The sequence below is a fragment of the Carya illinoinensis genome, chromosome 15, assembly GCF_018687715.1.
Source record: "Carya illinoinensis cultivar Pawnee chromosome 15, C.illinoinensisPawnee_v1, whole genome shotgun sequence".
Classification (NCBI taxonomy): Eukaryota; Viridiplantae; Streptophyta; class Magnoliopsida; order Fagales; family Juglandaceae; genus Carya; species Carya illinoinensis.
In genome coordinates, this window is record NC_056766.1 from 346,519 (window position 1) to 468,414 (window position 121,896).

The 121,896-nt window shown below is 36.0% G+C and overlaps 9 protein-coding genes across 13 annotated transcripts; 5 read left to right on the forward strand and 4 right to left on the reverse strand.

The window, feature by feature from the left end:
• Positions 1–12,757: 12,757 nt before the first annotated feature.
• LOC122296399 (reticulocalbin-2) lies at positions 12,758–21,938 on the reverse strand. Its single transcript, XM_043106063.1, has 7 exons — positions 20,999–21,938; positions 20,178–20,280; positions 20,010–20,075; positions 14,886–15,059; positions 14,701–14,797; positions 13,166–13,303; positions 12,758–13,010 (listed from the first exon to the last, which is right to left on the reverse strand). The coding sequence occupies exons 1-6, from the start codon at positions 21,558–21,560 to the stop codon at positions 13,178–13,180; spliced, it is 1,128 nt and encodes a 375-aa protein (XP_042961997.1). The 5' UTR covers positions 21,561–21,938; the 3' UTR covers positions 12,758–13,010; positions 13,166–13,177.
• Positions 21,939–25,476: 3,538 nt separating this feature from the next.
• LOC122297149 (transcription factor SRM1-like) lies at positions 25,477–30,811 on the forward strand. The gene is made up of 3 exons (XM_043107057.1): positions 25,477–25,976; positions 26,164–26,912; positions 29,936–30,811. Exons 2-3 carry the CDS (start codon positions 26,533–26,535, stop codon positions 30,435–30,437), a joined length of 882 nt encoding a protein of 293 aa, XP_042962991.1. The 5' UTR covers positions 25,477–25,976; positions 26,164–26,532; the 3' UTR covers positions 30,438–30,811.
• A 1,614-nt stretch (positions 30,812–32,425) lies between these two features.
• Positions 32,426–33,641, forward strand: LOC122295811 (GEM-like protein 4). Its single transcript, XM_043105072.1, has 4 exons — positions 32,426–32,682; positions 32,768–32,848; positions 33,020–33,294; positions 33,447–33,641. Exons 1-4 carry the CDS (start codon positions 32,529–32,531, stop codon positions 33,639–33,641), a joined length of 705 nt encoding a protein of 234 aa, XP_042961006.1. The 5' UTR covers positions 32,426–32,528.
• Positions 33,642–50,456: 16,815 nt separating this feature from the next.
• On the forward strand, positions 50,457–52,049 carry LOC122295837 (GEM-like protein 4). Its single transcript, XM_043105089.1, has 4 exons — positions 50,457–50,717; positions 50,801–50,881; positions 51,235–51,509; positions 51,598–52,049. Exons 1-4 carry the CDS (start codon positions 50,594–50,596, stop codon positions 51,769–51,771), a joined length of 654 nt encoding a protein of 217 aa, XP_042961023.1. The 5' UTR covers positions 50,457–50,593; the 3' UTR covers positions 51,772–52,049.
• A 19,329-nt stretch (positions 52,050–71,378) lies between these two features.
• Positions 71,379–74,697, reverse strand: LOC122295793 (piriformospora indica-insensitive protein 2). Of its 2 annotated transcripts, XM_043105049.1 has the most exons (3): positions 74,485–74,697; positions 73,868–74,094; positions 71,379–72,786 (listed from the first exon to the last, which is right to left on the reverse strand). In XM_043105049.1, exons 2-3 carry the CDS (start codon positions 74,075–74,077, stop codon positions 71,563–71,565), a joined length of 1,434 nt encoding a protein of 477 aa, XP_042960983.1. In that variant the 5' UTR covers positions 74,078–74,094; positions 74,485–74,697; the 3' UTR covers positions 71,379–71,562. The 2 variants fall into 2 exon arrangements, with proteins under 2 accessions (XP_042960983.1, XP_042960984.1); XM_043105050.1 differs by lacking the exons at positions 73,868–74,094; positions 74,485–74,697 and adding an exon at positions 73,509–73,845.
• A 2,330-nt stretch (positions 74,698–77,027) lies between these two features.
• Positions 77,028–84,685, reverse strand: LOC122296010 (nuclear matrix constituent protein 1-like). Of its 3 annotated transcripts, none has more exons than XM_043105378.1 (8): positions 84,072–84,683; positions 83,463–83,672; positions 82,503–82,756; positions 82,068–82,338; positions 81,898–81,978; positions 79,061–81,141; positions 77,681–77,894; positions 77,028–77,540 (listed from the first exon to the last, which is right to left on the reverse strand). In XM_043105378.1, exons 1-8 carry the CDS (start codon positions 84,348–84,350, stop codon positions 77,325–77,327), a joined length of 3,606 nt encoding a protein of 1,201 aa, XP_042961312.1. In that variant the 5' UTR covers positions 84,351–84,683; the 3' UTR covers positions 77,028–77,324. The 3 variants fall into 3 exon arrangements, with proteins under 3 accessions (XP_042961312.1, XP_042961311.1, XP_042961313.1); XM_043105377.1 differs by having other exon boundaries at positions 81,898–81,981; positions 84,072–84,682; XM_043105379.1 differs by lacking the exon at positions 77,028–77,540 and having other exon boundaries at positions 77,718–77,889; positions 81,898–81,981; positions 84,072–84,685.
• Positions 84,686–101,772: 17,087 nt separating this feature from the next.
• Positions 101,773–106,335, forward strand: LOC122296528 (protein decapping 5). 2 transcript variants are annotated; one of them, XM_043106302.1, is made up of 8 exons: positions 101,773–102,099; positions 102,870–102,970; positions 103,522–103,593; positions 103,677–104,609; positions 105,042–105,107; positions 105,496–105,693; positions 105,845–105,955; positions 106,029–106,335. In XM_043106302.1, exons 1-8 carry the CDS (start codon positions 101,952–101,954, stop codon positions 106,173–106,175), a joined length of 1,776 nt encoding a protein of 591 aa, XP_042962236.1. In that variant the 5' UTR covers positions 101,773–101,951; the 3' UTR covers positions 106,176–106,335. The 2 variants fall into 2 exon arrangements, with proteins under 2 accessions (XP_042962236.1, XP_042962237.1); XM_043106303.1 differs by lacking the exon at positions 105,042–105,107.
• A 669-nt stretch (positions 106,336–107,004) lies between these two features.
• On the reverse strand, positions 107,005–109,168 carry LOC122296529 (clavaminate synthase-like protein At3g21360). The gene is made up of 3 exons (XM_043106304.1): positions 108,737–109,168; positions 107,781–108,034; positions 107,005–107,532 (listed from the first exon to the last, which is right to left on the reverse strand). Exons 1-3 carry the CDS (start codon positions 109,100–109,102, stop codon positions 107,187–107,189), a joined length of 966 nt encoding a protein of 321 aa, XP_042962238.1. The 5' UTR covers positions 109,103–109,168; the 3' UTR covers positions 107,005–107,186.
• A 1,903-nt stretch (positions 109,169–111,071) lies between these two features.
• Positions 111,072–113,339, forward strand: LOC122295598 (probable transmembrane ascorbate ferrireductase 4). Its single transcript, XM_043104672.1, has 4 exons — positions 111,072–111,479; positions 111,617–111,668; positions 111,775–111,971; positions 112,957–113,339. The coding sequence occupies exons 1-4, from the start codon at positions 111,327–111,329 to the stop codon at positions 113,278–113,280; spliced, it is 726 nt and encodes a 241-aa protein (XP_042960606.1). The 5' UTR covers positions 111,072–111,326; the 3' UTR covers positions 113,281–113,339.
• The last annotated feature ends 8,557 nt before the right edge of the window (positions 113,340–121,896 follow it).

A 121,896-nucleotide genomic window follows, 5' to 3' on the forward strand; every position in this document is an offset into this window, starting at 1 on the left:
AAAAGGTATTAGCATTAATAAATAAGGTCCTACCCTCACTCATATTCTATTTGCTGATGATCTTATACTCTTAGGAAAAGGTTCAACCCAAAATACTCAGGCTTTTCTCAATTTCCTAGAAGGCTATTATCCTTGGCCTGGTTAAAAAGTTCATTCTAATAAATCTTCAATCCAATTTAGTAACAATACATTGCGTCATACTACTAGATAAGTGAAACATAATCTAATTTTAAAATAACCTCATCCAGGATTAAATATCAAGGACTTCCTTTTTCCTTCAAAGCCTAAAAAGGAACTAATTTTGCAAAAATCCAAGAAAAAGTCTCCCAAAAGCTTTTCATTTCACTATACAGGGCTAAGACTACAAGACCCAATTTCAAGTAGGCAATGATGTCTTATTTGAAGCCAATTATATCCAAGTAAATTCTTGTATCCTTTTCTAGCTCTTAACTTATAATTAAGCATTATCTCTTATAAACTCTCTGTGTACTTGGGTTACACATTTTTACCTGATTCAATAAATATGTTTTACTTATAAAAAAAAAATTACATCCAGGCAAATGACCTACTTATATGATGCCTAAGCTATTAATGTCATTTTAATAATGAAGAGTTAGTGTCAAAAAACACAACTGCAATACCCCATAATACCTCATTCTGATAAGTGATAAGGATATATGGTATATGTAATCTCACATTGCATGAGAATGAAGGATTCTTACTCTTTATAATGTTCAAATAGAGTTTCAATTGTATCATTTACCAGTCCTTTTAGAGTATAGACCATGTGATTTAGGCCTTCCATTAGGGCGTTACAAAATGGTATCAGAGCTTATCCTAACTAGAAATGTGGGACTTGATTTGTACTACCTACGACAGACTGGACGAACGAGGACACCGAAAATATAAGTGAGGGAGATTGTGATATCCCATTATTATAAATGATAAGAGTAAGTGGTGTATGATATCCCACATTGCTTAGGAATAAGAAGTTCTTGCTCTTTATAATATTCCAATGTGAATTCAATTGTATCATTGACTAGTCCTTTTGGAATAGGTCATGTGATTTGGGTCTTCCATTAAGGAGTTACATCAACTTATGCTCTTGGGTCACATTCATCTGAAAAAACAAAAGGCTACCTCTTTTTTAGTGGAAAATAGTATAGTCTCAAAGCTAATTTCCTTGTGCTATAATCAAACTTTAGATACTTACCAACTTAAGATAATAGCATATAACGGTCTTAGTAGAAAATTCCATGATATAAAAAATAGGTGAACAAGTTACACTAATGTTGCACTCGACCTTCTAAGTCTAGCTTCTAAAGATTCCTCTCCATCCTTTTATCCCATGACAAGAACAAGGGTAAGATATATACAAAATAAGGTATCTGTGCACTGTTTTTTATAATACCTAGGGTGGTATATTTAGTCAAATTATTAGGAAATGGAAAGAAAAAGGAAAACGTGGTTGTTTAATTTATTCCTTTTTTAGTCTCTTTCCCCCGTGAAGTTCCACTCATGACTGAGCTCCCATTGGTTAATAGAATCTCCTATGTTAGGTTAATTTGATTTAATTATAACTCAAGTTATGTTATGTAAAGATGTATACACACTTGTAACTTATCAGAAAATGTAAAGATGTGTACATTCTGGTGATTTTAGTATTTCAAAGGAGATACCAAAACTCAATTATTCCTTCATTGATCTAATAGTTTTATGGAACTTACGGTAGCAATGGGTGTCTAAGAGAACACAGATGGCAAAACTTCTCACTTTCTCTCTCTCAATTATTCAAGAATTTTTAATATAGAACTAAATCTGTGTCACACGCCCAAGAATTAGAGAGAGAAATATGTACTAGAAAGAATTAGAGAGAGAAGGAAGAAGCAAAAGTGGAATTGAACTCTGAATGTAATTTCTTGATTATTCCTCTATACATCTAGTCACTTATTTATAAATCTAACTATAGGTACTAAGTAAATCCAACTTAAAATAAATCTTGGACCCAAATAATTCATCAAGCACCTCTTCTACAATAGTAATAGGAAAACTATCCTTATTAGTATTATTATTCAAGGCCCTGTAATTCATACACACTCTCCAATTACCATCAGCCTTTATCACTAGTAAAACTGGAGAAGAGTATGGGCTTTAACTATCATGAATTACTCCATTTTGTAACAACTTCCTTACAATCTTTTCAATTTCCTCTTTCTGAAAATAAGGATACCTATAGGGTCTAACCGATATTGTCTTAGAATAAGGCTTCAGTTTAATAGAATATTCATGAGACCTATTAGGGGGTAACCCCATTGGTCCAACAAAAATATCATCATATTCAAATAAGAGATTCTAAATCACCTGAAGAGTTTCAACCTTCTATGTTGCTATTTCCATCAGTTGTAAGAGCATCCTTTTTTTCCAACCCTTTCAGCTTGAAAGTATAACTTTCCTCCACCCAAGCTAACTGCTTCAACCCTTTAAGTATCTCTAGTTTTCCTAAATATGCAAATTGCATATTCAACTCCTCAAAATTCCACATTACATCACCCAATGTTCGTAGCCATTGGACACCCAAGACTACATCCCATCCTGCCAACACCAAGACAAATGCATCTATAGAAAATAAAGTGCCCTGTTGCCACATTGGCAGTTTTCCACAACTACCTTCACTCACAATCTAATCACTATTGCCATTTTCATAGCACTTTTTCTTCCATGTTCATTGTAAATTGCCCTTTTTAATAACAGTTGGGTCCACAAAATTGTGAGTAATTCCAATGTCTATGAAAATCACCACCCATTACATTCCAATTTTACGTTTGAACCTTATATTCTTAGGCCCCATTGATCCAGTAATGGCATTCAACAAAATCTCTGTTTTACTAGTCTCTTCCAAGTAACATACAAATTGAGTAGGCACACTCTTTAGTTTACTCCCCACCTCACTGTCACTTTTACATACTTCAGGAAATTCATCAATAATTTCCTCAATCAAGAATAGTTTACGAGTCTTGCATTTATGCCTTGCCACCCACCTTGAGTCACATTAATAACAAAGACCCTTTTCTCTCATCTCCTTCATCTGAGCTTTAGAGATCTTCTGTACAGGTAAGGCATTCTTGCTGCTGTCCAAGCCAAAACTTGAGGAATTCTTAGTAATTCCTCTTGCTGCATAACTACTATTAAACTTCTATGACTTCTTGGTAAGTTGTACGTATTCTTCTTGAATTTTAACAAGACCATTGACTGTTAAAAGAGTCATAGGATTAAACATCCTAATAGAAAACCTTATCTTTAAGCCCACTCAAAAAATAACTTAACTTATAATTTTCTGATAAGCCCCTCAACATGTTAGCCAATGCCTCAAACTTATCTTTATAATCTTCCACCAAATCAGTCTACCTTAATCTTGTCAGTGCCTCCATCGGATCATCATAGGCACTAGGCCCAAACCTTATCAATAAGGCCTTGACAAACATATCTCAATTTGCCAATGAACTTGAATCTTCCAGATTCTGAACCAAATAACGGTCCTGCCCTCCATATGAAATGATGCAAGAGACAATCTTTATTGTTGAGGAGTGTTGTAATAAGTAAAGAAGTGGGTTCCTTTATACAACTAACTTACAGGATTCATCCCACTTAAGGTAGAAAAGTCGATTCTTGCAAATATGATACATGCCCTATTACTCACTTCTATTGTATTTTCACCATTGTTATTTCTTGCTGATGAAATCTCCCCATTTTTACTCTAGTTCATCCTTTGAATTTCTGTAGTAAGCCCTTTCAACTGCATCACCAAAGACTCAAGTGTTCTCTGTTGTGTATTAAAAGACCTCTTCAAGGAGCCCATTTCCATTTCCAATGCCTTTTGGTGTGAATCTGAAGACTTATTGAAAGAAGAAAAAGAATCCTACAACTGGTTCAATCTTGTTCCTTCAGCCATGGAGAACGACAAATAGTCAATTCTCTAATACAAATATTGTCACACGCCCAAGAATTTGAGAGAGTACTATGTACTAGAAAGAATTAGAGAGAGAGAAGGAATAAGCAAAAGTGGAATTGAACTCTAAATGTAATTTCTTGATTATATCTCTGTACCTTAAGTCACTTATTTATACGTCTAACTATAGGCACTAAGGATTATTTACAATTACAGGCCTTGGGCTAGAATGGAACTATGACAACCTAGATACTACAATTATAAGGCTCATCACTACAGGTTGCTCATTAACACTTAAGCTACAGGCCCATTGTCTAAAGCCCACGAAGCCTCATCAACCTCTGTTGCCCTAAGCCTCCATCTCATTTCCCATCTTCTTCTATCTATCTTGCCCTAGCTGCCACCAGTGACAATCTGAATCTTACTTGCAGAGTGTGACCCCACATTTGTCTTTGGGTGGTGAAGTTTTTTAGGTTGGTGATATGAACCTGTAGAATTGGAATCTCTTGAACCCACAATCAATTTGAAAACTCACCTAATAAAGCCAAAATCAAGTTAATGAATGAAAAAATTTAGACCCATTGATGAACTCGTTTTAAGAACCTAGATTTACAAAGGAGGAACGCTACAAAAGTTGTAATTTACCTTTGATAAGTTCAAAAGTTCAACGAAAAACAAGAGGAGGTAAAACTCAATTCACAATAAAATAATCACCAAATTTTATAAATTTCTATAAACTTGTTAAAATGAGGCTACAAAAAGTATTTAAACCAAAACTTAACTAAAAATCTTAGCCAAAATAAAGCCCTTTCTTCCAAAAATACCCTTGAGTGAACAATGTCGCATCTAAAGTAATGTGCTACATTAACTCGGCTACATAAATTAAGCCTCTTAAAATTCTAGTTCAACAAAATAAAACAAACGTGTGCCAAACATCCTCAAACCCAATTATTCTAAACTAATTCCTATAACTAATAAAAAGACCCTTTTAATAAGTTAAACAAGTTCAAAGCCTCAATCACATAAACTTAATAATAGGCCCAAATAATAAATTCTTAAATCTTAAGTCATGTTGTTCATAGCTTGTATCACGTGGATCAAAACTGGATCCCCTTATCTCAAGCCCATCTTGAATGTTGGACTCTTAATAACTTCATTCCAAGTGGCTCACACCAATCCTTGCAAACTAGGTCCAACTTGGGGCCCATCATTCCCCCTCTCCTCAAAATGATTCGATCTCGAATCTCTACCTACATCAAAGGGAAAAAGATGAATAATATTGAAAACAGCAAAAACATGATACACACATGGAAGATCCACTTGATATGAATTATCATTAATTTTCTCAAGAGTTTGGAAATGTCCATCCAAGCTACTTCTATCATCAACAGGTAAAGGCATTAGATCAAAAGTAATAAGTTGATTAAAGTCATAACCAATTTCACAATGTGAAATATTAGTAATAGAATGAACACTCTAATTATATGCAACCTCGATAAATGGCAAATGGTACTCTCAAAAGTGCTAATGTAATACGTCTAGAATCTTCCTTACCCCAAAGTTACCCAACAAACCACCTCCATGTCTATCACACACAAGCAACTCACGTATAAAACTAGTAGACACACAAAATCTATTCTCTCTAAACAAATAACCAAACTAGTTTATAAAACTTACCAAACGATGCTTTCTCACATGTTCCATACACACTAGCAAAGTCATCATCATTAGCATACAATTTCTTATTATATTCAAATCTCAATAACTTTACATTTATAATGAAGATAAGGACATATCTTCTTGCTAAAGTATTAACTACAAAATTTTCCTTACCTTGTGTGCATTTGCTTACATGAAAAAATGTCTCAATGAATTCCACCCACTTGGCATACATTCTGTTCAACTTACCTTGTTCCTTTAAGTACTTTAATGACTCATGTTTTTCAAAGAAATCTCGGGTAGTAATTGTCGCACTTGGTACAAAATCATTGTAATGCTCTATCTCTCTAATAGACAGAAATCTACTAAATACATTGCAAGGAAACACGACCTCATATTCATGCAATAAAGAGACAACAACACTAGGCAAAAAGTTATTAAATCCATTAGTATAAAAGCTTGCCTTAGCATAAAAACTCACTTTTATTTTTTCTTTTGTCTCTGCAATCTCTCTTTCTTCTTTCTCTTGTGGCTGCACTCTTTTTTCTTGACTCTCAGCCACCTCTCTATTTTCTTTTTCACTCACTCTTTCTCTTGATGTTTCGGCCTCATTCTATTTTTGCCTCTCACCCTCTTTTTTTTTTTTTTCTTTTTACTATCATATTTTTGGAACTCTCGGTCTCATAATTGTTTTTCAACTCATTTTCTCTATTTCTTAAGGTTTCAACATCACCCTCATCTTTTTTCTCTCTCATTTTTCTTTCTCTCTCCTTTTCAACCTCATTATTTCTTTTTTTCTCAATCTCATTTTTTAGTTTCGATTGGTTCTTATGGACTTGTGCTGGAGTTAAAAGAGCAAGTTTAATTATTTTTTCATCTTTTTCAAAACTGTACATGTGCCTTAACCAATTATGGATTACTCTCCTATCACACTGCCACGACCTTCCTAACAAAATATGGCTAGCATGCATAGGCACTACATCACATAGCACCTTATCATTGTACCTCCCAATTAAAAAAGAAACTAACACTTGCTTATTTATCCCAACCTCCACACAATCATTCAACCACTACAACTTGGATGGTTTAGGGTGTTTCAAGGTAGTTAAATTCAATTTTTCAACTAAAGTAGTGGTAGTCAAATTAGTATCACTCCTCTTATCAATGATCATACTACATACCTTATTGTTGATGTGGCATCTAGTATGAAAAGTGTTCTCTCTCTGCTATTCTGTGACATCCATCTTAATTTGTATCTTGAGAGTACGCCTGGCAACAAGAGACTCATTATGCCCTTCATTCTCATACTTATGTTCACATCTCATCCCATCTCTCACACCTTACAGATTTCTAATTACTGCACCTCATTAATCCATCCAATCCCTCACTTCCTCTGACACCAAATTCAAACATTCAAACTTTTGTTGCATGTCCTGCAACACAAAGTATGAATTGTCTGCCATCTCCTTCGGTGATAAGTCACTCTTGTGAGACATTGTAATACGCTGCACAAATGAATGTTAGTGGTAAAAACCCCACACTACTTTATGTGTTTACGCTCGAATAATGGCACTCCATTTGTGTTTCACTTTTAATTGACTTTTTCCTGATAATGATCTCACACTCTCTTGCCTTTTATCTCAAGAGTTTTCCCACTCAAGTTCAAGAACTAATTGAACTCAATAAAAGAAAATACAACATTGTTTTATTCCAACTAGTAATTAAGTCCAAGAAATGAGGAAAGACTAAAATGACACAAGACTAAAAAATATACGAGAGAAAGAGTAATCACAAGACAAGATACCAACTATAATGATATATGTTTTCAGCCCCTTTGATTATAAGGCTCAATAAAAATAAAAAATAAAAAATCTATACTTTTTTTTTTTTAATTTTTCATTTCATTTCATTTCTCACTAATTTAATTACAAACAGCAATATTTAATTGTGACAATCGAATAATGGAATTCAAATATACAAAAGTTGACAAAGATATAAGCGAATCAATGAAATCCTAAGATGATGCAAATTTCGGCAACCCCCCCCTCTCTCTCTCTCTCTCTCTCTCTCTCTCTCATTATGGCAACCCTAAGACAATGATATATGACAACCCTAATAAAAGAATAAGGCAATTTTGGCAGCCCTAATTGATATTCAGCTAGCACTTTTTTGTTTTTTTGTTTTTTTTGGCAACCCTAGAACAATGAAACCCTAAAATCAAAAGATGCAAGAATAAAAAGATAGAATCAGACCTGATTGGAAACTTGGCTCTGATACCAAATGAACCTGTGGAATTGAAATCCCTTAAACCCACAATCAATATGAAAATTCATTCAAGAAAGCCAAAACCAAGTCAATAGATAGAAGAATCTAGATCCGTTGAAGAACTCGTTTCAAGAGCCTAGACTATATTAAAATCTAGACCCATTGAATAACCTGTCTCAAGAACCCAAAACTAGATCCCCTTCTCTCAAGCCCATCTTGAATGTTGGATTCTTGCTAGCTTCATTCCAAGTGGCTTGCTCCAATCCTTGCAAACTACTTGGGGCCCATCGACTGGTTAGCATCGAAAGTCGAGTCTTGGCTATGCTGCTCGTTACAACATAGTCAAGATGGTACTTTAGCTTTGCTTTTATCCTCACATGTTTAATTTTGGAACAAAAGTCATCTTATTTTGATACAATTTAGGGCAATATCAATTTGAGATGGTAATGTGTAATGTGTTAATGATTTGCTTTCTTTTGTTTGCTCCTATATGAATGTGCATTGAAATAATAGATGAATTTGTCTGGACTCGCCCCTTGGATCGAGATTAAAATAGCCACCGTTAAGTATAGCTTGGGAATGGTTTTAGGACTTATACATGAGCATTAATTGAGTAATTAGCTTTACTAATTGGGGGGTTGTTTACGAGAGATGTATTACTGGTTCTGCTTGTAACTAGCATCAATTTGAGACCAAGAACCTACATTTTCACACATTTTAAAATCTATGAATTTCTCATCATTTTGGCTACAGGTTGCCACTAGACAAGTTGATAGCACTGGAATGGTTGTTGATTATGCTATTTTTTCCCCTTCTATTCAGATGTCTCTAGCATCAGACTTGATGTACAACCACATGTCAAGAGATGTCACAGCAAGTTTTGGCTATGATTACATCTTCAAACAGGTAAATTCTTCTATGCAAATCTTTAATATCTATGAAATTTGACTTCTTGCATTGGTGATTTTCACGTTGGGAGTGTACTTATATGCATCATGGCACTTGCCATTCTTAATTCACAGAAGAGTACCAACCATATAAATTTAAGCAGCAAAATTATAGAACATACTTGGAAGAATTAGCAGACAACTTTTAAGAGTGTCTTGTTACTTTTGATCTTAAACTATCATTAGCAAATGTTACAATAGCTAGAAAAAAAGACTGCCTTCATAGGCATCGTTATACTCTGTCAATTTGTTTTCACACATCCATGGCATCTATCATTCTTACTTTTTATAGAAGATCACCAAATATGAATATTTGAATCAAGAAATTGAAGAAGTTGGAAGAGTTTTCGAACAAATACAACTTGAAATGTCTTGTTTACTTGTGACCTTGCTTATTATTAAACAATGTGTTGTTTTTCATTACATTTAATGTGCGTAGAACATCTATGTTATAGTAGATCATTGTGAAGTTAGCACTTCATCAAGTAGGCCTCTATTTCATGAGGTGGGTGGATATTCTAGCCATGACCCAAATTTGTTCCCCTATTAATTATAATTGCCAATTCATTTGCATTCTCCAGGGCATTAGTGAAAATGGAATGCAATATTTATGTCAAAGACTTTCAGCGTTATTTTACTTGGTAAACTCACCATGGTGCAACATAAGTAATATGATCTTAGTCGATCATAGATTCAATTGCATGAGGTGTGAGTCAGCCATGTTTGTTTAGTTTGCTTTGATAATAGATGCATCTACTTGGATGGGTTTCAGAAAACATTGTTTACTTCAATTTGATAGAACTTCTGCACCAGCAAGTTAATTTGTCTGAAATGTTTTATAACAAAAGGAATACTTTCTTTAATTCATTGGTCTATTAATATATCTATACGAGTTATTGTGCATTAACGACAAAAGTTAAAGATGGTTCATTATCCTATCATAATCACTGTTGGTAATTGTTTTCTTGAAACTAGTGATGCAGAAAGAGGTCTGTTACAATGATTGTTATGATTCCCTCTTCCAAATGAGGTCAATCTGGATTTGTTAGAAAATTTAAAACTCACAACAACTTTATACACAAATTGTATTACTATATATTGTGGTTGTTTTAGTGGGAAGATTGATTCCAATGGCTGCACGTCTGCTTTTATAGAAGAGCAATTAAACATGGGTCTTAATTTTATTCTCTCGGCAGAGGTCAGCAATCTTTTTTTGGTCATGCTGATGCCTTTTCTTCTGCAGCACCTCCTTGGTTTATTTCACTTGGTCTATCCTTCGAAAGTAGTTATAATAAGTAATGGACTTTGAGAAGGAGATTTTCTTAATTGAACTTTTCCCCCCTTCGAGAATCGCATTTCTTAAGTTACTGAATTTAGGTTTTGCTGATAGATCGCAGCATGAAAGACTACAAATTTGGGTTTGGTTTGACAGTTGCTGACAGCAGGAAAGTACTTCTTACACATAAGTAACACTTGCTTACAAGTTGGCCAAATGAAGATGAAAAAGGAAAAAAAATGGGATACCACCATCTCTGAGCTACAATTTTTGTTTATATATATATATAAAGGAAAATACTCTAACCACAGATAGATTACACAAAATTAATCTCACTAACTAATGTGATATGATGTGATTCGTCAAATTGTAAAGTTACTTTTATTGTAAAGTAGATCAAATAGACTACACAAATCTACGTCAATTTATAAGATTACTTTTTGTGAAATCATATATAAATATATTCCTGAGGCAGCATCAGCTGCTGCAATACTCATGGCAGCTGTATGTATTGATTTGGCTGTTAAAGTTCCCATCCCTTTTGACTTTGTCTGTTGTATGTTAGCAGCTGTCGTATTGATTTGGTGAGATTGGAATGTGAAATATAATATTGTCCGTTGTGCGATTTGAAGATTATTAGGTTTTAGAGATTTGTCATTTTGTATTTTTCATATAGTTATGACCTTTAGAGAGAGAGAGAGAGAGAGAAATCTAATGGTGAATTCACCTTCATGACTTTGTCATTTCTCTCTGGTGTTAATCAAGACTTGTTACCATTAACCAACAACCTTACAAGGGGAAGCAGCCATCTATAGAGATGAAGTAAAACAACACAATTCCATTAATTCTACAAGGTTAAAAGCAACGGGAATTAGTATGTGCCACAATCCAAACAAACATTAAGAGTATTGAGCGTAAAAGCTCTTTATTCTAACGTTGTCCTCTCCCAATCTTCAAAAGCCCAGTTAGATACAAGGGAACTATTTTCCAAAAATTGGAGTTACTATGGGTATGACACGACCAATTCAAACCCAAACATGCGAACTATCGATGTCCATAAATCCCTATCATCTTGCGGTAAAAGCAAAATATGGTAAGTGTTTCTTCCTCAAGTTATCCACCATGAAGATCTTTCGTAATGCCCCAAGCCAAACAAAGAATGCTATTGCTACGGTTGTTGATACCTGTTTCTCCAAATATTCTTCCAAGGAAAAGAGACGTTATCTTGAGGGAAGAGTGCGTGGTAGACAGACTTGATACCAAAAGTCCGTCTTCAGGGAGGAACCCATAAGATGCCATCAACACTGTTTCCCTCTGCTTGAAAGAGTACAAACAATCAAAGAACGAAGAGATCATACCAACCCAATTATGTACTGCTCCAATAAAGCAACATACTAGAATCCTCAGAGGTCTATCTTCAAGTGATGGTCTCCACACCATTTATCAGGCTAGAATCTGATCTTAGACCCACCCCCCACCTCAAATTGAAGATGAGAGAAATCCCGTGTCTTGATGTTTTTCCCCACCCTGACTTTGAACAACCCCCTAACCTTGTTCAAACACCAAACTCCTGACAGGTTACTGTATTTGACGTCTACCACCAATCTCTGCAATGCATTTTTCCATGTCATCACACCATGACAACTTGTACAAGGTGGTACTTGAATTCATCACCGAGTCTTCTCCACAAGAAATCCTGCTTAACTTAAGTTTCTCAAGACAATAAGCGATACTAACAGGAATGGGGAATAGTGACAAAAGGCAAATTGGAAAGGGTACTCTTAATCAGAGCGGTCCACCCAACCTTGGATAAATTGAAAAATAGTCACTCCTACCCAGCCAATTGACGCTTCATTCCTCAATAATGCCATCACAAATGAATTTAGACTTCAAGAAAGACAAAAGCACTTCATAGGCAGCAAAGCCACCCTACATCCCAAGACATGGGTCAATCTTCCTCTATCATCCACTGCTTCAGCCAGAACTAACTCTGATTTGGCAAGATTTTCTCACCCCCAACAAAATTTCAATGCAAAAGAACAGACAAGCAAGTGACACAGATGATCCAAAGAACCCTCACAAAAGAACAAGGCATCATAAACACAGAAAACACAAGCTATTTCTTATTCATGGATTTCATTGAGAAGCACAATAGAAGTCTCCTATTCAATGCCTCCATGCACACTACATAGGGTAGGAGGATAGGTGATCTTTCTCAATCCCTGAAAACTATTAAAGAATTTGAGGGGGTATCACTTGTCAGAACATAAAAGCACTGTAGAAAAACAATGAGCTATCAATTTGCACCACTTCTCCCCAAAACCATACCTTCACAGCATACACATTAGAAAGCTCCAATTAACATGATTATACGCCTTTTTCCAAATCCAATTTGTAAATGGCTCCTGGAAACCCTGATCTGATTATGCAATCAAGCCATTCATTGGGAATAAGGACTGAGCCTAAAATCTGACATCCCTTGATGAAGGCATTGTGTCACAAAGATAATTTTCTCCAACACCAATTTCAACCTATGGGGAAGAATTTTAGAGAGAATTTTATTCACACTTCCATTTCCAACAACTAGCAAACATTATGTCCTACATGACAGCTATAACAACTAGGTAAACATGAAGTGCTGATGCCCCAAAAAAATCAGGAATATGAAGGGGGAAAATTAATTTTAACAACTTTGCCCACAAAATAAACATTTCAACTATCAATTCAGTGTATAAATCATACAATGAGCTGAGGTCCATAATCTGATGAAGAGCAACAACACCGGAACCGTCTGTTTGCAAAACTGGTAAGGGACAACGAAATATGATTTTTCAGGTTCTTCTCACCAAGATTGTTGACACTTACTGGTTCGGTCAAGCCAAAAAATTCCCTGTTTAACCAAAGTTTCCCTAGCATCCTGCAGTAATGATATTAAAACATCTTATCATTTACAAGGTACCCTGTGTACTCAGGCTGCGCCCTTCACATTTATTAATAAAGTCTTCCATCACTTGTATAAAAAATATCATTATATAAACTAGGATGAGAAACAAAAGGAAAGGCTTTCCTCACCTAGTCTAAAATTTAACGGAATTCGTCATGGTACTCATAGTCGTCCTCATCATCCTCGTTGAATATAGCGCTGTAAAATACATAAGGATTCTCAATCATCTCTGTCAAGGTTAGACGCCCATCTTTATCAGCATCTGCCTGCAACAGAAACCAACACATTGTTTCAATAATAAAATAACTCCACACTCTTGCCCAAAAAAGAATAACTCCACATACAGGAAATAAGCCATATAAAACCCAAAGAATTTTTACAAAATTTTTTCAATATCTTCAAATTCTCCTAATTGATTAGATTCACATCCTTGATTTTAATTACTTACTAAGTCATAATATCATGATGTTTCAGCAAAAATTCACCTTTGAACTTGAAGTTCTGGGGGCACACACCTCTCAGACATACTTGCAGTTTGATCCCATATTATTCAGCATGCCCAAAAGAACAAAAACTCCTAACAGAGAATTAACCAAATTTCCCTAGTGTTCAAGATGTGCTTGAAGCATATCATTTATGTATGTCCATGAACTTCTAAAAGTGACGTTCAGACAATGCCAGGACTTCTTGAACAATACATTTTCAAGTGTAACAAAAGAAAAGATCTACGGGAAGAAGATTTCAAGTGTGCATATGTGTGTGTGTCCAAGTCAGAGCTCCCCTCTTAGCTAGGAAATGAGCTTGGAGTCTGGTAAAAAGAACGCTGCCCTCAAAGGTCCTTGGAAGACCATCTATCTCTTTAAGCATACCAATTTATCTCCCGGAACCCATGAGACCAAGAGATCTTGTGCAGACTCCAACGAAATCCTCCAGCATGCTTTATTGTATCAACCTCTTGAAAACTCATTGTGCTAATTCCACAAAAGCCAATAAGCTCCAAATATAAGGCAATTAAGATTTTGCCCATGAAACCTCACGGACAATTTGATAACAGAAATCCTCATGCACTCAAAGCCAAAAATGTCCATTCAGAGAAAATCTTAAGAGAATCTTAAGTATGGCCATTGAATAATGAATAATCATGCTAGGAGAAATAATAACATTCATAGAGGATCTTATGAAATCTTGTGGATATTAGTAACCTATAGTCAGAATATCATTCACAACTTGAACATGGTATAGCAGTTGTAGATAAGGGTAAGAAATCTGTTAGAATAATAAGTTATTTCTGCTCATCTAAAAAAGTGGAATCTTAATGGCACTTTTTGAACAACAAGCTTTTCTTAGGCTAGGAAATTAAAGTCCATTATGTGGCATGAGAAAACCAAATCAAAGCAACTGATAATGCAAAACAAATGTCCTGATTGTTTACAATGCCTTTAACCACTTATCCTTTTACAGGTCCATCACCATAAAAAAGATTGACTCATACTAATACATAGCAAAATACTCTGCTGCATGGTTAAAAAAAAAAAAATTCTGACTAAGCTGAAAAACTATATTTAGTGCTTGAATGACTCATATTTTTATCAAAATAATAAAGCAGCAAAAATAAATAAATTCTTATAAATTAAATGCTACTAGTTATCGACCATATGAATACCTGTGATATGATATATTCTGCCTGTTGTTTCGCATAATAACGCTCTGATGGGTGAAGTTTTCCAATGATTGTTACTAGTTCTACATCTGACAAGTATCTGTTAAAGAAATGTCCAATGCAAGTGATTACAGTATATATCATTCACTGATCAATGTTCACATGAGAAATATATCTTTGAAGAGTACCCATCACCATCTTTGTCGAGTTGAGCAAACAATGTTCTGGCAGGGGCATCTGTTGAATCACCAACTTGATGTGAAGAATTGTGACCTTCTTCGTCATAGTTTCTCACCATGTCAAAGAGCCCATGAAAAAATTCTTTGAAGTTAAGCTTCCCGTCTTTGTCGGTATCCCTTTCTCTAAGAAGGCAAAAAGGAAAAGTGAACAAGTAGACAAGCAAATTAATAACTTCACGATAAAAACCAAGGCCCATTATAGATGACTGGAGGAAATGTAAAGCGATATAGGATGAGAGCACATTTAACGGAGAAAGTCATTAAACAAACCAAGGCAAAAGAATTGGTTGTGTTAAAAGTAGTTAAACATCTGCAAGTAGGGTCATATGACTTTTATTATAATTGGTTGCCAATGAACTCATGTACATGTAGCTAGAAACTAAAAGGGGAAGTCCCAACTATCAAACAATTGACACCTAAGCTACCCTTTTTATAAGTAAAATATTATATTAATAAAAATAAGCATAGCCAGAATACAAGGAGTATACAAGAGGTAACACTTAGTTAGGAGGGAGAAAGAGAAATAAGAACATCATGAAGGCCATTAAAATCAACGACTTTAGCCCATAGGAATAAAGTATTAACAAAGAACAATCTAATCTCCTCTAGTGAGCGCCCTTATCTTCAAAAGTCTGATCAGTTCATTCTTTCCATATGCACCATAAATTACAAATAGGAACCATCTTCCACGTAGTTGTGACTTGTGGAATACCGTCCATTTTCGTCCAGTTGGTCAAAAGCTAAACCACAGTAGTAGGCATAACCCAGGCTAACTCCAATCTTATAAAGACATCATCCTATAACACCTTGGCAACCTCACAAAGGAGTAGTAGCTGATCCACAGCTTCACCATTCTTTCTGCACATACAACACCAGTCAACAACAATTACCCAATGTTTCCGTAGGTTGTCCATAGTTGAGATCTTTACCAAAGAAGCTGTCCAAGTGAAAAATACCGCCTTTGGAGGTGCCTTATTTCTCCAAATGCTTTTCCAAGGAAAGCAATTGTGCTGCTGGTTTGTAAGGGTCTTATAGTGTAACGGTCTTATAGTAGGAAAGAACAGAAAATATACCTTTTTTAGTTGGTACCCACCACATCTTATCTATTCATTGAGTCCTCAACCTCATGGCGTACAAGAGGCTGAAAAAATCAGAAAGGCTGCCAACTTCCCAATCATGGGCCGCCCTATTAAAGTTCACATTCCATTGGATTGAGCCACCCGAATTCTCCATGAGGTCTGCGATTGATGTCTCCTGTTCACACGCAATCTTGATAACTAAAGGGAATGTGTCCCTGAGAGCTCTATCTCCACACCATCTATCATGCAAGAATTTGATTCTAAATCTGTCTCCCATCACAATTCTAGTATGTCAAGAAAAAAACCCCCAACCTCTTCTGATATGCTTCCAAACTCCCACCGCATTAACCCCTTGTGCCTCCCTAATGCTCCAACCTCCCTATCCATCCTTGTAATCATTCATCAACTTCCACAAAGCCTCCATTCTCAATGTTATACTAACACAACCATTTTCCAAGAAGAGCTTAATACCTTCAAATTTCTAATCCCCATCCCACCAGTAGAGATTGGAGAGCATACCTTATCCCACTTCAACAGGTGAAACTTGAATTCATCACCCAACCCACTCCAAAGGAAGTCATGTTGGAGCTTCTCAATCTGGTTCACCACACAGACAAGTGGGAACAATGATAAGAAATAAATTGGCAAATTGGACAAAGTGCTCTTGATTAATGTGGTGCTCCCACCTTTCAACAAATATAATATCTTCCAACCTACCAATCTTCGTTTGATCTTCTCTACTACTTCATCCCATATTGATTTACCCCTGAAAGAGGCACCAAAAGGAAGGCCAAAGTATTTTATCGGAAAGGAGGATACCTTGCATCTTCGAGTGTTAGCCAACATTTGAAGATTGCAAACATTTCCAACTGGAACCAACTCCGACTTGGATAAGTTCACTATCAAATCGGACACGACTTCAAAGCAGAGCAGGAGTGCCCTTAAAGAACGAACCTGACTTTCTTCTGCCTAAAAAAAATCAAAGCATTATCTGTAAATAACAAATGAGAAATGTTAAGAGTGCCCCGATTGGTGTCACCAACAAAAAACCCAGACATAAAGCCACTTCCAGCCAAAGCTGATATCATTCTACTAAGCGCCTCCATAACAAGGACAAAACGAAGAGGGTACAAAGGATCTCCCTACCTTAACCCTTGAGAATTGTTAGAGAAATCAACTAGACTGCCATTTACCAAAACTGAGAACCTTATTGTGGAGATGCAATACCTAATCCATAAGCATTCTCCAAATCCATACCTCCCAAGCAAGTACAATAGAAAGTCCCACTTAATGTGATCATAAGCCTTCACCATATCTAGCTTGCATAAAATACCTGGTATGCCAGATTTTACTCTACTATCCAAACATTCATTGGCAATTAATAATTGACAATTAATAATGGATCTAATATTTGTCTTCCCCTTATAAATGCGTTTTGGGGTCTCGACATAGTCCTCCTCAAGACCTCCCCTATTTGATTTGCTAGAACTTTGAAGATAATCTTATACACCTCATTCACAAGACTAATAGGCTAAAAATCCTTGATATTCAAGCCCCAACCTTATTGGAAATAAGCGCAATAAAAGTGACATTGAGGCTTTTCTCAAACTTCCCAAACAAGAAAAATTCCTGGAAGACCCCCATCATATCATCCTTCACCACTTCCCAAAATGATTGGAAGAAACACATAGAAAAATTGAGAAACATTTCATGTTGACCCAATTCTATACCCATTACACACACTACTGTGACTGCTTTTTCACTATTTTCTCCATTTGGACCACTAGCGACAATTCATAGGTCTGCCATGAATCAAACAGAGCAATCTCCAGTGTACTTAATTGGCTACCAGCAACAGAGCGCCCTGCTACACTTTTACGTCCACCTTTGACCCCCCACACTACGTTAGACCAGGTTATATTAGTTAGACCCGGCCCTATTTTAGACTTCCCCCTATCCCAACCCACTACTTAGGGCCCAATGGAGTGGCCCGTTTGCTTAGAACCTTCAATTATTCCAGTGACTTTAGACCTCTAAGGTATGGATCCAGTTAGCTACCCTTTTCTTATAGGTAATAAAATCTCATTTTAAGCAAAGAAGGCACAATCCAAGTACAACGAGATGAGTACACAAAAGTCACCTACCTAGAAATAGAGAGAAAAATATAAGAAAATCGTGAAAGCTAAGCCCATTAAAATCTATGGAAGCTGTCCAAAAGAGAAAAATGTTTGAGAAAGAAGGTCTTGATCCCCTCCATTGTCTATTTGCTGCCCTCAGAACTTCTACCATTCATTTCCCACCAGGACATCAAATAAGGCAAGTAGAAATCAATTTCCACAGCTGAAATTTGTAGGTGACCCGCCTAATCTTCTCCATGAGCAAAAAAGATTTGCTAGACATATCCTAAGTCAAACTAGATTGACTAAAGAAATCATTCCACGGAGTAGTAGCCACCTTGTAATGTAGTAGAAGGTGATCCACAAACCCTTGACTCTTCTTGCACATGCAACACCAATCTATCGTAATGATGTGTTTTTTCTCATATTATCCATGATGAGAATCTTTCCTAGAAAGGTTGTCCATGCAAAAAATGCAGCTATTTAAGGCACATTGATTTGTCATATTCTCTTTCAAGAGAGAGGGTTGTTATTGTGAGGACAGGCGCTGAAACTCCCATTCTTGGACGAGGCCAAAGCAGCTTGTCTCTGCCTCTTCTTCACATACTAGTGGAGTACAAGTTAGAAAATGTGGTAAGAGCCTCAACCTCCAAATCATGAGCTGTAGAGATTAAACTAACATTCCACATAAAGGAACTATTAGAAATCTCCAAAAGCTTGGCAGAGAAGCATACCTTGCACAAGCTGCAATGAACATATCCAGGAAAACTTTCTTTAGAATAACCACCCGCACACCACAGATCATGCCATAATTTGATCATAGACTTGTTGCCTACTTCAAATCTAATATGATTATAAAATTACCCCAGCATTTTCTTGATATTCTCCCATAGACTCACCCCATAAGGTCCTTGTACCCCATTAGAACACCATCCACCCTACTGAGACCCATATTTAGTGTTTACAACTACTCTCCACAAGGCCTCTATCTTGTTTTGATACTGCAAATCATTTCTCCAGAAGTGCACAATTGACAAAAAGCAAATTTCGAACTCCCCGCCCTCTTTTGAAGATCAAAGAACATACTTTAGTCCATCTTACCTGGTCAAATTTGAACTCATTTTCACAATCTGCTCCAAAGGAAATCCTGCTGTAGTTTCTCAGGGCAATTAGCCACGTTGGGAGCAGAGATAGAGAAATGAAATATATAGGCAAGTTAGAAGGAGTGCTCTTATTCAAAGTAACTACCACCTTTGGCCTAATACAACCTCTTCTACCCAACCAGCCAGCCTTTGCTCAATCTACTCAATAAGACAGCTTAGCTACCTAGATGGTCTAAATTAGAACTACTAGATGATTAGGTCCATATGAAGCAAATTGAGTTGAGAGCCTAAGAAAGAAAGGTTTTCAACCGAGTTAGTCAAAAGAAACATTGATGCGAGTGAGACACATGCCAAGTCCCTTCTAAGCAGCAGACTACAAAATACTGCCAAATCATGCATCAATGATGCATTCTGCATGATGCATTAATTGGCCTGTCTTTATTCTGAAAGAACTCAAGAAAATCTAGATTAAAAGAATTTAACAGGAGAGGGAGAAATTAGTTTGGTAGGAACAGATTGGCATCAACATATGAATTGATGGCCTACTCCTTTTCACTATTTGAAATATATTTATCTCATTCCAATGGGAAATGATCTCAATTAGTTGGTCAACGCTTATGTAAGTTGCTTATCACAAAACACGAATGGAATGACTAGAAACTGGGACTGGGACGAAAATTATATTTTAAAAGACTTTATCAAATGCACCAATGGTTTAAAAGGATGCTGCAATTTAAACTTTCAGAGAAGAGAACTTGAGAAAACTCATCTCACCTTACTTCCTCCTTGCACAACCACTGAAGCAGTTTTGGGTTTTTGGTATCAGCTGGGTGCAGAAAGCTAGAAAATCAAGAGAAAGTTAAGGAAAAGCATTACCCATTTGGATAAAAATAAAGAAGCCTTTTTGCAATGAAAGAAGCTTGCTAAACAGTATAAGCTCACTCGTTGAACTCTGTTATGTTTAAGAGACCATCTCCATCCGCATCCGATGCATTAAAGTGTTCCACTTTCCACCAACCCATATCATAGCCAAAAGAATTATTATCTGGTAAATGAGATAGGGATCAACAACCAATCCAAATTTATATACAAACAAGGTCATGATGGACCATGTAGAGACTAATAGCATCATAAAACCTAAAGTGAAACTCCATCATCACTTGGAGTAATGAGGAAGTGCAAATTTGGCTCCTGCCTACCGAAGAGGACTGATCAAACTCTGAAACACAATATATACAGGAAAACTATATAGCTAAAACCTGTTAATGAACTAAGAGAGAAATAATAACGATGCCAGGTAATTATATTAGTAAACATTATAAAATCCAATGAATTCTTTAAGTAAGTCAAGTATATATAAAGTCGCATATATCAATCAATTGTGCTCCTTATCAAAAAGACAGACGAGTGTTTTTTTAAGTAAAAAAGGCAGACAGACTTTCTCCCTCAAAACATACCATCTTCATCAATCCGCTATAATACAGTGCGATTAACAAAGAATACCAGTGAAATCAGAACAGAAACGCGTCAGTTCTCACTCCTTATCAAAACGAAAATACGTCAGGTCTCACTAAAAGTGCAATAGTCAGAAAAATGAGAAAAGAAAAACTCAAACCCACGACAGATTGAAATTGAGAATTAAAAATGAAGTATAAACCAATAAAAAAATTCACCAAAAAGGAATAAAAAAGCATGATTCAAACACATATCACCCTACAGAACAAAAGGAAAATTTAGCAAAAGCAAAGATTTCTTTTATTGACCTGCATTCTGAACCCAACTGGGGGGATCATACTCGGCAAAAGAAACAAAACCATCTTTATTTTTATCATGAGTGTCCAATTCCCTCTTGGTCCTGTGCATCACTTCCCTCTCCGCCTGCTGCAAGTTCCACTCGGTCAACTCGTGCTCGGTCACGAATCCATCAGCCGGGAGCACATCAATCCTCGGGAAGAGCAAGACCAGCCTGTTGGACACGTTGAACCTCTCGTCGTCGTTTAGGTAGTCCTCCGCGTCCATAAAGTCCTCCCATTCGGGCTGGGACTCGGCGGCCGGCGCGGAATCGGTATGAAGGAGCTCGGGGTGGGCGTGCTCGATGTACTGCTTCTCCCACTGACGGTCCTCGCGGCGAAGCTCGAGGTCGGCGACAATGGGATCGAAGGGGACAGGCTCGTGGTGTGAGTGGTGCTGGTGAGAGAAGGTGAAGTTGGAGCGGAGCTTGAGGCGGCGGTGGCGATGGTTAGGGGGTTTCTTAGGGGAGTGGGATATGAGAAGGAGAAGAAGGACTGCTATGGTTACGTATATCACAATGGAAACTTTGCCCATTCTCTATTCTACAACGTATATTTTATATATATGAATGTAGAGAGAGATGCATATATCTCTGCGACAAAATGTTTCACGGTGCAATTCAGATTGGAAATGGGGTTTATGTATATTGTTCAAAGATTCAAGATTTGGGGGTGTGCGGGAGAAGGAGATCTACTAGCCCCAACTGGAGAGAGATAAAGAGAGAGAGAATTTGACTGGGAATGGAAGAGATGCAGTGGAAGTGGGATTGAGACGAGAGAATGTAAAATGACGAGGTTTTAAGAAGGGGGCAACTGGCAAGAGAGAGGAAACTTTGTTCGTAGGTGTGTCAGAATTCAGATCTGTTGGCCATTAGTTTATTGGGTTTTATACGTTGAGTCTATCTTTAGCTCTGCTACTATAGACATTAGACATACCTTCATCGTTCTCCCTTTAACTTGTTCAAAAGAAATGCATGCAACTTCTTTATATGAATCAACCGTAAATAAAGTCTGTTAAGAGTTATTGGTACAATGAATCTCTTATTTAATTTTTTTGACAGTTTCAACTGATGTTTTTTTTTTTTCTTTTTCTATTGAACTTATGCATGATCGGTTGTTTTTTTTAAGTGTTAGCTCTCATTTATAGTATTGGTTGAGATAGCTACCCCTGCTAACAACCAACAAGTACTATACTGTCTTTACCTCTCCTCAATATACAATAGCCACCAATCCATGGCAATAAATGGTTCCTTACCCTTTTCACTCTCGATTATCTGTTTCTTTTTTCAATTAAACTTGTTCTAATTTTCATTCATGGGATCCCAAGGGCTGAAGTTCCATTATATTGTTTGTTTAGTTGTTTCTTTTTAACTTCTTACTATGGACCCGGGCCTCGAGTTTTTGTGTATTGTTTGGTGCCCATAATCTGGAAGGTTGGGACGCTTCCACTAGGCTGGGAAGCATTTCCAAGACCCAAGAGTTGTTGGGTTTTGTCTTAGTCCAGCCTTTGAGTAGTTTAGGACGGTTTTAAAGCTGGGCCACAGTTCTCGAGCCTGTTGATCAACCCCTACAAATCATGTGTGGGGCCTGACATAATGTTGAACTTCGTAGGGTCCTCCCTACACTTCAGTTTTGAACGCTGAAACTAGAAGCTATAAAGGACTTCTTCTTATATATAGGATGACAATAAAAGGTCATAGTCTATTGACCTGGCAAAACCATGAAAGAACTGTTGGTGCAAATGGGCTGCAGAGATAAAAATAGTGAGAGAAAATTTGTTTCATTTACAAATATGATTTTCTTTTAGATAATATTCGTCATTATTAATTATGATATGCACATAAATTATAAGTAAATTTATTTTTAATATACAATAAAATTTAAAATAAGTCTATTTGTCTAACTGTGTTATGTACATACAAAATTAAATTTTAAATATTCTCAAATTTCACTATTCAATTAAAAGATTAGAAATCTATTCTCTACCGAATGAACAAATCCTAATGACAAGTTTTGAAGAAATAAAAACTTTTGAAAGAGAGAATTTCGAAATTTTGAGATTATGTAATCTTATTTTCTGTATTAAATTCGTAGGCCAATGAATTTATTTATAGATGACTAAAGGATGTGAATTTTCTATCTGATCTAAACAGCAATATTAAATTATTAATTGTACCTATTATCAGCTGACCCGATTGTCACGTTGGTTCCTACCACACTTCTCGAGTTCAAAACCCAATAAGCGCAATTTTTCATTTTAATTGCAGCGCCTCGTGCTTGCTGTGCCCCTTCAGTGTTGCTACATAAAATCAACAAAAATCATTTCTTTGAGAGAGGCATGGCTCGTACCCATGTTCTTTTGGGTTGGCGATCAATACCACTACGCCATGTAATGATTTATGGCATATTTATAGACTCAAGTATTATAACCATAAGTAATAACTTATCCACTTTCCTTAAAACTCTCTATTTTCAAAATAATTCATAATTTTCAAAAAATAAATTTTAAAAAATTATTAATAATAAATATAATATATATTATTTTAAATATATTTCCAACAAGAACTCTCAAACCACTAAACATGCAAAATCCCCTACGTATGAGATATAAGAATTTGAGTTTGAATTTGGACTTAAATCTTTTTTAATTTCAAATTTAATATGTAATCCAAACAAGAAATTTAAATTTTAAATACTAAACCCAAAACCTCCTTTTCCACCCAAACGCAACAGCATAAAATTGATCAGAAATCCCTGCAACGTTGGCCGACTATTGAAGGCAAATTGAGTAGCATGGGCCACCTTTAAGCTTAACCACTGCAAGTGGATCTGTGCATTTGTCAATGACGCTTTTAGACGGTCTAATGAGGCTGCATGCAACGGTTATGGTGTTCACTTCAAAGCGTGGCAACTTGCACAAATTCAATCATGAGCTTTTGACTGCATCCCAAAAGAGGTGTGGGAGGAAAGCAATGATGACTGATTTCCATTAATGGTTAAGGACAGTTTTGAGTTCTCCAAATAAAAATCTTTAAAGGGTACGTACCATTAATAACTCCATAAGTTCTGACCAAATCTGGTTTTTAAAACGAATAGCCCAAACTGGTGGCAATTTTGTCTGTGATATTTGGGTAGATAAAGATGGCCTTTTGACTCTTCTTGTGCAATGTTCTCAGAACTGATGTCATGAAACAACGCAGCAGCGGCAAAAAGATCGATATTGCCATGGTTCTCTCGTCCTGTTCCGGAAATAAAGCAACAGGTAATGACCTACTAAAACGCTGCACTTTTCCATCGAAAAAAATAAAACACTGGGCATGGTTCTCTTTCTATTTTTTTTTTTTTTTTCGATTTGTTTTGTGTGTTTTGTTCTCTGCAACTGGGCATAGTTATCCCATATTCTGACATATAATATTTGTTTCATTGGGAAAATAAGAAATTAAAAGAAATTTGTATCGGTAGTTTCAACTTTCTTCACTCTCCCTCTCTGTGATGTGTTATCTGTCAGATATTAATGGGTACTGCAGATTCCACTGGGCTTTGCAACTTGGGGTTGAGGCCTTTTTCAATCCCAGCTGTCCGATTTGTAGCGCAACGTAGTTGGTCGGGATGGGACCAATCGTTCAGAAAAAAAAGGGCGATGGGACCAATTGACCCATCCTTTGCACCTCCTCTGTTGATATTTCAGGATAACCGGTCAACATCGCCCATAATTTCTCTGTCTGCCACTTGTAATTTTTCACCCCAATCAAGCTCATATTCTTATCCTCCTAAACTTTTTTGTTTTGGGTTTATCTGGATTATGGATGCTCCTAATTTTTTCTTATTAGGATCCTAATTCTATTATCTGTGTATATGAAAGTGGTTTTGGGACATCAATTAGAGAACTTTCTGATTAAAGATCTTAATCTGTGTTATTAGTCTTTTTAGAAAGAGAGAAGAGGTAAAGTAAAGGTCTTGTACGCACTCAATGTTAGGTTCTTACTTTACTGTTAATGCAATCCGTTTGGAAGAGCACGAAAAAAAAGGTTTTGATGGTTGGTTAAACTGTCACATTCTAGATAGTGTGTGTAGTACTTAATTTTGGTTCCAACTTCCAAAACCCCATTCCCCCCGAGATATATCATTTTGTGTAGTCACTGGCTTCACTGTTTCGAGGGTTGAACAGTAAATAAGAGGGTCAATATCGAAAGTAAAAAAATATAGTTACAAGTATAATTATATATTAATTTGTGTATAAATATAATGTAATTAATTAAAAAATAAATTTTATTTAAAATAATATTAATTTAAATTTTAAATATAAATAAATTAATATTAATATATAGATTAATCCACGATGATACTTAACAAAACTATTCGGAGGTGGGGTAATGGGTATCTCAAAAGAAGGGTAAAAGTCTCAGGAAGCACCGACTTGTGCATTTTCAACCTATGGTCCAAACTTCAAAACCCGAATCTTTTGGTGTGTACTGTTCTGGTTTTCTCGAGTGAAAAAAAAATGAGGGGGCAATTATGATTCTTTCCTTTTAAAATGAATAGGATCTAAAAATTCAGAGGAGGGATTTTACCTTGAGATTTTTTTTTTTTACAGCTTCCCCATTGGTTGTTTTTTTTTTTTTCATTTTAAATCTGTTGGTTTTTGTTTGGACCTACATTGTGTGCATTGGTTTCTGGCATTCTCGTGCCATTTTGAGCTGAGATGTTCGAATTTTCATTACGTCTCTTACTGGCAATTTAGGAGCATATCTGTAGTCCGTGGAGATTTTACTCTGCAAGGGTTCTAAAGGAAGAATAAATGTCTGCGGACCTGAGCTGTTAAAGCTGTTCTTATCAGTAGGGCTGTTGATTAATTGGGTTTGCTGTTTTGTTGGAATTGGAAACAGAAATTTGAACGATCTTTCTCACCTATTAGAGACTACTGGGTTTTTCTTCTTTGTTTGGTATCCAGGTATCCTCGTGGTCTCTTTCATATTTCACCATCCAAAGTCCTAATTACCATTCCATGGAATTCACCGCTGCAGTAATTCCTATTTTTCCCACCTTGTTTAGACTGCCATTTATTGCATCTCTGATTTTATGGTTTTCAGATATTTCTCATGGTCTAACTGAACTGTTGCCTTTTCGTTCATCAATAGGTCAGCAATCCACAAGAGTCCAAATTTTGAGTTGTGGAGCAAATCACCATTGAATTCTTCACATGCTTCACCAAGTGTTGTGATTTTTCTTGGAGGTGATCTCTGCTTTGGTTTCGCTGGCCTCTTTTCCGGTCTGTTTGTTTCTCTTCCTCAACTATCGTCAGACATATCTGCTTCCCATAATTTAGCCTGCCGTCAAACTTCTTGTGGGAATCCCACTATAAAAAGAATTCATATCAAAATTTCAGAACCAGTTCCAGAAAGTTTGACTTTGTTGATGGGTTTAGCCTAGATATTGAGCAGTTTAGTAGATTTCTCTCCCTTTTTCCTCTGTTTAATATTCTGGGTAGTGGATTCAGAATAAACTTGATGTCCGTGGATGAAACGGGTAGTAACTCCGTATGGAGTAAAGAGCAAGATAAGGCATTTGAGAATGCCCTAGCAACTTATCCTGAAGATGCTTCAGATCGGTGGGAGAAAATTGCAGCCGATGTACCAGGGAAAACCATAGAAGAGATTAAACATCACTATGAGCTATTGGTTGATGATGTTAGCCTGATTGAATCTGGTCGTGTGCCTCTGCCTTCCTATAGTTCTTTAGAGGGTTCGACGAGCCATACTGGTGATGAAGGAAACGGTAAGAAGGGTGGCCATTTGGGGAATTATAACAGTGAAAATCATGGAAGTAGGGCTTCAAGGTCAGATCAGGAACGCCGTAAAGGGATTGCTTGGACAGAAGATGAACACAGGTAAGATTAGTTATTATCGATATTTTTATTTTATTGTTTGGCAGTGCATAGTTCGTTGGTGGCATATGCAAAAGTATCTAAAAATTTAAGATGGTTGGCATATGTGGAACTATCTAAATAATTGTTAAGATTGGTTACTGTTGCATTACTTTAGTTATTATCGTGTCTATATGCTTTTATACATTAATAGTGTGCTTTGAGATCAGTATTATCTTCCTGTGTTATCCTGCACATTGTACGTTGGATTCCATTCTTTCTCAAGATAACTTCTTCAAATAAGCTGCGGTTCTAATGAAATGATTATTACAAATAAGCTGATAAGGGTAGGCAACTTATGAACAGTCAGGGTTTTTTTTTTTTTTTTTATAAGTAAAATCAAAGTATATTAATAAAAAGGATAGGCAAAAGCCATGTTCAGTACAGTGTATGCCCTACTACGTAGGCTTAATAGATATAAGAAAATCATGAAGATTTTGGCCATTAAAATTAACGGCAATGGCCCAAGTACAAAGAGTCTAAAAAAGAAAGCTTTTAGTTCCTCCATAGATCTCTCTTTGTCCTCAAAAATCCGTTCATTATGCTCTTGCCACACACATCACATGATGCAAATAGGGATCATCTTTTACATAGCCTTGATCTGTTGGATGCCTCTCAAATTTGTCCAACAAGCCAAAACCGCCAACACTGTCTCAGGCATAACCCAGCCCAAGTCTAGTCTATTGAATATCTCATTCCATAACCCTCGAGCTACCTCACAGTGTAGTAAAAAATGGTCTACAAATTCCCCCCCATTCCTATACATGCAACACCAATCTACAATGATCACCCTTCTTTTCCTCAAGTTGTCCGTTGTGAGAATCTTACCTAAGGAAGCGGTCCACACAAAAAACGCTGCTTTGGGAGGTGCCTTATGTCTCCAAAGCCTTTTCCAAAGAAACAGTCAGTTTTTATGGTTGTGATCTCGATGAATTGGGCATAAAAGAGCCTTGAGCCTTTACTGACGCATAGAAAGTGATGCTTTCTCTGGATTTAATAAGGAAAAAGAAAAAGGAAATAAAAAGGATGAGTCATCAATTTCTGAAGCATCCCATGAAATTGTACCAATTTCTATGTTGGTTCGCTCCAGATTGATCTACAACATTTTCATTCTCCTTTAGAGGTGGAATCTTTGTATGAAGTTTCTATCCACAAACTTCAAACCATTAAAAGACAAGATGAGTATGATTGCTGATTGCAAATGTTGGAGTTTTTATGTTTCCCTTGTGTTTCTGATTTCTCTAATGGGGCTTTTGTTGTTTTTGATATTGAGCAGTTCAATTTATGCCACTTATATATATATATATATATATTGAGAGAGAGAGAGAGAGAGAGAGCAGTTTAATTCATGTTGTTATGGTGAAATTTGTTCTCTTTTGTCGTAATTGCCTTTGTTTTGACATTCACTTTCTGAATTGTCATGATATGCATTAGAGGCTTCAGGTTTTGCTTCTCCGTTATGAAGTTACCACTCTACCAAAAACATATCTTCTTGGGTGCTTCCCCATATATTTCAGCTTTAGAAATGTCCTTCATAGGGTTTAGAACTTTGCATCTTGATTTACATACGAGTCCTAAGCCACGGTGAAGTTTTAGAAATCAATTTTGAAGTGCATCCAGCACACTTAAAGTTAATTGATTTCCTTTGCTTGAAGTAATTACTGCTTTCCATAATGATATTGAATTGACTGGGAACTCAAAATGTTCTTGTTTTGGACAAGAATGACAGATAAATGCCAACAAAATACTGAGTTTTTGTTGAACTTGCCTTGAAATGATAGGAAAAGAGGACTTTTAATATTTCCTGTGGCGTTGAGGGTGACATAGATCATAGAAGGCTGAAGAGTAGACTTATCAAAAAAAGGAGGCTGAAGAATAGACAGATGAACAGCGGTAAAATTAAAAGGATGGCTAGAAGAGGAACTAAACAATTAGAATTGGTTGCTAGGCAATGTGAAGGAAAAAATAGTTCTGTGAATGAGACAGGCATGATCAAGTTGAAAAGTTGCTTAAGATTACTGTGGATGCTGCATACCTCATTGGGAACATTGGTTGTGGTAACTTCGGATCTGGACTTGAGGCCATGCAATTGTTCTTCTGATGGGTTCAGCCCTAGGGTATGTGCTAAATATAATGACACTTTATGTGCTTTGTCATCTTGTTCCATGTCTGCACTAAACAAAATTCAGGGAAAAGTGGGTTTGACCTAATGACTTGGTATCAATCTAGTGATCTGCATTTAGAAACTTAGTTTCGTTTGGGATCATGAATTTTTTTCCTGAAGGTTGTTGATTTGAAGACATTAGATTAGAGATAATCTGATATGATGCAGAAAGAGATAGTTGGATGAGGATGTACAATACACGTCCAATACTAGTCAGTTGAAATTGTCAGTTACAGAGGATATCAAATAGTACTGAGAGTGTTATTCGTGGAAGAGTTCTTAGAAGGGATCATTTTAAACCTCATTGAGCACCTTAGTAGAGCATCTTAGATATGCCATTAGCTACGGGTAATGATTCAAGTCAGTATCTGCCTAGACTGATTGCTTTTCTAGAATTATGGTCGCAATATGGTCATATTTTGATCTGATGTAATCATAGTCACGTTTTAGGCTGATTTTGCATAATGGAATTCATCCTTTATAAGCTCTCTGCTGCATATGGGTGGGAGTTTCAGAATATATATATAGTACTTATCAAAAAAAAAAGTTTCAGAATATATATATGGTCGATGCATCCATTTGAGCATAAACTAGTTTAGATACATATGTCTTTGCGGCTGTTGATAGAGGGGTTTCAGTTGAGCAATGATTATATGTTGATATGCTTAAGAAGAAAAGAAAGAAGGATTAATTGGTGTCTGGAGATTCTATAGTAGCACTGTTGCAGTTTAGATACTCATTCAAATGCCATAATTTTGTTCAATGCTTGTGTTATATTATTCTTTGGGAATTAGCTTTGATTTCTGTATCCTTTGATCATCAGGTTATTTCTTCTTGGTTTGGACAAATACGGAAAGGGGGACTGGCGAAGTATATCTCGAAACTTTGTGGTGACAAGAACCCCTACGCAAGTGGCAAGCCATGCACAAAAGTACTTTATTCGGTTGAACTCAATGAACAAAGATAGGAGGCGATCAAGCATTCATGACATCACCAGTGTTGTCAATGGTGACATTGCAGCTCCACAAGGACCAATCACTGGCCAAACCAATGGTACTGCAGGAGGTTCATCTGGAAAACCAACCAAACAACCACCTCAGCCGTCAGCTGGGCCTGCAGGCATTGGCGTGTATGGTGCTCCAACTATGGGGCAACCTATAGGAGGATCCATTGTCTCAGCAGTTGGTACCCCTGTGAGTCTTCCTACTGGAGCACATATGGCATACGGTGTGAGAGCCCCTGTACCGGGAGTTGTGGTTCCTGGTGCACCAATGAACATGGGTCCAATGGCATATCCAATGCCGCATGCTTCTGCACATAGGTAATGCGCAATTTAGGTGCTACAGCATCAACACGAACAAAAGACAGAAGACTGTTTCTTGTGCTCTTGTTGGATTATTGAGAGCCTTCAGATCAAAGCCTGAGCCTTTTTATTTTTTATTTTTTATTTTTTATTTTTTGCTTATTTAGCACAAGTTGTTGAATGTTTAACTGTCATTTGTCTATTTTTGCATCCGTTATAAATAAGCCAATTGGGTAGGAATTACCTGAATCTGTATAGGCAACTGGTGGCAGTATTTATAATTAGGACAGCATTCTTGTTTGTTTCTTCTTATAAACAATTTAAGCATCATTATTAGTATTAAGAGGTAATCAGTACTTAATTTCTATGGCACAAGTTGTAAAGAACTCTTTTAAATCTTCTCCTATTCCGAGTAGCATATCTAAGTCGCCGGACGTAGCTATATATTTGTTTGAAGTAACACTTTTACGATTTGTTTCCTAGGAGTTAGGGTGGCTTGGCAGTTGGTTTAATTTATTGACTGGAATTTTCTTTGTTGATTAGGCGACAGGTGGCTATATAAGACATTTGGATTTTTGTACGTCTTCATATTTGTTCTGTATCTCTAATAGCTATTAAAATACGTACAAAGCAGCAGTTGTTGAAATGATTGCATTTCTCTTCAAATTGCTGGAATATGTCATAAGCGCAATTTGTTGAATCTCTTTCTTTCTTGGGCGTGGTCATTGACTCATTTCCATAATCTTCAGCGATTGAATTGTCATTTTTTTAAAGGGAGGGTCTGTTTTTTGACAAAAGCTTGTGCGAAATAGAGATATATCTATTTGAGACTTATACAAATCATTTCTCTCTTTAAGATAATTAAAAAATGTTGAGGTGACTCGATGAGAATAAAGAAAATGATATAGAAAGAGAAACACTTGGTTTATGAAAAGATTTCATGAAAATGAAGTTACAAATTGATGTGGTATTTTGTAATTTGTTATGATGCATCATATTGTAAAACTCTCGTTGGTATAAAGTAGATCAAATGTATCACAATTAGCCACTTTAATTTGTGAAACCCCTTTGTAAACCTATCGCTTTTGGCAAAAATAAAAAAAGTGAGACTGACTTTGAAATGACTAACACATCATCTGAACTTTTATGCTCAACTTGTTCGATGAGAAATTTTGATTGCAATATTAGCTTTCACCCTTTGATCCCATTGTGTAACTTGGTCTTAAAGAGGGCTGGCATCACAAAGTTAATATGCCAGCTCAGAAAGGTTCAATTATACAGCTTCACGTAGTCAGTATAACAAAAAGAGCCAATACATTATGCATGTTGGTATTGTATGGTTGTAAAGGGGGTGGATCCAACTGACCATGATATTTTTATTTTGGAGTTCAAAAGGCCAACAATAACACTTTCTTTTCAAAATGTTTTTATCTCTTGTATATTACCTCAAAGTTTGCTAAGTTGTTTAGGAACACAATTATTCTCAAGTATTTTTAGACTATTTTATTACTATTTACAAAGTATTCATTGTTATTTTATTACTATTTACAAACCATTTCACTACTATTTACAGATGATTTGAAATACTCTTAGCATCCAAATGGAGCTCGAAACACTAACTCATCACTTTGGACAACGCATGGAATCAAGAAATAGAAACCAACTCCAATTCAAGATTTTCTGCTTCCCTTTTAAAACAAGTCCAGCAAAGCGAATTCTATACATTTAGGATCTGGTTTTTAATTTCATCCAACCAAATCCTCCTTTGTATATATCTCTAGAAGAATCCTGAAAAAGAAGACTGGACCTTTCTAAATATTCTTTCTAAAAGCAACTAAACATGTCGTGGTATTCTCAATATATATTCCTGAGCAATTACCTTTACAACTCTTTATCTGCATCTTTATTCTCATTGATGAGCCGAAAGTGACTCATGCAAAATGAAGTCGAGATTCCGAACATTTTGATCCCTTTATATACATAAGCACGAAACGAGATATAATCAACACTTCCCATCTTTTTTCTGATAGATGAGAGAGAACACACCAGTCGCTCAACTGTAGAAGCTGTTCAGGTAGAGAAAGAAGTGAACTTTAGTTACTTATAATCAGCCATGAAAGCCTCCCATCAGCAACATATAATTGGAGTCCCAATTAGCTCAGCAGGATTCCTAATTGAGAGGTCACTAAAGGGACAGTGCTTACCTGATCCTTCTGGCCAGCACAATCTACCACCTCCTAAAAAAGGGTCTTCTACATGCAAACAAAGTAAATTTCAGTCTCTTAATATTTCTCGATCAATCAAGCAATGTAGCTAAAGCCGTTTTCGTAATGAGATAGTCTTAATTTTCAGGTGGAGTAGGTTCAGCTTTAAGTAGGATAAACAAGCTTGGGGAAAATGCAGACAGGTTTACGCATGGCGTCAGAGAGCATGGTAAGTAGTTTTAATTTTCAATTCGTTGCCCAAGCCAGAGAAAACAGAGTTTAGGGAAACTGTGTAGGATTGAAATTTTCCTTTCCTTCTTTCCCGCCTTCTCACCAACTAATGAGTTATGAAAGAGGATGGAAAGAAAAAATTACTGACTATAGTTCTGTGAAACAACAGTGAGACTGGCGCCCAAGATCACCGAAACTTTGAAGGGAAAACTGAGCTTGGGGGCTAGAATTCTTCGAGTAGGTGGCGTGGAGAAAGTCTTCAAGCAGTTATTTGATGTTAGAGAAGGAGAGAAGCTGCTGAAGGCTTCTCAATGCTACTTGTCAACCACAGCTGGCCCTATAGCAGGCCTCCTCTTCATCTCCACAGACAAGGCTGCTTTTTGCAGTGAGAAAGCCATTAAATTCTCCACTCCAGGTGGAGAATTAACTAGAATATATTACAAGGTAACTCACATTTCGATATTGATTACATATATAAATATATATATATATATATATATAACTCTCTCTCTCTCTCTCTCTCTCTCTCTCTCTCTCTCTCTCTCTCTCTCTCTTCATGCCTGCTAATAGCTTCAAGTAATACAAATCTTGTGCAGGTCTTGATCCCAGTACGAAAGATAAAAAGAGTCGACCAAAGTGAAAATTTGAAGAAGCCTTCGCAGAAGTACATAGATATAGTTACCACTGATAATTTTGAGTTTTGGTTTATGGGTTTCATTCATCATCAGAGAGCATTCAAGTATATTTGTTACCGTATACAATTAATTAGATGCTGTATAGATTGCTATTAGCTGTATATATTATGTTACCATGTATAGATGCTGATTTTTAGGGATCAGTTAGACACCGTATATGGCACGTACCTTTGTGTATAGATGGAATGAAAGAGATGAGGGCAATGAAAAAAATACAGAATCATTTTGCAGAAAGGGCTCTTAGTTTCTCTTGGGTTTTCTGAGTATTTTGACATGGTATCAAGAGTAGGTTCTTGATTTGTGACTGTTCGAATTTTTTTTCTCTTGGATTTGTGGGTTTCTCTGGTTCGGCACTCTCTCCCATCTCTCGCTCGCAGCATTCGCTGCATTCTCGGCTTGGGTCTGGTCTGGGTTGCAGTTCTCGGCGCAGCAGTGGTTCGGTTCTTGCAGTTTTCGGCGCAGCAGTGTTTTCTGGTTTGGGCTTTTGGGTCCGGCGTCCTCTGTGGTGGTTTCTGGCCTGCGATCTTGTTTCGGCACCTCCATTGTGCAGGGAGCATTTCGGTGCCTATATTGTTTGTGCCTTTCGGCAATTTTGGTTGCAGTCTGCTTCTTCTCGGCAATTTCGGCACTTTTTGATTTGTGGGCTGAGTGAATCGGCGTGGTCTGTCCATTATTTGGACTTTTTGCAGTCACGTGTAGGGGATTCTTGGTGTGCACGTGTAGGTGCTTCTGTCGGCAGTAAGTGGGAGAGTGGGCAGGTATTATTTTTTTATTATACTTTTTCCTATTTACGGCATAATGTCTTTTGAATCATTTGCTGTGAAATTCACGGGTAAAAATTACTCTGCATGGGAATTTCAATTTCGTTTATTTGTTATGGGAAAAGAGTTGTGGGGTCATATAGATGGAAGTGCTCCGGCACCTCAAGATGTCGAGGCTTTGTCTAAATGGCAAATTAAGGATGCTCGAGTTATGACTTGGATCCTTAGCTCGGTTGAGCCTCATCTTGTTCTAAATTTGAGGCCTTATAAAACTGCTGCTGATATGTGGAATTATCTCAATACGGTTTATAATCAAGACAACTCTGCTAGGCGTTTTCAATTGGAGTATGAGATGGCTAATTTCACACAAGGAAGTCTCTCAATTGAGGAATATTTTTCTGATTTTCAAACTCTTTGGGCTGACTATTCGGACATTGTTTATGCTAATGTTCCTGCTGCAGCTCTCTCTGCTGTCCAAGCAGTGCATGCCACCAGCAAACGAGATCAATTCTTGATGAAACTACGGCCTGACTTTGAAATTGCATGAATCGTGCTCCTATCCCATCTCTGGATGCTTGTTTGAGTGAACTTCTTCGTGAGGAGCAGCGTCTACTCACTCAAGCTTCCATGGCACATCAGGCTCCTACTAGTGTACCTATTTCTGTGGCTTATGCAGCACAGGGGAGGCATAAGGGGAGAGACATGCGTGCTGTCCAGTGTTTTAGTTGTAAAGCTTTTGGTCATATTGCTCGGGATTGTCCCAAGAAGTTTTGTAACTACTGTAAGAAACAAGGTCATATCATCTCTGCTTGTCCCATTCGACCTGAACGGAAGCAGGGTACTGCTTTTCATATCTCCACTGGTGCCTCTAGTTCTGCTGCATTGCCTGCTGCCTCGCCGGTTGTTCCTATTCCTGTTCCTACAGCCTTAGCAAACCCGAACACACTCACTCCTGAAATGGTACAACAAATGATCATTTCTGCTTTTTCTGCTTTTGGGCTTTCAGGTAATCATCAAGTTTCTTCTACACCATGGTATTTTGACTCTGGAGCTTCTAATCATATGGCCAATACCATTGTTCCCCTTTCTAATGTCCGAAATTATGATGGAAATCTGAAAATTAACACCGCTGATGGCAGCTCTTTGCCTATTAGTGTTGTTGGTGATCTTTCCTCTTCCTTAACTGATGTTTTTGTGTCTCCTGCTCTCTCTACAAATCTTCTTTCTTTTGGTCAATTGGTTGATAATAATTGTAATGTCAATTTCTCTCGTTCTGGTTGTGTTGTGCAGGATCAAGTGTCCGGGAAGATGATCACGAAGGGGCCTAAAGTGGGACGACTCTTTCCTCTCGATGTTTCTCCTTCCCCATCTATCCCTAGTTTTCATTTACTTTCTTTTGCATGTAATGTTGTTAGTATTGGAAATAAGATGTGGCATAGACGTCTAGGCCACCCAAACTCAGATGTTTTACGTACTTTATTTAATTCTGGTTTATTGGGCAATAAAGCATGTTCTTCTCTTGATCCTTCTTTTGATTGTACTACATGCAAACTTGGCAAAAGTAAAGTTCTACCTTTTCCTTCTCATGCATCTCGTGCCTCACAATGTTTCGATATTATTCATAGTGATGTTTGGGGGATTGCACCTGTTGTTTCTCATGCACATTATAAGTACTTTGTTACTTTTATTGATGATTTTAGTCGTTTTACATGGGTTTACTTCCTACGGGCTAAGGTAGAAGTTTTTTCAGTCTTTCAGCGCTTCCTTGCCCTTCTTGAGACTCAATTCTCTGCCAGCATCAAGATCTTGCGATCTGATTCTGGAGGTGAATACATGTCTAATGAGTTTCAAACCTTTCTCCAAAGCAAAGGTATCATCTCTCAGCGTTCTTGTCCTTCAACACCGCAACAAAACGATGTTGCTGAAAGGAAAAATCGTCATCTCCTTGATGTGGTAAGAACCCTTTTACTTGAATCATCTGTTCCTCCACGGTTTTGGTGTGAGGCGCTTTCTACTTCAGTTCATTTGATCAATCGCTTACCATCTCCTACGCTAAATCATGTTTCTCCTTTCTTTAAGTTGTTTGGTCATTCTCCTTTATATTCTGATCTTCGTACCTTTGGCTGCGTTTGTTTTGTGCATCTTCCTGCTCATGAACGACATAAACTTACTGCTCAATCTGTTAAGTGTGCCTTTCTTGGTTATGCTATCCCTCAAAAGGGTTATGTTTGTTATGATCCTCATGCTCGTCGTATACGGGTTTCTAGGAATGTGGTTTTCTTTGAAAATCAACATTTCTTTCCATCTCATTTTGAGCCGCCATCTGCATCTTTATCTCTTTTGCCTAATTTTTCTGATTCCTCGACAATGGTGGAAAGATTTAAACCTGGTCTTGTGTATGGACGACGTGGTAGACATGAATCTAGTTCCACTTCCTCAGTGCCCCCTCCCGATCATGACCCGACGCCTGATCCCGCTTCTGCTCCTGTTCCTGCTCCTGCTTCCACCACTCTTCGTCGGTCTACTCGTACTTCTCGACCCCCTGATTGGTATGGTTTCTATTCTCCTGTCTCTCTTGTCGCTACTTTATCCTCTATTTCCATTCCTTCTTGCTACAAACAGGCCATGGAACACGAGTGTTGGCAAAATGCAATGCAAATAGAACTTCAAGCACTTGAGGAGAATCACACTTGGGATATTGTTCCTTGTCCTCCTACAGTCCAACCTATTGGGAGTAAATGGGTTTTCTATGTAAAACTTCGCTCTGATGGCTCTTTGGACCGGTACAAAGCTCGCCTTGTAGCTCTGGGTAACAAGCAGGAATATGGGGTTGATTATGAGGAAACATTTGCTCCTGTTGCCAAAATGACCACGGTTCGAACCATCTTAGCTATTGCCGCTTCACAGTCGTGGCAACTGCATCAGATGGATGTGAAGAATGTAATTCTTCATGGTGATCTCCAAGAGGAGATTTACATGAAGCTCCCCTCTGGTATGCCTACTTCTTCTTCTCATGATGTATGTAAGCTACGGCGTTCTTTGTATGGGCTCAAGCAGGCGCCCCGGGCTTGGTTTGAGAAATTTCGTAGTACAATCCTTTCATTCAGTTTTACACAAAGTCAGTATGATTCTTCTCTCTTCTTCCACGCGTCTGCGTCGGGTATAGTCATTCTCTTGGTTTATGTGGATGATATTATCATTACTGACACTAACTGTGGTTTGATTACTAAGCTTCAGAAGCTGTTACATGCAACTTTTCATATGAAAGATCTTGGCCAGCTCACATATTTTTTAGGATTGGAAGTTCATAATCAGGCCAGTGGTATTTTCGTGAACCAGCATAAGTATATTCAAGATCTTATCACTTTGGCTGGTTTGGAGGACACTTCTTCTGTTGATACTCCTATGGAGGTCAATGTCAAATACAGGAAAGATGAAGGGGACCTTCTGAATGATCCTACTCTCTATCGGCGCCTGGTTGGGAGTCTTATCTACTTGACCACTACTCGACCTGATATCTCCTATGCTGTTCATCAGGTTAGTTAGTTTATGTCTGCTCCTCGGCATCTCCATCTTGCTGCTGTTCGACGCATCATCCGCTATCTTCGAGGTTCACCTACTCGTGGGTTATTCTTTCCTACTGGCTCTTCACTTCAACTTGTTGCCTATAGTGATGCTGATTAGGCTGGGTGTTCAGATACACGTCGATCTACTACGGGTTGGTGTATGTTTTTAGGTGATGCCTTAATTTCTTGGAGATGCAAGAAACAAGATCGTGTGTCCAAATCCTCTACTGAGGCAGAGTATCGTGCTATGTCTACTGCTTGTTCTGAAATTGTATGGCTACGTGGTCTTCTTGAGGAGCTTGGGTTTCCTCAGACTACTTCTACCCCTCTTCATGCTGATAATACTAGTGCTGTTGAACCCAAGATTTCAAGTTTTGTGTAATTATATATTTACACATGGATTTTGATGATAACAAATGAATTCAAAGAATAAAGAAGTCTCAAGCTCAAGTTGTCTACACAATAGAGTCAAGCACATCAAGGAAACAAGCATGAGCAAGAAGGGAACAAGTTCACATTAAAATTATAGAGTAATGTTGTAAATCTCTTCAAAATTCGAAATTAGGATTAATGCTCAAAATTAATATTTTATCATAAAGCATTAAAATACATTTTCCACATGTGCATGAATATTTTTGAAAATTAAATTTGAAAATTTTGAAAGATGATTGATTGTCATCTTTTGCATGTGCATGCCTTGATTAAAGGGTTGAACTTTGAAAATATTAAAGATGATTGATTGTCATCTTTCACATGTGCATGTTTTATTTGAATATTTTCAAAAGTGATTGATACTTTTTTAGACTTATACAAAAAGTAAAAGATTAGGTTTGAATTTTTTGAAAATGAAAGTATGCTCATTTTGTCATATGCCAAAAGTAAAAGATTAGGTTTGATTTTTTTGAAAAAGTGAATGATGTTATCTTTGACAATTGAAAAAGAAGAACCTTTTATTTGAATTCTTTGAAAAAGTGAATGATGTTGTCTTTGACAATTGAAAAAGAAGAACCTTTTATTTGAATTTTTTGAAAAAGTGAATGATGTTGTCTTTGACATGTGAATCTTTTTAAATTTGAATATGAAGTCTCATATGCCTATAAATAGATCATTTGAGAGCTTCACATTTACAACACCAAGAGCATACAACATTCATTCAAAACTTTCATTCTCTCTTCTCTAAACATTGAGCCTTAATCCTTGTTCATTTTGAGAGATATAGCTTGCGCTGTATTGTTCTTATTTCACTCGTTGAGGAGTGTTTTCTGATAACCTATCCACTATCAGCTTTTGTATCAGAAAAAGGGTGTGTATAACCCTTGTGTGTGTAGAAAGTATTCTACACAGGGAATAGTTGAATCACCACGTGTAAGGTGATTGCAAGTGTAGAGGGTGTTCTACACGGATCCTTTGTAGCGGTGTTGTTCAAAGGTGTAATAGGTTTCTATCTCCACCTGAAGGAGGTTGAATAGTGAATTTGGGAATCCTCAAGGGGTAGCTTGAGGCGAGGACGTAGGCAGTGGGGCCGAACCTCGTTAACATACTGAGTTTGCTTCTCTCTTACCCTTACTCTTTATATTTATTGTTATTTCATATTTTGTTTATATTTTATATTATATATTTGATTTATAATTGTTATTTTTTTTTAATACAACTCAATTCATCCCCCCTCTTGTGTTAGTCATCTGGGCAACAATTGGTATCAGAGCTAGTTGACCTGTACTGTTCATACAGGCAGATCACTCATGGGAACTCTCGCTTGTGACTGTGTCACCGAAGCAAGACTCTCCGACCATGAGTGACGGTGCACCGGTAGAGACGGTGGCCGGCTAGTCTGGTAGGTACAATTGTTAGGTGACATAGGTGCGGCCTATGATCAGTAACAATTGGTATCAGAGCTAAGAGCTCTATTATAAGATTAACTATCTTTTGAGTTAAGATCTTATGGCTAACATTGCAGCTTCATTTGGTGAAGGTCAATCTAGTAGTCGGCCTCCACTCTTTTGTGGAGATAATTACTCATTCTGGAAAGTTAGAATGAGAATATTTCTTCAAGCTCAAGGTAGAGAAATATGGAAATGTATTGTAAATGGACCTTATATTCCAACAAAAGTGGTTGGTGGAGTAAAGGTCAAAAAGGAAGAAGAAGAGTTTGATCGTGAAGACGATAGACTTTATACTTTAAATTTAACTGCTATGAATTTATTATATAATGCTCTTAATGGAAATGAGTTTAATAGAATAATGAATTGCGCTACGGCAAAGGAAATTTGGGATAACTTGGAAGTAACTTATGAAGGAACTTCGCAAGTCAAGGAATCAAAAATTTATATTCTTACTCATGAATATGAAATGTTTAAGATGAATGATGATGAATCTATTTCTAGTATGCACACTCGTTTTACTAACATCATAAACAGCTTGACAGCTCTTGGCAAAGTTTATTCCAAGGTGGAGATAGTAAGAAAAATTCTCAACTCTTTACCAAAACGTTGGGAATCAAAAGTTACAGTGATTCTTGAAGCTAGAGACCTCAAGAAGCTCGAAGTCAATGAACTCATCGGGTCACTTATCACCCATGAGTACACATTGAAAAGAGGAGAAGAAGAAGGAAAGCCAAAGAAGAGCTTAGCACTTAAAGCTGTTCCTCATGAAAGTGAAAGTGATGAAGATGAGGAAAATGACGATAAAGATGAAGAAGTTGCGATGATAACAAGAAGAATTCAGAGGTTCTTGAAGAAAAATAGAACTCCTCTGAGGAAATCTTTCAAAAAGTTTTCCAAGAAAGATTCAGGTAAAAACGACACTTTAATTTGTTATAAATGCAATAAACCTGGTCATATCAAGCCAGATTGTCCTCTGCTAAAGAAAGATCGAAACAAGGGCAAGAAAGCAATGAAAGCTACATGGGATGATGATTCAAGTAGCTCAGATAGTGAAGCAAGCAATGAAGAATCAGCAAATCTTTGTCTTATGGCTAAAGATGACATTGAGGTAACAAATCTTGATAATATTGAAAATCCTTCATATGAAGAATTGCAAAATGTTTTAGAAGAGATTTATGAGGAATTTGAAAAATTGGGTATCAAGTATACTGCTTTGAAAAAGAAAAATTCTTCTTTAACAAACGAAATTGAAATTTTAAGAAAAGAAAGTATCATTTTGAAAGATGAAAATCTTGAATTGAATAAGAAGAAAACCGATTTAGAAAATATTGTTGAAAACTTTACGAATGGAAAAAGAAATTTTGAAAAACTTCTTGGTAGTCAAAGATGTGTTTTTGACAAGGCAGGTTTGGGATATATGCCAAAACAAAAATACAAACCTTATAAAAATTTCTTTGATAATCATTCTACCTCAAAAACTAATATTCAAAATTCTTTTCATAAAAATAATTTTGTCAAAAAAGGATATTATTATAATCATTCAAGTTTTTCATATATGTCACATGCTATTTGTAATTTTTGTAATAGAAATGGTCATAATTATCATACTTGTCCTATTAGAAGAAATCATACAATGACTATTAGGGCCATATGGGTACCTAAAAATCTTGTTTCTTCTAATACTAATAAATAAAGGACCCAAAGAACTTGGGTACCAAGAAAAATCATTTTAATTGTTTTTATAGGTATGCATGAAGTCATCCACAAGCAAAAATAAGTGGTTTTTAGATAGTGGATGTTCAAGACACATGACGGGAGACAAGACTAAGTTTTTTGATCTTAGATCTAAAGAAGAAGGACACGTGACATTTGGAGACAACTCGAAAGGGAAGATCGTGGGAATAGGTAAAATTGGTAATGAATCTTCTCTCATAATTGAAGATGTTCTACTTGTTGAAGGTTTAAAACATAATCTTTTGAGCATAAGTCAATTATGTGATAAAGGATTTACAGTTACTTTTAAAATGGATAAATGCATTATTTTGAATGATCATGATTGTAATATTTGTTTTATTACTTTTAGAAACAATAATGTTTATACAATTGATTTTGAAGAAATTACCTCACAAGATGCTATTTGCTTGTCAGCTCAAAATGAAACTAGTTGGTTATGGCATAGAAGATTAGGTCATGCCAACATGGAACTTATTTCCAAACTTTCAAAAAATGATCTTGTGAGAGGTTTACCAAAAACATATTTTCTTAAAGACAAAATTTGTGATGCATGTCAATTTGGTAAACAAACAAAAACTTCTTTTAAAACTAAGAAACATATTTCCACTACTAGACCATTGCAACTGATACACATGGATCTTTTTGGACCAAATAGAGTTGCAAGTCTAGGAGGAAAATATTATGCATTTGTTATTGTTGATGATTTCTCTAGATATACTTGGGTCATCTTTCTTGCTCATAAAGATGAGGCACATAATGCCTTTACCAAGTTATGCAAGAGAATTCAAAATGAAAAGGGCTATACTATTTCAAGTATCCGAAGTGATAGGGGAAAAGAATTTGTTAATAAAAATATTGAAACATTTTGTGATGAAAACGGTTTTATTCATAATTTTTCTGCTCCTCGAACTCCTCAACAAAATGGGGTAGTAGAGAGGAAAAATAGATCTCTTCAAGAGATGGCAAGAACAATGCTCAATGAGAACAACTTGCCTAGTTATTTTTGGGCCGAAGCGGTAAGTACTGCATGTTATGTTATAAATAGAGTTATGTTAAGGTCTAAATTAGATAAAACCCCCTATGAGCTTTGGAATGAGAAAAAGTCCAACATTGGTTACTTTCATGTATTTGGATGCAAATGTTTTATTTTGAATGACAGAGATAATTTAGGCAAGTTTGATGCAAAATCTGATGAAGGTATTTTTCTCGGGTATTCTACTAATAGTAAAGCTTATAGAGTATTCAACAAAAAGACTTTAACTGTACAAGAATCTATGCATGTAGTATTTGATGAATCTAATTCTGCACTCTCCAAGAAATCTATTGATGAAGAAACAGAAGGTATAAATAACACAGAAAGTCTCAATCTCAACAAAGAGAAAGCAATAGAGGAAGTTCAACATGGAGCCATCAGGAAAGATCATCAAAATTTAATACAAGATGCAACCAAACAGTGGAAATTTGTGAAAAATCATCCAGTGGAACAAATTTTGGGAGAACCTTCACAAGGTGTAAATACTCGATCATCTCTTAGAAATATTTGTAATCATACTGCTTTTCTATCTCAAATTGAACCCAAAAATATTGATGACGCACTTCTTGATGAATCTTGGATTCTAGCTATGCAAGAATAGCTGAATCAATTTGAAAGAAATGATGTTTGGACACTTGTTCCTAGACCCAAAAATTATACTATTATTGGAACAAAATGGGTTTTTAGAAACAAGAAAGATGAGTCTGGAGTCATTACTAGAAATAAGGCTCGACTTGTAGACCAAGGTTTTAATCAAGAAGAAGGAATCGATTATGATGAGACATATGCACCTGTCGCAAGATTAGAAGCTATTCGAATGCTACTTGCATATGCTTGTTATAAAGATTTCAAACTTTTTCAAATGGATGTTAAAAGTGCTTTCTTAAATGGTTTTATAAATGAAGAGGTATATGTTGAGCAACCTCCAGGTTTTGAAAATCATATTTCCCCAAATCATGTTTTCAAACTCACAAAAGCACTATATGGACTTAAACAAGCTCCTAGAGCTTGGTACGAGAGACTCAGTGGTTTCTTGATTGAAAAAGGTTTTTCAAGAGGAAAAATCGACACAACTCTTTTCATTAAATATGAAAATGATGATATTCTTTTGATTCAGATTTATGTTGATGATATAATATTCGGTGCTACTAATGAAAATATGTGTCAAGTTTTTGCTAAGACTATGCAGGAAGAATTTGAGATGAGCATGATGGGTGAACTTACATTCTTTCTCGGATTGCAAATTAAGCAAGCAAAAAGTGGGACATTCATCAATCAATCAAAATATATTAAGGAATTACTGAAGAAATTTGGGATGGAAAATGCTAAGGAAATTGGAACACCAATAAGCCCATCAACTAAACTTGATAAAGATGAATCCGGTAAGCCAGTTGACTCGAAGATATATCGAGGTATGATTGGTAGCTTATTATATTTAACAGCCAGTAGACCAGATATTATGTTTAGTGTGTGCTTATGTGCACGTTTTCAATCATCTCCAAAAGAATCACATTTAATTGCAGTTAAGCGCATTCTTAGATATCTTAGTGGTACAATTAACCTAGGGTTATGGTACCCTAAGCACACATCTTTCGATCTAATCAGCTACACAGATGCAGATTATGCTGGCTGTAAAATAGATCGAAAAAGCACTAGTGGAGCATGCCATTTCTTAGGTCATGCATTAGTTTCCTGGTTTAGTAAAAAACAAAATTCTGTTGCACTATCTACTGCTGAGGCAGAATATGTTGCTGCGGGTAGTTGTTGTGCTCAAGTTCTCTACATGAAGCAACAACTTGAAGATTTTAAACTCATGTATAATCACATTCCAATCAAATGTGATAATACAAGTGCTATAAATCTTTCAAAGAACCCAATACAACATTCTAGAACTAAGCATATTGAAATAAGGTATCATTTTCTTCGAGATCATGTGCAAAAAGGTGATATAATGTTAGAGTTCACAAACACACACGATCAGTTAGCAGATATTTTCACAAAACCTTTACCAGAAGATAGATTATGTATGATCAGAAGAGAAATAGGTATGATGCATGCTATGAATATCTCTTAAAAGATAGACCAGAGTCAATAAAAATAGAGATAGATTTTTTTTAATACTTTTACATAAATTTGAGATTCTTAGCCTCATGTTTGAGACGCTCATTCTCTTCATACAATATCATATCATTCTTATTCATGGGAACCGGCAAGCGGAATGAAGAATCTAATAAAGATTTCAACTGTTTATTCTTCTGCCGAATGATTCCTTCCCTTGTGTGAGACTCTTGAACAATTTGTTGAAGTACAACAATTTGTTCTTTGAGCTTTTCAACTTCGTGATTTTTGGCTTGTAGCCGCTGAGAAAAAGCCACAATAGAGGAAGAGTAGCGAGTCCCAAGACTCACCAAGTCATAAATAGCATCAGAATCTGACTTATTAGTCAGATTATTATTTTCTTGCTGCAACATGGCACCAATGGTAGCTGCAGAAAGAACAGGAGGTTGAGATGCAGAATGCCTCATGGATGGATCTAGAGAAATGTTAGAAGAATGAGCCATTGAGAAAAGAATAGAAGGCTTAAAACGAGAATGCTGAAGGAATGCAGATGAGTTATAGAGATGAGATGAAAACTTGATGCGGATTGGATGAACTTCAGGACTGATTTTATAGAGATAGCATAAAGAATAAGACAAACTATTTTCTCTTCAAATCTTATTTAGTCAAAAGAAATACAAGATATGCTGTGCACACATTGTCAAAAGTTTTCTTATTAAGCCAGCGAGATTAACAATAGATTGTCCCTATTTTTCTAGTAAACGATGAACCTCTGCTGTTATCTGCCGATGTTGACCTTGTATCTGAACCTTTTCTCGTTCCAGCTCCTCTATTCGTGGTTGCAGATTATGAGCATACCAATCTGCAAATTTTTTCAACTCTTGGTTTTCTTGCTTTAGCCTTTTATTCTCACTATCCTTATTAGCAAGCTTCTGTCGTAACTCAGATATTTGCATGTTAAGATGATCAATCTCACTCACCCTCGCCATTAACCTTCGAGATATGATCGTAACAGAGGCAGCATATTGATTACTGAGCATTCTTGATTATGCAATAATCTCAGAATCAGCCTTACTAGAAAAACGGTTCACTGCTCCTATCATGGTATTGACGGCCTTAGGAGAGAAGATTGATGATTGATGCGTCAAGGGTTCCTGATTCAAGTCTGGAACATTAGTGGAAGAGAATTGCTCAGTCATTCTATCGTTGTGGAAAAACAGAACTCAGGTCAAGAAGTGATTATTTTTTTTGGCATCCGATAGATGAAAATGATCATTTTTTTATAGAAACTCGGAGCCTTCAATCCTGTTTGTCAACAACATCAGGCGATTGTTTAAATCTTCAGCCGTATTAAATTCATAGAGTTAGGCCTCGAGGCTTTGCAGCACTTGTCGGGTCACGGACGGCTCCATTTTTCAACTATCTACAGTGACTATTAAACGCATCGTTTTCTTCAGTCCATTTACTTGTTGCGGATCCTTTTTAATGATGCCAAAAGGGGGAGAAGTGTTAGACTAGAACATTAACATCGTTTGAATTGCTAAACTTATTATATATATTTGGAATTATATTTATACTTTTGCTTGAAAAACTAACGCACATTCTCAGGGGGAGCTTAAGTATTAATTCAGGTTTCAGGTTCTATCAAGTATTTGTCATCATCAAAAAGGGGGAGATTGTTGAACCCAAGATTTCAAGTTTTGTGTAATTATATATTTACACATGGATTTTGATGATAACAAATGAATTCAAAGAATAAAGAAGTCTCAAGCTCAAGTTGTCTACACAATAGAGTCAAGCACATCAAGGAAACAAGCATGAGCAAGAAGGGAACAAGTTCACATTAAAATTATAGAGTAATGTTGTAAATCTCTTTAAAATTCGAAATTAGGATTAATGCTCAAAATTAATATTTTATCATAAAGCATTAAAATACATTTTCCACATGTGCATGAATATTTTTGAAAATTAAATTTGAAAATTTTGAAAGATGATTGATTGTCATCTTTTGCATGTGCATGCCTTGATTAAAGGGTTGAACTTTAAAAATATTAAAGATGATTGATTGTCATCTTTCACATGTGCATGTTTTATTTGAATATTTTCAAAAGTGATTGATGCTTTTTTAGACTTATACAAAAAGTAAAAGATTAGGTTTGAATTTTTTGAAAATGAAAGTATGCTCATTTTGTCATATGCCAAAAGTAAAAGATTAGGTTTGATTTTTTTGAAAAAGTGAATGATGTTATCTTTGACAATTGAAAAAGAAGAACCTTTTATTTGAATTCTTTGAAAAAGTGAATGATGTTGTCTTTGACAATTGAAAAAGAAGAACTTTTTATTTGAATTTTTTGAAAAAGTGAATGATGTTGTCTTTGACATGTGAATCTTTTTAAATTTGAATATGAAGTCTCATATGCCTATAAATAGATCATTTGAGAGCTTCACATTTACAACACCAAGAGCATACAACATTCATTCAAAACTTTCATTCTCTCTTCTCTAAACATTGAGCCTTAATCCTTGTTCATTTTGAGAGATATAGCTTGCGCTGTATTGTTCTTATTTCACTCGTTGAGGAGTGTTTTCTGATAACCTACCCACTATCAGCTTTTGTATCAGAAAAAGGGTGTGTATAACCCTTGTGTGTGTAGAAAGTATTCTACACAGGGAATAGTTGAATCACCACGTGTAAGGTGATTGCAAGTGTAGAGGGTGTTCTACACGGATCCTTTGTAGCGGTGTTGTTCAAAGGTGTAATAGGTTTCTATCTCCACCTGAAGGAGGTTGAATAGTGAATTTGGGAATCCTCAAGGGGTAGCTTGAGGCGAGGACGTAGGCAGTGGGGCCGAACCTCGTTAACATACTGAGTTTGCTTCTCTCTTACCCTTACTCTTTATATTTATTGTTATTTCATATTTTGTTTATATTTTATATTATATATTTGATTTATAATTGTTATTTTTTTTTAATACAACTCAATTCACCCCCCCTCTTGTGTTAGTCATCTGGGCAACAAGTGCTATTCAGATTGTCACCAATCCTGTTTTCCATGAACGCACCAAGCACATTGAGGTTGATTGTCATTCTATTCGAGACACCTTGGAAAGTCGGGGGATATCTCTTCCTCACATCTCTTCTGATCTCCAAGTGGCTGATGTCTTCACCAAAGCTATGACTCGACAACAGCATCAATTTCTTGTTGGCAAATTGTTGCTAGTTGACTTACCAGCATCAATTTGAGGGGGGATGTTACCGTATACAATTAATTAGATGCTGTATAGATTGCTATTAGCTGTATATATTATGTTACCATGTATAGATGCTGATTTTTAGGGATCAGTTAGACACCGTATATGGCACGTACCTTTGTGTATAGATGGAATGAACGAGATGAGGGCAATGAAAAAAATACAGGATCATTTTGCAGAAAGGGCTCTTAGTTTCTCTTGGGTTTTCTGAGTATTTTGACATATTCAGCAAGCAATCTCTCAAGCTTAAAGAATCACCAGAGTATTCTAGATTGATTTGAACAGATGCGTCTTCCTCTCTGCTTCATTGGATGTATATTGTTATGTGAAGCTAGAGAAAAAAAAAAATAACCCAACGATTCTGCTTTGGATAATGTATATATTTTTCTATAAAGAGAAAATCCATATTCATGAAATACTCCTTACTTTGGATGCTACTATCCAATCTGAAGATAAATTTTGCAGATGTCATTTCTTTAATCAAGAATGTAATTCAATTTGGACCTGAAAACTGGGAAACAGAGGAACCATAAAGGTCCCCATCGGTTAAACCTGGTATCAAATCAGAACGCACAAGGACATGCTCATCTTGTTTATTTATTGTTTCTGTGCACTCTTGCACTTCGTAATGCTTGCATTCATGAAAATGTGTGGTTGTGGGCTACTTTCTACAGCTATTCTGTATCTAATCTGTTAACACTAGGAATCAGAATCATAATAAGCTTTTCAACAATCTAAAAAGTCCAAAGCCAGGCGCGTCAACTCCAATCTAGATTCATGTCAGTATAGCAACCAATAACTTCAGTACTTTGCCAGTTGAAGCTTAAATTACGATCCTCATTCATTCCCCCAGAATTTAGATTAGTATTGTTTCCAACTAGGTTGATCCAGATATCGTGACCAACTCATGTCACGCTTACATTGGTTGCAATCAAGTTCCGAATGCTAGAATGGTACGAGCAATCAAGTCATTTTCTTAATCCAACCAAGAGAAATGGATAAACGCATAATGTCTTTTCCCCTATGTACGCAATTGAGTAACTCTAATGTTGCTAACTGAAATTCACTTCAATACTCACTGACTACTTAAAGATGGAATATCCTGTAAGTTAAGAAATATTCCTAATCATTTTGAGAAGTTTCCAAATACAAACAAAAGGGGAAAGTAGAGGATCTAATTTCATGTTAAATTTGGTGATCTCGCCATCTAAATCCTATATTTCTGTCTTCAATTTTCTTCCCTAGAAGGGCCTGGTTACCTCTATCTGGGGATCAGAACTTTTGAAAAGATATAGATATACAGTTGAGATTTGTTGTTCCTTTTTAACTTGATTTTAGCTAGTTCTTTTTTTTGTTTTGCAGTTCCACGACTAGAAGAAAGACAAGATCTTGCTTAGAGTCAAGTGACGTTTTGAGTTTCCTAATGGCACTGTCACATTTCCTGGGGTCTTTATTTAAAAACCAAGAAGCATTTTGCCTCCCCAATCCCCATTAACAGAATTGTAATATCTTGAAAACTCCATAGCAACTGACATGTGAAGGTAAAAGTGACTACGTGGATATGGGTGGCATTTCCCTTTCCCACAAACGCAAAAGTTTGGTTTCACCTATTGTCTGCCAACAGTTGCAAGTTGAAAACCGGCCTTCCATCTTCATTGGTCAATGCTGACATTGGATTTGCAAAGATTGGTGGTATTCCAGATCAGCTTGTGGGCGCTTGTCCTTTCACTTGTGACCATATGATGAGGTTTTCATTCAGTATAACTCAATCAAAAATTTAAAGTTTGGGCAATTCCTGAGAACTTTAGCGATCATGAATCCTCAAAAAAGGCACAAGCTCATTCAACTTATAGCCATTAAGTGAAAGTTGCCTATCATTTTAGGAAGTTTGATGTCTATTCTCTTATAGGATGGTGGTTGGTTGACGTAACAGATTTAGTATGAAAATGCCTTATTTTTAATTATCTTATGTTATCCTTGAGCCAGAGATGCTGGCATTATAAAGCTCAAATGCCAGCTAAAAAAGCTTCAATGGCACACCCCCACACAGTCAGCATAAGAGAAAGGAGGCAACATATGACGCCTACCACGATCATGTGATTGAAAAGATCTTCCGAGAAATTTATTTCCTTGGCTTCCTTTGTACAATGGCATAGTTTTCTAAAAGATTGCCTTGCTCTTTCTGTGTCAAACTGTCACAAGCAATGAACTTGAAATATAGTAAAAAGGGCTGTCGAATGGTTGGATTGGAGAGTTCGAATTACATAATAATAGGGGCGAATTACTGAAAAGGACTCAACTGTGAAAATAGTGCAGCATTCCGACTTCAACCATCTTGTCTTGGTTTATTAATTTCATTAAGAGTAATATTGAAGTCTTGCAGAACAAGAATCAACCTAAATTAAACCAAATTCACCCTTCTGCCGTTTTGGAGAATTCATAATGTAAGAGCAGCACTTTTATACCATGTCTTTTCTAAAAGCAACCCAAACATAATCCATATTCTTCAAGGATAATCTTCAACAGTCCATGCATGCACCTTTATTTTCCTTGATGAGCCACAGCTGACTCATGCAACGGAAAGTTAAGATCAACCTACCATTTTCATCCCTTTAAATACCTTCAAAAACTGCAAAGTTTGATCAACCCAAGTAGCATTTCTTCCTTGTATTCTCAAAGTGGAGAACATTTGAAACCCCTTCTCGCAAACAACCAGCTGCTCCAATTAGATTATAACTGAACTTTTGCGCCATATTTCAGACATGAACATCTCACTTCAGGAGCTTATTCTTATGCCAATCAGCTCAGCAACCTACAGAGTGGATAGGCCACAGAAGAGATGCTTACCTGATCCTGCTAGTCAATACCATATTCCATCACTCAAAAGTGCGTCTCTAATCTCTCTGAATTTATCAATTAATTTTTTAAAATTACGCTTGTTCAGTAACGAGACAATCTTGGTATTGCAGGTAGTGCAGATTCAGTGCTTAATAGGAAGAACAAGCTTGGTAAAAAGGGAGACAGTTTTGTGCATGGATTCCGAGAGCATGGTAAGCAGATTTAATTTTACCTTGTTTATTTTTTATCTATTTCAATCCTTGCTTTGCTGCCTGCTGGGATCATTAAGTGTCTGGATTTCATTCATCTCTTCAAGTCTCTTGTTTTAAAGTTATATTCCGAATGGAACTTGGTTTTCATGGTTCAAGTTTCATTTTGCTCCATTTAATTGGTGGAAAGATGAAGGAAAAGCAAGACTATCTTCAAATGGTGGAACATATAGGATGGTTTTACTTTCCTCAATCTACTAAAAAAAATTTATGTTTTACTCTAAACATATGCATCTAAAATCCTCCAAACACCACATCACAAATTCTAATTTCTTTTGATTGGTGTGAAACTGCAGTGAGACATGGGCCCAAGATCTCCGAAACTGTGAAAGGGAAGTTGAGCTTGGGGGCTAGAATTCTTAAAGTAGGTGGTGTGAATAGAGTCTTTAAGCGCTTCTTCAGTGTTAAAGAAGGAGAGAAAATGTTGAAGGCTTCCCAATGCTATTTATCAACCACTGCGGGTCCTATTGCTGGCCTCCTCTTTATCTCCACTGAAAAGGTTGCATTCTGCAGTGAGAGATCAATGAAAATCTCTTCTCCAGATGGAGAGATGATAAGAATCCATTACAAGGTAAGTTGCAAAAAATTATTCATTCCTCTGCTCTCGCTCCCTCGCTTTCCGCTTGTTAATATTGACAAGTAAAATCCATATGATGCAGGTCTTGATTCCACTGAGGAAGATAGAGAGAGTTGATCAAAGTGAGAATGTCAAGAAGCCTTCAGAAAAGTACATGGAAATAGTTACAGTAGACAATTTTGACTTTTGGTTTATGGGTTTCTTAAATTATAAGAAAGCTTTCAAGCATCTGCAGGAAGCAATTTCACAAGCTTAGAGGAATTACTAGTCACTCGGGAAGCAGAAATGTTCATTCCCATCTGCTTCAGAGATATATATTTATGTACAGCTAGGAAAACTTCAAATGAAATTTCGGGCATTGTTTTAAATTTTGTGGTGATAAAATGCTGTCTCTGACTCTTCACAACCATCGGCTTAACAATTAAAGAGACAAAAATCAGTTTATGCTGTGGTCACTCATGTCAATTTTGTGAATTAATCCTTTTGTTTTTCATCAATTTATGATGACAATGAAGACTGAATCCGTTTTTGCCCCTTGGTTCGAATATTGGTAATCAATCCAGGCTCAACCTATGTCTTGAGGCTGAATTTGATAATGTAACTAGGCTAATACAAATTGTGACAAGTGAAAAGGGCTGGCTAATACATAAACCCTATGAAGAACCGGATAGTCCACCAATAGCATCAGAAGAGTGTATGGATTTTTCCTGCATTACCAACTGCTCAATTCTTCTCTGTAGTCCTGCAATTGAATGCCGGTTTGAAGGGTACTGCAAAGGAACCATGGTAGCAGTTGTCATCAGTTTCTAAAGCTGCATATATTATGGCACCAGCAAATTAATTTAAAGAGGGTCAGGGACCTAAATGATATCAACCTAATGAATATATATATATATAGCATAGCATATATATAGCATGCTCCAAATTCCTAATTACACATAGATCTCAATGTTTTAAACCAACTATTCCAAAATAATTAATTAAAAACACCACAAAGTCTTAATATAAATGTACAAACAAAAGCAGGTTTCCTCTCAAGTCTCTACGGCTTCTTTGAGGATTAAGTTTGGTGCCTTCACTTTTGAGTGGTAGGCATTTTCTATTTGTAGTGGATTGTTTGTAGTCTTTTCTCCTTCTGATTTGGCTGTTTAATTGGTTGACATTATGGTTGAAGAAATTACGAAGATGTGGAAGAGATTATGTCTTACTGATATAGAGAAGGATGGTGTAATAGTGACTGAGAATGATGTTGAACCTATGCTCTCTAAAGGGAAATCTTGCCTCGTGGGAAAGATCATGGTGGATAAAAAGAGTAACAAAGAGGCCTGTAAAGTAACTATGCTTAAAGTCTGAAAATTTGCTCATGAAGTTAAAATTTGCTCATGAAGTTAAAATCTTTGAAGTGGGGGCAAACTTGTTCATCTTTTAGTTCAGTTCTGACCAAGATTTGCTTCGTGTATGGGGAGGGTCAACCATGGCTTTTTGATCAACACTTAATTTGTCTGCAATATTTTAATGGTTTCACGTCCCCTACTGATATGATATTTTGCCATGCATATTTGTGTGTGCAATTATACAACCCGCCTCTTGGTTGTATGAATCACACTATTGGGACTCAAATTGGTATAACATTTGGCATGTTATATATGTGGATGTGGATGTGGATGGAAGTGGAAATGGTTGGGGAAAGTATATGCCGGGTTCTTGTTGAAATTGATTTACCAAAACCACTTGCATGTGGGACTATGTTATTCCTGAAAGAGCATCAAGCTTTTGTGTCTTTCCAATATGAAAGACTACCACGTTTTTGTCTCTCTTGTGGAGTTATTATGTATGGAGCTTTTGGTTGTATGGCAAAATCTGTTTCTTCCTCAACTTCTTCCACCCCTAATGTACAATATGGATCATGGTTGAGGGCTACTACTTTTGCTACTCGTGGTGGGGTGGGAAAATTCATTACTGGTCAATCAGGACAGCCTCCCAACATTCAGTTTGGTATGCAGTCGTCTTCTTCAAGTCCTTTTGAAAATTGCAATGACATTTACCTGGCAGTTGAACAGGAGAATGTGACGTGGCAGCATGTTAACTCTCCACAAGTGAATGGGATTGGATGTTTCTCAGAAAAAGTAACTATCTCAACTGTAAATGAAGTAACTGCACCAACTACCATGCATGCTTCTACATTGCACATTGGATCATCTTCTGTTCCAGCAAATACCTCACCCTTGTTACAGATCCCATTAATGATGGTGGGATAGCAGGTGAGATATTGGAGGCCTCAATGAAAAAGGATCAGCATGTCACACCTCCTTCCCTACACAAACTGAAGAATAGGGTTAGATTGTATGTTGATATTGATGATGAACACTCTATTGGATCTATTATAGCCACTCGAAAAAAGGAAATCCTTACCTACTGGTACTCGAACTATAAATAATAAGATGAAGTTGACAAGCAAACAAAGATCTTTGAATGTATTAGTAGAGGCTGAAAGCTAGTCCCGCCAGGAGAAATAAGGCTTTTAAGTTGGAACTACCAAGGGCTTGGCAATCCTCGGACAATTCATGACCTTGATCTTATGGTTAAAGATAACAAGCCTAGTATTTTATTCCTCATGGAAACTAAATACATAAAACAAAGTTGGGAAAGTTGAAGTATATTTTGGATTTTCAAAACCTGTTTCTTGTTGATGGATTTGGACGTGGAGGTGGTCTAGCCTTACTATGGAAAGCTGACATACCATTAGAAATTCACAGTTTCTCGCAAAGACTCATAAACTCTTGGATTGCAAACATTAACCCAAAAACCTCCATGGATGCTCACTTGCTTTTATGGTCAGCATGTTACTGAAAAGAGAGTGGAAGGCTATAGTATTTTGTGCCATCTTCATTCTTTGAATCCACAGATGTGGTTTTGCATTGATGACTTTAATGAAATCTTATTTCACTATGAAAAGAATGGTTATGCTCAAAGGAGTGACAAGCAAATAAGTATGTTTAATGATGTTTTGTATGATTGTCAGCTTCATGACTTGGGGATTCTCTCAAAGGAATTTCACATGGTCGAATAACATAATATATGACTATTTTACTATAGAAAGGCTTGACAGAGTTGTGGCCTCAACTAACTGGTGTGAGGAATTTGGGGATGGGGATATCAAGGTACTGCCTTTAGTAACTTCTTATCATTACCCTATTTGACCATCTGTGGAACATCAACATAGATACTTAGGTTCTACCTACAGAATGAGCAAGTTTGAAGTTAGTTGGTCTTCTTACGGGGATTGTGGTGAGGTTGTTAAAAATGCTTGGATGCAGGCAAGTTGCTCCTATGGTTGCCTAAATTCCCGTTCAAAAAAACTTGGTTGTTGTATGAAATCTTTAAAAATATGGGCTCGATGTGAAGATCCAGTTTCTGATCAAACCCTGAAAGAGAAACTCACAAAGTTAGAAGCTATGTAGACTAATCTGATAGCATCATGATTTGTTGAGGAAGTTAAGCAACTCCAAAGAGATATCAGCAGTATTCAAGAAAGCTTATACTTGAAATGGAAGCAGAGGACTAAAGTCCATTGGCTACAAAATGGGGATAGGAACATAAAATTTTTTCACCTGTGTGCAATTCAACAAAAGAAGAGAAATGAGATCTTACAGGTGGCAGATGAGCATGGAGTCCTGCACACTCCCTCTGTTGGGATAGGCAGTGCTTTTACACAATTCTATTAGTCTTTATTTACCTCTATACAACCTTCTTAGATTGGTGATTGCATAAAAGATTTAAATCCAAAGGTGACTGCAGAAATGAATGAAGCTCTACTACAAGAGTTTAGTGAGGAAGAAGTTAGAGTTGCTGTTTTCAAATGGGACCCTACAAAGCACCTGGTCTAGATGGATATGGGGCTTGCTTTTATCAAGATCATGGTCAGTGATTGGCAGTGAGATTTGTCATGTTGTTCTATCCTCCTTAAACTCCAATGCTAACATTGAAACCATTAACTTCACATATTTGGTTTTGATTCCAAAATCTAAAAATCCAAGAAGTGTATCTAAGTATAGACAATTAGTTTATGTAATGTTTTATACAAAATCATTACAAAGATGATCACTAACAAATTGAAATCCATTTCGTCTACACTTATTTCACAAAACTAGTGTGCATTTGTACCTGGCAGCCTAATTACAGATAACATCATGGCTGTTCATGAAACTCATCACACTATGCATACTCAGCTCCATGGTAACTAGGGGTATATGGCTTTGAAACTAGATATAAGTAAGGCCTATGATAGGGTTGAATTGGTATTTATACGAGTTATGATGTTAAACTTGGGTTTTTTAGCAAAATAGATTGAGCTGATTATGAGCTGTATCACTACCAGTTCTTTTTCTGTTTTGGTTAATAGTGTTCCTCAACAAATATTTAAACCACAAAGGGGTTTGAGAAAATGATGTCCTTTGTCACCTTATCTTTTTATAATATGTGATGAAGCCTTAAGTTCTCAATTGTAGGATAACATAGAATCATAACTGGTGTACCAATTGCTAGAGACAGGATCACAATGAACCATCTATTTTTTTATGATAATAATCTCCTATTTTATAAAGCTAACATGCAGGAAAGGGTCATTTTGAATCGGATCCTTAACATTTCATGAAACTGCATCTTGACAGCAACTCAACAGAGAAAAGACTTCTTTGATTTTCAGTCGAAACACCAAGGCAACAACTAAAAAGTACATTATGGAGGTAGCAGGGTTACAAGCTTCTTCTAATCTAGACAAATACTTAGGCCTTCCATCACTTATTGGAAAATCCTGGACAAATACTTTCAGGGGAATAAGGGAGAGGGTGGGCAAACGACTTGGCAATTGAAGAATAAGTTCCTCTCACAAGCTGGGAAAAAAATTCTTATTAAAGCTGTGTTGCAAGCAGTGCTAACCTACAACATGAGTGTATTCTTACTGCCAAAGTCTCTCTGTAGATAGATTCACTCTCTTTTTGAAAAATTTTGGTGGGGTCATTAGGAAAATCAATCCAGCATCCATTGGAGAAATTGGGAGTCAATGAGTGCTAGTAAAGCATGTGGCGGATTATGTTTTTGATATTTGAATAACTTTAATCTTGCTCTTTTGGCCAAGCAAGCATGGCGATTTCGTATGCATCCTAATTCCCTTACAAGCAGGATATTTAAAGCAAAATACTACTTTCTAAATAGACATTTTTGCAGGCTGAGTTAGGCTTCAGGCCATCAGACATATATATGGAGGAGCATTTTTTAGTACATTCCCTTATTAAGTGAGAGCCTTATATGGAAAGTAGGCGATGGCTCTCAGATCAAAATTTAGAAGGATAGGTGCTGAACAGGGATTTCTCTTGCAAAGTTCAATCTCCATTGTCTTTACTTAATGAAAATGTTGTGGTTGTAGATTTAATTGACTCTTATACAGCGTGGTGGAAATTGGAATTACTTCATACTGTCTTTAATGAGGTAAACATCAAGGACATGCTAAAGATACCTATTTGCACAATGCCGACCTGCTACAGACAAGCTGATATGGAGGGAAAATGCTACTAGCCTCTTTTCTGTTAGGAGTGCTTACCACTTGCATAGGCAACTCCTAACATGGTCAGCTGGAGAATCTTCTAATCAATGGGCACAAGAGAATCTTTGGAAGAGACCACAGTCACTACAGACATCAAATACTGTTAAGATGTTCCTGTGGCATGCATGCACTGATGCCTTACCTACCAAAGTTAACTTATACAAAAGACATGTTATATCTGAACCTATATGCCCTATCTATTTGACCAAAGATGAGACACCATGCCACATCTTAAGGACATGTCCATCAGCAAGGGATGCGTGATTGTTAGGCTCAAGAGCAATTCAAAAGGCATCCATTGCAGCAACTGATTTTTTCAATGTGTTTGAGCAGATGTCAGATAGGCTGATAAGCCAAGATATGGTGTTCTTTGCTATTTTGGCCAGATTTATATTGTTTAGAATGAATACTTTCATACACGATAGCTCTTTTCAAGCACTAGCTCTGGTTTATAGGTAAGCTGTCAAAGCTTTTGAAGATTTAAGGAATGCACTGCAACAACAATCAGTGACAATAATTACCATTCAACCTGCAGCATTTCATTGGGAAGCTCCTCCACCCAATTGGGTTAAAGTTAACTGGAATGTGACAATAAAAAATGAACATAATAAGATTGGCATTGGAGTAATTGTTAGAGATGACTTGGGTTCTGTCCTTTCAGGTTTGATGCAGCCCATGTTCTACTATGTTGATCCAACAAGTGCAAAAACTAGGGGCCTACTTACTGCTGCTGTATTTTGTTAAGATCTTGGATTGGATTATGTGCTATTTGAGGGTGATTCAAGTTAGGTGGTGAATGCAATAAGGTGCTTAAATTAGCCTAATGTAGGGATGCTTCACTGTTTTGTTTCTGATATGCAACACTTACTGGCTGATATTACTTGAAAAATCCAACATGTGAAGAGGAAACTCAGTGATGCTGCTCACCAATTGGCATGGCAAGCTGTGATTATGGAGCATGAATTAATTGATATAGCTGATTGTATCAAAATTATTGTAATGACTAAAGGTCATGTTTGTGATTAATGCCAACTATGGTTTCCTGTGTTAAAAAAAAAAAAAAAATCTTAATATAAATATAAACCTCTCAACATACCATGTCATCATAATACGACAATTTATTAAATAATATTCTCCAATAACCATGGCATCTTTTTGTGATTAATCCACTATAATTAAATGATCTCGCTCATACTGTCTAATCTTGATTCTCAACTGAAATAATCAAATCATCTGAAAAATATTGTAGAAATAAGGAATGAGTTATTAACAACTTAGTAAGCAGAAAATATAAACTAGTATGTAAACATGAGCATTTGTAAAGTTCAGAATGCAGAACAAAAAATTTACTTTTAGAATACAGAATCAAAACATGTTATCAAAATAATAAATCAAAACTTTTATAAATATTCATGTTAAAAAATAAAATTAAATAAAAAAAAAAAAAACTTTGGCATAGCATAACTATGCATCATCATCATATCAAAGCGTCATGTCAGAACATAGGTCATATTTAACCCCCATAGTAGGGTTTTATATCACCATTATACCTGTGCTAGAGTCGTATACCACTATTGTACCCATGGCAAGGCCGTACACCACTATAATAACCGTGAAAGGACATTAACAGAACAAATCAGAAACAGAATCAAAACCATTTCTTCACTTAATCAATGCAAAAATTTTCAAATCTCATATTCGCTCTTTTTGTATAGTTCATAAATAGAATGTAAAAAAAAAAAAAAAGCTCATGCCACATCAATCATGATAGAATATAATTTCTTCTGATACAAAGTTTCACGAGTAATGTAGAACACATGACTGAGGTTGTTTTCACATTTATTTTCAAAACATATCATATGCATGCACATTTTTTCATAAAATCAACTCAGTCCATTCATTTTATGCAAAATCTAGTATAGAAACCACGCTTACTTAGACTTTTTATTTTCTCTAAATTTTTCCACAATAGTGTCGAACGAAATCGATCATCACCTATATATAAAATAGACACATAAGCTACTTAAATCTCTAATTAAACCCATATTTTGATATTTAAGCCTAAAATACTATAATAACATATTTTCTTAAAATTCTAAAATTCTCGAAACCCTCAAATAAATCAACATCTATTAAATATCTCCGACTATTACATCCAATAATCGAAATTATTTTCCTCTTTCAAGCACCTAATTTCTCCTGGTTTTATCAATCATATTGTAAAATATAAATCCTACGCTCAACATTTATTGGTAGGTGCATTTACATAATTTAAACAAGTGGCATTTTTGTAATAATGCTAAACTTGGGATGTAGAGTTATATTACGGAAATAGCACAAAAAGGAGGCTTGTTTTCTAAGAATTACATAGTGGAGAGCACCAAGCAAGGAGGTCTTAGACTCACCAAGAGAGCAACAAGCAAGGAGGTCTTAGACTCACCAAGAGAGCAACACGTGTGGTGGCGGCCTAGGTGAATAGCAGTGGCACGGCTGGGAGCGATGGCAGAGCACTGTGGAAGGAAGAGAGAAAGTGATGAAAGAGAGAGTGAGTGATGAGAGAGCACTGCATGAGGGTAACAGAGATTACTGAGAGAAAAATGACAAGCTTGGAGTGGCGTGGAAACTGATCCCTGGGTTCTCATGGGCCTGGGTTTTGGGTGCACAAGGTTTGGGCTGGGAAAAAATCTAATTACAAATACAATTGAGTATTAATATGTGCACTAATCTAATGTAGTTTGTCAAAAAGTAAATTTTATTGAAAACAGTATTACTTTAATTTTTGAGGAAAAATCTAGATGCAAGGACAACTGTGTGTTAATATGTGCATCAATCTAATGTAATTTATCAAAAAATAGATTTTATTAAAAACAATACTAATTTAAATTTTGAATATGAATGAATCAGTATTAGTACACAGATTAATATACGACTTTATTTGTACGTAGCAAAACTCAAATTTTGAATATAAATAAATTAGTATTGATACGCAAATTAATACGCGACTTTATTTGTATATAACAAAACTCTTAAATTTGTTTTATGAGTTATGGGCCCCAAGTCAACCTCTAAACATAATACTACTCATCCCATAAATCTATCAGCCAATTCCCACTTGGTCCTTTAAAAGATTTTATCCCACTCGTTAAATACCAAGTGGACTTTAAGTACATATTTACCAAAAAAAATATTATAATTAGCTAGCTTGGGCTTGATCTATGCTAGGCCTAGGTATTACAATTAATAGCTAGCTAGATCTCTAATATTAAACTCATGCATGTACCTCCAAAGGATTTAACAGCTATGAATATAAATAAAATAATAATAAAAAATACCTAACAAAACGAAATTCATCAGATATGTGATCAGATGCTTCTGATCAGTCTGAGAATGAGAATATATAATCATGATATAAGGGTATCGAATCCTCTTCATCATGAACTTGTATTAATTGGACTGGCTGGACCATCGATGATCATGAGGCCCACTTGGATATTAATATCACTAATTCAGCTAGTTTCGTTCTTTTATTCAATTTAAAGTTATAAGATCCGCTTGGAAATAACCTTTTTTTCTGAATTATTGGCAATATAATATCAGCTTTTTTAGCATAATTTGATTGACATATTAATTGGCTCCCACGGATGCACGTCACAGACAGAAATATAAGGCTTAAAATATGGTAAGAAAATAGTGTAGAAGCCAGCCAGATAGCGAGAAAGACGGCCTGATCAATGAAATTAACGAAGAGAAAACACAGGAAGAGGATTAATGATGATCATGTTCATCCTTCAAAATATTACTTTCTTCTTTAAAGTGAAAACTTTCCACCTCCTCTCTTCTCCTATCGGCTAGCTCATGCCCACCATTAAAAATAAAAAATCACGTGCATAGGGGGTGCAAGCTAGCTCATGAGCCCACAAATGAATCTCCCGATCGCGATTTTAATTGGTTTGAAAGTACCGTGCAAATTAATGATATGATATGATGGTGCATGTGAATATTTATAAGTACAACACTCGATAAATTAAACAGTGCAAAAGGGTACGTAATTATAAATTTCTGCGAATAATTGTCACTAATTCGTAGGCCAGGTACTGTCCACCGACAAGATGGTTATAAGCTTCATTCTTCAGGCTATATATTGCAGCTTGTAACTTTGGGAAATGAAATAATATTAATGAAACATAAAATATTAATAGAACAATATTATAAATTCACACGAGGTATAGGTTTTTTAAATCATATATACGATATATAATATATATAGTAAAACCCATGCATGCATGATGTACGTGTTGAATTTCACTAGTATGCACTCATGATGGCTCTGATCACGCAATTAGTTTAAAGTCGATCTGACAGCTTGTTCGTGTGAAGGAGAAAAAAGCTCATGCACATGAATTGGAAGCTGCTGGCTTCATGAATCATGTGGTATTTGCATGCAGTATTAAAGAATACAGTAACACATTCTCGTTCTTTTCTAAACAAGAAGATGGTTTCACGGCCTGTTTTCCCAGGGATGATGGCTTTTTGTTCGGTAGTGCACCTGTTCGATCGAGGCAATTGTCAATTAATCTCCAGCATTCAGTCTACTCGATATATTGATCGAGTTTTTCTCTCACCTGGCGCCGGAAAGTTGGAAAGAATATTATTTCATTAAAACTTTGCAAATTAAGTACGTGGCCGGTCGGTGCGTGCATACATCATGTTTAAATGTGGAAAGGCAGACCGGCCCGTACACAACAAAATCATGAACAATATCTTATATATTGTCCACGAGTTCAATTTTCATTTACATGTCCATAAAATTCGTTAGTACGTAGTAGTACCATTGAAAAGACATATTCACTTGGTTTTTTTTTTTTTTTAAATTAATCTATCTAACATGATGTAATTAAATATATATATATATCAGTACGTAATAGCATGCATGCAATGAGCTGGAGTAGTACTCGATCAGACTTCGATACACGGGAAAATCCAATGCAATTCGTGAATAAACTCAGGAATGGATGGATGGATCGGATCGAGCTGTCATGATCTGGATCCCATAATTTGTGAACAATTTAGGCTATAGCTAACTATAGCTAAGAGTTAATTTTCCAAATACCATGATTGTGTACTGCCATGGCCAAGACAAATATTACCATTTAGTCAACTCTTGATCATGTAAGTACCCCCACGTGATCAGGTGATCAGAAGTCTAAGACCGAATCCCAAAGACAATAGATTTAATTTTCAACCCAGCATTCGGCAATACGAAATTTATAATTTATATCACTTTCTTAATTAAAATAAATAAAGGATTACCAAAAAAAAAAAAAACGAAGAAGAAGAAGAAGTACCGCGTACAACTCTATATATCATTTATTTTTGTTCACTTAATTTCCAGAGTTGGAGTTTTTGGAATTTCGATTTTCCATCAAAACTGAGAATCTCCCACATTTCAAGATAATATTTTTTTCTATATCTCTTTAGATGTCCGGGCCAGCTTACGCGCATCTCGACTAATCCCACGGGGCTCTGAAGTTAACGGCCAGATAAACCTCCAGTGGCTCTGAGGGAACTCGAACTAGTGACCATTGAGGAGCAAATTCAAGGCCTGACCAATTGAGCTACCCCTCAAGGTTACATTTCAAGATAATGTTAGTATGTCTTTGCCGAAATCAGATCAATTTATCCGATGGTGCTTTTGTGGTCCATTAATATTGAATATATAGCAAAACTAGAGATCATCACATCATACGTGTTTGATCATCATTTTGTTATAGCCTTGCATTTTTTTCCCAGGCCGCCTTCTAATTTTAGCGTTAATGTAGTTGGTTAACTGGCTAAGTTAATTACCTTATATATTTGTGTGTGTGTGTGTGTGTGAAAAAATGCAATAATTCCAAACCTAAAACTTGTCGATATTCTCACAATTCAAGCTTCCTCTTTCAGTATAATTTAGCAGCTCAAAACATATTGGCCTAGTCATCAATGACGCACGTACACTTGCCCACTCAATGATATTAATTGTGGGACTTAGTGGAGATCACAACGTCTAAATTAACTACGAAACAGGCAAAGATCAGGTCATGCATGCATATCATGTGTCTCTCTTTAATTGGTTAGCTAATCAAAATTTCAAACTATTCTTGTTGAGCCGTCGGTATATTCGACCGACCATGCATATACGCAGCAGATTTAACAACATATATACGATTAAGAAAGTCAACAAATTAAACCATATTTCAGAATCATTTTCTGCCATTTATGCGGCTTATACCCTTGGCCGACCGACATGATGATGGTAAATCAATCGTATGACCTCGTCTTAATTGACAGATTATGGCCGGTTGAATTAATGGCCTGCATTATTGTTATATACACCTCATGTGCGTGGAAGGGGTGCATATTGTGGGTCCCGTTAGCAAGTCCATGGTTGGCTACATGACAACATGATGGTATTATTGAGACACGTACGTACGTACGTACGTATATGTGACTTGTTCCAGCTTTAAACTACCATAGAATTTCTGCAAAACTGGCTGCCTTCACATGAATTTATTTATTATATAATTAGCCCATTAATTAATCCACGTTCTTTATTACATTAATATTTTAATAGGTAGTTGGAAATTTAAGGCGTCGATCGACTGAGACGGTCAAAGCTAGGTGACAAATATGCGTGCATGAGATATATATTAAAAAAATAAATCGATTTGAAAATTATAGAAGTTGAAATTAGGGGGACATGACTTGTTGCACAAGATGAGTAATTTTGGAGACTTTTGGACGCATGAATTTCAATCCATTTTTATTAAATATTTTATGTAGTCGTCAACCTTCATACAGTTACAATATTAATGATATATGTACTTGTCCAGGGAAAAAAAATATAGTGTCGATCCATTTACAGTTGGCATCCTATGTGCATATCACCAAATGCCATTAATTAAACTGGGGATAGAATTGCAACATGCAGGCTCCAAATTAAGGATCAAAGACAGATCAGCCAAATGTAGATCATCGCTACTACTGATCATGGCTCACCGTATGTAATGATGATCTACCTGGGAAATATTAAATATATATACCAGTGCGATTAATTTACCCTTAACCATTAAGCTAAGGCCGGATCGGAGAACAAACGGAAGCTGGAAAAGGAAAAAGAAAAAAAAAAAATACAGATTTGGTATGGAAAATATTAATTTATGAATAAATTAACCAAAGCTAGTTCCTCTTATAAAGAGAAGACTCAAAATGAAAGGGCCAATCCTCCGCGCAGGCAATGCATGAATGTTGAACAATTAACAATATTAATGTGCTATAGATGCCGGCCTGCTGCTCTAAGCCATCATCTCCAAAGTCAAAAGAAAGGGGGGGGGGGGGGGGGGGGGGGGGGGGAGAGAGAGAGAGAGAGAGAGAGAGAGAGAGAGAGTACGCCTTGAGATTTGCTCAAGATCATCTCCCTCTTGTTGCATAGTGAACCGTAAATATATATGCAAAGAGATGTTTATCACATTGACATTAAATCAATTTGATCACCATATATAAACCTAATGATACATCTTAATGGTAGAAGTATTCAAACCCATGATATGAAATAATGAATTTAACTTGTTCACAAAAGAAGAAGTTTCTCTCCTTGTTCACAAAAGAAGAAGTTTCTCTCTATATACAGTATAACTTAACATCAGAAACAAGAAATTGGCTCCTTGAAGAGCGTATCATCTCTACGGATCTGCTTCACATCGGATACAAAACTTCGCGTCCTAATTTTAGACAGCTTCAAGAAAACCCAAAAATAAAAAAGACAAAAATATAAAACTATAGAATGATGGAACACTAAATAATTAAAGAAAGCAGAACATGTTTTGATTTTCTCAATTCTGGGTAGAGTGCACCACCGAGTTGTGCCTTTTGGAGGGTCCGGAAGGAGACAGAGGTGTCCCTTTGGGGAAGAAGCTGAATACCTGGCCGTGGTATTGAAAAGCTGTCCTGTGCTTTTCCTTGAGAGTCCTCGTACTGTCCACCATTATTGTAACGCCAGGTCTTGTTGCAGTGCAAGATCCATTAATAACAAGGAAAACAAGGATGAGACAGAGAGTATTGCGCCGAAGATTTGAGGATTTAGAAGAAAAAGAAGAAGAAGCCATAGGAGAGTATGCTTGTGGAGCTAGAGATCAGAGAGGCTTAAGGAAAGAGTTGAAAGAATTTTTAGTGAAACAATAGGGCCTGGTCTTACATACATACATACATACATATATATAAATATATTATATGTGAGTGTGTGTGTGTGTATTTATGCATGGAGGAAATAGGCGAAGTTCGGTTTTAGGCATTGTAAAAGAGGAGGAAACTGCGAAGGAGAGTAAAATGCACGCTAAAGTAACGGCAACGACTATTGAATTTTCGAATGTCAGCGCTTTGAAAAATAGATGATCTTTCAGTTGTACAAGAATTTGGTGCCGGCTCTTAGACTAAACTTGCCCCGAATTTCTCTCTCTTATTCCATTTTTCTTTGATTTTGGTCAAGTTTGGAACTATATTCCCTGAAAATATTTACCTGCCGCTCGCGTATAGTTGTGAAATATTGAAAATCTGGTGGCACATGTTGATGACTACTGCATGGAAAATTATTATAATTACTACATATAATATAATATATTTGTGATCATGCATCGATCGATATTGATCGATCTGCAGGCAGTCATGAGGAATTACGCTTATGATCATCGATCACTTATACCTCATGTAACTATGGTAATTTGAATCGTAAATTATTTGCAGACAATAATAACAATAATGGCTGCATATAACCTCTTCAAGGAAAGGAAAAAGAAAAAAAAAAGAAAAGGGATATCGGGGTATGATCTTTTGCGTGCGAAGCTAGCTAGCTCCTCTAAGAAAACAAGCTTCTTAGAGGATGTTGACATGATAAAAGGCGTCCGGATTAATTGGTACAGAATCCCAGTAAGTTACACGTAGTGACACGTACATCTAATTTCCTTTATATTTTTTTAAGAAAAAAAGATGGAGACGATAAGAAAAATACTAAGTTATAATATCGCACAAGTCTTCATGCTATGCGTGCCGTATTGATATATATATATATATATATATATATCTATTTAACTCACAAAAAGTCTTCTTGAATGTGGCCTAAACTGTGTTGCCGGTACCATCACACATACCAAACAACTCTAAGCCGTTCATATGTCTAAATATAAATAATTTAGGGGAATGAAAAAAATATATAATAGAAGAAAAAAATGAAGGCGGGTCTAGCCACCGTCTCCGTCCCAGTGATCACTTTGAACGAGGTTTACGTGTTGAACATGTGACACTTGTCCAGTGGTTTGGTAAGCCATTAATTACGACCCATTCCATGTCAAATGTCAACGTAATTGTCATGATCTCAACCGTTAGATTAAGAATAATCACCGTGCAGGAGGGAAAAAAAAAAAAAAATAGGGAATAAAAGATGATCATGAGCGAGAATGAGAGAGACCAACATCATTGGGAGCAGGTATACGCGCGTACGTAAGTGTAGACGGAGACCGGCCGGATCTTATGGAATTTGGGCAATGTGTACAAATAATGTGGTTTGAAACGATGGGAACGTTTTTATATATACGGCCAACGTGGTTAGACTTAAGTCTAAAATGCTGAATATTAATTAATGTATTTTAAGGTTTACTTGCAACTTGGACATGGGACCAGAGAATTTAGTTCACAGGGTAGGCTAGCTAAGCGTGAATCACAAGTTTAGTTCGGTCCTGTAATACGTGACATCTATATATATGTAGCGTACCTACGACTTGGTCGTGTTCAAGCTTCAAAGTGCGTGCAGACTTTGGCGGTGGGAGCAGCCTCTCTGACCCTGTAATGTGACATGTTGTATGTGGCAATATACATGCCCACCTATGTTGGCTGATTTGGAAGTCCTCCGGGGGTGGGGGCCGGGGGTTGGTTTGTATGTACGTATATTTATGCACATGCATGCTTGCTTGTTTATGGTATATTCTGATAAATTATCATCGATATTTGTGCCAATACAACCTCTCCTGGAAGTTACATGTTTATAAGTGAGGACCAGCTAACAATCGACTGAGGTACGTTGTTGTCTTTTTCTTAATTTTTATTTTTAATCACCAAGATCCATATAGTTAAATATATTCGACTGGAGCAGCATATATGCACGCCATTAATGCTTGAGTGGTAGGAATAACCACCATATATATATATATATATGCAGAGAGGTTTTGTGGGTACGTATAATTAATGTAGATCCGGGAGATCGAGGGAATTTGATTGACATGCATATCTATTGACTGTTGAGCTAATAAATAAATAAATATTTACTATAGATAGATAGATAGATAGCTATTGTAGTGGTCTCGATCTGATCATTACGTAGCCTGCACGTACGTTGTAATTTGGTGCCTTTCTATATCAACGACTTCCTAACCAGTCGCTGCTGGCATCTCCTTCAATTCGATCTCTTAGATCAAGATGAAGAGGTCACATCATCACCTGAAAAAAGCATGCAGATGGAGATAGATAAACATGCATAATTCTTGATTCCCAAGTATTCTGTCTCAAAAAGTTATTTCAATTTGAGTATAATTGTTAACTTTAAAATAATCAAACATTATCTGCAAATTAATGGTTTTTAAGACTTTGATAATTACGTATAACATTCGAACAAGTTTTTTAATTTTTATCCTTGGAATTCTTGCCGTTTTTAACATCATGATCAACTTCATTGAAATAACTTCATATATGGAAAGAAAAAGGGTCTCGATCCCCTTCTGAAGATCCCTAGTAGATAAACTTCATCACGTCATGGTACGATGGAGAAGATCATTTTTCTTTTGATCTGTTGTAATTAAGAAGTTTGGAAACGTAGTTTTTGTTGCGACCACGACTACTAAGGCAACCTCTTCGTCCATGCTTGGAGAAGGAACTCCTACTTGACTAGATTAGTAGATTGAGGATATCAAGCTCAAGCTCAACCTTATTTGCACGCAAATATATTGCCCAAGAATCCTACCATTAATGTAACGCTTCTTCAAGATAGCTACCTAGACTAAAAATTTAATCAAAAACTTCAAGTCACTTTTACCTTCTTTTTATATATATTATTAATATAATTAGTTGCATCATTTTTTTAATATAAAATAATCTTTTTAACTAATCAAATTAATAGAATGTACAATAAATATATAAAAATCTTGAGAGGTAGCTCAATTGATCAGGTCTTGGATTTGCTCTCCAATGGTTACTAGTTCAAGTCCCCTCAGGGCCACTGGAGGTTTACCTAACCGTTAACTTCAGGGCCCCGAAGAATTAATCGAGGTGCGCGTAAGCTGGCCCGGATACCCAAAGATATTAATATATCTATAAATGAATATATGTAGAAAAACTCAAATTTAATATATAACAGTTTGTCTCTTCCAACTGCTTTATGATTTTTGTTGTAGATAGCATGCATTATATCACATATTAGGGGTGGGCAGCGGGGGCCCGCCCCCCGCTACCCCGCCCCCGTCCGTCCCGCCTCCGCATGGGCGGACGGGGTACCCCGCACCGCACATGCCGGGGCGGGGGACCCCGCCCCGCATGACAAACACTAAGCGGGGACGGGGGGCAGGCAGGGCTCAACCCCGCCCCGCTTTTCCCCCGCCCCGCATTTTATATTTATATTTATAAATATATATATTTTATATTTATAAATATATATTTTTATTTTACAAATTGTATATATATAATATATTACAATTTGTTAAACTTGTTCATAAGAATCACAAGAAAGTGAGACTTGTTCATCACAAGCTTGTATATGCCATGGGCACCCTAGGCCTCATTTATATAGAACTCTAAGGCCATACAAGAGTCTTACTTGAGCAATGTGGGACTTAACAGTAAGTCCCACATTGCTCAAGTAAGACTCTTGTATGGCCTTAGAGTTCTATATAAATGAGGCCTAGGGTGCCCATGGCATATGCAAGCTTGTGATGAACAAGTCTCACTTTCTTGTGATTCTTGTGAACAAATTTAACAAATTTAAAAATTAGTAACATAATTTTTATGTTATTAGTTTTTAAATTATTATTATATATATAAATTTTAATTTAAGATTTAATTATATAATAATTTGGGTCTAAAAATAATATTTTTAGACACAAAAATTTTTTTTAAGCCCATTGAAATATGGGATTCTTGAAGTGGGCGGGGGGCGGGGCGGATGGGGTGTTCGTCCCGCCCCCCCTACACCGGAGCGGGGGGCGGATGAAAAATTGATCCCCCGCATCATGCGGGGAAGGGGTGCGGGGAAGGGGTGCACCCGCCCCGCATCATGCGGGTAGCACCCCTATCACATATAAGTGAAATTTAGATAGGGCCAGTCAAGTATTAGCTAGAGCAGGTGATTTGGATTGGGGTCTGGAAATCTAGTGGACAAGAGAGAAGAAAATAAATTTATGTTTAGATTACTTCGCTATTATTTAATATTTTATTATTATTTATTATTATTTAATATTTTATTATTATTTATTATTATTATTCACATATAATCTGAAATCATTTGGAAACCTAAAACATGGCCTTAAACCCAATCTGCATGGCTTAGTGGATGACATTAGAGCCTTTTTTTTCCTAATTTTTTTTTTTTTAATATATTGTAACGTATACGGATGATGAAAGTAAGAAATGGCATGGATCTATAATGGAATGATATATTGATTCAAGTAAGAACAGCTCTCCTCGAGAGGAGTACCTCCAAATTGTAAGATAACAGTGACAATCAGATGGTTCCAGATGCTTCTCTACTTCCCAGAGGCTACTATTTGTACTCTAATAAGGAAACTACAAAATTACCCCTTAAGCCCACGGACTCTTACAGATAGACTAGTGTCGCTTAGAAATACTACTACTAATAATAGAAATGGCCCAACAGAAAGGACTCTTGCCTTGTACTGGAACCAGGCCTCAAACCCAGCCTCTTCACGGCCCACCACTGGTTCGACCCATCTTGCCCATTAGACTTTTGAACTAGGTTAGACTTCAGTTGCGCCGACATGAATCTTCATCTTCCAGATTCCAGAGTTCCGGCCTCTTCCTCTGTCGGCGTGTCACATATACATGTGTGTAATGCTTTCCTTTCTTCTTTTTTTTTTTTTTTTTTTATCTTTTTGTGATTTTATTTGTCTTGGCAGTGGCAACTTTTTGTGGTTTGAATGCAATGCCATGAGATCAAATTTGAAAGCCTGAGATTTCAATTATTGCTCACAAATTGCCGTTGTTGTTAGCTTGTTAGAATAAGTTTTTATTTGGTCAACTTTTCCAAACTTATCTGCAGAGTAAAAATATAAAAATTTTATGTGTAGTTATTTTTTTGTATTCTTTTATACACTCTAATAATACGATTGGTTGGATATTAAAAAAATTAATCCAACTAATCATATTAATAAAATATATAAAAAATACATAAAAATAATTATATATAGCATTGCTCGTAAAAATAATATCCAATTGAGGTGCAAAATGAAAATGAACGTTCATTTTGTTTTTTAACCAAAAAGGCGGAGCCATTTAATACCCAAAGAACAATTCAAGAAGCCAACCTAGAACATAGGTAGCTGATAATTAGCTGACAGAGCTTTACATTTTGTCTAGATTTTAGACTCCGCCCCTCTAAACAAAGCCTAATATCCTAAACATACTACCAAGTAGACAGGCCTACAGGCTGCAATAACAATCTCCCACAGTCCCACACTTCACTTTTATCGTATTAACGTCATACGTCACGAGCAGTACTAGAGTACTACTGCCACGCCCACCTCATAAAATCAACGGAACAAAACCAAACTTCATGGAATCAAAAATCCCATGTCATGTCTTTCCATTTCCAGCTTATGTAGGTTGACTTGTCCCCCCGAAACCAAATGAGAATAGGTGGCATTTGAGTCTTGAGCAGCAGGTAAAAGTAGAGTTACAGTACTTTAATTCTGCTCCTAATCATGTTTATCGGAGAGGCTCTTGTATGATGTATCTGGCATCGACCAAAAGTTCACCAAAGTCACTTGAACATGACTCCAAAATTCCAAGGAAACTTTGAGAAGGCAAGGGACAAAGCATCTAATAAATTAATGGAAGCTAGGAATTACTTGCACAGGATGTATCTTGTATCGCCACGGTCCACCTCCTTTGCGTTTTCTCAAGAATTCAAATTTAGGGTAAAAATGTTTTCGACAGCCACTTCGCACACTGAGTACATCGAGTTAAAAAGTAGAACTTTCCATAAATGGTTGCTACTACAGGCAAAAGAAAATAAAAAAATACAACTCCATGTTTGGAGACTGGCCAAGATAAGGGGCAAAAAGAAGACAAAATGCGGTTTCATCTGAAAGGTGATCTGCTGGACTCTCAGACTTCTCAAATCAAGACAATACACAGCTATAGGAAACAACTTAAGAATTGACATATCAACATCTCCAACAGTGAGACCCACCAAAACCCATCAATGACATAACTTGGAAATCCCAAAGAGGCCACAAGATGGGAATTCTGATTCAGATTCTCACCAGCCAACTTGTTTCTTGAATCGGGTTCAAGCACTGTGACCTCTTCTTGCTGGCATGGTTTTACCCCATATGGGACATGTCTGGCTGACTTCAAACCAACCTGGTAGCAAAGATTCGGGTTGCTCCATGCCCCAAACCGCCTTCCCATTTTTCCGTAAAACCCTTCAGAGAAATTAAGCTCTCCTGTAAGATTGTTCCCATTTAGGTAGAGAGAAGAAACGCAAGGTAGAGTAACTAGCTTTGTAGGGAGCTTGCCTGTGAGGTTGTTGTCACTCAGACCCAGATATCTTAATCTTTTTAATTTTGATAAGGACTTGGGTATCTCTCCTTTCAAGCCAGTGTTAGAAAGATCCAAAATGACCAGGTTGTGTAGGTCATGCCACTCAAGGCACGCAAGGACTCCTCCAATGGGGTTGTTAGACAAGACCAACTGTTCCAAGGAATACATCCCTTGAAGTGACTTAGTTAAGCCACCTGAGAACTTGTTGTTTCTAAGGTCCAATAGGGTCAGATTCTTTAAGTTACTAATCTCACTCGGAAGCATCCTTTCCAGTTGATTGTTGCTCAAATCAAGCTTCAAAAGTGAGGTCAGCCTTCCAAGGGTCGACGGCAAAGGCCCATATAGTGTATTCCTACTTAAATCAAGTATAAGTAATTGACTCAACCCCCCAAAACTCTCAGGGATGGTACCAGTAAACCAGTTCCCAGCAAGAACTAGACGCTTCAAGTTGATCAAGTTGCCAATCTTTGTAGGTAATTTCCCAGTTAATCCACTTTCTAATAGCACTAATGACTGGAGCTTCTCGAGCAACCCAAAGCTAGTATGAACTTGTCCAATGAGACCGGGGTTTGATCGGAACTCTAATGATTCTAAGCTGCCAGCAAGCTTCTCCCAGTCATTGGAGGGAATGGCTATGGGATGTCGGCGGGGAGAGATGAAGCAATTGAAGAATGATAGAGTTTTGAGGTGCTTAAGCTCAAAAAGCTTTGGTCTGAAGTCAATATTGGTGGCACAATCAAGAGAGTTGTCATGAATGGGTCCAATATTTAACGCAGTGACATACCAAAGCCCATCAAACAGATCACAATAGACACCCTGTAGAATAAAATAAGAAAACTATTAAACTTGTCGAACAAGAGGCAACATGCGCACAGTTATTTCCATTAGATGTCTGAAACATATGCTCCTGTGAAAATTGAAGTAAATCGCTTGGTACGAAATAGTGGCTAAATAGAGTGACCTTTATATATTGACGAAGAGCAATGTTACATACAGTCACTTTTGCGTACTCCATGCGCACTCCACTGATATGATTGGCTGGATTAATTTTTTTTAATATCCAACCAATCATATTATTTAAGTGCATCAAAAAGTGTACAAAAATGACTGTAAATAAAATTTTTGATTGATGAAATGTGGGTAATGCACTGTACTCACCATGTGCAAGGTAATAATCTATCATACGAGGCGGCTGAAAAGACATGTAAATTTACTGCAAAAGAAGGGGTATCTACTATCTAGAGCTTGTACGTTGGTTTGAGGATGCAAGTAGAGAACTGTCGCGCAAAAAAAGTGATGTCTCGAGATTTGTGAGCAGAATTTCACCAAAATGTTAAGATATAGGATGTAATTAGAAAACTAGAAGGCTCTAGACCTGTCATGTCTCATCTTCAGAATATTATAAATCAGTTCTCGGTAACTTCGTGTTCTAGGGATAAATAATCCGGCCAACAACCGGCTTTCTTCTTTGCGAGTGTTTCTGTGAGATGACTTTCAGAATTTAAATAACATAATTCCTTATCTGCGAACCTATTTACCATTCATGATGATGATGGATGATCATCGTGATGATTATAATCTTCTAGGTGTCAAAATGCTTATGGGTTTCCTTCACTAAAAACATTCTATTTTGAGTCTTGACGCAAGAATTGGCGAATATCCTCCCGTACTAGTCACACTTCAATGCCAAACAAACTCATCCATCTCTATGACAGAAAAAGGATATGATTGGAGTGTTCAGAGTATTGCTGTATAAATATACAATGGCTTTTAACGATGACCATGAATGAAAAACTGAAGTGCTTGTATCAAAGTATAAGGAAAAGGTAGTCACATGCCAGTTATGCAAATCTACACTCCACAGACCACGGTAGAGATAGGTGAGGGGAAGCAGTACCTGTATAGGAGTCCACCCACAGGGATCTGGATACAGAGCTGAGCCATTCCACCAATTGCCCACAAATCCCTGTATAGTAGAGTACAGAGCTTCCTTCTCTGTTTTTTCCATTGGAGCTACATCCTCATCCGCTTCTCCACAGCACCAAGCAGCCAAACAAAATATGAATACAGCAAAAATGACGCTACTGATAGTAGTAAAGCTTTTCATGGATATTCAGAAGCTTCCTAACCCAAAAATAAAATGGATCACAGGAACGTTGATGCAGAGAAAAAATGGCAACCCAGAGGGAAAAAGCTAGTGTTGAAGTTTAGCGAACATTTAGCGGTCCTATTACATGGACTTTTCACCTTTTATCCATAAAAATCAATGCTTGATATTTTTGGAGAAAGTAAAAAACAGTTCTTGTTAGAGAGAGAGGAAGAAATAGACCCAGAAGAACAATGTACACGACACACAACTCAAACAACACAGATGTGAATATCAAAATGAACAAGTACACGATTCACTTCAGAAAGTCATCTATATTCTAGACAGTTATAAATAAGTGAGTGATATCCCACGAAATGTTGAATGAAGAAGGTAAACGAAGGAAACACAGAACCATAGTAAAAAACCTGAGGTCTCTCTTGTGTTTATGGAATTGCTACGGAAGTGCCATCATATATAGCAGAGAGGACCAGGGATCTAAGCCCTGTTCTCGAAGCTCAATGTAATAATGTAATGACAACAGTTATAAATCGGAATAGTAGTAACTGAAGACTTCATGGCGAAAGCGAAAGTTAGGGTTGCTCTTTATATGGCTCTGCTTTTGCACCATTATCAGGTTATGTTATGAATGCCGTTTAATCAATATTCGTCGTTAAATTGTCTTTATTGTATAGGTTCCTAGAGATAACGTAAAAGGATTGGGAGATGGAGAAATGGTTAAGGTTGTGGGATTAGTTTTAACTTTTGGTAAGGGTTTAGAAGTTTTTTTTTTTTTGGCCCTTTTTGTTGGGAGTGGGGAGGGGACCATTACCCATGCAAGATAGAGATGCATGTTGGTGCATTCGAGACAAAGTTGGATTTATCTTTTCCTTCTTTCTTCACCCTCTTTCAGCTGTTGGATTTTTATGTGTTTTCTGAAACACAGAAGAAAATAGTTCTAAATTTGGATATAGAAAAGGTTTAATTTATTTTGTCTCATTATTATAATTTTTTAAAATCTTTACACAAAATATAATAAATAATTTAATTTTTTTTAAATTATAAAATAATAATATTATTAAAAATAATATTTTATTAATATTTTATTCAATTTTCATTTAAAACTACGTCATCTCACTGTTAAAACCTCGCGCACAAGGACAGCTAGCCAAGTGGCTCAGCTTCAGTTGGACTTCTTGTAATAATGGGCTGCAAGTGACTGATTTTTCATATATGTTCTTTTTTATTGATGGAATATGAGCGTAAAACGAGCAGACTCCCGAAAAGAAAAGGGTTTTGAAAGCTCAAAGCCTGTTCTCTGTCCTGCTTAAAAAGGTACATCAAGAAACTCAAAAGACTTGGTAACTTATTTTCTCCTTCTGGTTGGATAGATCATATGTATCGCATATCCAATCTAAAGTCTAAAGGCTAGAGGGTGTAGGTGGTGCGTGAATATATATTATATTAGATATGACCTCACAATTTTACTTCACTCCGAACCTGAGCTGCATTTTTCCAACTGTTGAGTTCCTCGATCTCTCAAAGAGAACCAAAGGCAAAGGCCAGAGTACCAGGACTGAGGAGAGTTATGGCTTTAAAAAGAAGAAAAAACAATAGCTTTAGAACTGTGGACCACACTGTCTTCGGTTGTAGGGGTATACAAAATAGGCACCCTCCACACCATGCTTTAAGTTTTTTTCGACAGGTCTACCCTATGCTGACAAGTCATTTTCCGCCTTTACCTTTACGAGGTATCTCCACTTCGAGAGAGACGGAGAGAACAGGCAAAGAATAGAGTTTGCTATCTCTTTCATGCAGAATAATTACATCTCCTCCCTTTTTTTTTAGGAAGAGGAATACCATGTACAAGACAAGAACTTGCGGTTTACAAAAATCCCAAACCAAGTCCTAAACAAACTAAAACTATATTATTAACTATCAATACAATATTAAAATGTAAACTACAATAACCAATGTATGAAAACAGTACAAGAAAATCTATATTACACTAAAATGTAAAGTACTGAAGTAACCACCCTCTAAAAGTAAAGCACATGGAAATTAGTAGCAATTACAATCTCTGTCTAAATTTTGGCAAACCACATAGATCCAATTTTAATAACATCTCCTTCATTTAATTTGATATTATTACTAATTTACTATCCCTCATTCGTTTCTATTCTTTTCTTAAATCAATTACCCATCTATTATTATAGTTGGACTTCTTAACCCTTCATTTACCCAAGTTGTAGAATTTAAGAAATGAATTCTGGGACTCTTTCTCCTCTACTTCATTGGTTTAGGAGACAACTTGATGATGGAGTTGGTTTAGAAAGAATGGCATTGGGACCAACTGCCAAGTGCCGAGCAAACTGAACAACTTACTGTTATGAGAGTCAGTGAAATAGAATGGTCTTGGCTAGCTTTAAATTCTACAGTTTTGTTTCATTTCTAAACTTTTTTGTGAAAGGAAATAAGTACGTGAAGATGTCAGTCTAATGGTCCCACAGACCTCAACTAACTTGTACCGCTTATTTTGGTTCTTTTCACAACAAAGTTGCTTAAAGAGTCTTGTAAACTGAACTGGCAATTGGCACGTTTGTTCCTTCTACCACACCTCATTGCTCTAATAAACTAGACCATGAAGAGAGCCCACCATCAATCGGCTATATCCTGTTTATATAAGGTAGTGCATTAAATGTTTCGAGATATACATAATCATCTGTGCAGCGTGAAAGATGCATCTGGTTTGTGTCCTGAGAATTTTCAAAGTGAGACCCTTTCTGGGAAGGATACCAAACCCAAACCAAATAATAAAACAAGGGCTACCAAGCCAAGAGATTTTGGCCATCTTTAGGAGACATGGATGAAACGAGAGGTTGGCTCCGTGCACACAACATATGTGCAAAATATTCTCTGGCTGCCGATCCCAACACTTAAAATATGTGAACTGACGCTTTTGCAAAGAATATGTTGAAATTACATCACCATGATGCTTTATGATATCAATAACATGCTGGTAACTAGTAACATCATGCACCAGAAGTCCTAAACTGAAACCACCCCTCCACAATCGCCAAACTTTTTTCTTCCCTCAAAACTACGACAGGAGAAAGTAAAAATGCTTACAAATCTCATCAACTAAAGCTAGAAGCCCTCAATTACATGACTTTCAAATAGTTCATACTCTGGTAAAAGGGGAGAGCGAAGGAAAAGAGAGGGGGAGGGTGAGAAGCTCCTAAAGTGAACTGAAGAAAAAATTGCATCATCATGTTGTGAAGAAAGTCCATATCTTCTTTCCTATTGATATTTCACCTGGACGCTCCGACTCATCATCATAGTCATCTTCAGCCTCATGGATTGTGCTCCCACTCTCGTCTTCATTGCCAAAATCTGGTGTACCATTTACTTCCTCACTCAAATGGGTTTCTTCAGCTAACTTTGCCACATCAGCATCATCATTAACAATCTCTGGTGTTTTGAACTGCATTATTACAACAAATAAAAGAAACAAACAAATTACTGAAAATATACTTCACGAAATTACAGTAACAGACATCTTAGAACATGTGCACACTGAGAAAAAGAAACATGCATGCGGAAAATAGGAAAGGTAAGTTTTACCCTAACAACTCTATCTTCAGAGATCTCCATACTTTTTACTGTCGTAACGTGCACTAATTGTGTAAGTTGGCCATTCTTGCCAGCAACACCCACTGATGGTGCATAAACAGCTTCAGGAATTGGTTCTATTTCCACCGCATCACCACCATCAGTTTCTTTCTCCTTTGTCATTGTCAGGTCAGCTGGGGGGTCTTGAGCTGGGAGTGTACCTGCACTGATCAATATTTAGACGATATTTTAGAATTACCAACATTTTTCTTGACAATTACAACTAAGTGAACACGATCAAAACATGCATTTATGTTTCAATAGATGAATTAAACTCTTTAACCCTAAATGGTAAGAGAAAAAAGCATATTTAATATTTCAATAATAGTACCTTCTATATAAATATATTATAGTAACTTTCATGTTTAGCCATTAATCTTCCTCATCCTCTTTTCATGTTATTTACCTTTTCTAGAGTTTTCTCACGGAAAGGCCCTTAATCATAACCAAGGAAAATCACAAAAGGGATACTTCAGTAACCTTCAATTTCAAAAGTTCCAACATTACAAAAGAGGACTTGCTATTTAATTTTCTAAATTATAATGCCATGTAGCTGTATAGGTTGACAAGTTCTTGCACAGAGGCATTGTTTCTGACATTGATTCCCGTTTTTCCATTTGAGTCAAATCCCAAAAATTGATTCTGTTGCTCCAGAATTAGCAATTTAATGGATAGGGACATGCAACTCCCTTGAGAAACATGATTAGATGATTACTAAATGCAGACATAAATTTTCACAAAGTCCAACTACATACACTGATCTTAAAAAACAAAGAACAGAAGAGACTATGAATTGACAGGAAATGACATGGAACTGGGAGAAGCAGAAAAGCTCTATTTTTTTTATAAGAAACGAATTTCATTAAAAAGTGCAAAAGGTGCAACCTAGGTACACATGATGCATATGAGATAAATTCTTGAGGGAGCACTTTTTTCCAAGTGACAATATGTAATTAAAATTTTACTCAAAATCTGAAAGCAGACAGCATTCAATAATATTGAGGGAAACCAAGGACGTGCTTGTTGACATGTTGGGCATGGACTAGCCAAGACTATATTTCTAATTTTTGCTTTTTGCTTGTACCTTACTTTTAATAAAACAGAAAAATAAAAGGCACAAGCAAAAACTCATAAATACTCATGGCAAAGAGCTTCAATCTATTTATTATTCCCTTGTCATATAAATACATTTTTGGCATATTCTCAACCCTTTGTCACAGCCATAAAATTGGTCGCCCAGTGTCCCAGCCATAAATACATTTTTGACATGTTCTTCATGGTTATCTGCATTGACCGGCGCGAATCACTGATGCAACGAATTAAGAAACTTACATCTTATGACGCCTGAGATTGTATCGCTTCTCTACTGGAGTTTGCACGATTGAAACAGCAGTTTGCCGCCTCTTTCTGCGTCCACCAGCTGTGACACTTTCAGAATGCTCTTCACTATTCCCAAAATCTTGCTCACTCTCTGTTATCCTTGAGGTTTGTGCATGTTGTCTCTTCCTTGCATTTTTACTAACTACAGTCTCAGTATGACTGGAATCACCCTTGCTTTCCTCATCGGTATGGTTCTGTTTTGTTTTCTCAGGGGTTTCCTTGAGAAAAACCTTTGCATCTTCAACAACCGCCTTCACGGAGTGTGTCCTATGCACTCCTGACTTGCGTTTTCCCCCAGGCTTCCGCCGAACAACCCTCGGTTCTGATTGCAGGGAATCGTCGGGAACTTTTTCTACCTTACTATCCATGTGGCTATGATCATCAGCAGATGGAGCACACACATTATCCACCTCCCCAATGATGCTATCAGATTGGAGCTGCTGAACATCATAAGTATTGGCAGCCATCCCAAGAGATGGCTGTGGCTCATCCTCAGAAATAGCATACCCTTTGGCTCCTTTGCCAAGCATAGCAGGCTCCCTTTTATGTTGTTCTACATTTAGCAGAATAGGTGATGATGGGGATGACTCGGTCAAAACTGGAGCAGTAACATGCTCACTCTTTTTACCTGGGGATATCTTAAAAATCTTTGAGGTGCATTTTCGGATCCACGATAGGTGCCCCCCCGAGTCTGAAAATCCAAGATCAGTAGCAGCTAGGTTGCCTTGAGAGCTCTTCAAAATTTCATCACCCAGCCTTGGCAGAGAAATAACCTCCCTATCTTCCATATCAGGTACTTGGAGGTCAGAGAAAACATACTCCTTTGTGATTTCCCCACAAATTTTGCAACTCTTCAGCTTCTCAACAAATGCAAGGAATAGACTTCTTTCCTTAATAAACTGTTCCCGCTGCACCTTGAGCTTCCTGCTTAAATCACCAAGCTCATCGATATCTTTACGCATTTCAAGTTGGTTTACTTCCAGTTGCTTCTGGTTCATTTTAAGCTCTTCTGTTTCCTTCTGTATCCTATGCCTCTCAGATTTCACCTCTTCCCATTGCTTCTCAGCAACTTCATTCAAATGACTAATATTATTACGCTCTCTTTCTCTCTCCTCCTCAAATGCTGTTTCTCTTTCCTGCAGGTGCTTCTCCATTTCTTCACGTCTATTCCGAATATCATTCTCAAGATCCCTTCTCCGCAATTCAAACTCTTGAAGCCTTTGACTGTGCTCATTCTGAGCTTTCTCAGATAAAGCTAAATTTTCATGCCTCATTAAGGATGCAAATGATGCTTTCTCCTGTTGAAGAGCTTCCAACTTCGTCTTTATTTCATCCTGCACCACATGTCTCTCTTTTTCCAGCCTACCTTCTTCAGAGTGCTGTAATTTCTCCAATTTTTCTCTCTCTTCAGCAGTTTGCCTTAGCTCCCTACTAATTTCAGCTCTTTTCTCATCCAACAATTCCCACTCTTTCTCAAACTTCTCCCTTTCAAGTTTCAAATCTTCACCTTCCTTCATAAGCAATTCCTGCTGAAGTCTGTAATTCTCTATTTCCTGCTTCAATTGTGACTGTAGACGGATGTGCTCTGACCTCTCCCTCTTACTTATCCTCAGTTTCTCACTCTCTTCATGGAGTTGTCGCTTCTGCTGAGTAATTTCATCCCTTATCTTCTCAATCTCATCTCTGAGATTTTGCAGACTCTCTTGATCAGCAAGTATTTGCTGTTTTTCCACCTCCAACCTTTTATCATCGGCTTTAATGGCATTTTCCATATCTCTAAAAGATTTCATTTTCATTTCAATGTCCTTCTCTTTCTCATTCATTCTCTCCTCCCTCTTATCCATAAGCTGTTCTTGTTTTATCAACTTTTCTTTCTCATGGTTGATTTTGGCCTTCTTCTGCTCAACCTCATCTAACTTGCTTCTATGTTCCTCGTTAAAGGATTTCCTTTTCTCTTCTAGTTCCAGCTCAAACCACTGCGATTTTGTATCCAGATTTGCCCTTTGCTCATCAAGAAGCTTCTGAATTTCCACCTGAGATAAAAACCAGAACTATTAACTGATAGACTGCTGAATCACTCACACAACTAAAATCCATTCAAGCCCCTTAGAGCATAAATGATGCCACATATCATACATAGTAGGACCCCTATTTGATCTATAAGACCGAAAAACACACATATACATGCAAAGAAAATACGGTTCTGTATCATTCACTATAGCTATCTCTGTCTACGACTCTACAATACCACAAGTTGAAGCATCTATTAACAAATCATGAGCAAATATATATTTCCTTCTTAAAAAATGATCAGATTTATAATCATCCCCATAACAACTCCTAGTGTCAAGAGAATAATGGGGGATCCTTTTTTCCTACAAAAAGGAACATTCAAGTCACCATACCTAATTGTAGATAAAATTATAGATTACCATGATAAGTATTCCAATAAATTTTATTATAATCCAAGAAATATTCTATACACCCAAACCATAACATCAATACACCACAATATGGTCCAACCTTCAAAGCCTTCTAAGCTATACGGATTCCATTATGTTATTACACAAATGGTCAGCTGAATGTGAGTGAGAGAGAGAGAGAGAGAGAGAGAGAGAGAGAGAGAGAGCAGTGCAAAAGTAGTCATATTTATTTGAATTCAAAAGTGACAAAGCTAGTTAAACTACATACATAACTGTAGATGATCAATGTCATTTTACACGGGAAAAAAATAAAACACGAGTTGTAATTGAACTTTTACTGAGCAGGGAAAAGGTGTTGGAACTTACTCTCTCTCTAGCCTTAAGCTTCTCTTCCAGCACAAGTAATTCCTTCTCCTTCATCTCAAGGAAGCTTCTCTGAGAGTCGGCCTTCTGTGATTCAAATTAGCAAAAAAAAGGAATTAGGTATAAAACGATCAACGAATTATTAAAATAGCTTAGCCAAACAAGAGACCCACTTTCTCTTTTACAATTACTTCTTCTAGTCTTATATTGATATCATCCTCCTTCTCTTTTAATGTTGAGTTGCATAAATCGATCTTCTTTTGAGCCTCTTTGAGGTCCCTCTCTTTCTGCTTAAGAGTTGCATCAAGTTCATTTGCTGTCTGCTCTCTTTCATTAAAGATTCTTCTACTCTTGAGTAGCCTCTCCTCCCCTTCCTGCAGTTTCCTCTCCCACTCTCGCAAGTCTTCCCTTTGCTTATAAAAAATTTCTTTATGTGCTTCTTGCCTAGGCACAATTAAGACATGTAAGTTTGATGCAAAACAAAAATTGCAGCAAATCCCATGTTCCATAAAAAGTGTCCATGTGCACGTGTGCCTCTGTGTGACCGGGTATACTGTACATATATGATCAGCGACAATGACATCAAAGATGTTGAAAATAGATCATACTCAGCCATTAAGGATAGATGCTCCCTTCGAAGAACACTTTCACGACCCTCCACATTTTGCAATCTCATCTCCAATTCTGAGCTCTTTCTGTTTACCACAGCAAGCTTGGCTTCAGCAACATGCAACTTTTCCTCTACCTCCAATGATTTCTCTTCAGTTCCAACAAGCAAAGTGTCCACATTAGCCAACTTTGCCTCAGATTTAAGCTTGATTTGGTTGCGCTCCTCTTGAACCTCACGTATATCCTTTCCAAGCTGCACCCAAAAAACACAACCAATAGATCAATAGCCAAGACCCCAAGATACTAAAGTATAATCCATATTCAAATAAATAAGCCTAAAAAAAATAGAATGAACAAACTGGGATGAATTCCTTGAATACTTATGATTTACAGAGGAGCATTCCATAGCTGCTATATCTGAATATAAACTTCTTTCAAGGATGGTACAGAATCCAGATATTACTAAATCTAGTGGAAACAAATTTGTTCAACCAGGAAGGCGTCGAAGAATGCAAGATGTCAATTCCATAGACTTTTATAAAGATAAGAAGGATAAGTCAAGTCAGTCCGGTGGGGTTACTCCAGATCAGTTATTAAAAGGTTAAATTGACAATGGTATAGATTATTAGAAGAATTGTGCAGGGATCATTATAGGACTTTTTTGTTTTACATTTTTTTTTAAGATCATAATTAAGCAAAAATAGCCAACAGATGGATATCATAATATTTGCATATATCACGTATAGCTTATTAAAAAAGCTTCTTCTTCTTTTTTTTATAAGTAACTTATTAAAAAATCCTTTATCACATATTCAAAAAAATGTTCCAAAAAGTATAGCATTGGTAACCAAAGACACGTGCTGCATGCATATCAAGATCATAAATAGCAGGCAATCATAAACAACCAAGATGAAGAGAGAACTTTGAAGATGTAGTAAAGATAAAAACCAGTAGCATACATCTATCACGCGCTGCTTCTCAGCAATCAATACTTTCTTCAAATTCTCTTCACGCTTCTCAACTTCAGATAAAGCAATTAAATGTGCCGACTGCTCACGTTTGAGGATCTCCTGCGTTTCAGACAGAGCTTGCCCCAGTTCTTCATACTTCATAGTCCAGTCCCTCTTCTCAATTAAGAGAAGCCCCATGTTGTACTGGTAGTCATAAAGCTGCCCAAAATGATATTTTAGCAGACGATATGAGATAATTCCTTGAATACAAGGCTTCAATGATAAATTAATTCCTCGAATACGAGGCATTGATGAAAGTTCCAAAGTATATCAAAAAAGTTATTTTCACTTCAAAATTAGAATGAAGGATGAAAAAAAAGCCAATCAAGTGGTAAATTTGTAAAACTTAGAAAAGGGTAACCAAATTAATGAATTACTTCCCATAACACTATTTTTGCACCCACTCTACCTACATGGCAGGCAATACTTCCAAGTCACAAACCATAGCACAAATTACAAGAAAAGGTTCCACTCAAAATTGCAAAAAAAAAAAAAGTGTTCAAACCGAATACCAAAATCGAGCATTGAAAGAAGATTCAATAACCTTCTCACACTAACCTCGTTCTGAAGCTTCGTGATCTTATCCAAAAGCGCCTCGCGGTCCTTCCTCTCCATCGCCGCCTCGTCCAACAACCCCGCCTCCCTAAACCGTTTCCAGTCATCCATATCCCCAGTATCCAACCCCGCCGAGCCTTTGCCGCTCAGCGAATGTTGAGGCGGCGGTGGCTGCTCCGGGACTTCAACAAACGCCACTGCCTTGCCCTTTCCAGCTGAAGTACTCCTGGGCGCAACCGTAACAGCCGGCCACGCCTTCCTCTGCGGCGTCGGCGTGAACATTTCGGAGGAATCTCAAAGATTCATAAACCAAGAAAGAAAAGAAAGGGGAAGAGGGGGGGGGGGGGGGGGGGGGGGGGGGGGACGCAAAACGAAAGATTCCTTAAAAACCCTAGAATCCCTGACCACGCTGTTCCATATGACGGGGAAACAGGGATAATCGAGATAAATAGCAGCAGTTTCTGGAGGACTTCATCGGAGTTAAAAAAAAAAAAAAAAGATTGGAATTGAACAATCGGGGGAAATGAGTGAGTGAGGGGAGGGGAGAGAGAGAGGAAGCCTCGCTTTTTGGTTTGGTTGTGTTTGTGTCGTTGGTTGGTGTAATTGGCGTGATCAGTAACTGTGTTTTAGAGGGAATCTATTCTTCTACCAGTTATATTTGTTAATTTTTAAGCTTTATTCATTTATATATATATATATATAAGATTTCAGCTTTTCTGGTTTTTTTTTTTTTTAAATGACAATCAAACGTGGATTATTTATACACAATAAGAATAAAACATTTAAAATTAACATTTTTAAATATAAAAACAAAAATATAATTGCCTGATCTACTAAACGGTTGTTACAAAAATATCTAATAAAATGATGTGGCTTGATATTATATGTTAGATTATAAAACAGTTTTTAATGTAAAGTATCTTTAATGTACCTAATTAAATTATGTCAATTTATAAACTTATTTTTATAAAAAAAATTATAAATTAAGCACTTTTTTGAAAGAGTGTTGTTATAGATACGCACAATTTTATGCATAATATTATAGCAATAATCTCATTTTATCACCGTTTTTTAATTTGAGTTTCAAATTTTGAAATTTTAAAATTTTCAATAACTGACAAATAAGTGTAAGTAAAATTATAAATATAAATATTATTTTCATTATCGTGGACAATCTTGACCGAAGATGTTTTGCATCATTTGGTGCTTCAAATTTATGATAAATGTGATTGTGTCTTTTGAGGCTATGCACATTACAAACAGTAAGTTGAGAAGAAATGAGGGACATATGGCTCTTAAGTTGAGCATGAACAAGACTTACGATTGTATTGAATGGAACTTCCTCAAATCTGTTATGGTCAAGTTGGGCTTCCCTAATGGGTGGGTTGAGTTGGTGATGAATTGCATAGAATTTGTGTCATATACTCTATTGATTAATGGAATACCTCATGTGGCTTTTAAACCTTCTCAAGGGCTTAGACAAGGGGACTTTCTATCCCCTATCTTTTCATCTTGTGTTCTAAGGTACTGAGCTCTTTGTTGAACCATGTTGAACTTAAAGGAGCTATTACAAGTATTCCAATTTCTCGGGACAAGCTACACATTAATCATATATTCTTTGCAGACGACTGCTTGCTATTCTGCAAAGCAAACTCTCTTAAGTGGAGTAGAATGTACTATTTGTTTAGCATGTATGAAACAACCTCTGGTCAGAGATTAAATAAAGATAAAACTTCTATTCATATTAGCAGGAATACTCCAAGAGTCATGCAAGAAATGATCATGAAGATAGCTAGAGTTAGATCATCTGTGCCTTACGAGAAATATCTTGGCTTGCCAACTTTGGTGGGAAGATCTAGACTGAGTTTTTTTCGAAGCATTTTTAACAAAATAAGGAGCAGGATAAGCAGTAACAAAGTCAAGTCTCTCTCTCAAACTGGAAAGGAAATCCTTCTAAAATCAATGGTGCAAGCTCTCTCTACTTACTGTATGGGAGTTTTTAAACTCCCTTGCAATCTGCTGAGGAACATCAACAATCTTATGCACAACTTTTGATGGGGGCAGTATGATCAAGAGAGGAAAACTCATTAGATCTCATGGAACACCATGGGCAAAGCAAAGTCAGCTGGAGGTTTGGGGTTTAAAAATCTTGAGAGCTTTAACTTGGCCATGTTTGTTAAGCAAGGATGGCACATTCTATAATTTTCTCAGTCCCTAGCAGCTCAAGTCTTGAAGTTGAAATATTCCTAGCAGATTCCATTTTTTCAAGCTAAAGTGAGAAGCATGCCATATTTGATCTGAATGAGTATTTTAGCTACTAGACATTTACTAGAAAAAGGCACAATGTGGAGCATAGGAAATAGTAGAGAGGTCAAAATTTGGAAGGACAAATAGCTCCCTCAATCAACCATTGCAAGAGTTCAAACGTGCAGTTAAAGTGTTAGAGGATAATGCAACAGTGCAAGAACTAATTGATCCTGATACTAAGTAGTGGAACTCAAACTTGATTGATGAAATTTTCTCTAGTAAGGAAGCAACAACTGTTAAATGTATTCCTCTAAGTTCAGCAACATGTCTAACATATTAATGTGAAAAGGTACTTCAAATGGCAAATTTACAGTCAGAAGCGCTTATCATTTTCACAAGGACCTACTCGAGCAGTCTAAGGGTCAAACCTCTACTAGTGTGGGTCAAGGAAAGATGTGGAATGCTATTTGAAAGTTGAATGTTACCCCAACAGACAAAACTTTCCTGTGGAAGGCTTGTAGAAAAGGTCTCCCTACCAATATGAATTTGTTTAAGAGAGAGGTTGTGGAAAAGCCAATTTGCCTTATCTATTTAAAGGGGGACGAATCAGTGGCCCATGTATTGTGGAGTTGCCCTGCAACTCAAGATGTGTGGTGTCAATTAGGCCTGAAAATTGACCTTACCGGTTCGGTTCTGCGCCGAACCGACCACCATAATTCTCTGCATTTGCTGACCGAACACCGACCGTACAAGAGGATGGAACTGGCCGGAACCGATTCCGGTCGGTTCACCGGTTTGGGCCATTGTTTTGGGCCTCTTTTGGGCCCCTTTTGGCCTTTTCAAATGGTGTTTTTTTTTTTTTGCTCACTTCAATTATTTTTTGGACTTTTTCTACTCAATTTATTGAATTTATTAATCAATATTCACAATATTTTAGACTTTTCTTCTTATATTTTTAAAATTCATTACTAGTTTAAAACAATAAAACTAATATTGTTTTAGAAACTAATAATAGTAAGTAGTAGTAATTACTAAATAATACTCTAAAATCTAATAAGTTAGTTAATAACTATTAACTACTAACTACTAAGTAATCAATAAAAGTGTCCACTAAATGAGCAGATGTTTAATGTAAATACAAATTAACACAAATTGTTTTAAGTAATAAGCAAGCAACTAACACAAATTAAAATTAAAATATTAGGTCTTTAATGTCCCATTCCATATTCGCAAAGTCTTCAATCTTCAATAGTTGTGACGCTTGATTGTGCTCCCAACTCTATATAAATATGAAAAAAATTCATATTAAATATCAAATATTAATAAATTTGGATAATCAAGAAATAAATTAATTTAACTTATAAAAATAAATGAATATTGAATGAATACATTACCAGATTCTACCACAAAACTCTCCATATTATCCATGGCCTCTCAAAGATCAATTGGCGCCGATGGATGATGCAACCAATTCTGAGTACAAATAAGTGTCTCAACTGTTTTCGGAGCTAATGAATTACAAAACTGATCGAGTACACGCCCTCCTGTACTAAATGCTGACTCTGAGGCAATAGTGGAAACATGCATGACTAACAAATCTCGTGCAATCCCTTACAAGTATTGGATAATTAACCTCATTTTATCTCCATCAGATCAACAAATCAAAAGATGAACTGAGTCTCTCACAACCATCTGATAAATATCGGTCTACCTCTGTTTTAGAAGTAGCAGATTCAATCTCGTTATTTGGCTCATACCAATCCATATAAAATTGTGACTCTTCTTCACTTTCTCTTATGGGTATAGATGTCGTAATGGGTACATGTTCTTGACTACTCGAGGTAGAACCAAATGCAGCATTATACTCATCGTATAAGTCGAATAGTAATTGTCTCACACTTGACACCAAATGTAATCCTCGAGTCTCATCATAAATTTTTTTCAAGTTGCGAGTGAGAAGCCCTAACTTATTTCGAGGATCAAGCATAACCGCAACCAACAACAACAAGTTCATCTTATCCAATGAACCTCAATACTTATCATATTTCATTCTCATGCTTATAGTCATGTTCATCAAACAGCTATTAGAAATCTGACTCAGCCTAACCAATTCTTTTTGAAGCATGCAAATCTTCACAAAACTTGTATTAGCCATGACATGAAGGGATCCAGAAAATTGACAAGTGGCATCATAGAACATCTTCAAAAATTTCACAAAAACTCGCCGTCTCTTACTCATCAAATCTAGGAGGCCCTATGTGTCCCTCATTAAAGTAAGACACAAAATTGTAATCCTCACTTTCCATCTACCTAAAAACCTTTTCAAAATTTTCAGCCGCATCCAACATCATGTAAGTTGAATTCCATCGGGTTTGCACATCAAGACACAATATTTTTTTACAATCAATTTTTTCTTTTTCTGTACATTTCTTAAACTTGTCTAATCTAGTAGGGGAAGAACGCACATATCTAACCCATTTCTAACCATTGTGATGGCATCATTACACTCCTTTAAACCCTCGTTCACGACAAGATTTTAAATATGAGCACAACATCTCAAATGCATGTACTTTCCACCCAACACATTCCCCGTCAAAAAATGCTTCAAGTAAGAAGTTACAGTATCATTTGAGCTAGCATTATCAACAGTCACGATAAATATCTTATCAATGCCCCAATCAAGGAGGCACGATTCAATATATTTTCCAATTGTATCCTCTCGATGATTAGGGGTCAAACAAAAATTAATGATTTTTTTCTTCAACTTCCAATCATTATCAATGAAATGGGCAGTTAAGCACATATAATTCAGATTTTGTATCGATGTTCATGTATCAGTAGTCAATGAAACCCTTATCTCCCCGTCTTTAAACAATTTTTTAATCTTCGTCTTTTCAGATGTAAACAGTTTCATATAGTCTCTTGCAACTGTGACACGACATGACACTTTAAATTTTGGTTTAAGTAACCAAACCAACTTCCTAAAGCCTTGTCCTTCAACAATTCTAAATGATAATTCATCAATAATTATCATTTCCGCAATGACCAACCTCAATGCATCTTCATTATATTTGTGGGTCACAAGATTCCTTACGACGCTACTATCACTCTCTCCAATCCTCTCCTCGGGTCTTGCCTCACCCGCCAATGTTTGTTGATATCTATTTAGAGGCCCATGTTTATGAGGATTTCTTGAACATGCAGATAAGTGATTTTGCATAATTGAAATCTCATTCCTCTTTGAGTGGTAAGCATAAATCTTGCCACAATAGTTACACTTAGCCTTCGGATCATCTAAGGGACAACCCTCAACTTTAGTAAAATGATCCCAAACAACTAACGGGTTCTTCCCCTTCCGTTTCCTCGGAAGTGGACAAGTACTACTAGGGGCACTTGATGGTTTTGGTGTTTGGGTCTCTCCCAAATTAACGGTTTGTTCATCATTATCAAAATCGATTGGAGTTGATGAGGAATCCATCTAACATGTGAAAAACTAAATTCAAAATTAAATAACAAACAAATTTCCCAAAGTAGAAATCAATTAACTTCAAAATCAATTGTCTAACTCAAAATCAATTAACTTCAAAATCAATTTTCAGAATTCAAAATGAACCCTATCACGAGCAATTAACTTCAACATTTGGATTAGAATAAAAGAATCAGAGTACTTCTATCTCTTGCATCTTCATGAGTTCCAGTATGCTCTTAAAACGAACCCTTCTTTTATGAATTTGATCCTCAAATTACTGATGTGTTAATATCAGTCATTTGAGGATCGTATCATGAAACAAAGGACATTGGACAAATGGCTAGAAAGGACTTGCAATTAACTTCAACATTCAGATTCTAAATTCCCATGTTAATCACGAGCTTAGTAGTCACTGACTAGTGACTATTTCGTTCATGCTAATGGACGGCCAGCTTACTATATTATCAAATCATGAATTTAATTTAATTCCTCTACTGATTTAATTTTCATAAATATAAAATTTAACTAATATCATTTGAGAGCAAACAGCCAAACACCAACAACAAACACCAACAAATTTCTCAAATCAACACCAACGGCAAACACCAACAACGGTTCAACACCAAACACTAACAAATTTCTCAAATCTCAAATCAATTAAATTAAGAGATTTACCTTTCAAAATGCCTTGGAAGGAGCCGGCGTCGAGCTGAGGAAGGGTACCCGAGAAGGTCAGACAGAGGGCCGGAGGCTTCAAGTTGATGAAGGGGACGACGGCAGCGACAACTAAAGGGGACGACGGCAGCTGGACTGCTGGAGAACCGAGAGGAGAGAATCGGGAGAGAGGGAGAGTTCAAACGGTGTGGGTTCATTGGATTGTTGGAAGAGTGAGAGCACTGAGAGGAGTGAAATCGAAGGGCAAAGAGGCAGTTTTGCCCTAATACAAAATGGCACTGTTTACTTTATTAGTTTGAAACATAAAGATCAGAGAACGATGCCGTTTCACTCACTTAAGTGAAATGGCGTCAAAGGAAAAAAAAAATATGTAACGGTTCGGTCGGTCAATTTTTTGATTTCTGCAGAGCCAAACCGTTGACTGAATCGACCGAAATCGGTTCATGTTATTTTCTCCCAACCGTCGACCGGTTCTTCGTCGGTTCCAGCATCCTGAGGTCGGTTTAGGTCAGTTGCTTAATTTTCTATACACCCCTAGTGTCAATGTTCCAAGAAGATACAAATGAGATTTGATTTGAAGCTGTGTTTTCAGGATCTTTTTAAGGAGATGTGCAGCCATGCAGATAATGAACTCTTGAAGGAATTTGTTGTGATCTCTAGAAGAATTTGGCTTAGGAAGAATAATTTTTTATTTAAGCCAACCTTCTCGCATCCTAATACAATGGTGAACCAGGTTGTAAAGGATTTATGTGTGGTGAAGTCTATAAGTTTTGTGTCTGAGAAGTAGAAGGATAAGCCCAGGTCAGTGATTCAAGAGTGATCTCCTCTACCAGAGAACATATTCAAAATCAACTGGGATGCTACTGTTGATAGGGTACATTGCAAGATTGGCATTGGTATTATAGTGAGAGACCATTGTGGTTCTGTTATTGCTACAATGAGAATGAGTAAGCTTTTGTTCCCTGATCCATTACTGGCATAAGCAAGTGGAGCTCTTGAAGCTACGAAGTTTGGTATTCATCTGGGAATTCACCAAATCATTATGGAGGGTGATTCACTACAAGTAAATTAGGCTATTAATAAGCACGAGAACTTTTGGTCTTGTGTAGGTATTGTTGTCAATGATATCAAACAACAACTGCTACTCTACACTCAATAGTATGCTCAGCATGTTAAAAAAGAAATCATTGTAGTTGCTCATGCTTTAGCGCTATATGTACTTCTTAGTTCAGCATGTTAAAAGAGAAATCAATGTAGTTGCTCATGCTTTAGCACAAGATGCACTTCTTAGATCTAATGATGTGGTCGACATAGAGGATCCTCCTTCATGCATTCTCTCTTTGTTATAACTCTAGTGATTAATGAAATTATTCCCTTTAAAAAATTACAAAAGAAAAATCTATAACAAAATTACTCAAAATAAATCAACAAACACAACTAAAAATAACATAAAACATATTATTCTAAAGTTTTAGTTAACATAATAATAGTATGAGCTGGTCACATCCTGATGATGTATATGAATTATGCCAACATCTTTGAATTGTTGTACATCATAATATCAGAAACCCAAAAAAAAAAAAAAGTACTTTTACCGTTAAGAACATGAAATACATTATTCCACAAATAATTTGAAACAATATTATATCACATGCTTTATACATACACTTTGAGTATAATTCATTGAAACAAACCCTTTAAGAGACCAACAAATTAGTTTTTAAAACTCCAAATAACCAAATTTATTTTCTAAAACCCAAATGCCACAGTAATGTAGGAGCCCCATATGTAAAAACAAAAAATAATGATTACAAATAAAAAGTGGGAAGGACCCTTAAATGAAACACATCGAGCATGTCTACTATTTGTTTACCATTTCGGGCACAAGCCATCACGATGATTGGGGAAAAGGTTTAATACCAAAAGAAAAAATCTATTCATCATCTATTTTCTTATAATCCTCTTATCATTCCATAATGTGACATTAGATGATAGGTTCACAAGTGAAATATAATTAATAGCCTCAAATCATATAATAGCATATAATAGGATGATGAGAGATGTGAGATGAATGACATGTCGGAAAAGCCCAACTTAGCTTTTATATATAGTAATAGATTAATTATTCAAATTATATCGCATCATCGTTATTTAATTTTCTTTAAATATTATATATGCTAATATAATAATGGTTGAGTTATTGAATGACAAGATCAAGGTTAACATTTTCTTATTCTTTTTTTAAATCGACCTAATTCTTATCCATAGATGATATCATTATCATCAAACTATTTTTCATATTGAACATATCTTAAAAATAATAAATATTGATTTGGTAAGAATTAAAATTATTGGCTTTCTAACTTTGCCCATTTTCTCCGAAGAGAATAGGTTCCTCCCTCTCCCTCTCCTTCGTTGCGACGTTGACTATAACCCTAATCTACCGTTGCCATCGCGAGAAGCCCCCTCTTCTCCTTGCCAATCAAGCTCTTTTGCTCCCATCTTGCTCTCTCTGCAAGTATTACGCCTCTTTCCATTCCCTCATGGAAACTCCTCTTTCATCTAGTCCTAATCTATCTAACCTCAGAAAATCGAGAAACTGGGTGCACCCACTCTAAAGTTGTATGTCGTCATTGTTGGAACTTCAAATTGGAGCTCTCTTCTATAACCAATATTGAGCTTCTCCTTGAAAAGAACCTAAATCAAACATGGGAAGCCAACAATTTTCTTCACCTCTCTGGAAATCCAACGATCCAAGGTGCCATTACAATATGCTTTGGTTGCAAAGTTTTCTAAATGACAGCCCCAAATGGATTCAATTCGAAGCCACATCATGAACAAATGGGATCTATTGCATTCTTCGATTGTTGGTTTGATTGATCAACAACACGTCTTGATAAAGTTGCAACTGCTGATGACCTAGCTAAAGCCTGGACCAAGATACACACTTAATGGAAGGAGCAATGGTTAGATTGTTCAAATGGTCAAGGGACTTCAACCCCACAGATGAGTCATCTATTGCACTTGTTTGGATAAGGCTACATTTACTGCCTTTAAATTTCTATGAGAAATCTTACCTGAATGTCATTGTTAATCTTCTTGGTAAATTTCTAGCCACTGACCTCCCCACAATCACTCACACACATCCCTTGGTTGCTTGAGTCTATATTGAAATGGATCTCTTTGTCGCTAAGAAAAATATCATATGGATAGGTATTGATGATGAAGGATTTTGGCAAAAAAATAAAATATGAGAGGCATCCTAGTTATTGTAGTAACTGCAACCTCCAAAGGCATGTTATTTTTTATTGTGGGAAAATGATAGCCAAGAATCCTCAACTGAATTCAGGTGACTCTAAACATCTCGCTCATGTGATTGAGAAAAAATGGGTTTCTAAACCCACCTGAACAAACAATCCTTTCAATTCCTTTACCTACCAATACCCAAGTCTCAGAACCTAGCGAACCTAGTAAAGAGGTTGACCAAAATTTTTGAGTTCTACAACCCCCTACATCCAAAGTAGTGGAAAGGAGGCAGGCCCTACTTTCGTGGTTGAGCCACTGTATACTCAATCCAGTGTTAAATTGGAAACTACACCTAGTAAGTCTCTATTGAAAGTCCACAATGATTCTGAGACCACTAAGGACCAAGTGGTGGGACCTGAACTATCTCTATAGAACCTATGTTGGATGAGGTCCCTATATTTAATTCTTTTTTTATGCTTATTAATTATTTGAATCTGGACTCATCCATATCTCTACCAGAAGAAAGAAAATATTCATCGAAAGCCACTCAATTTGACTTTAAAATTGTGGAGAAAATTTCCTTAAACCAAAATCTAGAATTCATTGGTTGTTAGAGGGCGACAAAATTACTAAAGTCTAAGTTTTTTCATCATATGACTGCCCATAAAAGAAGAAAAGCTAGCATTGGTCCTGTCAATATCCTTCATAGTACATCTACTTCTAATCACAATATCATTTCATGCTACTGCTGTGGATTTCTTTCAAGATTAGTTAACAGCTAAACATGGTCATGAGGTTAACCATTTACTGACACAAATTCTTAGCCTTGTGGTCAAGATGATAATGCTCTTCTTCTCAAATCTCTCAGCCTCAATGAGATTAAAAACGCGGTCTGGAGCAATCTTAAGGACTCTGCTCTCGGTCCTAACGGTTTTTCTTCTTCCTTCTATATTTCTTACTAGTCTATTATCTATAATGATCTTCTTAAGGCTGATACTAAATTTTTCCAACAAGATCTCTTAACCCCTCCTACAAGCACACTTCATTGTATTTAATTTCAAAAACTGACAGGCCTACTACTCCATATAATTTCAGGCCAATTAGTCTTTGCGAAGTCGCTTATAAAATTATCTCCAAAATCTTGGCTACTCGCATCTCTACTATTATACCCAAATTTATCTCCAATCATCATAGTGCATTTGTCGAGGGGAGGATTATCTAGGACAATATGGGCTTAGCATAGGAATTAACTCATAAGTGGGCTAAGAATATCCATGATAACAATGTCATGCATAAAATTGACATGACCAAAGCTTTTGATAGGGTTAACTGGGTCTATCTTTCTCGATTTTTATCAGCTTTTGATTTTAGTGCACTTGTAGTCTCTCTTCTCAAGGCTTGTTTCTTGGAATCCCATATTCCTTAATGGTATGCATGCCAACTATATTACTACTCGCATGACCCTTTATGTCCTTTTCTTTTTTATCATTAATGAAGAGCCGTAAGTAAAGGTCTGTATCAACTTATTATGGCTGGCGATACTACTTCCTAAGCATTCCCTTGTGTGCAACCCTATCAACCACATTCTCTTTGTCAATGATCTTTTGCTCTTCACCAATGGTTAACAAAAAAAATTCTTCAAGCCTTATGTCCTTCATTACTCTTTATGAGAATATCTCGGGGCAAAAATTCAATCATTTCAAAAATATTTTCCTAGTGCATAAAAGTGCCCTAGCATTAGAAAGAACATTATCCGTACCACCACAGGAAGGTAAATTTTCTATAGTTTACCTTGGTGCCCCCCTCTACCCTAGTAAGCTTTACATTTCTACTTTTTATTCTATCTTGAACAAAATTAGGAAACAAAAGCTGGGGGGAAATGTCACCTTTTATCCACGAGAGATAGGGGTGTAACCAGTTCGGTTTTGGACAAATTTTGTAACCGAACTGGTATACACCGGTTTTAGAAATTTAAAAACCAATACATAACGGTTCATCACCAAAACTGGAGCTTTTGATTTTTTCAATTTCAATCCAGTCTGGTCATGTTTACTGTTTACACGTGTGGCATTACATAAGTTTAGTATTATGATTTTTTCAACACTAAACTTAATTATTAGAATTTAGTATTTATTATTAATAATTACTAATTTATTAGTGTCTAATTATACTAATATAGTATAAATATTGTCTAACTTCTTAGTGATAATAATATATTTGAATAATAAGGTTAAAATAGTATAATTAATGTTTCATTATATTAGTATAGAATGAGTAATCATGTCTAACTTATATAAAATGTTATATTAATTTTATGCTATAAGATTAATAGATTTGGATAATAAGATTAAAATTTCATGTTATATTAATTAGCAATTTAGCATATATATAATATAAAAAATTGAAAATATATATACATATGTTCAAACCAGTTTTGAAAATATGAAAACCGGTTTAGGACTAGCTTTAATTTTTAAGGTCTGGTACCAGACTGGATCGACTACAAACCGGTTTAGTTTGGTTCAACCATTTTTTCGATATTTTTTACCCTCCTAATGAGAGGCAAGCTTACTTTGATTAAATCTATCATCAACTCCATCCCTATCCATATCTCTGTGCTCAATCCTCCTAAAAAACTATTGATACCATTCATAAATCTTTTGCATCTTTTCTGGTGTGAGTCGACGATTAGAACAAGAAAAACTAGATATCCTGGTGTAGTATTGCCCATCCCACTCTTGAGGGAGGCTTGGGTATTAGAAATTTGCGTGATGTCTTGCAAGCCCTTCATTGTAAGCTAGCTGGGCATTTTTTCATCTCTACTTCTCCCTAGGCTACCTTTCTCCACCAATAATATATAAGAAACACTTCTTCCCTTAACACTATAGCAATAGAAAAATTACCACACCAACTCTTGGAAAATTATCAGTCACTATCTCCTTATCATTCACCATGAAAGTCAGTGAAATATTAGGGAGCATGCCCTTAACTTCTAGTATGATAACCAATCCATGGATGATTCTTTAGCTCATAAGGGCTTCTATATCACCAATCCAAATCTTCAAGTAAAAGAGGCTTGACATCCGCTGGTTGGAATATGTAAATGTTTTCTTCTTTATTTGACACCTATCTAATTCAATAGGTTATTCAACTCTGCATCATGCTCAAACTAGGTCACAATGTTAGAATCTAGAAATACTCTCCTAATGGCAAGTTCTCTTCTAAGTCAGCTTGGAGTTTTCTTAGGGATCATCTTCCTCACACCAATGCCTTAAATTTTGTTTGGAATCAAACCCTTCCCCATAAAAGATTTCAGTTTTAGGTTGGAAGTTTCAGAATAATGGTATCCCTCTTGATGATAGAATCCTATATTGTGGTATCCCTATGACCTCAAAGTGTTCTTCTCGTTTTGAACGATATTGTGAAACTGCAAATCATGTCTTCATTGATTGCTTTCTTGCAAAAACCATTTGACACTATTTCATTGTAATCCTATGGAACTATTTGCAGTTTCATTACGGTATCCCTTTTGATGATAGAATCTAACATTGTGGTATCCCTATGGCCTCAAAGTGTTCTTCTCGTCTTGAAGGATATTGTGAAATTGCAAATCATGCATTCGTCGATTGCTTTGTTGCAAAGACCATTTGGCACTATTTCATTGTAGCTCTTAATCATGCCCTATTAGATAATAGTTGATGGAAAGGCATTTCAATCCATTGATGGTTCTCTTGTAAGGGTCCCAATCAATTCGATCTTCTTACTCATTTATTGTCTTTGCTCTTCCAATGGGAATTATGGCTAGCTTGCAATAAACTATTATTTTTAATAGCTCTAACATCTCAACCCTTACTATTATTGTTAAACTCAAGAAGTGGTTGAGAGAGCTCAATCCTCTTCTAAAACCAAAAGCTCTCACTTTTAAGGACAACATTGAGGTTCTCAACTTTTTACTCATCCCTCGATCAACTCTTCGAACCAAACACCATATTTTAGTCAAATGGATTCCACCTCCTTTAAGCACTCTCAAGCTGAATGTTAACGATGTTTCAAAAGGAAACCCTAGAAATGCTGGCTATGGTGGTATTTTACGTTCCCATAATTACTCTAACATAGCAGCTTTCTCTTGTTTTCTATGTACATGTACCAACACTTTTGTTGAATTTTCAGCTATGAGATTTGGTTTGATTTTATATGAACTGAGTATTTCTAATCTAATTGTTGAGACCAATTCTCTTATAAATGTTAATTGGCTTAATAAAGACTCTTCCCCTAGGGCACTTTAGTTCAAAAGACCAATTTTAAAAAAGTGCTCATTGTCCAGGGCAAGCAACGATATCTCACACTCGTGGGTGAGCACTTTAGTTGCATTACATGCTCGAGAATCGTGCCGATGGCTGGGGGAGCTCGCGTAGATCGTTCTAGTTTGATTAAATCTAATGCTTACGTAGGAGTTCGGCTTCTGAGATTGTAAAGTGTACCCAATCTCTATAAGTACCTAACCCTCTACTTATATATATAAAAAAAAAGTATCTAATGCTTAATCAAATTGATTGGATTACATGGGAGCTTGGCTCCTAAGCATGTATAGTGTACCAGATCGTCGGCAGTATCTTATCAAGTTCACAACAACAAATTTCACAATAAGGCTTGGTTTGTTTTCACAAATGAGTTGAAATAAAAGTTAAAAGTTGAATAAGATATTATTAGAATATATTTTTTAATATTATTTTGTTTTGAAATTTAAAAAAGTTGAATTGTTTATTTTATTTTGTGTGAAAATTTTAAAAAGTTATGATGACTAGATGAGATTAGTTGACAAACCATACAAGTCGACGACACAAATATCCACCAAAAGTCTCCATCTCAGAAACATCCATTGATGATAAAAATACATACAAAAAAAATATCCATATCAGACCCATAGGTCTTTGGTGCAAAAGTGAAGATATATATTTTTTTTCTTAATTTTCTATATTTCCATTTCTGTTGTGGTCGCGGGTTGCGCCGTGGTCAGATTCGATCATGTTCACATGATTGTCCATATATTTCCCAGCTAGCACCATGGTCGGTGAATAAACATGGCTTTGTAATTTTTCTATAGAAGAAGTTTGAAGCATAAGGAGGAGAACAAAAATATTGAAATATGAAGAACAAGAATATGGTAGATAGAGAGTGGGGGTGCGAGAAAAGATGAAGATCAAGCTAGTTTTGGAGATTTCTGGTTGTCATTGGCTAGTTGATTTGGATCATGGATGTTTCTATATAAATCGATTTGTTATAGGGGTATTTTAATTAGTTCGGGTATGTAACAAAACCTGTAGCAATTTTAGTCTAACATGACATCTGTAGAGGGATATTTTAAGGTTCGTTTGGGAATGCAATTGTTTTCATGTATTCTCATATATTATCAAACTATTTTACTAATATTCATAAAATATTTCATTACTATTTACAGATTTTCTGAGATATTCTTAAGATCAAATAAGCCTTTAAGTTCCGTTTATATGCTAAGAGTATCTCAAATCATATGTGAATAGTAATAAAATAGTTTGTGAGTAGTAATAAATAGTTTATGAATAATAATGAATTGTTTTGTGAATAATAGTGAAGTGGTATAAAAATATCTTACAATAACTATATCCTCAAACAAGTTCGGTCCCGTTTGGTTGCGAGACTCAGTTGAGATCAATTTAATTCAGTTTAATTTTAAGCTGAGCCTGGCATTCAAACTCCAAACTCTCAAATTACTAAACTCATCTCAACTCAAAATATTCTTACATGTGAAACCTACAACATTTTTTAACTCAATATATCTTTATACATGAGATCCATAACCTTTTTCAATTTTCTATAAATAGTATAAAACTCATCTTGACATTCAAATACATCTAAACTCACTCTAATCATAAAATAAGTTATATATTTTTATGAGAAATAATTTGTACAAGTCCTAAATAGACAAACTTCATATAAGTTTTTGTAAAAAAATATATCCCACCTAAACAACATGTATAAAAACTATTCTGATTAGTAGGATCTATTTTTTTACAAATAATTTATATAAGACTTGTCTATTTGAGTTTTATTCTTGATATTATTATATTCTTACTAGGGGTGACTTCGGTCCGGTCCGGGGAGGTTTTGCAGATCGGATCGGTCCAGGGTTTTCCCACCCTAGACCGGACCGAACTCCCTAAGGGTCGGGATGGTCCGGTTGGTCCATTCAGTCTACGGTTGACTTTTTTTTTTTAATCCTATAACATTTTGTTTGATACTTATATAATTATATTGTGATATATTTAATATATATATATAGTATACTATTATATATATTAATATATATATATATATATATATATATATATATATTAGTAATATGCTAATATTATTAGTTTATTAGTATACAATAAATTAGTAATAGTTATTAACTTATTTGCTATAACTAATAATACGCTAGTACTAATACTATAACTAATAACTATATGTAATAATAGTAATACTATATGTAATATACTAGTATTACTATATCTTTTCAAACACCACACATTTATTAATACTCTATGTTATACTATATTAAATAATAGTAATACTCTTATTACTAATACTATATGTAGTTATATTAAATACTATATTATTAATACTCTATGCAGTTATAGTGATTTAATACTAACATATTACATATTAAGTTAACTATATTAATACATTATAAATTTATACATATATGATATATTATAATTTATACCATAACTCTTATAATATGTTAATATATTAATATATACTAGTATTATATATTATAGTTAATAGTTATACATTAAATAGTATAATAATACATTGATACTAAATATATATAGTTATAGACTTATAATGATTTAGTTATTATGAATTTACGATTAGTATAACTATATAATAGTATTTGTATTAGACTATTAGTGATTTAGTATAGCTATATTATATTAGTAATATTAGTTATGTTGAATCAATCAGTTAGTATAACTATTTTCTATATTATTATTATTAATAATATTAGCATTAGTTATAGCCATATAGCCTATATTAGACTTAAAAGTCTTAGACTATGTAATAGACTAATAGTATTAGTAGAACTATATAGCTATATATTAATACTAATTATAGTGAAAAATATAACTATATAATATTATTAATAGTAGACTAATAGTATAGTTATATATTAGTATTAGTTAAATTGTTATAGTGATTTAGTATATTATAATTTATACTATAACTCTTATAATATGTTAATATATTAATATATAGTAGTACTATATATTATAGTTATACATTAAAGAATATAATAATACATTCATACTAAATATATATAGTTATACTTATAGTGATTCAACTATATATTAGTATTAGTATTAATTATAGTATTTAATATAACTATATAGTCTATATTAGTATAAGTATAACTATAGTATATTATAATATTAGACTATTAGCATTATTTTTTTTAATACCATATTGGACTATTAGTATTAGTATTAGTATAGATATTAGTATTAGTATATAATTATAAATATTAATATTAGTAAAAAATTATATAATTAATTTATAAAATTATTTATATAAATTATATTTTTATTTTTTATTTTATTTTTCATTCGGTTCGGTTTAGGGATCGAATCGGACCCCTTCGATCCTCCTAAAATTGGACCAGACTGAATTGGGTCCGGTCTGATTTGGTCTAAAAATGGCCAGTCCGGTCGGTTTGGCACGTCCGAACCGGCTAATACTCACCCCTAATTTTTACGTAAAAAAATTAAGGTTAATCAGCAAAGGGTCGGGCTACTGTGTTGTCGAGCTCTTGCCGTTGGCTTGCCGCCCAGGCCTTTTTATTGTTTTCAATTTTCTTTTCATAAATTTTTAATATATTTAAATATTTTTAAAATATAAAAAATACACTAATATATTTAAAATTATATATTTTTTGAATCACTAAATAAGTAAATAAAAAAAATAAAAAATAAAAAAAATAAAAGAAAAAAATGCGGTCCCGCCTAGGCCGCTCACTAGTATGCATAAGCAAAACTCGGGAATACCCTTCGAAAGGCCTAAGCAGTGCGTAAGTTCGGAAAAAAACCGATAAACACAAACGGGGCCGCACGACACTCACGACTTTACCCCAAAACCTGAACCCTACTCTCTGTATCGCGCTCGCTCTTTCTGTTTACAGTGATAATAATTACAGAAGTATTGCAGTTTATGATTGGAATTGGAAGATTATGGCTTCGGAAAGTGCTTCCAGAACGAGTCCAACGGCCGATTCCTACATTGGGAGCTTGATAAGCTTGACTTCCAAGAGCGAGATTAGATATGAGGGCGTGCTCTACAACATCAATACTCATGAGTCCAGCATTGGACTCCGAAATGGTAAGTTTTCTTTTCTGATTCTCTCTCAAATAGTAAGTTTCTTCCGAATGCATATATTTCACACGGTATATTTTGTTCTAATTTCACTTACAAAAAAAAAAAATTGTTCTAATTTCAGTTCTATTGCCAAGTTTAGCTTATAATGTATATTTAATTCATATGATTATGTTTGCATCTGAGTTCTGAGTGAGTATTAGAAGGAGGATGGCACAAGTTTGTTTTAGAGTAACCTTCTAGGTGATGTGGTTTGAGTGGGGATATGCAGACGAAGATTTTTTCGGTGTGGATTATGCGTGTAGCATTGGAAGATTAATCTGGCTACAAATATGTTTTTGCTGAGGCTTATAACGGTTTGTGGTGATGTCGGGCTTGAGTTGGTTAATCGAGTGACCAGGAAGTCAGGATGTTTGGGGTATTCATTTAGGACACAATCTCAACATTTATAAATTTTACAAATTCAAGATGAGATAGTCTTTGTATCCCTGTCGAAGTCTCAGTTGATCTTGGGGATTGGAGCACTTCATGAAATAATGCCTCTATTAATCTCATTATTGTTCATGCATAGGGCCCACTAACATGCAAACGAAAAAAGATGTATATATTAGATGTGTGCATTATCCAGTCCATATTATGTGTCCATCAAACAGCAATTGTTATTTTCTCATGTGCGTTTCTTGTTTGTATCTCTGATGTATATATTAGATGTATTCAAGTTATGTTCAGATGGATTGTCAATACTCATTTATGATTTATCTCTCTCCATGTGACAGTACGATCATTTGGAACAGAAGGAAGGAAAAAAGATGGTCCGCAAGTCCCTCCAGGTGACAAAATTTATGAATACATACTATTCCGTGGGAGTGACATCAAGGTATCCTATGGGAAACACTCTTTGGCTGCTCTTCATGTTGTTTATAATATTTACTTTGACTATTTGGGCTTAATAATATTAAGTTTTTGATTTTGCTTTTGGAGGGAAGTCAATACATTGTTTTTAGTGGTTTCCTGTGTCAAATCTGCCTTTGTATGTTTGATTTTATGAGATGACTACAACAAGGATGCAATGACATAGGCTTTGACATTCCCTTTAAAACAGAGCTGTTTTGCAATTCTCAAAACTGATCACAGTGCAGAATATGAGATGACAGGGAATAAGTGGCCTGATCTATAATTCCTTTATCTGATAAAATTTATGGTTTTTAGCCTTTCTTTTGAATGTTTGCATGGCGCGGGCAGAGATTTTCTTTTCATTAAAAAAAAGAGAAAGGAAAAAGGAAAATAATTTAACAGATATTATCTCAAGACTCAACTTTTTGCACTTCATATTTTCTGTTGGTTAATATTTCTTTTGTTTTTTGGGTTAATATTTGTAGTGAACAGAACTACAAAGATCCTAAACATTCTTTAAGCTTCCTTCTGCAGGATTTACAGGTTAAATCTTCTCCACCTGTTCAGCCTACACCACCTATAAACAATGATCCGGCTATTATTCAGGTGATTGGTGTGAAGACCTTTTTATCACATTATGAATTAAATCGGGCTAAATCATTCTGAATTTTTTCTAATTTCTTATGCAGTCTCACTATCCTCACCCAGCTTCTACTTCTACAAGCATGCCTCCTGCTGTTAGTGCATCTTTGTCAGATCTTAGTTCACATGCTGCACAGTTGGGACTCCATGGATCAAGTTTCCAAGGTGGCCTTCCTTTGTATCAACCTGGAGGTAATATAGCTCCCTGGGGAGCTACACCATCTCCTTCTAATGCAAATGGTGGTGGGATTGCCATGCCAATGTACTGGCAAGGATACTATGGCCCCCCAAGTGGACTTCCTCATTTGCATCAGCATTCTTTGCTCCATCCACCACCTGGACTGTCAATGCCTTCTTCACTGCAGCCGCCGATGCAATATCCTAATATTAATGCCTCTTTACCCACTGGTGCTTCAAACTTACCTGACGAACCATCTTCTTTGCCTCCTCCCATTTTTAGTTCTGTGAATTTAAGCTCTAGTTCTTTAGCACCATCAACTCTGCTTCCCGTCCCTTCAGTCACACTAACTTCTGAAACATTAGGAAACTCAGTGCTTAACAAGGCACCACCTAGTTCTGGCCTTCCTGCAATTGCATTTGGTTCTAGTTTGCCATCTCTGGCTCCTTTAACTATGTCTAGTCCAGATATAAATGCTATTGTGCCATCAATCAACAAGCCTACTGCAATTCCTAGTCCAATCTTGTCGTATCAAGCCTCTTCTAAATCTACATCGTCTATTGTTGGAACATCCAACTCTATTCACACAGAAACACCAGCACCCTCATTGGTAACTCCGGGTCAGCTGTTGCAGTCTGTACCTACCGCAGTTTCTTCTCAAACTTCACAAATAGCACAAAAGGATGTAGAAGTGGTTCAAATATCATCATCAGCTTCACTATCAGAACCAATATTGCCAGTTTCAGCTGAAGCTCAGCCGCCAATACTTCCATTACCAGTACCTTCACAAGCTGCTCAAAAGGTGATCTTGTTACATCTATCTTTGTATGTGAGTTCAATTATGCAGGTCAGTTTATACTGTAGATTTTTTGTGAGCTTTTATACTGACCCTGTCTGCCCTTGGTTCATATGCAAGCTGCAAAGGCACTGTATTGTTGCAGTTTTTGGTTGCTTACTCTACTATTTTATCCTTATGTGGAATTTACTGCTGGATTCCAAAGGTTCTTTTGTAGGATATTCATGAAGTGCTGCGCCTGCTAAAGCAATTCAATTTATCTTTTTTTCTCGTTTGAATTAAATTAAATTTGGTGCCTTTCTATACTACCCAGTCATGTTGTCTATATATCCATATGTCGTGAGGATTCTGATACACACTTTCTCTCTCTCTCTCTCTCTCTCTCTCTCTCTCTCTCTCTCTCTCTCTCTCTCTCTCTCTCTCTCTCTCTCATCCCAGCCAAATGGAACTCCTTTTCAACATCGTCATGGTTACCGGGGACGTGATAGAGGAAGAGGAATGGGGGTAATTTGTTGTTTACACTTAATGTTTGAAATTAAGTTGTGTTACTTCATATTAAAAAAAAAATTAAGTTGGGTTACTGGATGTGGGTCAAGCTTCAATCTGAGAACTTCATTAAAGACTTTTAAGTATCAACGTAGTTATTTGGTGAGTTTCACTTTTCAAGTCTCTAGATCAAATTAAGGTTTTTTTAGGAGTGAGAGCTGCATTCTGTGTTTATGAAATTTCAAATCTAATAAAAGATTTACACAATGTCAAGGTACTGCTGATGACATCCCCCCTCCCCCCCAAAGTAAATCATGATTTATGTAATATCATCATGATCTGTAATTGATTAGTTTCTCTCATTGAATGTGGTTTTGGCATGAAAATTTGAACACATGCTGTGCAGAGTTCACGTCCAGGAAAAAAATTCTCTGAAGATTTTGATTTCATAGCTATGAACGAGAAATTTAAGAAGGATGAAGTGTGGGGTCATCTTGGCAAGAGTAGTAAATCTCATTCAATGGACAAAGAAGGGGATGAAAAATTTGGCGATGAAGATGATACTCAAGATGAAGATGATCAATTACCGAAATTTGGGGTCAAGGTGATATTTTCTGTTTTCTGTATCATTATGGCTAGATCAAGTTCTGTTTGTGGGGGAGGGGGAGAGAGAAAAGGGGGGGGGGGGGGGGGATTCTTTTTCTATGTATTTATTTTTACTTCATTTATAATAAACAGTTTCTTTATGTCAGCAGCCTGTCTATAATAAGGATGATTTCTTTGATTCCCTCTCCTGCAATGCACTTGGTCATGAATCACAGAATGGAAGGACGAAATTCTCTGAGCAAATGAAGATAGACACAGAGGTAACGTTTGTTTTGATTTGTCACTCCTGTGTCTTGAGAATTATGTCCAATATTTTTGCCTGTTTGTGTACAGACTTTTGGTGACTTTGCAAGGTATCAGGGTGGTCGAGGAGGTCGTGGACATGGGCGTGGTGGTCGTTTTCGTGGTGGTTACCATGGAAGGGGGTATAGTCATGGTGGGAGGGGCTGGGGGCGGGGCGTTTCCAGTCATGGCCCTTAGGGGCACTTGAAAGACTTCCCAAATGTTGTAGTGGGTAAATGTAAAGCCAATCTGCTCACGACAGCAAACCAGTACTTGAGGGCCGTGCTTTTTATGGTTGTGTTCTTACACATTTGACTGTCCTGAAAATAAAGAGTAGGATGTGCATTTTGATTTTAAATTTTGTCTGAATCTGTTTCCCTCATTTAGCAGAAATCTTATTTGGAGTTAACGAAAGAACCGTTTGTTTTCAGTGGACGAAATTTTCTGCCCTCCAAGGGTACCATAGCAAAAAATTGCTTTATTATTATTATTATTATTATTATTGTACAATTAGCCCCTGTTTATGTATGATTTGTATACAAAAAGAAGTAGAAGAAGAAGAGAAAAGTAGTGCTTGTTTATGTACGAACGTGATCACTTGAGTCTCGTTTCAAGAGTTTTCAGTAAGGTAGGGACATGGTTTATACTACGTTGAGTAGCATTCATTGCAAGTATAACCCTGCAGTGTGGCCGCAATCAATATTGGTTGCTTCTGTACTCTTTCCACACCATGTGGCCTTCCTCGCACGCGATAAGTGCAACACGAACTTTCTATGAATGATGTGTCCCCTTTTGAGTCCCCCTGCAAATGGTCGCTACCATTGCAAACGTCGGTCTGATATGACTTTCGAAAGGGGACACATCATAAACAAGCTTCAAGCTTGTTTTATCATAAACTTTCGAAAGGGAACACAACACGAACTTTGTTTTATCATAAACAAAACTCCAAGCTTCCGAAAGATAATTTGAGCCCCAAAGCTCACATTATATGCTAGAGAGAGAGAACATTCGGTGGTAGAAGATAAAAGATGAAACCAGAGACTACCAAGTATTATTATTTTGATATTGTTTTGAGGGCTCACACTCAACAAACAACCAGATAGCATTAGAACAAAGATCGGATAATGAGTTGTATAATCTTGAAAACTAAAATTAGAGGCTGTAACGAAGTAGTAGCCATTATTGATAGGGTCTCAAAGTGACTTGAACCTACTTGAATATGGTAACCAAGACTCTTCTGGGAGGAAGGGAAGGCCTTCTTCCATGAAGCAAAGCCATGTTATCAAAGAAGATAACATCACCCTTCTCCCATTTGAATTGGATGCTCTCTTCTTCAATGATTTCTCCGCATCTCTTTACCACATTATCTGGTATCTCTGTTCCGTCTGCCATCATGGCTGAGCTATGCTCCTTCCCATGCATCCCCACTAACGTGTTGAACCACATCCTCCTTCCTTTGCTTCCATCAAACACCCTTGTCAGACTTCGCGGCCCCAATATTGTCTTCACCGCACCATTTGGTAGCCACTCCATGTCCATCCCTACAGCATTAGCCCTGTGAAAAAAGAAGGTGAATTCAGTTTTAAGATTTCAATTTCCACTGCTCTAACGTCAGTAATGATATAATGCAAATTAACTATATATTTATCTAAAAAATTGAGTATAGTCATGAAACAACGCCCTATGAGCATGAGGAAGCTGTCATATACAACACAAGCATGCATGCATCTCCAAACTAGGTCGAAAACTGGAGGAGGCATAGTGTCATGCATAGCCTCCCTCTGCAGTGCAGATAATATATACCTTCTCTCAGCTTCTGCGCGATCCGATGTCCCAAAAGCATCCTCCCAGCCTCTGCCCCTCATGGAGGATGTATCGCTCCTGCTAAGGGCCGTGAGTGTGTATTTTAACCCTTTCTCCTCCATTTCCCGCACGGCTTCCGGGAACTCCTCCAGCATCCTTTCTGTTACACGGAAGCTTGGAACAAAGGGCGTCTCTCCACCTTCAGGGGGTGGTATCTCACAGAAAAAAGCTACTTTCTTCGGAGATTCATTGATCTGGTCAGTTGGACATAATAAATCTTGGTCAGGTCTTAAGACAGTACTTCGCATACAGTAATATTATATTTAAATCTTCCATTCTATGCATAATAGAAGTGATATGAAATGAAAGGTTAGATGATATTATAGTTGAACTTTTATCTGTTCTATGAATACGGTACTCTAGTTAGTTGCTTCATCCCTTGAGACAACATCACTTCTAAGTTCGAATTGACTTGTTAGCTAATGTGTATGACTTATATTATAAGAAGTGCTCTGATTTGCCGGCCATACGGTGATTGATCCTGCTGGGGTACTATTGCTGGACCCAGTCTATGTTTGACCATAAATAACAATTGTCTCTTATGAACTCACTTGATGGTGACTTGATATTCTTCATGGCATGCCAGCCATGATATGATCAACTATGTTCTTTTCAAGTGATTTCATATGGAGATGATCTTATAAACGGAAACTACTGTACTTGGTGGCAAAGAAAGGGTTGAGGAAAAAAGAAGAAAAACTTGGCAGTATGACAGGCAAGAATCACAAATTATTAATCTTTTTCTTCTCATGCGTAACAGCTAGAAATTACCCTTAAACTGGGAATTAAGAAGGGATTTGATTCAATAAAGACTTTTTAGCCAGAGAAATATGTCGGTACGTACTTTAAACCAAAATTCTAGTTCTTATATAGACTATGATATACGTGTGTCTTACCAAAACCATCTCATGGTGGAAGTATATGAACTCGGAGAGAGGTCCCTCGTTGGCCGTCCATACACGTTTATGAACATGTGTCCTTGGGGCGGGTCCAACATAAGGAATCTCTTCCCAGCCGAAGGCTTCTACGATCTCATTGAAATCCTCGGCGTTGGTAAGATTGTAGCCTCGGAGGAGGACAGCACTGTTCTTGATGATCATCTGCTCAAACCACTCCTTGTTTTCTTTGAGATCAGAGAGAAGGGAATCCAAGCCTGTCTTGTTGGGTTCTGGCGCTTGTAGCAGTAGTGGCATGGTTTCGCCATCCACCACCTTTTGCCCTTCACATTTTCCGACCTTGAAGGCTTTGCAAGAGAATTCCATGACTCTCTCTCTCTCTCTGTGTGTGTGTGTGTCTGTCTCTCTGAGTTTTGTGCTATTTATGGGGCTGTTTACTTCAATGGGGTTATGCATAAATGAGTGTCTGTGTGTGCGTATATATAGAGAATCAGAGATGGTAGAAGATGGTAGTTTGGGAGTTATTTACGATGATGGTTGTAATAAAAAAAAGGGCCTGCTTTTAAACTGGTTGACGTTGCCAAGAAAATGATACTGTTTTATGTCGTTTTTTGGACAGTGGATTTGTTTTGATTTGCAAAAACACTAGGGTTTATATGTTGACATGGAGTGGCCTGTTATTGTTGTCCCGAGCCCGAGGATGGAAACTCCGATTAATCATATGTTTATTCTCTTGACTCTGGCGTTCAGTAATAATTTTGAAGTAGGTCAAAAAACAGGTTTTGGGCTTGACATATGGCGACTGGCGAGACAGCAACAAAGCTCAGATTACTACAGATTACTTAATCTAACATTAAAAAGGCAAAAGCTGATCAAGCTCCAGACAAACACGCAATCAACTCCTGGGGGAACTTCCATATGTTAGATCGTGGAAATAAACGAAGTTAATTATACATTAATCCAAGCATAGAACTAGGCACGAGAAACCACCTAAAGCCCATGGTGTTATGAATTAGCTGCTGGCAGTTACCCCCAAAAAATTCTAAACATAAGTCCACACCACAACGTACCTTTATTTATTTATTTTTTATTTTTTTATTTTATCAAATATTTGATATATGGATAATAAGTAGAAAAATTCAATTAGTTTAAGAAGAATAAATTCAAAAAAAAAATTTAAAATAAAAAAATATATAGTGTGTAGGCTTATGTATAGCTAATCTCTTTACTCAAACATTGTATTACCATGCCACCCCATAACATTAATAATAATAATAATGAAAGCAATACTATGTATCGTCGTAAAGTGTGCAAGCGTAATATAAAATATGCCATTGCCAAAAATATGACGTGTCATTTTGCAGCAAAGATTGAGAATTCCACCCACCAACTATGAAGCTCCAATGGATTATACATATTTTAGAAGTGTATTTTTGGCCAATATATATCTCTTGGGTATATGTCCAGCGGCATCATCATCTTGTTTACAAAAGAAGAGAAATCAGAGTCCCAATTTCACCAAGAATAAAATTAGTGGGGGGAGGGCTCAAATTCAATGGGACAGACATAAAGGAATTGGTACAAAGGAAACAGAGAAAAAAAGGGGTATAATGGATCCAGTAGACATCATACTCAACTAAAGATCATCTCTGTTTGTACACAGAGTCAGTCACTTATATTTGTATTGTGGAACATATGTCGTGCATAGTTTTTTTTTTTTTTTCACACTATCACACACTTATATTGCTAAAACTTCTCCAATTTAATAAGATTGAAAATCAATAATTATCGTGAGAAGAAGAATATTGGAGATGGGATAAAATTGTCCCCAGTTGTTACTTGTTACACGTAAATAACCGATTAGCATTTGATACCATCTTTACTAAAAATAGAAACTGCGTTGGAACGAACTCGTTTGTTTTCAGAAATGATACGAGATGAATTGAGATTAAAATTAAAAATTAAATAAAATATTATTAAAATATATTATTTTAATATTATTTTTACATTTAAATTTAAAAATATTGAATTATTTATTTTATTTTATATAAGAATTTAAAAAAATTATCATGATAAAATGAGATTAAAATTTTTATGAAAGTGAAGCAGATGGTTGTGTATTGGTACTCGATCTACGCCGGAGGAGGTTGAAACGTTGGTTAGATTGCTGTGTACCAGTTCTTTATGTCTGTCCCATTGAGTGCTTTGCCAAGACTGAACTATGAAAAAACAATCGTAATGGTGTAGACGTGTGTCAAAAAGAGTTTCATGCGTTTTATGGTGATGTCCACTGGTCCATTATCCTTCCAACAGTTCATTTGATTAAACCATACGGTCCATGCCCTCTTTAGTGTCTCTAGTACTTTAGTGTCGCCTGTCGGGTAACTGACTAAATCCAGCGCGTACACAATCCAGTTAAACAAATAGAAAAATCCCAACTCTTGTAAATAAAGATTCCAAAAGCGTTTGCTTTACTCAATGGTCTTCGTGAGGAGATGATAGATCTAGAGCTTTTCTGTCGGTAGCTTCTTGCTACAGCCTCACTGAGTTGGGAGTGTGGCTGTGAGAGAACCAAGACTGCTGCACAGACATGGCGGTAGACTCTCCTTCTCTAGTCCCTCTCCTCTTCTTTGCTAGAGTCTCAGGGCTTGCAGTAGCTATGCTGGTCCTCTTATGGGCTCTTGCTTTCAACTCCAGCTTCCTGATCCCAAACTCGTCCTCCCAAGAATACCTCATCTATGAAGTATGTTATACTCTCTCTCTAGACTCTCGAACACTCGCTGCATGTCTTTTACACAAAGCACAAATGGCTTTTCTCTTTTTGTTTCGTTTTTGAGAGCTAAAAAGACTGATTTTTTCTTTTCTTTTCTTTTAAAACAGGTTCTTCATCCTTTATTTATGGTGATTGGGTTTATTCTAATCAGTGGAGAAGGTAGTGCAAGAACTCGGAAATTAAAACAATAGTAAATATAAATGATGAAGAGAAAATTTACATAATGGGGTCTGTTTGGTTTTTTTTTTTTTTGCAATGTTTCAAGCAATTCTGGTGCATAGATGGTTGCCTGGTTCGAGGAACTTCAAGAAATCTGTGCATTTGTGCCTTCAAGGAGTGGCTTTGGCTTCTGGGTTATTTGGGATTTGGACAAGGTTTCAGGGGGAAGATGGGATTGTGGCTAATTTCTACAGTCTGCATTCCTGGATGGGTTTGATTTGTGTCTCCCTATTTGGAGCTCAGGTTTGTTCTTCCATTCCCTTAGCTGTACTATTTTCATTTTTTCCTTAAGTGGTTCAGAATGATATTTTGTTCATCCCAATTTCTGTTTTCCCATCTCATGCTTCTTACATCTAAATAAGATGATGCCTGTTTAAAATCTTTTAGAATTCTAGATCTAGGTTTGGGAGAAAGATGCCAGTTTGGATTTTCAACTCAATTCAATTTATCTCCTTTAATTATTATATTTTTTTCAAATTTTATTACAAAATATAATAAATAATTTAAATTTTTTAAATCTTAAAATAATAATCGCAACCTAATCTTATTAAGGAAAACTCGCTGTTCACTCTTTATGCCAAGGCATAAACACTTCTAGTATATATATTTTTTTAAGGAGAAATGATATTTGTAATTGTGGTTGTGCAAGCGGCGTGCAGTCGCTTTAAAAAAGATGAATTAATATGGAATTCACATGAAAAAAAAATTAACTTTTTAATCGTAGATCTTATTTTTTTTCAAAGCGATTGCGCGGCGTTTGTAATTCTACGATTGTAGGTAACATTGCCTTTTTTAAGATGCTTACGAATTACTATCACTGCTAATTTGTCCGTACTTTCATTTCTAGCATTGCCTTTTTTAAGATGCTTACGAATTACTATCACTGCTAATTTGTCCGTACTTTCATTTCTTTCGAGTACTGTAACGTTTTTCTTTACTAGTATGAAGACAACTCTGTCAGTGTCAGTTACATGATCAAAGGAAAGATGTTTTTAGATGTTTTAATAACTAAGGAGGCCCATAGGCCAGGTAATGGGGCAAGTCATGTGGAGGTTATCGAGTTGTGGGGAGCAGATGTCCCAATGTCGGTATCACAAGTTATATGGCTTGATATGAACTCTATGTAACTCTTTCATTTTATCAATGAAATGTTTGTTTTCTATATATAAAAAAAAGGAGTCCAATAATTCTCAAATTACATCTTATCTGTATAATAATTTGTGTGCAGTGGTTGATTGGCTTCCTGAGCTTTTGGCACCGAGGGGAGGCGCGCACAGTAAGGCTAAAGGTCCTGCCTTGGCACGTTTTTGTGGGGCTCTACACTTATGGTTTGGCCGTGGTCACAGCAGAAACTGGGCTGCTAGAGAAGTTGACATTCTTGCAGACGAAGAGAAACCTATCCAGATACTGCCCAGAATCCATGATTGTCAATAGCCTAGGACTTGGGTTGGCCCTGCTTTGTGGCATTGTAATATTGGCTGCCGTTTCACCAAAGCATCAAACTCTTCAAACTAAATTCATGTACCCAGATGCCAAGTGCTTGTCGTCCTAAAGAAACGGAAATTGTTTTTCACTCAGCATAATAATACTCTCTTTCATTGTGGATGTAAATTTGGTTCAAATGTTGTTTGGTTGAGATGGGAGTTTGCCCCACCCGATTAATGTCTCTAGCATGTGAATAGAGGGGCAATGACCTCGATTTTCTAGCAGTGTTTCTTAAAAGACTGAAGACCAACACCAGCTTCTTAGGAAGAAAACAAGGAAACCAACACTAGTTTGAGCAGAATATGCAAAAATGCATATTCTAATTAACCACCAGTGACTCAGAGGCAGAGGCTCTTTCATGCTCTGTGAGATCCGTGGAAGAGATTCTTATATGTTATAATTGGCAATTGCAACTCAGGCACCCATCTGCAGCACTAGACTGGTTTGCCTTTGCTATCTTTTTTTATACATTATGTCTCGACACTCCCCAAAATTTAAAGCACCTAATGCCGCTGGTGATACAAAACAATGCATATTATGGTAATGAAAGTTCAACAATCATAGTATTCATATGTATGTATGTTGGTTGTGTTGAATCCAAGGTTTCAAGTTTCATGTGATTATAAATCTACACATAGATTTTGATGATAACAAATGAATTCAAAGAATAAAGGAGTTTCAAGCTCAAGTTGTCTACACAATGGAGTAAAGCACATCAAAGAATCAAGCATGAGCAAGAAGGAAACAAGTTCACATTAAAGTCATAGAGTAATATTGTAAATCTCTTAAAATTCGAAATTAGGATTAATGCTCAAAATTAATATTTTATCATAAAGCATTAAAATACATTTTCTACATGTGCATGAATATTTTGGAAAATTAAATTTGAAAATTTTGAAAGATGATTGATTATCATCTTTTGCATGTGCATGCCTTGATTAAAGGGTTGAACTTTGAAAATATTAAAGATGATTGATTGTCATTTTTCACATGTGCATGTTTTATTTGAATATTTTCAAAAGTGATTGACGCTTTTTTAGACTTATACAAAAGGTAGATGATTTTATTTGAAAAATTTGAAAAGTAAAGTATGCTCATTTTGTCATATACAAAAAGTAAAAGGTTAGGTTTGAATTTTTTGAAAAGGAAAGTGTGCTCATTTTGTCATATGCCAAAAGTAAAAGATTAGGTTTGATTTTTTTGAAAAAGTGAATGATGTTGTCTTTGACAATTGAAAAAGAAGAACCTTTTATTTGAATTTTTTGAAAAAGTAAATGATGTTGTCTTTGACATGTGAATTTTTTTAAATTTGCATATGAAGTCTCATATGTCTATAAATAGATCATTTGAGAGCTTCACATTCACAACACCAAGAGCATACAACATTCATTCAAAACTTTCATTCTCTCTTCTCTAAGCATTGAGTATTAATCCTTGTTCATTTTGAGAGATATAGTTTGTGCTGTATTGTTCTTATTTCACTCATTGAGGAGTGTTTTCTGATAACCTACCCACTATCAGCTTTTGTATCAGAAAAATGGTGTGTATAACCCTTGTGCGTGTAGAAAGTATTCTACACGGGGAATAGTTGAATCACCACGTGTAAGGTGATTGCAAGTGTAGAGGGTGTTCTACACGGATCCTTTGTAGCGGTGTTGTTCAAAGGTGTAATAAGTTTCTATCTCCACCTGAAGGAGGTTGAATAATGAATTTGGGAATCCTCAAGGGGTAACTTGAGGCGAGGATGTAAGCAGTGGGACCGAACCTCGTTAACATACTGAGTTTGCTTCTCTCTTACCCTTATTCTTTATATTTATTGTTATTTCATATTTTATTTATATTTTATATTATATATTTGATTTATAATTGTTATTTTTTTAATACAAGTTAATTCACCCCCCCTCTTGTGTTAGTCATCTGGGCAACAATTGGTATCAGAGCTAAGAGCTCTATTATAAGATTAACTATCTTTTGAGTTAAGATCTTATGGCTAACGTTGTAGCATCATTTGGTGAAGGTCAATCTAGCAGTCGGCCTCCACTCTTTTGTAGAGATAATTACTCATTCTGGAAAGTTAGAATGAGAATATTTCTTCAAACTCAAGGTAGAGAAATCTGAAAATATATTGTAAATGGACCTTATATTCCAACAAAAGTGGTTGATGGAGTAAAGGTCAAAAAGGAAGAAGAAGAGTTTGATCGTGAAGACGATAGACTTTATACTTTAAATTTAACTGCTATAAATTTATTATATAATGCTCTTAATGGAAATGAGTTTAATAGAATAATGAATTGCGCTACGGCAAAAGAAATTTGGGATAACTTGAAAGTAACTTATGAAAGAACTTCGCAAGTCAAGGAATCAAAAATTTATATTCTTACTCATGAATATGAAATGTTTAAGATGAATGATGATGAATCTATTTCTAGTATGCACACTCGTTTTACTAACATCATAAACAGCTTGACAGCTCTTGGCAAAGTTTATTCCAAGGTGGAGATAGTAAAAAAAATTCTCAACTCTTTACTAAAATGTTGGGAATCAAAAGTTACAGCGATTCTTGAAGCTAGAGACATCAAGAAACTCAAAGTCAATGAACTCATCGGGTCACTTATCACCCATGAGTACACATTGAAAAGAGGAGAAGAAGAAGAAGAAAAACCAAAGAAGAGCTTAACACTTAAAGTTGTTCCTCATGAAAGTGAAAGTGATGAAGATGAGGAAAATGACGATAAAGATGAAGAAATTAAGATGATAACAAGAAGAATTCAGAAGTTCTTGAAAAAAAAAAGAACTCTTCCGAGGAAATCTTTCAAAAAGTTTTCCAAGAAAGATTCAGGTAAAAATGATATTTTAATTTGTTATAAATGCAATAAATCTGGTCATATCAAGTCAGATTGTCCTCTGCTAAAGAAAGATCAAAATAAGGGCAAGAAAGCAATGAAAGCTACATGGGATGATGATTCAAGTAGCTTAGATAGTGAAGCAAGCAATGAAAAATCAGCAAATGTTTGTCTTATGGCTAAAGATGACATTGAGGTAACAAATTTTGATAACATTGAAAATCCTTCATATGAAAAATTGCAAAATGTTTTAGAAGAGGTTTATGAGGAATTTGAAAAATTGGGTATCAAATATACTGCTTTGAAAAAGAAAAATTTTTCTTTAACAAATGAAATTGATATTTTAAGAAAAGAAAATATCATTTTGAAAGATGAAAATCTTGAATTGAATAAGAAGAAAACTGATTTAAAAAATATTGTTGAAAACTTTACGAATGGAAAAAGAAATTTTGAAAAATTTCTTGGTAGTCAAAGATGTATTTTTGACAAGGTAGGCTTGGGATATATGCCAAAACAAAAATACAAACCTTATAAAAATTTCTTTGATAATCCTTCTATATCAAAAACCAATAATCAAAATTCTTTTCATAAAAATAATTTTATCAAAAAACGATATTATTATAATCATTCAAATTCTTCATATATGTCACATGCTATTTGCAATCTCTGTGATAGAAATGGTCATAATTATCATACTTGTCCTATTAGAAGAAATCATACAATAACTGTTAGGGCTCTATGGGTACTTAAAAATTTTGTTTCTTCTAATACTAATAAATAAATGACCCAAAGAACTTGGGTACCAAGAAAAATCATTTTAATTATTTTTATAGGTATGCATGAAGTCATCCACAAGCAAAAATAAGTGGTTTTTAGATAGTGGATGTTCAAGACACATGATGGGAGACAAGACTAAGTTCTTTGATCTTAGATTTAAATAAGAAGGACACGTGACATTTGGAGACAACTCGAAAGGGAAGATTGTGGGAATAGATAAAATTGGTAATGAATCTTTTCTCATAATTGAAGATGTTCTACTTGTTGAAGGTTTAAAACATAATCTTTTGAGCATAAGTCAATTATGTGATAAAAGATTTATAGTTACTTTCAAAATGGATAAATGCATTATTTTGAATGATTATGATTGTAATATTTGTTTTATTGCTTTTAGAAACAATAATGTTTATACAATCGATTTTGAAGAAATTATCTCACAAGATGCCATTTGCTTTTCAGTTCAGAATGAAACTAGTTGGTTATGACATAGAAGATTAGGTCATGCCAATATGGAACTTATTTCCAAACTTTCAAAAAATGATCTTGTGAGAGGTTTATCAAAAATAAATTTTCTTAAAGACAAAATTTGTGATGCATGTTAATTTGGTAAACAAACAAAAACTTCTTTTAAAACTAAGAAACATATTTTCACTACTAGACCATTGCAACTGAGACACATGGATCTTTTTGGACCAAATAGAGTTGCAAGTCTAGGAGGAAAATATTATGCATTTGTTATTGTTGATGATTTCTCTAGATATACTTGAGTCATCTTTCTTGCTCATAAAGATGAGGCACATAATGCATTTACCAAGTTATGCAAGAGAATTCAAAATGAAAAAGGTTTTACTATTTCAAGTATCCGAAGTGATAGGGGAAAAGAGTTTGTTAATAAAAATATTGAAACATTTTGTGATGAAAACAGTTTTGTGCATAATTTTTCTACTCCTCAAACTCCTCAACAAAATGGGGTAGTAGAGAGGAAAAATAGATCTCTTCAAGAGATGACAAGAACAATGCTCAATGAGAACAACTTGCCTAGTTATTTTTGGGCCGAAGCGGTAAGTACTGCATGTTTTGTTATAAATAGAGTTATGCTAAGGTCTAAGTTAGATAAAACCCCTTATGAGGTTTGGAATGAGAAAAAGTCCAACATTGGTTACTCTCATGTATTTGGATGCAAATGTTTTATTTTGAATGACAGGGATAATTTAGGCAAGTTTGATGCAAAATCTGATAAAGGCATCTTTCTCGGGTATTCTACTAATAGTAAAGCTTATAGAGTATTCAATAAAAAGACTTTGACTGTACAAGAATCTATGCATGTAGTATTTGATAAATCTAATTCTCCACTCTCCAAGAAATCTATTGATGAAGAAATAGGAGGTATAAATAACACGGAAAGTTTCAATCTCAACAAAGAGAAAACAATAGAGGAAGTTCAACATAGAGCCATCAGGAAAGATCATCAAAATTTAATACAAGATGCAACCAAACAGTGAAAATTTGTGAAAGATCATCCAGTAGAACAAATTTTGAGAGAACCTTCACAAGGTGTAAGTACTCGATCATCTCTTAAAAATATTTGCAATCATACTGCTTTTTTATTTCAAATTGAACCCAAAAATATTGATGACGCACTTCTTGATGAATCTTGGATTCTAGCTATGCAAGAAAAGTTGAATCAATTTGAAAGAAATGATGTTTGAACACTTGTTCCTAGACCCAAAAATTATACTATTATTGGAACAAAATGGGTTTTAAGAAACAAGAAAGATGAGTCCGGAGTCATTACTAGAAATAAGGCTCGCCTTGTAGCCCAAGGTTTTAATCAAGAAGAAGAAATCGATTATGATGAGACATATGCACCTGTCGCAAGATTAAAAGCTATTCGAATGCTACTTGCATATGCTTGTTATAAAGATTTCAAATTTTTTCAAATGGATGTTAAAAGTGCTTTATTAAATGGTTTTATAAAGAGGTATATGTTAAGCAACCTCCAGGTTTTGAAAATCATATTTCCCCAAATCATGTTTTCAAACTCACAAAAGCACTATATGGATTTAAACAAGCTCCTAGAGCTTGGTACGAGAGACTCAGTGGTTTCTTGATTGAAAAATGTTTTTCAAGAGGAAAAATCGACACAACTCTTTTCATAAAATATGAAAATGATGATATTCTTTTGATTCAGATTTATGTTGATAATATAATATTCGGTGCTACTAATGAAAATATGTGTCAAGTTTTTGCTAAGACTATGCAGGAAGAATTTGAGATGAGCATGATGGAAAAACTTACATTCTTTCTCGGATTGCAAATTAAGCAAGCAAAAAGTGGGACATTCATCAATCAATCAAAATATATTAAGAAATTACTGAAAAAGTTTGGGATGGAAAATGCTAAGGAAATTGGAACACCAATAACCCCATCAACTAAACTTGATAAAGATGAATCCGGTAAGCCAGTTGACTCGAAAATATATCGATGTATGATTGGTAGCTTATTATATTTAACAATCAGTAGACCAGATATTATGTTTAGTGTGTGCTTATGTGCGCGCTTTTAATCATCTCTAAAAGAATCACATTTAATTACAGTTAAGCGCATTCTTAGATATCTTAGTGGTACAATTAACCTAGGGTTATGGTACCCTAAGCACACATCTTTCGATCTAATCAGTTACACAGATGCAGATTATGCTGGTTGAAAAATAGATCGAAAAAGCATTAGTGGAGCATGTCATTTCTTAGGTCATGCACTAGTTTCCTGGTTTAGTAAAAAATAAAATTCTGTTGCATTATCTACTGCTGAGGCAGAATATGTTGCTGCGGGTAGTTGTTGTGCTCAAGTTCTCTACATGAAGCAACAACTTGAAGATTTTAAACTCATGTATAATCATATTCCAATCAAATGTGATAATACAAGTACTATAAATCTTTCAAAGAACCCAATACAACATTCTAGAACTAAGCATATTGAAATAAGATATCATTTTCTTCGAGATCATGTGCAGAAAGGCGATATAGTACTAGAATTCACAAACACACACGATCAGTTAGTAGATATTTTCACAAAGCCTTTATCAGAAGATAGATTATGTATGATCAGAAGAGAAATTAGTATGATGCATGTTATGAATATCTCTTAAAAGATAGACTAGAGTCAATAAAAATACAGATAGATTTTTTAAATACTTTTACATAAACTTGAGATTCTTAACCTCATGTTTGAGACGCTCATTCTCTTCATACAATATCATGTCATTCTTATCCATGGGAACCGGCAAGCGGAATGAAGAATCTAATAAAGATTTCAACTGTTTATTCTTCTGCCGAATGATTCCTTCCCTTGTGTGAGACTCTTAAATAATTTGTTGAAGTACAACAATTTGTTCTTTGAGCTTTTCAATTTCATGATTTTTGACTTGTAGCCGTTGAGAAAAAGCAACAATAGAGAAAGAGTAGCGAGTCCCAAGACTCACCAAGTCATAAATAGTATCAGAATCTGACTTATTAGTTAGATTATTATTTTCCTGCTGCAACATGGCACCAATGGCAGCTACAGAAAGGACAGGAGGTTGAGATGCAGAATGCCTCATGGATGGATCTAGAGAAATGTTAGAAGAATGAGCCATTGAGAAAAGAATAGAAGGCTTAAAACGAGAATGTTAAAGGAATGCAGATGAGTTATAGAGATGAGAAGAAAACTTGATGCGAATTGGATGAACTTCAGGACTGATTTTATAGAGATAACATAAAGAATAAGACAAACTATTGTCTTTTCAAATCTTATTTAGTCAAAAGAAATACAAGATATGCTGGACACACATTGTCAAAATTTTTCTTACTAAACCAGCGAGATTAACAGTAGATTATCCCTATTTTTCTAGTAAACGATGAACCTCTGCTGTTATCTGCCGATGCTGACTTTGTATCTGAACCCTTTCTCGTTCCAGCTCCTCTATTCGTGGTTACAGATCATGAGCATACCAATCTGTAAATTTTTTCAACTCTTGGTTTTCTTGCTTTAACCTTTTATTCTCACTATCATTATTAGCAAGTTTCTGTCGTAACTCAAATATTTGCATGTTAAGATGATCAATCTCACTCACCCTCGCTATTAACCTCTGAGACATGATCGTAACAGAGGCAACATATTGACTACTGAGCATTCTTGATTCTGCAATAATTTCAGAATCAGCCTTCTAGAAAAACGGTTCTCTGCTCCTATCATGGTATTGACGGCCTTAGGAGAGAAAATTGATGATTGATGCGTCAAGGGTTCCTGATTCAAGTCTGGAACATTAATGGAAGAGAATTGCTCAGCCATTCTATCGTTGTGGAAAAACAGAACTCAGGTCAAGAAGCGATTATTTTTTTGGCATCCGATAGATGAAAATGATCATTTTTTTATAGCAACTCAGAGCCTTCAATCACGTTTATCAACAACATCAGGTGATTGTTTAAATCTCCAGCAGCACTAAATTCATAGAGTTAGGCCTCGAGACTTTGTGGCATTTGCCGGGTCATGGACGGCTCCTTTTTCAACTATCTACAGTGACTATTAAACGCATCGTTTTCTTCAGTCCATTTACTTGCTGCCGATCATTTTTAATGATGCCAAAAGGGGGATAAGTTTTAAACTAGAATATTAACATTGTTTAAATTGCTAAACTTGTTATATATGCTTGGAATTATATTTATACTTTTGCTTGAAAAGCTAACGCATATTTTCAGGGGGAGTTTAAGTATTAATACAGGTTTCAAGTTCGTTATCATCAAAAATGGGAAGATTGTTGAACCCAAGGTTTCAAGTTTCATGTGATTATAAATCTACACATGAATTTTGATGATAACAAATGAATTCAAAGAATAAAGGAGTTTCAAACTCAAGTTGTCCACACAATGGAGTCAAGCACATCAAAGAACCAAGCATGAGTAAGAAGGAAACAAGTTCACATTAAAGTCATAGAGTAATGTTGTAAATCTCTTAAAATTCGAAATTAGGATTTATGCTCAAAATTTATATTTTATAATAAAACATTAAAATACATTTTCTACATG

Excerpts from the sequence above, each read along its gene's own strand:
- LOC122296399 (XM_043106063.1), bottom strand. The coding sequence starts at position 21,560 with ATGGGCAAAGTTTCCATTGTGATATACGTAACCATAGCAGTCCTTCTT. Across the intron at positions 20,281-20,998 it reads CAGTTGGGTTCAGAATGCAG|ATAATAATTCTTTTGGCTAT; the intron begins GTCAATAAAAGA and ends CTCATTTACCAG. Across the intron at positions 13,304-14,700 it reads CAGAATATATCATATCACAG|GCAGATGCTGATAAAGATGG; the intron begins GTATTCATATGG and ends TTTCTGTTGCAG.
- LOC122296010 (XM_043105377.1), bottom strand. The coding sequence starts at position 84,350 with ATGTTCACGCCGACGCCGCAGAGGAAGGCGTGGCCGGCTGTTACGGTT. Across the intron at positions 81,142-81,897 it reads AGCTTAAGGCTAGAGAGAGA|GTGGAAATTCAGAAGCTTCT; the intron begins GTAAGTTCCAAC and ends TTTTTATCTCAG. Across the intron at positions 77,895-79,060 it reads AATCTCAGGCGTCATAAGAT|TGCAGGTACACTCCCAGCTC; the intron begins GTAAGTTTCTTA and ends AATATTGATCAG.
- LOC122295598 (XM_043104672.1), top strand. The coding sequence starts at position 111,327 with ATGGCGGTAGACTCTCCTTCTCTAGTCCCTCTCCTCTTCTTTGCTAGA. Across the intron at positions 111,480-111,616 it reads AAGAATACCTCATCTATGAA|GTTCTTCATCCTTTATTTAT; the intron begins GTATGTTATACT and ends CTTTTAAAACAG. Across the intron at positions 111,972-112,956 it reads TCTCCCTATTTGGAGCTCAG|TGGTTGATTGGCTTCCTGAG; the intron begins GTTTGTTCTTCC and ends ATTTGTGTGCAG.
- LOC122295811 (XM_043105072.1), top strand. The coding sequence starts at position 32,529 with ATGAAAGCCTCCCATCAGCAACATATAATTGGAGTCCCAATTAGCTCA. Across the intron at positions 32,683-32,767 it reads GTCTTCTACATGCAAACAAA|GTGGAGTAGGTTCAGCTTTA; the intron begins GTAAATTTCAGT and ends CTTAATTTTCAG. Across the intron at positions 33,295-33,446 it reads TAACTAGAATATATTACAAG|GTCTTGATCCCAGTACGAAA; the intron begins GTAACTCACATT and ends AATCTTGTGCAG.
- LOC122296528 (XM_043106302.1), top strand. The coding sequence starts at position 101,952 with ATGGCTTCGGAAAGTGCTTCCAGAACGAGTCCAACGGCCGATTCCTAC. Across the intron at positions 102,971-103,521 it reads TCCGTGGGAGTGACATCAAG|GATTTACAGGTTAAATCTTC; the intron begins GTATCCTATGGG and ends TTCCTTCTGCAG. Across the intron at positions 103,594-103,676 it reads ATGATCCGGCTATTATTCAG|TCTCACTATCCTCACCCAGC; the intron begins GTGATTGGTGTG and ends TTTCTTATGCAG.
- LOC122296529 (XM_043106304.1), bottom strand. The coding sequence starts at position 109,102 with ATGGAATTCTCTTGCAAAGCCTTCAAGGTCGGAAAATGTGAAGGGCAA. Across the intron at positions 108,035-108,736 it reads TCCACCATGAGATGGTTTTG|ATCAATGAATCTCCGAAGAA; the intron begins GTAAGACACACG and ends CCAACTGACCAG. Across the intron at positions 107,533-107,780 it reads CGCGCAGAAGCTGAGAGAAG|GGCTAATGCTGTAGGGATGG; the intron begins GTATATATTATC and ends CTTTTTTCACAG.
- LOC122295793 (XM_043105049.1), bottom strand. The coding sequence starts at position 74,077 with ATGAAAAGCTTTACTACTATCAGTAGCGTCATTTTTGCTGTATTCATA. Across the intron at positions 72,787-73,867 it reads GTGGGTGGACTCCTATACAG|GGTGTCTATTGTGATCTGTT; the intron begins GTACTGCTTCCC and ends TTTATTCTACAG.
- LOC122297149 (XM_043107057.1), top strand. The coding sequence starts at position 26,533 with ATGTCCGTGGATGAAACGGGTAGTAACTCCGTATGGAGTAAAGAGCAA. Across the intron at positions 26,913-29,935 it reads TGGACAGAAGATGAACACAG|GTTATTTCTTCTTGGTTTGG; the intron begins GTAAGATTAGTT and ends TTTGATCATCAG.
- LOC122295837 (XM_043105089.1), top strand. The coding sequence starts at position 50,594 with ATGAACATCTCACTTCAGGAGCTTATTCTTATGCCAATCAGCTCAGCA. Across the intron at positions 50,718-50,800 it reads CCATATTCCATCACTCAAAA|GTAGTGCAGATTCAGTGCTT; the intron begins GTGCGTCTCTAA and ends TTGGTATTGCAG. Across the intron at positions 50,882-51,234 it reads GCATGGATTCCGAGAGCATG|TGAGACATGGGCCCAAGATC; the intron begins GTAAGCAGATTT and ends GTGAAACTGCAG.